Source organism: Phaethon aethereus (assembly GCF_964289735.1).
Source record: "Phaethon aethereus genome assembly, chromosome: 15".
NCBI lineage: Eukaryota > Metazoa > Chordata > Aves > Phaethontiformes > Phaethontidae > Phaethon > Phaethon aethereus.
The window spans coordinates 11,720,238-11,864,416 of NC_138591.1; the positions used below are offsets into that span (position 1 = coordinate 11,720,238).

General features: G+C 37.1%; 1 protein-coding gene across 1 annotated transcript; it reads left to right on the plus strand.

The window, feature by feature from the left end:
• Positions 1-21,354: 21,354 nt before the first annotated feature.
• On the plus strand, positions 21,355-78,389 carry MRTFB (myocardin related transcription factor B; the record flags this gene model as incomplete). Its single annotated transcript, XM_082006963.1, has 15 exons — positions 21,355-21,508; positions 50,775-50,840; positions 53,169-53,224; positions 53,779-53,854; positions 54,921-55,082; positions 55,651-55,835; positions 62,563-62,703; positions 64,197-64,444; positions 66,022-66,175; positions 68,324-69,349; positions 70,725-70,880; positions 73,814-73,972; positions 74,280-74,417; positions 75,842-75,902; positions 77,851-78,389. The coding sequence occupies 15 exons, from the start codon at positions 21,355-21,357 to the stop codon at positions 78,387-78,389; spliced, it is 3,321 nt and encodes a 1,106-aa protein (XP_081863089.1).
• Between the last annotated feature and the right edge of the window lie 65,790 nt (positions 78,390-144,179).

The following is a 144,179-nucleotide window of genomic DNA, read 5'->3' on the forward strand; positions in this document are numbered from 1 at the left end:
ATTCTTGCCAGAGGTAACTGGAAAGACTAATAATAAGTATGTTAGAATTTGAGTAGTAACATGAAAGGTGCTTAAAAATGAGCTTAAAGTGCGTTGAAGTTCGTTTACTCTAAGGATTTTTAACCTAATAAGATACTTTAACATCACAAAACTGCAAGAACTGAGAAAGAGCAACTTGTATTCTTAAGGTTTTAATTTCTTAGGTGGAATAGAATATGTAACTTTTAAAATAAAGAATCCTTGTGACATTTTTGTGATTTTTGGTTTTCCTATCTTTACTTTCCAATTGACCAGAAATGCGCTGAAACAGACATTATAGAAGGAGACTAGAGATACAAGGTAAGTTCTGTACCTTAAAACAATTAAAACTTTTGAAATACATTTTTTATAAAGCTGCTATTTTTTAGGGAGCAGAGTGTCACTTTAAATCGTGCTGATTTTATAATCGTGTTCAAATGGAAGGTTTTCCAAGAGTGATGTTCTCATCCAAAGAGGAATTTGGGGTTATGTAGTACCTGTGTTACATAAGCTAAGAGCAAGTTACCGTGATGTTTTTGCTTTGCCATTTGATACGAGTGGTTTTTAATCACCTCTTAGAATTTTGACTTAAATATTCTTATGTTGATTAAATAATATTTTCTCTTTTTTAAAGGACTGTTATGCTTGCAAGCTTCACAGATTATGTCAGACTTTTTCTAAATGTTAAGTTTTGAATATTGGTAGGTAAGACTTTGGCCTGTATAGCATTTTATTTATTTTTAACAATTACTCTGCAGTGACTCAGGCTAGTAGCAGCATAGCACCAGAGACTTTAACAGCACAGCTAAAGTACCACCAGACCCAATACGTTTTGATTAAATAAATCCAGTTATAGATGAGAGAGGAAACTTCAATCAAGAATGTTTAATGGCTGCTGATGGAATTCCGTTTCAATAGGTATTAGGAAGGGACTCAAGCAGTTTAGTAAAAAAAAAGCTTAAATGATGTCAACTGAAACGTTCTCAGTTACGGAACTGTGTGCCTCTGATATTCAGCTGGTATCAAAATGGTGAAAATTCTGATCCTGCCCCCTCCCTCCCCATCTTTTGTATGGGAAAAAGGGCTTTGTTGGGTGGGTGAGAGAGGTTGTCTTATTTTCAGAATAAACAAGACAGATCATCAAGCTGAAAGCCTCCTTGATAATTTCTACTGAGGCCCCACTAAGATGAAACAGAGCATTGGCTCCACCTCTGCAGAAAAAGCCAGAAACTGCACACAGCTTTTGTGGCTAAGAACTGCTCTAGAGGATGGAAGAACTGCAAGATGTACAAAACCTCCTGGATACATAACACCTGCTGTTTGTATCTGGAGCACTGATGTATTCCAACAAACCCCAGCACTCTAGTGTTAGGCAAAAAATTAGCAACTGGAAACACTTAAAGATAGGGGAGCTTCCTTTAACCTGAAGGTAAGGTGTGTTTTAGGGTTGCATTGAGGCAGCATGAAGAAGAGCAGGTTTGATTAGACTTGGCAAACCAGTTCACTTCAGGTCCTGGTTTAGTAAATCCACAACCTTTGCTTCTTACTGTGAATATATCTGCTACTTTTTTTAGCAGCATGACTAAAAAAAGAGATCAACAACTGAAATTAAGCCTATTTGCGCTTGACAACCATGAATGTTTCATGTTTGCTTCTTTAAAGGAAATTATTCTGTGCTGCATTGAGCACAGTGAACTATTTTTCCTGGCGTTGTTTCTTAAGCATTTTTATCACCTGAAGTTCAAGAGACTGAATTGCATAATGTTAATTATGGAACAAAACTTTTTCAAACTTCTGTTCTGTGGTGAAGATTGACAGCTGCTATAAAAATATTCTTTGGTGCTGTTGAGGCTCTGTCGAAGCCACAGCCACAAAAATCTTCCATATCCTGGAACTCCAAAGCAAATGCGCATTACAGAATTTATTAAAGTGTTCAGATTACTGTTATTAAATCCAGATGTTAATATAACAGTGTTGCACTTGTGCAATAAACTGAATCTCTGTGATCGTTGACTCAGTAGACGGTGTTTTAAGATTTCACATCTGGGTACTTGGCTAAAGCCATTAATTAAATGTTTGAAAACTGGCTTAAACCTGGGCATGATGCCAAAAGCAACAAAGTGAGAGAGAAGTCAGTTAAGCTCATTTTTGATCTTCACATCAACTAGTGAAACCCAAATGAACACTAAAAAGAAAGACAAAAAGATGAAACCCACTGGTTTTCTACTTCTCAAACTGAATTTATGAGGTAGTTAGCCCTAATTTATGTCCCTGTAAAGGATGGGCAATTGTATTTTTATTTCCATGTTTTGTTTCTAATGTCAGAAGTCTGCTGTAACGCTAGGGAACAGTTGCTGAAAACTTGATTAAAAATTCTAGAGACATTAAAATTAGTTTGCCAGTCATTCTTTTTTATAAATGTAAAAGAGGTAGCTCATAAAAATTCATCAGAGAAACTTGTTAAAATAGAGTTCAAGCTGTTCGTGTATACCAGTAAAGTTCAGTTAATACTCGTAAATGGTTCTTATATCTCATGAAGTGGTAAGTTTCTCAGTATTTCCTATTAAAAAAAATGAGACATAGAATTCCAGCTACTGACATTCTGTCTAATTGCATTGCTGGCACAATCCTTAATTTTGTTCCCCTTTTTTTAAAAATTAAAATGTATTGTTTGGTGAAGTTGTAGTCCAGCAAAGCTTTAAGCATGTGTTTATGAGACTAAATGGGTTGCACGAAGTTCAACATATGTTTAAAGCTTTTCAGGATTTAGAATCACATGTTAGTAAAGCTGTAGGAAAGTAATAGTTTTGACTTAACATAAGCAAAGAAATCTGTGTACAGATGTCATTGTGACGGATGTATTCCTTCGTGCACCACAGTGTTATAGATGCAATTTTATGTATAGGTAATCTCTTTGACATTGATAGGTTTTCAGTGTAAATTGTGAACTATGGTCTTAGTAAGTGTTTATACTTAAATGTTACCTAAGAAAACATGTAACGTCACTGTTAATCTCATGTGTTTTAAAACGCTGCATAAGTTGTATGGGTTATCAGTAGTTTTGTATGTTGTGAATTATCAATATTTTTGTATTTTGTGAATTAGCCGTCTTTCTCCGCATGTTTCATTCTTGTATGTAAGTGGCTTTAGAAGTGTGAAAGCGGAGGAGTGTGTTTGTGCTTTTATAATCTTTCTTTGGTGGTAATGAGGCAGACGAGGGCCTTGGAATGTGTGCATTTTGAAAATGGAGCTTGCTGAATATGCTGAGATTACTATACAGAAATTAATGGGATCTTTATGTTCATTATGCTTGGTTTGAATTGTACCATTTGTGTATTATTTCAGGAGTTTTTTGAATGGACTAATAAATGTCTCTTAACTGTTTTGGAGAGCTTGGTTTTTTCATTACGGTATCATGTTATTTTTTAGGATTTTCTCTTTAAAAATTATAATCTTAAAAATATCTTTAAAAATATAATTTAAAAAAAGTCCTTCCATAGAAAATACAACTTAAGACAGATAACCAAAAGAAATGCCTTAATGTCTTGCTAATTATTTTCAATATGTAAGTTGTACTCTCTGTACAGCTATACTCTTTATCAATATACTTAGTATATTTATAAGGTTTTTATTAAAGACTTGTAAACTGTGTGAATTAGTAAATAATTTAAAAAAATCTTTTTGAATCGGCTTGACACCATGTAGTAGTGATGTGCTAGATTTTCTGTTAATTCAAATCAATAAACCAATTTTTTTGGATGGCAGTATGCTTGTTCCTCTATGTTCCTCTCATAGTTATACTTGTGCTTGCTTCACATCCAACAGAAGGAAATAAATACATGTAGGCTCCTAGTAAGAAAATTCTGAAAATAGATGAATTCAGACTCTCATTTAGTATCACTGTGCAGCAGCATTTGCTATGAAGTTGAATGCAAAACTGGCAGTGAAGCTGTGTGTTTGCACGTCAGTTCTCATTTTTAAGTTTTTCACTATTATAAAGTGGTGTTTTTTAGTAAAGTTGCAGAATGTAATGCTAGCACTCCACAGGAGCAGATGAACTCGTACGAATTAATGTATTTTTGCAAGCCTTGAACTTTTTTCAGGTAAGAAATCCAAAACTTAAATACAATTTGCAAGTAGTGAAAGTGCTCATAATCCTTGCTATCACTGAATACTGAAGAATTGCTCCAAAAGCAAAGTTGATCAGTTAACAGGTCCTTTGTTTAGGACTTACTGTTATTTCTTTAAAAAAATTCCAATGCTTCTGTAGTTTGGCTTATATAGTTTAGGTAAATATTGAGAATAATCACAACATCATCACAGAATTGTGTATGACCTTACAGGAATGATTGAAAACCTCACCATTTTCTAGTTAATGTATGAAACGCTGTAATTTCATTTGGAGTTTCTGTACAGCAGAAGGATTTTAATGTCCGGTTTATGAAGGTAGTGCTCACTGTGTTTCTACTAAATACTTCATTCAAGAGAAGTTACTACTTTATTATACAGTCTTCATTATTTCTGAATTTGTTTGGGTTATTTACAGTAATGCTTCTTTACAGTAATGTCAAATAATACAGCAGCACTCAAATACTTCCACTTAGTGTAAGATAAAGGGGCTTACTGAGCAAATGCTATCAGTTTCTGCGAAATGTAAGCCGTCTTTGTGGTTATAGGAGTTACAAGTCTTCCAATGTGAATCAAGCTTTATATAAGTCACTCTACATCTGTAGACAGTTTCAACCAACTTTCTTTGCTTCTATGAATAACATAGTGTAATTGGCGATTTCTTCTGGAATCGGATCAGCACGGTGAGGCGAACGGTTCTGGCTGTGGTAGATCCAAGTTGAGTGGTTAATGACTCCCTCCTTCCTCTGCCAGATGTTCCACCCTTCCTCTGTTCTGCCAGCTTAATCATTTGACTGCTCTTTTACCAGGTCCTGTAAAATATGCCTGATTTTAAAAAATCGTCACGCAGAACTGGGAAAACAGAAAGGTAGAATCTCTGGGGAGGGGTGAAAAGCAGACGGTAACAACCTACTTCAGCCAATAGTTCATCTTTCTCTGCCCTGAGAAGGTTCTGAGCAGGAGCAAAGGTGGGCAATACAGAGACAAACTAGAAATCTGAAATGGCGGATGGATAAATCACTAGAAGGTACTTTCCTTTTCTGCAGACTAAACCAGATTGATAAATGACAGGAGGCTCTTGAACATAGGCACAGTTCTAAATCTAGTGTTTCTCAAATACTTGGGGCAGTAAAGGGGCCAGAAGGTAGTCCAAAAGAGGGAACTCGGTAGCATCTCTTCGATCTGTCTGTGGGTTCTTGGCATCTGTAGGTAGGTTTTTGAACGCTAGGCCTAAGCCAAGCGTTATGCTGGCTGGCGGAGGAACATGGTCAAGAGAAGAAAAGATATATTAAGGATGGGTGGTATACAGAGCATTTTTGATGGGTAAAGTGGAAGCTGAATGAGAAGTGATTTAGTGATACATGGAGGATAGGAAAAAAGTACAGAATTCGGGAAGAGGACTTGAGAAAGAAGGCAGGTACTGAAGTGATCTGGGGAAGAAATGAACTATGATCTGATGCCAGAAAAGAAATAATGAAAATAAGTCAAGAGAAAAAGAGAAACCTGGGCTATAGTAATTATAATAATATTTCATGAATATCTTGTTTTCATTGGGTTATCAGTGGTTTTCCGACAGGGTTTCTAATAAAACTTTGTAGTATATTGTTTTGCAAAAATATTTTTAATGCTGCTCAAAAGACTGTATCTTTGAGGAAAGAGTGGAATTATGTAGATTTTTTCATCCTTTTTTACTGATTTTATTAATGATTAACTACATTTGTAGTGTTAGTGTGTTAGTAAATGGATCTAACCAAGTGTTTTGAGACATACGTACCCTAATAAATTACATTTGGTGACTGTTAAATGATGGAAGTGTCTTGCATATCAGAAGCGGTCCTAAAGCAAATATATTTTCTCTTATGCTGCTGATGACCAAAAATGTCTAGTATACAAATAAATTTAAAATTGTTATGTAGGAGAGCCATTATGGCTTGAAGTATTTTTAGGCTTGTGAGTTTGTAAATTGACTGTTACTCTAGTTTTGATGTGTTCATGAAAAGAAATGTTCAGTAAGAGCTTTTTCATTAGTATTATGCAGAAAGATATTAGGAGTATACATTAAAAAAATATTTCAGCCTGTGTTTTCAGAATTTTTTTTGGCTTACTGAAGCTCATGAAGTTTACTCCCTATTTGAAGTACATTTTCAGCTGAGGGGAGAGAACTATTCAGCCACTTAAGTTACTGAAACGTGATTAAGATGATACACATTGTCTTTCGGTGAAGCCTCTCATTCCAGCCCTACCAGAGATTTTTGCCTGCTCAGGTTTGTTCTCCTAAACCATTGCAGTTCAAGTTAGCAAAGGTAACTTTGTTCAAACTCGTTAAGCTGATTGAGCTCGCTGTGGATAAGGAGCACCCATGCCAACAGCTGACCTAGCAGTGTGGACAGGATCATCATAACCACAAATGGGGTGGTGAAAAATCTGCCAGACTGGTAATTTTGTCAGGCAGCAGAGTTGCAAGTGGACTCGGTGGTTCTAACAGAAATGCCCTGTATTTAGTCACTATGCCATTGGACCTAATTAGTCAATAACTACTTTAATTTTTGTAAACGTTTGAAGTAGTCTAGTGGTGGCAGGTGTTGGATGTGAAGTTAAGGAATAACCTTTGGTAAGAGCTGTTTAAGTTTTGTAATAATAAGGCAGTGTTGCACGGGAGCTTTCTGTATCAGTAGAGCAGACTTCAGTGATGGTGTCTCTTCCTTTTTAGTTCAGAAATATCCTGTTTTTTAAACTGGGGGCGGGAGGCGGAGGCACAGACAGTCTGGTTTTTTTACACTTGTCATATCAGCGTTAAATTGATTCTTTGTTTTAATTACTTGCATTGTAAATTTCTAAATGTTGCTTTCCTTAAAGATGATCTGTGAAAATAATTAGTCTTAACTTTGAAAATAATTAGTCTTAACTGCGTGAAGGAAATAATTTGTTTTCTCATTTTTACGTCTACATGTGTGAAATGTACATCTTTGACTACAAGAGGCCTTTTTTTCCCCTTACGTTTATTAACTTTCTGTTGAGTGGTTCCTGAGATTTTAAGTCTTTCTGAAGGCCGTTATGTTTCTTGATCAGCTTACTCTTGGTTACTGCCATTTCTGCATAAAAAAAGGACTTTTTTCTCTCCTTTATGATTGAGGGATGTGAGAATGATGATTGTTTTCTAAGGGGAAGGTTTAATGGCTTTTTTTAAATTTCAAGTTGTATTAAGAGAAAATCCCAAGAAATACAGAATTTAGATGTGTTACAGCTGTTCAGTGTAGCAGTTTGTGCAGAAATGTACTGTAAACAATTTTATGGTTACCATCGATCTTATTTATTTGTTTTTAAACAAGCAGCTTTGTAGGGAATGAAATACTGGAACACACAATAGTTTAACAGATAAGACTTCTTTGAAAGTGGCCTTAGGCAACATAAACTCTCCTGACCCAGAGTTTCTGCCCTATTAGTCTTCAGTTAATTTCAGTATGGAAAATGGAATTCAAGTTCATTTTAGCTTTGGAGATCGTGAGAAATTCGTTCTTAAAGCTCTGAGGGCATGGACTGTGGATTATAGCATTAAACTGTTTAGAACATTAGAGTTTCCAGGCACCATACTAATACCATACTTTTTTTGATTATTTTAGAATACGGGTGTTGATCTGGGGATTAAGCTTGATTACTTATAATCTTGGTTCTGTATTTATAAAGAAAGAGTAAGTGATATTCCTTCCTGTGGTCTTATCCTGTTCACAAAGAGTATTATTCACATGTTAGAAGAAATATTCTTGATTTGAGAAGTAAAAGTTTGGCTTTTGTTTACTAAAGAGTGTTATTTTGTCTTTAACAAATTTAGTTATTTTTCTGTTCAAGTTATAATACTATGTTTGTGATATTTCTTCATGCTTAATTTCCATTGTTTAGGAAGCTGGCAGTTGTGATTTTGTGGTTTGTTTTTTTTCCCACCTGCAAGTCTTAAATGCTTGGAATTTAGCATTCTTTTAGTATGCATCTTTATTGAATCTATAAAAAAACACCCCACTTTAATTGTTGGAAAGATACTGCAAGGTGTAAATCTGTTACAACTGATACAATTGCATTCACGTTCTGATCTTTTGTCACTGTTGTATAAAACATTAGGTCACTTCATATGATGTGGGATGTGAGCAGCTGAGCAGTGAGTGGTTCACTGTTACCAAATGTAATGTGACACTTTATTCGGTTGTCATCCAGGTAAGGTGTAAGAACTTTTCTTTAGCCCTGCTATATCATTAGGTGTAACTCGGAGAAAGTGTCAGTTGAAGACTGAGGAGGGAAGAGGTTGTTCTCCTGAAGCCATGAATCTAAATGATAGCTGGTATACAAGTGACAGAACAACTGTGCTCTTCCCTTTTGAGTGCTTTTTAAAGTTTTGTAATAGAAAGTAATACTTTTAAGCCAAGCAGATAAACATATTTGTCCAGTTCCAGTAGCAGCTTTGGCTATAAGAAATGAGAAGTATACTGCCCTCACTCTAACAAATACAGTGGAGAATAATTTACGTATATTGAGTAGAAGTGTTGGCAATAGCATGAAGTGGTATTATGGGACTGCCGAAATTTTGTGTTGCTGCCTCTGTTTAGTTGAGAAAGATGAGCATTCATACCCACACGGCATGCATGTGACGAACACATGTACATAATGTATTTAGCTAACTGTGAGTTAACTTTGGGAGCATTAGGAGAGCCTTCAAAATCTTATGGTTGTAGGTCACCCAGTGGTTTTGTCTAAGCAGGACAGCAGAACTACAAAAAAAATAATCTTAAAACTTCCATCACCTTCTTTAGTTAGCCCTTAATTATACTTTTGTTGCTATTCAAAATGTGTCGCATCATCCAATATAAATTGATTCGTTGAAAAGGAGAGACGGTCCCATGAACTTGTAAATCAGACATATTAGTTGTTTGGTACAAGGCCTCTGTTGACTTCCTAGTTAAAGGAAATGGAATAGAGGCGAAGATTAAATGCTTCTAATACCTTGCAAAGTAAAAGCAGTCATTTGGGACAGTAAAATACATATCATAATGCTCTGCCATGCTTTTTACAGGGTGGCTATGTGATCATAAATAAGAAAAGAAGAGAAAAGAGAATAATTTAGATGAACTCTAAGCACTTAGCGTAAATAAAATAAAGAACATTTGGTAAATAGCTGCTGCTTAAGATGTACAGAAAGTTGATTTCTGTCGTCGTTTATTTAAACATTAATCTGTCACCTAAGTTTTTCGTTTGTCCATTAGTGGGTTAAATTTTACAAGTTTTAGTTTCAGAAGTTAAGAGCAACAAGTTGACCGGTTTCCATGGGAGCTAATTCAAGTTATTGTTTGCATCTAAAAGTAGCTGTGTTCATACTAGTCAATATGCAGCAAAAGGGTTGTGAAAGAGGTTTTTCTAAGTTGTCGTAAGGTTACGAGTAGGGACTACTTAGACTGAGTATCATCTGCATGTGTGCACTGAGTTGCAGTTCCAATATAATATCCAATATAATAATTTTGATGTTTGCAAGATCCCCTAAATTGGAGTTGCTAGTGGTCCCCAATTATGCTATGTTATTTTGAATTAACGTCTAATTAGTATTTAGTTTACTGCTGAATGTGAATAATAAGGTAAATTCTGTCCTACAGAAGTTTATGGTGTTTTTTTAAGAGGTTAAATATCAGTCTTTGGTAAGCAAATATTATAATAATAAAATTTTGCTAATCTCAGTAAGAGTGTATAGAAACAAAAAGAAGAAAAGTGTATCTTTTTCGAGAAATTTCATTTTGTAGAAATGGTTGTGTAATGTTCAGTCCTGCTTATGAAGGAAGGTAGAAAGTAGCATGTTCAACGGGAAACAGTCCTGCAGTTCCTTCCTCTGACTTGAATCCTAACGCTTTCCTTGCTTTGTTCAATTCAGGGGCTTGGTTTACAGGCACTAAAATAAACAGAACAGCACCTGCAGCTTAGTCATAAATGGGAACATCTTGAAGTAGCTAAGCAAACAAATGAAATCATGGAGTAATTTAACCTTTTCTGAAATGTTTTAGATGCTCTACCAACATTCATTTTTAAAATAGATCCGCATTTTGGCTATCAAAGGACTCTGAACACATAAAGGAGTTGTTAAAGGTTATCATCCAATTTATTGATAAAAGTTACTAATTGATTATTTTCTGAATTGTTAGAACATCTCTTGTAAAAAGCTCTGTATATTTTATCTTTTTTTTTACGAATGCCCACTTCTAGGACATGACACTGTTTAGCCATTGTGTGATGTGTTCATATAAATATTTGACCTTTACTCCAGACTTGAGCTATCAAGCACTTTTATAATACCAAAATGAACATTTGTGGTTTGATTTTTTTTTAATTAATATGTTTTCAACTTCAATTACATAAATAGATTCTGCTGGCTACACTGTTTATGTTTGCTGGCCACAGAAGACCATGGAGCACATGTTATCATACTAATTCCTTCCACAAAGTTCTGTCATAGACCAGGAGAATTGAACTTGCTTTTTGGCAGGTAAATCTGAGTTGATCTGGCAATTATTTGAACACTAGTAAGTGCTTCATATTAAAACTGATATTAAGAGCTTGAATTTTTAAAATGGGAATTCAAATAAATTGCTTCTGAAATGATATGTCACTTAAGTTTTATTGGAAAAAAGATCTAATTTAAATGTGTAGAGTTCTGCAAGGATAAGAAACTAGAAGCATCATTTGTTTGCACACCAATAACACACATGGTTTCTTTGTTTTGTTGTTGTTTCTTTGTCGTGCTAAATTTAGGTATTATAAAACTTACCTTGTGTTGTATTCTAAGCTAAGTCTAAATTTATTCGCTGCCAGTGTTAATACAGGTATTTTAAATTGTAGTAGATTATTAAGCAAATGTAAAATATTGACAATCAACATTATCACAGACTGAAAATTAGGAATGCCATGTTTAGATTTTTCTGAGCATTTGCAAACAACATGTTTCCACGCACAGCATGTGCATGTGTGTAACATCTGAACAATATTACTTCATGTTTTACCTTTCTAGTTTAAAGTATTTTTATGAAGCTGTTTATTTCTATGGAACTGGTGAGGCTATGTGCTGTAACAGCTTTGTGTTTATTTAATCAAGTTAACCCAGCTGAATGACTTAGCGTTGCCTCAATATGAGCATTGTTGACTTAGAATATCTACAAAAAAGATGAGATTAAATCAAATTATGTCTGCTCATAAGGTGATTAAAAGTGAAAAAAATCATTGAAGACTGTACCTGGAAGTCCTTCACTTACGACAATTTGTAGGACAGTGTTTACCTATTATACTGTCAAGTATTGTTGCCATAATTCTTGTTGCTACCGAGTGCTCAGGTGGCAGCTGTTAGGAAGGATGGACTTACTAGTTTTAGATGAAATAACATATGTTCTTACTGTGACTCAGAGTTTTCAACATGAGTTAAGTCTTTATGAACTTTCTGCTGCAAACAGTACTGTACTGTAAGTTAAGCATAATGTAGCTTCTACTTATAAAGCGTTGCGTCAGTAGGAGGTATATTAAAAGATGTTCTGGGTTACCCAGAAGAATTAATAGATGCTAGCTTCCATGCTTGGTTTTAAATAGCTTGCACAGCTACCTAGGTGACCGCATCTCTCACATGATAATACCAATGAAGTTCATACTCTTCTTTAAAGGAGGTTGTTGACTGTGTGTTGTCTTTAAGAGGCAGCTAATCCTAGACTCTACTTTTGGTCCATCAGACTGTTTATTTATTGCTTTTTGTGCATGCCTCAAAGTTCTTTTCATAACTGCTTCTTAAAGCAAGATGGTAGATTTGAAAAGTTTTATCTAATCAGTAAACAATTGAAATGTTACTTCTATCTGAAGGGATTGGTTTTCAATAGTGACTTCAATATTACGCATATTGAACCTTGGCTTGCTATACTTAAAATATTTGTGAGAAGTTTAGCATCTTGGATAAATGTTGTTATTAATTACGGTTTTAAAGCCCATGAAGTGTGAACACAGAAGATAATTGTAATAGATCTACTCAAAACATTTTTATGAGACCTTGAAGTATTTGAACATTAAGCTTCACAACATTCCTATAAGTTGTATACTTTCCACTGCGGGGTTATGTGAAGCCTAGAAGATTTTTACCAAATGGTATTTGAGTAGGTTAGTTTTGAGAAGGCACTAACATGAAAAAAGTAAATCATCTGTATGGCCCTACACAGCAACAAGGTAAGCTTTAGATTCCCCACGCTGTAAGGGAGCTGGGGGAGGCTGCCTTTGTTCGTCACAGACCCACGCTCTCTGCCCGATAGAGAATTTGCACGTAGCAGGCCCCATCTCCCATTACGAATGCGGTGCCTTTTTTTTTTGCCTGGAGATGGGACCGGAAGGAATGTATCATCTAGTATTCTGTTGACTCATCCCCTGCCTCTGTCCAGATGCAAGTATTTTTCTATACTTCACATAGTTTATGGTGTGCATTTGCTAGTGTAAGCTTATTTCTTTCCAGACTTCAATCAGTCCAAAGACTTAAGGTTTAAAGATTCCGTTCTAAGAATGAATGAAGAGAATCTCAGTGTAGCATTGTCACTGAAATATGCAAAAATGTTAAATGAGTTTTTGGAGGTCTTCTAGTATCTGCTCAGTGGTATTACTTTAGCTAGAGTAGACAGTTACCAAAATTTAATCTCAATAATTTATTAAATAAAAGAGGAAATTTATCTGAAATATTTATCAGTCCAGTCTTGACTCCATGCTCCTTTAAGAAGGATGTCGTTCCAATTACTGGTATGGTGAGAAGCATGACAGGACCTCAGTTCTGCCATATACTTCTGCACACTGTTTTTTAAAGAAATTAATGGTAACAGAGTTTCTGATACTGCATAATCCAAGATGATTACTCATAGTTAGTCAGCCGTTGATATTTCTCATCTTTTTCTGCATTTGTCTAATTACCTGTGTAAAAATAGCTGTATGATTTAAGTCCTTGTTGCTGTGTATTTTACCACAAAATTTATCCTCATTAATTAATATAGCGACACTGTATTTTAACTGTAGGATTGCAATTTCTCTTTCAATGTAATAATTAAATGTCAGTTTTAATTGCAAAGTTCATATACTGTATACAAAATACTTCTAATTAGAGAGGTCGTATGAGAAACTAACTGCAGAATTTGAAAGCAACACCAAATTTTTAGCAGTGTTGACACTGCTTCTCTTTGGGAAAAGGAACAGCATCATACAGTGTGAAGTGGAATACTAAAATGGTTGAATATTTTCAGGACTTTTTTTCATTAAAAGTGTCTTTAGGTCTTTTAATCTTCTGTGAAATACATAAAATGAGGGTCCTAAATCTCAACAGAATGAGCATTGTTCTTGCAACAGAGGCAAACTTAGTTTGAGACGTTTTTGCCAATCAATGAGATTAGGAATGTCAACAATGAATTAGATTAACATTTTCAGTTAACTTACTGATGATCTGGTTGATTATTAATAGCAAGTACTTTCCATGTCTATGTTCATTTTGCACTCAGTCACATACTCATCTTTCCAGGTTCTAAACGCTATTTCAGGAAGTGGATTTGAAAGCTTTTGAGAAAACAAAACACGAAAAAAACAACCAAACAAAAAAACCCTTTTCTGTAACAGTTTGTTGTTAAAATTGCAGTGCTAAATGCAAACGGTTGTTTTTTACATCTTTACTATTTTAAAAACACCAAGATATAAGACTTCTAAAAGACATGTTAGTGTTTCAGAGGAATAGCTTTAAGTGGCTTTTAGATACTTTGCAAGTATTTCCAAAGCTTTTTTTAATTGTTGTTGTTTATCTTTCAATTTTGTAAATATAAGTAGTCTTTAGAGTTTGTGGAAAAATTTTGTATGGACATGCAGAAAAAGGTATTCAGAACAATTATAAAGGGACGTCCAGTAGCCTTTCATGTAGGAATTTAATAAGATCTCAGATATATAATAGGATGCAAGCACAGCTGAAATTAAATTGTGCATATATGATATGTGCTGGCGTCTGCCAAGTAGATCACACTGCATTTTAGAGGTCACAGAGAAACCATTATATACTAGACTGAGGAGCATTGCTGTCTTTGTAGCAGACACCTAGATTTGCTATTGCTCCAGGAACTGACTGGAGATGGATTTCCTGCAGCCAATGCTACGATTTGTTTCTTAATTTTCTTTTTACCCCTTGCTGATAGGCAGCATGCCAAGAGGAGTCATCCTTTAAAAACATTGCATCTTTTCCTCTCTTTGGAGCGGGTATTTCATCCCCAGTTCTTGTCTCTGGGAAATGACTCTCTTAGCTTACAGTTAGCCTATTGTTCCATGAGCTAAATGTCCCTGTGGATTTTGAAAGTTTACATCCAAGTCCTAGTTGTTGGAAGAAGGAGGTACTGAGCATTTTTCCTGTGGAAAAAAGGAGGTATTGAGCATTTCAAGGGTCTGACCACCGGGACTCGGCTAATTTGAAGATTAGAAAGGAAGTTTGCTGTAGGCCCATCTATGCACTTGATAGGGCCAGCTGCATTCTGAAAGCACAATTCTTGCCCTTTTATGAGATGGAAAGGAATTGCCAAGTTAGTCTCATGTTGTGACTTAGCACATTATCTCAGATACAAATCATTAATGCTCACTGTTCAAGTTGAAGTAATATTTGAAACCCTAACGGTCCCCTAAGTGCTTATTACCACTCTAGTGTTAGAGATCATCATCCCCACTGTACAGATTTCCAAGGCTTTCTAGGCATTGACAAAAAGATCCAAGAGCTTAATGCAAATGACCTTCATTGGCAACTGTTAAGAAGACCTGCTGGATGTGGTGCTTAAGCTTTTTAAGTGTCTTTTTTAAGTGTTTCCTGACACATTGAAGAAAGAAAAAACCAAAACCCCCAACATTTGCAATTCTAGTATTCTTCCCACTAAAGATTCTGGTGTGTTACAAACTGCTAGCTATATCATTGGAAATTTTACTGAGTTTTATAAATGGAGAAAATTAAACCTAGGTGATTTGACTGCTGATGTTCACACCACGATTCTGTAATAAATCCTGTACTGGAGCCTGGTATTGCTAATATCTAATCCGTATTAATGATTTGATACTGCACTGTGTATAGTGACCTAAGTTCTTCCCAGGTGTAAATGAGTGAGCAATGTTAAGGTCGGCCATTTGACTTGGCCAGAGTTTGACTGCACTGTGATTCTTGAACTGTTTTTTTCAGCAGATTTTGAAAATAAAACCTGATTTACTGTCTGTCATCCAGATTTTACAGTTTGTACCATGTAAAATACCAGTTCTAGTGTCTCAAGTAGCAGGGAAGTATGTATTTTCCCCCCCTCTAAGATTTTTCTAAGGAAATACACTTTCTCTTTTGAAGATAAAATGTATAAAAATAAAAGAAGCGTTTGTCTTCAGCAGTTCAGAAAGATAGCAACCACCTACAATCTGTGAGAACACTTACATAAGGCTCATACACTGTACAGGAGTTCTCCTTTGCCAGTCCTGGAGCACTGATTCTATCTGGTTGTCAGATAAATATGAACCAAAGCCTTGCTTGCAGTGCTGCTGCATATTCTATTTTGATAATCTACTCTGAAAATTGAGTAGGAAAATAATTTTGTTCTAGTTTTCACTTTATTACTCTTAAACGTTTTGCTGAAATCTGTGTAAAAAAAACTAAGACAAAACCAGGCAAACAAAAAACAAACCTGAAATCCTTTGGGACTGTTGGAAGGGTGGAGTAGTTTTATTTTCGTTGCTACAAATAAGATAGTACTACACTTTCCACACTCTAGAAGTAGAAATGGTTTTTGTACCAAGTAGAGTGATGGTTCATACAACTTAATGAACCTTTAGATGTCTTAGGAAAGGACTGGAAATCCCTGAAGCAACAACTGTTTTCTGTCAGATTGGCATTGTATAAAATGGTGCTTTCTTGGATTATGCAGAGTAGAATACTGAGACTTTAATATTACAGATATATTTTTTTAAATTTTATTTTTCTGTACATGTTTTTACTGTTGAGTTTATGTTTATTAATACACTTTTGTGTATAGGTCCCCTTAAAGTCAGGGGTTACATAGACAATGGTAAATGCAGATGGCAAATATGAAATAATTTTTCAAAATTGAGGAGGCTTCAAATAAATGAGAAAGGGGAGGGAAATGTGTTATTTTTAATATAAAATATAATAGTATCATGGTACATTAAATTCTAAATCAGAGAAGTTTCTCATTTTTGCACATGATGACTGGATACAGCATTTATTGTACAGGGTTTGATTTTAATCAAGGTGAACTAATGTTTTCTCCTACTGTTTTTTGTGTTTGAACTGCTGATGTCCAAACAATCAGTTATATTGGAAATGTCATAATGAAATACAACTTTTGAAAACTGAAGATAGATGAAAGGAGGTGTTCTGCATATTGTAAGTCTAATTTCACGTGAAATAAATGCTGCTGGTTGTAACCTCCAGCTGATGATAAAGCAATTGTATGCATCTTGGCTAGCGGTTAAAATGAGCATGTTAAAAAACAGTAGTGGTTTATTGTCTTATATATACAACAGTAAAATGGTGTTGTTTATATAGAGGTTTGGTTTTTTTCTTCTTCTTGTCTGTTTCTCATTTTTTGTTTGGAAAGGTATTTATCAAAATGATTTTTATCTAAGTTTCAGAATTACTTTTTCTATCAATAAAGAAAAACTTATGCCTAAGACAAACTAGTAATTTTATAGATGCTAAGTTTAGATGTTCTTTCTAAAAAGCTGAACAGCTGAATTCTCCTTTGGAGTCTAATGGAACAAGAGAGAAGAATCAAATTAATTGTTTATATTTTATTACTGCAATTCTTCAATTTGTTATCTTTATAGTATTGTTTCGATGTTTTGGTCATTGATTCAGTATGGAGCTGTCACTGATCATAGTGTATCTGAGCCAGAATGTGATGATGCAGCTCATAGATTCTGCCCACCACCCCTCCCCGCCCCCGCAAAAAAAAAAAAAAAAAAAAAAAATCCCGTATAAATGTTGGGTGGACATGTATGTTTTCTTTTCTGGGGAAGGTCAAGAGAATTCATTGTTCTAAGCTCAAAATATTTCCGTAATCTGATATGGTAGCAGTTCATCGGTAAAAATGAAAAGAAATTAGAGCAAAATGTGATTTGAGATATGACCGAGGAATTTGAGGAATTTAGACTTTCTGGGAATTCTAGAATGTCTTTCGTTCAAAGATGATGTAGCAACATAGCAACAGGGTTGTTCTAGTGCTAAAGAATCATTTGGGAAAATAATTTTTAACAGCCTAGAGGTAAAGGGGCTTGCAGCACCCTTGCAGCAAAAAAAGATAGAGAGGGCCTTCTGCATGTGACAGTGTGTAGTGACTCACCCTGCTCTGTCAGTCCGTATAGGCAACTGCGTGAGGAAACAAAAAAGGCATCAGCTGTGGTATTTCAATGTGCATGCTGCAACCTGTTTTGGTTTTGCTTCCTAGAGGCTTGTTCCGGTGAAATTCTGTAATGGTAAAGGATGGTGAACTGATAAATAGTGGATGTTTAGACTTGCTGCAAATCTTTTTTATGAACAACTTTATTTTTAGTGGTTAAAATTGTTTTTCCAAAAAGATTTAAGACAAGGAATTGGCAGTACCTGAGACTTTGCTGTGAATTGGAAACTTTCAAATTAAGGTTAGAGTTCTGCATTGGAGAACCTTGGTTTTAGACATTTCCTAATAACCAAGTTTGCGTACGGTATGAAACCGTAGTAAAAACTGGGATCTGAGAGACACAATCACCAGTATCGTCTGTGTTAGAGCAAAACGGCAAGAGGCAACAGTCACAGATTGCAGTAGAAGACATTCTGTTTGAAGCGGGGCGAGGCGTTCACAATGAGGTTACCCGGAGGTGGTGGAATCGCCAGCCTTGGAGACTTTCAGAACCTGACAAGACAAATTCCTGAGCAGCTGTTAGCCCTACTCGGGATTGGGGGATGGATTAGATGACCTCCAGAAGGCCGCTTCTAACCTGGTTTAGTTAGGTTCAAACCACGATTAAGCACACTTGCTGTGAGAAGTCAACTTGTTTTGAGATGCACTGCAATGCCGCCATCAATATCATTTAATATGTTGCATATAATTCTTGCGTGCCTTGTTCTTAGTTAAATCTGGACAATAAAACACATTTATATACATTCCTGAAATGAAAATTAAGACATGGACATGTAACTAATTTAGCAGAATGTTGTAGAAGTTAAACTGCTTTAAATTACAGCAAGATATTTGTTATCTGTCATGGGGACAAGGGTTAGTCAAAGCCAACATGCAGCGTAATAGATGTTAAACGTTTAGTACAAGAAGGTGCTTCAGTTATTTTCATATGGATTTAATAGCATGAATACAGCTAATGTGGTTTAATCTATTTGAAAAACTACGCTAAGGCATAACTCATAGCTCATAAATTGTGGATAAAATGCTGTGAATATGAGCAGATAAGGAGCTAAATTTTCACTTAAATTCTGGTCTGAAGAGACTTGCTTGGTTAATAATGTACTTAATTTGTATGGGTGAGTGGGAGTTTGAGGAGAGTGTAATGTCAGGAAATCGAATGAGAGCTGGGTAAATTATGCTTCTAAAAGCCAAGAACAAAGAAGAAAAATCTTGCATAACAGTAAGCTAATGTGTCTTCATTTAATGTGAAAGCACCAATTGGTAACTATGGAAAATAATGAAAAATATGCACTTAACCATAGTAATTGTTCTACTGAGGTATATATCAAGCAGTACTTGCTTATATTTCTTATTTTTAAATTGGCACTTTCAGCAACGTGATTCACAGAATCACTAAGGTTGGAAAGGACTTCAAAGATCATCAAGTCCAACCATTAATCCAGCGCCACCGTGTCCCCTAAACCATGTCCTGAAGCGCCACATCCACACAGTTTTTGAACACTTCCAGTGATGGCGACTCCACCACCTCCCTGGGCAGCCTGTTCCAATGCCTGACCACCCTCTCGGTGAAGAAATTTTTCCTAATATCCAATCTAAACCTCTCCTGGCGCAACTTGAGGCCATTTCCTCTTGTCCTATTGCTAGTTACTTGGGAGAAGAGACCAACACCCTCGTCGCCACAACCCCCTTTCAGGTAGCTGTAGAGAGCGATAAGGTCTCCTCTCAGCCTCCTCTTCCCCAGACTAAACAACCCCAGTTCCCTCAGCTGCTCCTCATAAGACTTGTGCTCCAGACCCCTCACCAGCTTTGTTGCCCTTCTTTGGACACGCTCCAGCACCTCAACATCCTTCTTGTAGTGAGGAGCCCAAAAGTGAACACAGGATTTGAGGTGTGGCCTCCCCAGTGCCGAGTACAGGGGCACAATCACTTCCCTACTCCTGCTGGCCACACTATTCCTGATACAGGCCAGGATGCTGTTGGCCTTCTTGGCCACCTGGGCACACTGCCGGCTCATGTTCAGCCGTCTGTCAACCAGCACCCCCAGTCCCTTTCCGCCGGGCTGCTCTCCAGCAACTCCTCCCCAAGCCTGTAGCGTTGCATGGGGTTGTTGTGGCCGAAGTGCAGGACCCTGCACTTGGCCTTATTAAACCTCATACAGTTGGCCTCTGCCCATCGATCCAGCGTGTCCAGATCCCTCTGCAGAGCCCTCCTACCCTCCAGCAGATCAACACTCCCACCCAACTTGGTGTCATCTGCAAACTTACTGAGGGAGCACTTGATCCCCTCATCCAGATCATCAGTAAAGATACTGAACAAGACCGGCCCCAGAACCGAGCCCTGGGGAACACCGCTTGTGACTGGCCACCAGCCGGATTTAACGCTGTTCACCACAACTCTCTGGGCTCGGCCATCCAGCCAGTTCCTCACCCAGCGAAGAGTAAATCTGTCTAAGCCACGAGCCGCCAGTTTCTCCAGGAGAATGCTGTGGGAGATGCTGTCAAAGGCTTTACTAAAGTCCAGGTAGACAATGTCCACTGCCTTTCCCTTATCCACTAGGCGGGTCACCTGGTCATAGAAGGAAATCAGGTTGGTCATTACCCCTTTTTGTAGTGTAGGCCATTCTTTGGGGGTCATGATAATTTTTTGTCATCTTGATGTTTTTTTAAATGTCAAGTAACATTTGAAATATTTTGGGTATGGTCATTGAAACACATGTTGCATTTTAATAACCTTTAAATACGCACCCCAATGCATGCAGTATTTCTGTTCAGCATACCTGAAGTTTGAAATTTAAGGTTGAGTATGGGCAGCACTAGTGTTTCTTAAGAAAAATAACTAAAAATAAACAATTTAATAATAAGGCATTTCTTTGGTTTTATGGATCTTCCTGAATTGTTAATATTTCATATTGTTTGAGTTTCCAAGAATCCAGGCATGGACTTCACTGAAGTCCATATTGATTTATTGAAATTGTAGTGACTTGACGGAGTTCTGTTAGCTATAAAAAGCCTGTGCCAGTAATTCATACTTCTGTCTCTCCTCACTGTAGATTAAGGACCACATTAATGATAAAAACGAAAGAAATAGTAAATTGGGACTTTTATTCCACTTGGTATCTTACAATAAGGAGCTAGTATACAATAAAATTAATTTGAAAAAAATCATGGCAAAAGGCCTTCCTTGCTGGAGAGATTAAAGATTAACTAGTTCTAATACAGTTCTTTGTTGGTATGAAGTCCTGTATTAATACCAAAATTGATTTTTAATCCAAAGGAAGGTTGTGCAGTGCTACAAAATGTTAAAAGCCATTTGTATGTTAACATGTAATTCAGCATTCTCTAATATAAGCTACTGGAAAAAAAGAATGTTTTGCTGATAAACAGGAGGTGTCACTTGCTGGAAGGTAGGACACAGGAGCTTCCGGACATCCATATTGAGAGTTAACACGCTAATTTTTCTGTCAAAGTGAGCAGAGAAACTGTCCTGCTTCTCGGAACCAAATGACTGTTAAATTCCTTGTAAATACATTGCTTAACTATATTTTTGCAAACCTGTAATATTTGTGGAAAATTAGTAGCTAATGTATATGTAATTTTAAAGTTGAACTTTGTGTGCAAAGGAACTGACCACAACCAAAAATGGAACAAAAAAAGTAATGCATCTGTGAATTTTTTTTTTTTTTGTCCCCTTTATTAGTTTTATCAACTATAGGGTGATAAAGAGACTGCTTGCGCTCCCCATCTCCAGACAGTTTAACACCATGGATCACCTGGGGACAGCGGACGCTGAGGACGACTCCGGATCGGTAACACGGCTTGCTCCTAGTCCTCATAGCGAAGCAGTTGCGCACGAGTTTAAGGAACTCTCGTTGCAGCCCAGTCAGTACTTGCCTCCTCTCAATGAACGGAAGAATGGTGAGTGCAAAAGCGACTGGTCTTTCCTCTGCGTTGCTTTAATGTTTTCTGTGGGAATAATGATGTTTGTTTGCTTTCTTCGAACAACATTAGCTGATTCTCTTCACTTGCTCTTCCCAAACCATGTTATGTGAAGTGCTGCAGTGTTTGTCACAAAAGCTGTCCTGAGCAGCTTCACCTGTCATGGCAGCTTCTAAGTCTGCCTTGACAACCCCAACTGGAATACTTTCTTGAGGCACATAGAATGGAGTTGTTTCTATTTTTTAATAGTTTTAAAACCACAGGTAGTGTATAATAGAAGTATTAATTAAATATTTTTCAGAGTTGGGATAATTATCAAGAACAGGTTTTATTTCTGCAAGATAATACAGAATTGAAATTCCACATTGTATCCCAGAAAGTTTTTAATTCACCACATAGTTTAAGCTTGAACAATGAAAGAAAAATAAGATTTACATTTTAGGAATCTTTCCAGTATCTTTCCTCATTGTTGGCATGGCAACTTAGGAAAAAAGCGTTTCCACTGTTACAGTAAGCATCAGGAAGAATTAGGTCTGAATCCGAATGTAGGCTCATTTTTATTGGGGAAAAGGCAGGAACCTTTGGGGTTTTTGTGTGTATGGTATTGGTTTGTTTTCTCACACTAATATCTTCTAATAATGAAGATTTGTTTTCCAGTATTTGTAGTAAATAGTGGGAACACTGAAAGTATATAAATTAAATATTTGGGTTTTGAAGCTTTTTTTAAAATCAGTTTAGCTACTAATTCAGTTGTAATAGTGTAAGCATTACTAAATAAGAAGAAAACTATCTGAATATCCCAGCTTTAAAGCAGAAAAAATGGGGATATATATTACTAGGCTGTATGTATAATCAAATACCTGGGGACAGGTCCAAGTCGTGCTATTCTCTGTTTCAGAAAGACATGGAATGTTGTTTATAACGAAGATGCTTCTGCTTATGCAATGAGGGACTAAGTCTATGGTGATTTGTGTACATACCCTCGGTACTATATAGCACTCCGAGAAAGAAAAACGTAATAAAGGGAAAATGCGGTAGGAGAGAGACTTAGGCTTAGCTTATATAAATGTAGAATGACAACAACTTTGAATACTTGAGCTTGTCTTTTACAACTGCTTCCTTATTTTTTTCCATGTATGAAAATCCTGAAATACAGAATACTATGTTAACTGCTATAGTATGTTCAAAGTATTATGAACTAAGGGACCTGCAGCTAATTTATTAATGTTTTGGCTCTACATCCTTAAGAATTAATTTCTGTAAGGAAAAAAAACGTTGTAACTTGAGAGACGTTAGTTTTTGTTGGCTACTATTTGATGTTGATAATAGGTTTGTCTATACCAGAAGCTTGTTTTAAGGTAGTAAAAGATGTAGTGGGGTTTTTTTTTTTTGCATCCTGTGTGTAATTATACCTCTGGAAAATTTGTTTGTTTGGGTTTTTTTAATTGCCTGTGAAACCGAAATGGATGACATGGGTATCTTTGAGTTTAAATAAGTAAAACTTTTCATTCCTGAAGGCTACTACCACAAGAATGCACTAAATGAAACGGGAAAAATCCCTTGCAAGATGGCAAGCTTGTACATTTCTCGTTTGACAAACCTTGCTAAGACTGTGTTAAGTACATATTTATCCCCTTCCCTTAATTTTATTGTTTTGTTATCTTCCTGCTTTTACTAATAAAGATAAATTGTCAAACAAGCAGTAAAATGAGGTATGCAGCTTCAGGTGCTAAACTTACTCATGTTTGCTCTTTAGTCTTTCATTTTTAGTTCTTCTGTATTGGACAGTTGGTTCTTTTCTTAGGCATTCTTCCTGTAACTTGAAAGTATTTTTGTGCTTTCATGAATTAGTGAAATAATTTATAGGTAGGTTTTGTTTTGTCTTAATATATAATCTGCTGCTTGTTTATTTTCCAAACAAAAGGCAGCCGTAAGAGATTTTAACGCTTAAGGGCTCTGGCTTGTTGAAATAACAGAGGCAATTTTCATAAATAAAGTGTGGGGGGGAAGTGAATAGTTTGAGAAGCTGCCTCTCACTCCTCTGTGCCAGCTGATTTAAGAATTACTGCCCTGTTACTCTTCATTATTTCTCATAATTCCTCTTATGATTTAGGATACTTTTGAGCATTTGTCCATAGTAAGTATGAGGCCTCCCACAAAGATTTTAATGTTGTCTTTGAGGAAGAGATTGTATGAAGTTCACATAATGGGCCATGGCCTCACTTCATCTGTGTCTTCTGTGACAAGACGAAGTCATCTGTCTGGGCTTGGCCAAAAGATTAGGCATTGTTTTCAAGGCCATTGTTAGCACAATCCTACTGCTTTTGAAAAAGAAAAGGGACAATAATCTGCAAGGCAGATTGAGAAATTGTATAATGGGAGGATTTTTTTGAGGAACAGTCTGATAGACACGCTAAAGAAATGTTTGATGGACACTGGTGCCATTTCCTATCCTTTTCGGCTTTATAGATCTTTCTAATGTTGTTTAAGCATCCTGCCACTGAGAGAGGACATTCCTAAATTAAATTAAGAGGAGCCTCCTAGTTCTTTTCCTGTTCTTTATGCAAAAAATCTGACAATATCTGACTTTATACTGGCTGGCTGCTTTTAATCCTGGAAGAAATGGATGTGTTTATTCAAATTGCTTTCTTAAAACAAGAAAAAAAAGTTTTGGGTACTGTCATACTCTAGAGCACCCAAACCACTGGTAATCCATAATTTCAACTTTAGTAATTTCAGTTAAGTTAATTTTTTTTTTGTAGAAAAGATTAAAGTTAGGATAAAATTTGTAAAATTAAAATTTGAACTTGATGGATTCATATTAAAAGTAGCTTTAATACTTAGTCTTTGTTTTTATTTTTTACCAAACCTGATTGATTTCCTGATTTCTTCAGGAGTATTTTAACGTGTCAGTATTTTTTAAGGTCTGTAAGCATAAGAGATTTTAGTACATGGAAATTCAATGGCACTTAATACACAAAAATCTGAGAAGTTTAAGGTTTTTTTGCTGAGTATTTATATGCAGGAAGCATATTTTTATGCAGTAAGCATTATGCTTACTGTGAGCTTTGGTAGTGATCCTTTAAACCTTTTGTTTACTTGAATGAGTCTTTTGGCAGTAGTCCAATAGAAGGCTGAATTATTCTAGTACTGTTCTGCATGGCGTTGTTAAGCTGGCTGCACAAGTTTAGTACAGAAACTGCGTTTCCAGCTTTTCCAATGACACTTGAAGTGTGGGAGGTTTATGCTGTGGTTTGGTTTTGTTACATGGAGGAAACAGAAGCATACAATGAAATTACTCATGCATGCCTGGTGAGCCAGCGGTCATTTGAGATGTTACTACTTAGTCCATTTTTTATGTTTTCCTCCTCTTCCCCTGCCCAGTCTGCCCCCAGAGATCACAGTCATACAGCAACACTAGCATAAGAGTTCAGGTGAGCATAGCTCAGCATTTTTTGGTGCAAAATCTCATGCAAAATCTCCAAAACATTGGAACTGTTTTCCCTTGAGTTGACAAAGGAATGGTTATACGCTGTGCCAACTCTGTTGAAGAGGCTGTAACTTAGAGTAGAGGATCAATAACAAACAGTTGGAGGGCAATAGCATCTTCAGCTTTAGGTTGTCTCCACTGTATTTGCTTTCTTAGTGAAACTGCTGTGTCCTTAGGAAGGACAGTGGTTGAGGGAGGAGAAAAGTGACATAGATGAGGCTCTTAAGGAGCAGGAGGGAGAAGATTGATGACTAGGTGGTGTTTAGTTGGACTGCAGTGGAGGAAGAATGACAGAGTAGCAGGCAGCATGGCACAGCTGAAGTACTAGTCAGACCAATATGCTACCCACGCACTGTACCACAGTTTCACAAGCTTCTGTCTGAGAGCCAGGAGGTGGCAAGGGAGAGAAGGATAGGCTGTCTGTTGCTGACAGCAGGAGGGTGGATGGGAATGATGCTGCTTGCAGCCTTCCAACCTGCTGTCTTGGAGCCAAAGGGTGGGTAGGGATTGCACATGCAGATACCATCAAAAAAACACAGCACTGCATGAGCAAAACTTTTTGCATGCTGCATTAGTACTTTCCCAGAACTGGTGAGCATGACACTTTGGTTGGTAGAGGTAGGTGTGAAGGTCTGGGAGTCATGAGCTATGCAATCATAGTTGTTTCAAGGTACCTGTAAAATGAAGAGGTCCTAGCATCTATGTTTTATAGCAATCTCTCTTGGCTTTGCAGTGGCTTCTTTGACTATGCCACTGTGCCAGAATGACCTCGTGACATTGGCTACTAGTTTCTGAAAAAGAGAGACATGCAAGTTACTCTTCTGCAGTCATCATCCACAGATGGGATCCTGGTTATATTCTTATAAAATGGGTAGAGAATTGGTCGGCTCCTGCATGGGCCATTGACCTTTAGCACTCTGTAGGCCTGCTTCAGCTCTCTGTCTTGGCTATAAATCATTTGAGATTATGAGTGTGCCCATTCTCTATCCTCTGCATCGTGTGGAGAAACAGTTTTGTTCCAGCTGACGGAAGCTAACATGTGTCTGCTTCTCTAATCTCAGAAGCAGAGTAGACACGGGATTGTATTCTGGTTCTGCTTGCGGTTGTACGTCTTGTACTGGAGGAGACTAGAAAAGGTTGTGATGTGCCTACTGTGACTGTCTGCTAGATCTCGCTCTTTGAGAGACCTAGCAGCTAGTAGTCTACCGCAGAATTGAGCTAATTGAGAAAAGAGCCAGGAGCCTTGGATGTCTTGTGGATGTCTTGTCAGGAAAGAAGCCTTGGGACAGTGAATATCTTAAAGTAAAAGGAAGACTGCTAAATCTCTATTAGAAGAAATTACCCCAAAGGAGTGAGTGCCTGTGGCTGCGTAAGAACGACGACATTCAGGAGCCAGGCACTGCAGGTGAGATGATAATGACGGCTTCCTATGGGGCCACTAGAGCTTCTGGGGAACTGTAGCGAATTGAGGTGAAGATGCAACACCTCCCCCCATCAACCAAAACAAAAAAACCCACAAACTCAAAAAAACAAACCAAAATGAAAACAAATACTCCAAATGGTGTATATTGAGTCCTCCTAAGGGACCAATCGAGCCAGCTGGGAGACAGACAGTTCTCAAAATAACTGAATGAAATCTACATTACATTTAACCTAATGATATTACTTAAATAAATTTGATGAACCAAGGCAATTTTTCTGGCATCTAAAAGAGTCGTGGTTATATTAGCTTGCCTGTTATCTCTTATCTTCCACTCCCTCATTATGTAGCGCTGGTAACATGCATTCTTGGCATAGCTTTATGGCTTCTGAACAAATTCTTAATCCCCTGAGCAGTTAATAGATTTGAAGCTACAAATTTGATACTAGGGTATCAGGTGAAATTTGGGACATTCTCCTTATATCTGTGTACAACAGGGGTTTTTTTCCATTCTTGAGATCTGTGATTAGGCATGTTTTTTCCTGTCCTAATGGTATATAGGTAAGTTACTGTGCTTAGAAGTTATTTTCTTGAGAGAGCTGGGAGAGATAAAGGGGGGAAAAGATGGCTAGTGGGAATACTAGAGAACAATAAATGGAAAACTTATTTCTGATTAAAGTAATAGATTGGCACAGAAAATAATTGGAAATGTCAACTTAAATTCAGCGGTTTCATAATCACTAAGCTGAAAGCAATAAGAACTGGAAAACAGCATACCGATATTCTGATTAACAACACCACCCCCACAACAACAACAAAACCAACCAACCAAAAAACCTCAAACCCCCCCAAACCCCCAAATTAAGTATCTTCTAAAAGACCTATCTAGATATAGATGAAGTATACATTTTATGTAAGTTTACAATAGAAGTGTGTGTGTATATAGTACAGGGTATATATAATGTGTGTTGGGTGAAGAATGGTTGCCCAGAGAGGTTGTGGAATCTCCATCCATGGAGATACTAAAAATCTGACTGGGCAAGGTCCTGGGCAGCCTCTTCCAGCTGACCCTGCTTGAGCAGGGGGTTGGGCTTAGGTGATCTCAAGAGGTTGCTTCCAACCTCAGCGATTCTGTGATTTGTCTTTTCTTCAAGATTTTAATAGTCCATGGAACATCCAGTGCAAATATTCTACTAACTAATCCTTTGTAAGAATACACAGCATATTTTAACTAATATATATTTGTCTCTGTGTTTGGGTTTTTTTGGGGGGTGCTGTGGTTTCTTTGGGAGTTTGTTTTGTTTGGTTTTGTTTATTTTAACAAACAGTGTCAGTAGAAAAAAACAAATGTCTTTTAATGTGTGGATTCTTTCAGTCTCCCTGTAAATATTTGAATGTTGTCTTATCTGTTACGAGGTGAGAGAGCAAACTGAGTAGGTATTGATTTCCCAGTAAGTCTGTCTTTGTCATTGGTACTGCCAGTTCCCACAATCCTAGCATTCCCAGGGCATCAGTCAGTGTCTACAAGGAACAATTTTCAAATATTAAAGCATGTGAAAAGACATACAAGCCAAAACTCAGAGCTCTCTAGGGACTGTGACCTCTTAAATGGAATATATTCTGACATTTTCACAGGCTACATGAAAGAATTCCAGCAGGGTCATTCCATTTGGTAAACTTCTAAACAAACATCCTGTCATTTTAGTTTGATTTATAGATTTTTTTTAATTTTTTTTTTTTTTAATTATCTGCTTATTGTGAAGAGATTAACATGGGAGACATGACCTGTGACTGACTCAATTTAAGGCATCTGGTATATATGAAAAGATCCTGTTAGAGGGCTTGGCATTTGAGTCATTACAGGAGATATGGAAAGTATGTTTTCCTTTAAAGAGATCTCTTGATCAAACTGTCTTATTCTGACTTCTTTTTCCTGAAATTCCTTGTAGATAACTAAATGCATAGCTAGTAAAGAATGTTAATTTTGAGTTCCACTGTATAACTGTTTTAAATTGTTAGAACTAAATCCTAGCTGCATATGTTATCGTTGCAGAGTTAGCTTGTGATACAGCCACTAGCAGAAGGTAATGTAGTGCATACAGAACTGGTAAGTGATGTGCAGTACTTACTGTATGAGCCTTTTGCAAATCATGGTGGATGACCAAATATTGTCCTTTTAAAAACTGTATTTTAATATATAGGTATATATGCACTTAAACATATATATATAAAAAATATATTTTTAGGTATATTATCTAGACACTTTAAAATATTTATTTATTTAGATGTCTATGTGGGCAAGGCTGAATGGTAGGGAATTTTCATTTCAACAGTGAACACCGCCAACGTATGTCCTCCCTTAAAAGGAATTTGTGCAGGTTTTAGTGGGAGAAGTAGAACATGCAGACTTATAAATTTGGTATGACTGTAAGTGGGATTTTTCTGGGAAGAGTAACTGAGGTAGATAGTGACCATAATTTGGATTGTTTGGATCTTTGTTACCAGAATGGTGAAGAATATAGGCAGAAGTCTCCAGTCCTTCTGAGGTAATTCCTTAGTCACAGCACAGTACACATTCCTATTAAAAAAATTACTCAAATTTTTCATTTGACTTCTTGCAAAAACAAATAGAAATATATACTTGATGCTTTACTAGCAAAAGACTATGAAGATGAGAGACTTGAATGTTTTGGGGGTTGTATATTTATCTTAAATACAAGCCTAAGACTGTCTGTACGAGATTTACTGCTGAGTTGTTTGACAAATGTCTTAAGTGTTCAAAGCAAAGAACTTACGTACTGGTACAGAAAAAAAGTGGGGTTTTAATAAAATAAGAAGGCAGAATAGAAATCTATTGTAAATGGCAATTGGGGGGAACAAACAAAAAAACCCATATCAAAAACCCCTAAGTTAACAGTTTGAGGTAACATTCTTACTGTTTAAAGAAGTAATAGCATAAATTATAACAGGGATTATTTAAATGAATGGTATAGTTTGTGTAGTCAGAGCACTATTTTCCTATGTGAAGGCATTATTACACAGTGTAGAATAACTGGATTATCCTATCACAACAATAAAGAACCAAGAAATTCATTAATGTGTGCGTAAAGCCAAGATAAAATAAATGTTTGAGTAATTAAGCTTTTTTCCTGCACTGCAAAATCCTGTGGTAGTGAAATAGATTAAATACCTAAGGCTGTTCTAATTTTTTTTCCCCCTACAATTTAAATTCATCTGTAGGGTTTTTTTAATGGGACTGCAAAGGAATGAGCTCCATACGATATGAAGAGTTGGAATGTACTGTTAAAGCAACTGTTGCTTAGTTACTTCATGTTTAATGAGGTTGTGAAGTTGCTCGCAGTTAGTGATCTCACTCACCAGATCACTGATGCTTAAAAAGATAACGGGTCTATTCTGAGAGGCAGACAAGCAGGCACTGTGGAGGGTACAATGTTGCTGCATTGTTTCCTCCTGCGCGTTGTGATTTTGGCGAATATCTGTTAGGCACTTCCCGTTCTTAAATAACGCTTTTTCTGTACGCTGAAGGTTGGCAGAACACTTGAAAGTCTGCATTGCAGGAGGATGGAAAGAAAAAACATCGATTACCTTAGAGTAAAAGCAAACAAATTTTTATGAAAATCTTGTGCAATACACTGCTGTTAAATGAGATATTACTGGATTTTGGTTTATGGAACTGACAAGGCTGTTTCGTTCTCAAGCCTTTTTTTCTTCATTTCACCCACCTGTATACAGTATATACAACTTAAATTGAAATTGAAATTGAAATGAGAAGTACTTCTACCCTCTGAAGATCATGTGAATTCCAACGGAGGTAATTTTTATTGAAACAAAAAGCTTGTTGTGTATCTTTTACTCCAACTTCTGGTTTTGATACACTGATGCTGTTTGTAACTGGGTAACCTGTGATTGATAGATACAACATGCAGCGCTTAAGATTTTCTTTTAGCTGCAAGAGATACTTCTGTTTTGTTTGATAGAAACTACTGTTTCAGCCACAGTTTTGTTTCTAGCTCATTAGAGGAGGTGTCTGTGTGATCCTCAGTGTCATTTAGCTATTTGTACTGTGAAAAATAGCTCTTTGGAGACAGGTACATGTTCATATCAGAGAGGTTATACATATATATATATTCCATGTTTACTTTGGAAATGAGGTGAGTCCAGAGGAGGGCCATGAAGATGATCAGAGGGATGGAGCACCTCTCCTCTGAAGACAGGCTGAGATAGCTGGGGTTGTTCAGCCTGGAGAAGAGAAGGCTCCAGGGAGACCTTGTTGCAGCCTGCCAGTACTTAAAGGGGCTTATAAGGAAGACGGGGACAGACTTTTTAGCGGGGCCTGTAGCAATAGGACGAGGGGTAACGGTTTTAAACTAAAAGAGGGCAGATTTAGACTAGGTACAAGGAGGAAATTTTTCACAGTGAGGGTGGTGAAACCCTGGCCCAGGTTGCCCAGAGAGGTGGTAGATGGCCCATCCCTGGAAACATTCCAGGTCAGGTTGGACGGGGCTCTGAGCGACCTGATTGAGTTGAAGATGTCCCTGCTCACTGCAGGGGGGTTGGACTAGATGAGCTTTAAGGTCCTTTCCAACCCAAACCATTCTGTGATTCTCTTTCCTTTATTACAAAGCCTTGTGTATTTAAGTACACAGTCAGCAGCAGAAAGACGAGATGAACACTTAGCAATTTGGAAAAGTTTTTTGGCTTGTTTTTGAAGAATACCATCAATTTCAAATGACAATCCAAATTCCAGCTGCCTTTTAGAAACTGAACACAAAAACATTTCAAACTGAGTGGAGTTGAAAGACCACAAGTTTTTTTGTGTATATTTTACATTTCATGGGTTGTGTTCTATTTATTGTACAACTGCAAAAATAAAGAAAAGGCTTTAAAGAGCAAAGAACAAAAAAGTTGCTATAGTTTCACTAATACTTACTCTAACGGATTTTTTGTTACAGGACAAAATGGGTAATTTGAATGGGAAAGTGTAAAGTTCCCACCACTGAAGTCTTTCACCAGTTCTTTTAAGATAAATGTGGAAATCACATCCTTTAAAACCAACAATTAAAGTAACTGCTATACAAAGCAGTTTTTATATGTCAAAGCAATGACCTTCAAGACAGATACTATGCAAACATAGGAAGTATGTTTAAAGTATCAACATGGTGTTGGTGGCTGATGACAGGGCTTCTGCTGTTTTGCAAGTGCTTAAAAAATTTCTATCAGATTTGAAAGTGCATGAGTAAATCTGAGAAGTAGGTACGGTGCTTTAGCAGTTAAAGGTAAGAACACATGTGAACTGTCCTAGGAGAGTTACAAATTTATTTTATTTAGCAGGGAAAAGGCAGTCCATAAACGGCAGGTGGATGGGCTCTCTGGGGATCACGAGGAGGCACTTTGCCTTGTTTCACATGGGACCTGCTTGTGACTGGAAGACTGATGAGTCTTCTCATAACTAACTGAGATTGTTAGTTAGCAGATGAATTTAGTACTTGAATGTGCTAACCAGCTAACGGTGTTTCTGTTCCTTCTAATACGGTTCTTAGGAATGTGAGAAAGTTGCTTATAAAACCATGGTGCGCTTTTCCCATGTTACAGTGCTGCAGCTACAGCTAATGAGCCGGCAGTTGTGAGATGCCCCCGGGTGCCTGTGAAACTGTCTCAGAATTTTAGACTTTTCTAATAGACATGTTGAGACATGGTGGTTATTTCTTCTTTGAAGCCTTACGACTAAAAATAGTAGAACTATATTGTTGATTGCTCACGTAACTGGTATGTCTGAATTATTAGTTGAACTTGCAGTAATGTATATTCAAGGATGCTGGGAAAACAAGATGTTGTTGGAATAAGAGGTTTTTGTATGATGTGGGGGATAAATACCACTCCGTGCAGGGATTTAAGAGAAACTGTTCCCTGGGCAGAATGTCCAGGCATTCTCAAGATTCACAGTATAACTGAATCTGAACAAAAACTATTTTCTTCTTCCAAGGTATCTTTTCTTCCTCTTCAGTTGTTATCTCTGCCCCCTGCCCCAGCTATTCGATATCGTATAGCATTTATTGGCAGCTACAGCATTTGGTTACATGGAAAACACGCACCGTCATGTTGACCATTCATCTCTCCTAGTCTGCACAAGAATTTAATCATTCTTCTTTTCCATAAATTCTGTGATTCCTGCTTTTCTTCGTAAGTTGTTTGCGAATTACTGTGGAGATTTTGACCCAACTTCCTAACGGTGTTTTAAAATATTGATCTGTATGTTAGCTTGTATTGAACTGGGAGATGAATTTGAAGCAAAATATTAGTCTTAACTTCAAGTGGCTGAAGCATAAGCATATTCTTTTCTGTAAATTCTGCCATGGAGTGGGTACCCTTGGAAAAGGGGGAGGAGTGGCTAGTAGGAACTCCGCGCTACTAAAGCTCATCTTTATAAACAGGTGAGAAACACTCCTGAAGACTTGGAACTGCTGTTACCCAGCTGCTGTTACTGTGATCTGGCATTCACTTGAGCACTGGACACTCTTAATTTATACAAAGCACTATAAACAGATAGGAATGGATAGAACTACCTTCAGAACTATGACATTTTAAGGAAAATATATTACTCCTTAGGTTCTTTAAATACAGACTTCCTTATTAGTATGTTGATTTTTTTAAATTTCAAAATACTCTGTTCTCTGAATCATTTTGAAATTGCTTCAGACCAAAGTACCGATTTCTCAGAAAATGTGTGAAGTGCACTGTACCCTTCTCACAAAACAACTTCTGCTGTTACATATCGTTATACTGTTAGAATATAATTAATCCATCCAAACTGTGAACTTCTCTGTTGTAAAAGAAAAATGTAGATATATAATCTGGTATATCCATAACTGTCTAAGATTCTATTTATTGACTGTGTCAGATTTTCATATAGGTTTCTTAACTGGTATATGTTTGTATTCTGTTTGTCTGGATTTCCCCCCCCCCCCCGAATGTGTGGAGTTTCTCAACAGTAAATTTGTTTCTTATGCATAGTTCTTATGCAACACTGACATAGTAAGTGTTCCAGCTGCAGGCAGCGAGGAAGTTAATTTGATTTATGAAGGAGTCCTTCCACAGCAGTATTTTTTTTCTTGTCTTCAGTAAAAATTACTGCAAAAGCAGATGTATTGGAATAGTCTATAATTTGTATTTAAGCAAAATTTAATTTAAGCTGATTATTTTTATACAAATGATGGGCAAACAAGAAAGCTTTAGGTTGGGAGAGCTGCCGCAAATCATTTATGCTGCAAGAGTTTTTCTTTTGCCTGTATTTTCAGCTCCTTAGATGTCAGGAAGTTGATAATGGCCTCTTAAACTCACGTCTGCTTCCAGTCTGCAGTTCCGAGTAGATCTAGGCCTGCCTTCTCCCAGCAGTAGGGAGATGGGGAGAGGCTTTTGATTCCAGCTGGCTGTGTCGGGCATCCCCACGCCCGCAGTACCAGTTGCTTGCCCCGGGAGTGTTCTGTTAAGGTGAAGAGTCGGTGTTGAATGATTGGCTTGTAGAAACACCCGAAGAGGCAAGATTTTTTTTTTCCTAGTTTCCACCTTTACAGTTGTGCCTCAAGTGTTTGCTATTGCATACCTTTTCAAGTCTGCTGCCATAACAGTGAAACAATTTTTCGGAATGGAGATGGCCTTTATAATTTCAGGTTGAAGGATTTGAAATATGAAGTGTGGAAAATATGTATAATGATAGCATTTTCAGGCCAAAGGGAAGGCAAAATGCACCTGCTAGAGTCACTTGTTGATGTGTAGTGACTACTTAAGATTATGTATAGTTTATCCGTAAGTACATGAAATGCAAACTAGTCTGCTGTTCCCTCATGGCCAATGCCCGCTAATTAGAGGGGATCCCTTTTCCCAAAATCTTCCAGGCTGACACTGAAGTTGATGACTCATGTACAATAAATGGGATATGCTGGAGAGAATGGCAGATCAGAAGCTGTGGGAGGAAATACTCCGAAAACTGCTGGGAATAATGAGCTGTGTAACTGTAATGCAAAAAGGAAAATAAGAAAATACTTGGGTTTTAGACACATACAACAGGGAGCAGAATCCCTCTTATACTGCAAGGAAAGACATGGAAGTAATCAACTGGTTTTCCCACTTACCTCTGCTAGATCAATGTCTCTGAAACAAGATCTGGGGCTGGGAGGGAAGGTTCCTCAGCATAACTTTTTTCAAATGCCAATGTGCAGCTTTGTTTACTGGTGAAAATTAATGAGTAATGAATGTGCCAATCAGGCAAAGATAAAGTATTTCTGCTGCCTGCAGCAGTGTTCTGCATAGTGGGGGAAGGGAGGACGCAGAAAAAGGGAGAGAGTCCTCAGCAGTAGTTTGTCTTGGGTATCAGCGAATGCTGCTCCTTCAGCAACTGCGGGATTTATTTTTAACTGCTTGACTCACTCCTTGTCAGATGATTGACCATCAAGCTGCATACTGAAACACGAATGTGCAGAGGAAGCAAGCGTAACGAAAGGAAAAGGGGGAGTGGTTGTCTAGGAAAAGAGGTGGGATTTGGGAGTTCTGCTTCACATGCTCTGTGCCTGCAGTCCGAGTGAGTTACAGGCTGCAAAGCGGACTGAGCGTACTGCAGGTCAGCCTAGAAAGTGAAGGATGATGGCTGCTTTCTGCTGCACAAAGGCGAAATTGCTCATTTATTAGGAGAAAGGACCTGGAAGCAGTTTTGGGGACAGCAGCGTACTGCTTGGTGACAAATTACTGGTTTTTTTCCTATGCTGGATGTAGCCATTCTAAAGGATTCTCATCATGATCGATAGCTCCAAGAAGCAGCAACAGGGCTTTTCCGAGATTTTACCTGCAGGGGATGTTAAGCCACTGAAGGAGAAGGAATGCCTTGAGGCGAACAGCCAGAAAAGTCTCAAGGAAGGTCAGTCACTTGCTGGTTGGGGGACGGAAAATGCAGAAATACTGGGCTGATTCAGTTCACCAGCATTTCTGGTGTAATGCTGTATGTCAGGAAGAATTTTTGTACATTAAATCAGGTATTGTTTTCCCTCTAAAAAAAATTTCTCAAAGCTAAATTCAGAATTTACCTGAGACTATTAAAATAACAGTGATAATAGCTTGGTAGAAATTGTAGTATGAAGAAGAACAAGTAAGTAGTCTTTTCAGAGTTGCATTTAGCGCTGAATTCATTAAGTACTCTGAAATTGTCCTGTAAATATTGCACAAAATACTTCAAAATGTTACCATCGCAATAAATATAATGAAATAAATGTCACTAGATATGACACTATTAAAAATAAAACCTGACTTCATTTTCAACAGCGCTTTTCTCAGCTGTCTTTCTCTAGAATTCCCTTCTCCTCTCATACTTTAAATGAGATTTGACTCTGCTTTCCAGATGTATGCTTTTCAAATTACATTGTTTCCTTAAATGATTGTTTTTAGGCTGTGTATTAAATTGATATAATGCACAAGCATTAGTTTGTAAAATAGCAATAGTCTGAGGATATTTGGAACGTTATTTAAAGATGACAAATGGTACTATACCAGATTCATTTAAAGTAGAATTTGTTAGGCTGTGGCAGTAATACTGCTGAGACATGGAAGTTGTCTTACTCCTTCCAGCTGGGGGTATTCTTCTAGCTGGCCTGTGTTACGGAGCAGAAGGAAGAGACCTCTTAAGGTCAGCTGCCAGCCCGGCACATCGCAGTTTGGTAACTGCTGTATGTTAATGTCCCAGGCTCTTTGCCATTCACGACCCAAACTCCCAACTTCTTAATCAGAAACAAACTGTATTTGTAGGAGACAAAATTCCTTCTTTCCTCTTACAGCACTCTGCCTTGGCTTTTACTCCAGATACCTCTGGATTGTCTGGTGATTCAGAGATTCTTCCTCCTTGGTGTTGTGGCAAAACTGCCCTTTTTCCCCCTTCTACATGAGGTCATGCCTTTCTCAGAATTTAAATGCTGGCTTTGTTTTGGGGTTTTGTTTGGTTTTAAGTTTGGATGTTAATACTGTTTAATATTAAAAAGTAGCAAAAAGATAGCCCATATTCATTATCAAATTCCATAACTGACAGTTTATTCTAAAAAATCCTTTACTTAGCTCGAAGTTAGGTCTAGGGAAAACACATACATTTTTATATAACATACTGATATCAAAGGTTTCTTATTGATGGGAAGGATAGATAATAAGTTGAGTGTTGATGCTTGTGGCTGTGGCTGAGAGCATAACAGTTCTGCTTCCTTTACAGCTGGGAAGTACTGATTGAAAGACAGTGATTGAAGAGAAAGGGCCAACAGTGGCTTCTTTTTCATGGTGTTTGCCTTGCAACTCCAAACAGGCCCAGTTAAACCTGCTGCTGCTACCTCTGAAGCTCTGTGGGGCAACAGGAACAATGAAAGAAGGCGAGGAAGTTGAGAGGGGCAGAGGAGTAAGCATACTGTTGTGGGAAATACCGTAGGGGAAAAAAAACCCTAACTAATCTAAGCTACCAAGAAATAGAGGGGAGAAAGATGTGAAAAACCAGCATGGTGGATAGCGTAGGTGGGCTAACAAGTAACCACGGTAATCGTTATCTTCAGTCGTCTTTGAGTATGTCAGTTATGTAGAAAGTGGATGAAAGAATGTACATTAAAATAATAATGGTTTGTCAGAGAGTAGCAAAAACCCTGCAATTATGGGACACTCCTCCAGTCTAAATTCATGAATATTTTTTACTTTAAATTATTCGGTGCATAAAAGAAGTTATAATTGTTTTCCAGAATCACTGTCTTTGCTTCCTTTTCTCTGTTGTAGTGCATAGTCTCCATTTTCACTTTTCCCCAGTGAATATTGTTACCACTTTATCTCCTCTAAGTTTGGCAGCCTAATAATTAAAATAATGAACCTCTTTTTGAGAGTATGAATGACTACAGGATCTGCTTTTCCAGACTTTCCTCTTACTGAAGCTTAGAAAGAACAAGCATTTTCTTTCTTGTAGTATGTAGAATGAATTATTGAAAAGATTGCAAATCTGCTTGATTTGCATCTGGAGAGCCTAAAACAGAGCTTCACCTTTTCAGTTTATAATGTTACAAAATACGTAGTTCAGGTAGTAAGTAGATTTGTAAAAATTCAGTTGCAGTTGTTAATTTCATCCTATTTAAATAGCACTGTAAATAACATTAAAACACTTCTTATTTTACAGAACACTATATTCTAAATGAGCCTGTGGCAGTCTGTCTCTCTTTTTTCCCCTCCCACCCCCCTTTCTTTTTCCTTTAATTCAAACGATGATGTGACTGGTTTTGCCACCTGAATCTTCAGCCCTTTTTTTAGGACATGAAGATACTTATGAATACTATGTGTGAATGGTTAAAACTTGCAAAAATTAATAACGTAATTCTGTTGTCAAACCCAAATGAAGTATGTAGAGATCAAGTAATTCCGAATGTGCTACAGCCGTTGCTTCATAATTTATTTTGCACGGGATTGATACATCTAAAAATCCTGAGATAGGACAGTGTGCTTATTTCAGCAATGAGTACCTTATGAGAATTGTTAGGTGCAGTTCTTTTTTTACTTAGTATTTCTTTATAAGAAAGGAGAGTTTTGATGGAAACACAAATCCCAACACTGTCTCCAGCAAATTAATATTAAGGGCATTGGAAGGGTAGCTTACAAAGATGAATTTTTTTTATTTGCTTAGGCTAATGAATACTCTTAGAAGATATACATTATAGCATCCTATAGCACAGGACAAAATCCTCTTAATTATGCTACTTTCTTGTAAACAACTCATAGGTTATTGTTACATATTGTCTGTTCTGTGAAAATGGTTCTTAATTTTTTCTATCAAAATTACCTTTTTTATGAGCAAGGAACAAAAATACTTTTTGGCTATGAGGCTAACCATACAGTGCTAACTAAACAGCTTTTTCAGAAATTCCTGTAGCATTGATTTCTAATGTCAAGTAAGTGGCGAAAATATTTAGAAAATTCAAGTGAAAAGACTTAAATGAGATCAGGACATCACTGTGCATACAGAATTAAGAAATAATTAGTATCATCAACAATGCCTACAGTAGAAATTAGGAGTATATTTAGGCTGCAGATTAAAAGGTTTCTAACAGAGGAGAGAAGGGAATTTAGGAATTTTGCCTTGCACCCTAAATTGTTTTAAGCAAATCAGTATGGTGCTATCTCGGGTGTGATTTAAAAGGAGACTGGATCCCAGGTTTTTTGCACCATATTTTTATGTAGTAATCTGAGCTTCAAAGTTACCAGTTGCCTGCAGGTTACTGTAAGGAAAAAAAAACCAAACAACTAACCAGGAAGGAAATTTTCTTTCCACCTTGAAACAGAATTTCTTTCCTGGATTTGTATTGCTTTTTAATTTTACTGTTCTGTGAGGAACTGGACACTGGCAAGTGTTAGAAACCGGATACAGGGTGGAATAAGTGAAGCACAGGGATTTCTCAGGTGCTTGCTGGAAATGTCTTCGTGCTGTCTGGTTAATAGATTACCAGATTTAGTCAGGAAGAATTTCTTCCCTTCCCTTGCAATCAAATCAATATTGCATGAGAATTGTTTATTTAACAGATTTCCTGCTGGCATGTTGAGTATTAGTGATACTCTTGACATCTACTGCTCTGCTGCGATGGCATGTTAGACTAGACTTAGATTCTACTGTTGGTTTGCTGGGTTTGGTTTTTTTGGTTGGTTTTTTTTTTTTTTTAAGCTTGGAAGTTTTCTTATATGGTGTTTGGAGGTGTTTCTAAGACCCCTTATCAGTAGAAGTCTATCAGGTGTGTTTATTGAGACAAAGATAATGAGAAAAAAAATACTAGGGTAAAAAAGTATTATACCTGTCACCTTAGTTAATAAAGGAAGCACTATAAATTCAGTGTACTGATCCTGTGAGGCTGTGTTAAAATTCTTATATATATACCATAAACAGTGTCTTTAATGACAGTGGGATAATTGTATGTCTTGCAAGTAAATCAGCACTTATTCCACAAAATTTTTGTCTTCGGTGTAGCACATAAATATATGGTAATCTCATTATAATAAACATGCTTAAATACTTCGATAAACCAAGACCACAATGTATTGATTTGCTTTTGTACGTAATCTTTATACAATTGGAGGATACAGTGGCTAACCGAAAGTTCTAAGGAAACTTGCTACGGCAACTACAAGATTTCTTAAAGGTTTTATAAAAGGTTAGGATTGAGAGTGCTGCTGCCAAAAGTAGGTGTAGTCTCTTCCAGCCCTACCCTGCTTACTGCCAGCCTCTTTCCTGTGTTGGCAATAGTAATTATGCAACCCTTAAGTGAGCGGGTATTACTGAAGACTACTTCAATAGTGTTCCTTTTCAGCCAGATCAGAGCACTGACCTGACAGGCTGCATCTTTGCCAGTGCTGATGCAACAGAAGCAGCTGGGGTTGGAGCGGGGAAGAAACTATTGTCTTTTCATCAGTAATCCTGTCTTAGAGCCACACCGAAACCACTGTTTTGTTGCTGTGCTGGAAGTTTTTTCTTTCCTTTCACAAAGCATCCAACAAACCATGTATGTACCTCAGCCTTTTTATTACAAAGTCCTCCTTAATGCAGCAACTTTGCTGTCACTGTAAGCAACCTGACTCATCCACTAAGCAAACATCTGCAGAAGTCTGATGTTGTTGTCCACATAGGGCCACTGCTTACATCCCAGTTTGCAACTGGGCATCTTAGCGTAAATCCACCTTCCTCAGTGTTTTGAGTTAATGTGTAATCTCACGAGTTGGAGGATCTGCTTGGGTATGCATTTTGTTTGCTGGCTCTACTGTGCCTAGGAAAAGCATGGAAAATGGAGGTAGTACCTTCTCAGAGGGCTTGGCTGGAAATCATCTGTCATCATTCGATGTAATATGCTCCAAATTATCACAAAGCAAGTCTGTAGTAGATGTAGAATTTAAACCCAAGTTTCATGAGTCTGTTGACAGAACGCTTCTTGGCTGATAGTAGTATTTGAGGAAATGCAAATTATTTTTTAAAAAAATCAGAAGACTGTACTGAGCAGAGGAATACTTGCAGATTTAGAAATTATAAGTATTGTTAATATACTTGATACGCAATTTTACGGAATACTTGAAATGTAAGCTTTAGTTTATTCAGACTTTCCACCCAAGATGGTAGTGATTTTTCTAATTTTAAAGATTTAAACAGGATTGTGAAAAGTATAGATTTTTCTTCTTACATATACATGTGTATGTATATATTCATCCCAGCAGACGTTCTGGTAATTTGTTTGGAGGCTCGTGTATGTTCTGGCTTGTTTCTAAGCAACATGTTCCATAGCAATAGGATACAATACAGATTGTCCTATATCCTAGTCATTTAAACTTCTCAGCTGATGATATTGTTATGCATTATATCTTTGGTATAAATGTTAAGTTTATATTCAGCTATCTTTCCCATCTAGCTTCTCATTTTCTACTTTCAGTATGATGATGTTCCTCCTGGAAACAGTTATGTGTACATTATTACTGGCTTACAGACAAAAGCTTTAAATCACAGTGTTATAATTTAAAAGATTTGGAGGTCCTGCACGGTTTCCCTCAAGAATTCTGAAGAGATTATCTGAAGTGGCCCTCAGTAGTCTCCACTCACATGCTTTACATTTACCCAGAACATTTCTAAGCTGAAATGAAAGTATGACTGAATAATTGCGTAAAATGAGTATGCATCAGAGGCTGTTTCATTTTTGTTAATTATTTTGGATGTAGTCTTAGCAGAAGAATCACATCTACAATAATGGAAAAAAAATATTAAAAGTATATAAAAAAGTAAGGGATTATTTTATAAAAACAATTAAAAATAAGTAAAATATTTTCTTTTTTTAAATGATACCCTGGCATATGTGAAAGTTTTGAAGGCTGAACCCCATATAATATATTCACTCACATTTAGACGATGTCTGATTTCTTTAATGATGAATATTTTTGTTTCAAAATAGAGAGTATTTAACATACAGTATCACCATCTTCAGGCTGAAGGGAAATGAGTACCACAATTCTTTAAATGCATTTTATCTTTAAAATGCTGTACAACTTATTTAGAATCACTTCCAACAAATTACAGATAGCTAAATATTTTCATGTTTTCCATCTCCTCCTTTCCTTCTTTGACATGCCATACAAATGAAAAGAACGCTACATTACCAAATTTCTGACTTTGGACACAAGTGGAATGAGTAATGCCAGGTGCAAACCAGCTACCGTATTCTATAACCTTCCTGAAAAGTGTACCTTCCTGTTGGGGTTTAACCCCTGCCCGCAACTAAGCCCCACACTCGCTCACTCCCCCCATTGCAACAGGGGAGAGAATTGGAAGGGTAAAAGTGAGAAGACTCATAGGTTGAGATACAGACAGTTTAACAGGGAAGGCAAAAGCCGCACACACAAGCAAAGCAAAACAAGGGATTCATTCACCAGTCCCCATCAGCAGGGAGGTGTTCAGCCATCTCCAGGACGGCAGGGCTGCATCACACGTAACAGTTACTCAAGAAGACAAAGGCCATAACTCTGAATGTCCCCCGCGTCGTTCTTCCCCCAGGTTTATGTGCTGAGGACGACACCATATGGTCTGGAGTATCCCCCAGGTCAGTTGGGGTCAGCTGTCCCAGCTGTGTCCTCTTCCAGCTGCTTGTGCACCCCAGCCTCCTCGCGGGTGGGGTGAGGGGTGGAAAAGGCCTTGACCCTGTGTAAGCACTGCTCAGCAGGAATTAAAACGTCCCTCTGTTATCAACACTGTTTCCAGCACAAATCCAAAACAGCCTCGTACTAGCTGCTATGAAGAAAATTAACTCTACCCCGCCAAAACCAGCACACCTGCATATCACCTGCTCTTTCTTTTACTTACTATACAAAATATTCAGTTTATTAAATGTTTAGTTTTGTTCGCAGAACAAATATTAGTTGAAAAGATTAACTGGTTTTGTGTCAATAAAGCATTTAATGAATTACAGATAGAGTCCAACACCCCATATAGAGTTAAGGGAGAAACAGTCACAGCTCAGGAGAAAGCAAAACATCTGTCTCTGGAAAATTAACTTAGTGTAAATTATGCTGTTTAGAAAATGCCATATAAACTTTTAAGTCCAAGCAGATGGAGTTTGGGAGTGCAAGGGTAACAGCTGAAAGAGGCACTGAGTGAAGTACTTGGTACTCAATTTCTGCAATTCTGTAACTGCTGCCCTGTGCTGTGACGTTGGTCCAGAATTCTAATACAAAGCTGATGCTTAGATCGCTTGTATAGTCCACCCACCGTCTGATAAAATACTCTCTTCTACATTACTACCACCCTGGTGTTCATATACTTGTATTAATGTTACAGTTCTGATGCCAAATAACTAGTTATAAATTACTTAAGATCAAGGATACAATAGAATAGTTCATCTCCTGCAGCGGTGCTTGGTTCATTGCAAGTGGAACGGCTGCTGTTAACATCTATTGCTCGGTCTCAACCTCAACATGTTAGAGACCTTGGCTGCATAAAAGCTGTTTTAAGCTGGCAGAAAGAAGTGGAGGCTTTCTGTGTAACAGCTTTTAATTTAAAGGAAAGGGACCTGTTTCCAGCACTGTCTGTTTCCATGGCAGCCAGCCTAGCAGCCTGCGCTGGAGTTTCTACTGCTCTTGGAAATTTCCAGGGGAGTATGCAGGAATGTTGGACATTATATTTTCCCATTTTTACTTGCCGTTTTAAGGGCTTACATAGCTAATATCCACTGGATTTTAACTTTGGAAGAAATAATGAGATGATTACATACAGAACATAAAAAATCTTTATGCATTATTTTTCTTCTTGCTGTCATTTGAAAGAATTGTATGCTGTCTAATGAACCCCTTTGCCATGGTTTAGTGTCTGTTTCATCTGTGTAATTGTTAAATGCCAACAACATTTGCTGTTTCAGAGTACCGTCTACAAAAAGACTAAATTTAAATGTGATTTTAAGTTAATAGGACAAGTAATTAACTGTTAGATGTGGAATTATTAGTGCTGGAACCGTGCACAGTATGAGTTCTGGGTTTTTTTCCAGACAAGAAGCAGTGATGAAGGCTTGTCAGTCAGTGTAGATAGCATTGTTCCTGCAGGACATCTGTCTATTTTTGGCCTCTTTACATTCCAGTGCTTGTGATTATATAGTACTACTTTGAAACTTCTTTTCCATAGGATACAAATTACAGATTTGTAACAGAAATCACTTGCTTGACTTTGATAATAGCTGTTTGTTCTAAGTGATGTAATAGTGCACTTTATTTTCACTTATTCTACCATTCACACCAAGTAAGACCTGACTGAACTGCTCTACATTTCTTACCTTTCAAAGGGTCTTATGCAGAATGTGGTGTGTACTTGCTTAAGTGCCTGTTTGTGCCAGCTTTCTTGCATTCAAACCAGCATAGCGCTTCAGCAAGCTATTGAGAATTTCCTTGTTTCGGTTATTCTTAATCTTTATGCCCCTTTAGGGCATAGTGTATGTGAATCTGAACAGTACTTACTGTTTGAAAACAGAGGCCATTAACTTTATAAAATTTACTGCTATATGGAAATACATTTCTAAATAATAAAGGGCATTGGTTAACAGAGAACCTCTCCTTTTTGTACCATCATCTCCAATCCCTTGCCTATAGCAGGGTTGATTCCCTGGTATGCTAACACTGGAAGAAACTTTTAAGAGTGGGAGCACCAGCCTCTGGCACTCAGTTTTTCATATGGTGGAAAATACATACCTCCAGTGAAGTCAGAAGACTTCTACTGACTTTATGAGAGTCAGATAACCAGGTGTTCTTACTGTGAGGAGGGAATTACGCTTTTTGGTTTTGTCAGTAAATACTAAATAAGCTACCTAAGATTTAATAATCATTTTTTTGACTGAAGAAAACACAAGGAAATTTTGGAATCTTTTTGCTTGGTGTTACAGTGTTAATCTTAAAATCATACACTGACTTGAAAATAAGAATACATTCCCTTCCGCCTCAGTCAGAACAGGAGTTTGACTGACCTCTGTGCATGGCTTTTATTCAGAAGCAGTTCAAAGACGATTTCTTAGAGTTGCAGTGGTGTGAAGGAGGATTCCTGCCAGATAATGTGAAGTGCAAAATATTTGTGCCATCTTTTAGCACTAGATTTGCTCAGCGGTGTTAACATAGTCCTCCTTTTGCACATAATTTGCTTTAAGTAAGAGGAACAGTAGTGCTGACATTGATAGTGTAGTGACATACCTAAATCTTTGTCAATTCTGGGCCTTTATTTTGGAGATAATCTTTTATGATTTTAGATGTTATGCAGGTAACTGCCTGATTTTAAAGTGTAAAACTGAGAAGTAAACTGTCAGGCAACAAGCTGAATGCATTTACCCAGATAAGAACAATCTGTTAAACACCATGTTTGAGTAAGTACCACCCCATGGCGAACTTCGTCTTGGTACCTCATGTCTTTTGAATTCTCCCTTCCCCAGATTCCACACTGGTTTGTCTGTAAATGTTTCTTTCTAATAAAGAAAAAAAAAAAACCCAACCCAAAACACTAGAACAAATGCTACAGTATAACAACTTCGGCTAATGCCTCAATGGTTTTTAGATTTTTTTTGAAGCTCTGTCCTCCTATGTCATCCATACTTATTAGATTTACCACTTTGTGTGTTACTGCCTGTTCTAGAAATCTCTTGCTATATGGATTTCTATATATATGATAAGCAAAGTCTGTATTAGATTTAATTACATTAGGTTTAAACCAACCTGCATTCTACTCTCTATAGAGCTTCTCACTGAAATAAATGAGGAATTCTTTGCCAAAAGTGCAAAGCTGTGCTCCATTCACACATCGTTCATTCTTGTCTTTAAAGATAATTTCATCACATTGTCCTTACTGAAAACTTGTGATTTAGTTTCCATGGCTCCCATCTTCCCTATCTTTCTGGCTGTTCTTTGAGCTGCTTTTTGTGGGTCCCCGTTACCTTTTGAGCTTTTCAAACCTCATTCCTATTCCCTTCTCTTATACCCACTTCAGGTTCACCTCCAGCATAAAGACATACGTCTGTAATTTGTTTCTGCTCAGCTGTAGGGCTCAGTCCATCTAACAACAATCACAATATAAAGGTCATTACCGACTGTAGTATGACTACTGCAGTATGTAGTCTGCTCTGACACGCAGACCTGTAAGCCAGATATCCTCTTTGACTAGGTAGCTATGCAGCTCATGTACGGGTGTTATCATTTCTTCCTTAGAAACATCTCTGCTTTTTACTTTTTGTTGCTGTGGGGGCTAAAAGTATTTTAAGTCCTTATGTCTTTTACTGAGATAGAAATACTAGCTTTTTCCTGATTTGTTTGCTTTGGAAAAGCAATAGTCTTTTTCAGCTTTTCAACTTTTTAATCAGTTTTTTTATTTCCAATTACTTTCTTTTCTTTAATAATGCATTCAGCTGCTTAATATTTACCGGGGCGGGGAGGGGGGCAGGGAGTCAGAACCCAAATGTTTTTTTAACCTTCTTAATTTTGGAGTTGTTTGCAAAAGCAAACATCTGGTTTTCATCCAGCTTTGTCTCTGTTTAACCTCCTTGCACTGGTCAAGTCAAAATCTTCAATGATTATCTTCTTATATCATCTTTCTAACTATAAGTCATCTCTTCTTTAGTATTCCCCCTCCAGTGCTTCCCTATCCGTTATGCTACACACTGTCCTTTCTTTGCTAAGTCATATATAAGTTCCTGATATTTATTTAATAAGTTAATAACTGCATGTTCTATATCTTCTATATCTCATTTTTTCCAGTCCTCAAACAGTTTTTACAACTTGTCCAGATACACATGGGACAACTTCAAAAGCATCCATTATTTGCTTTGTGATGCCCAGTGTGGGTTAACAGATGATGGGCAGGCAAGCAGTGTTATGAGAGACAATAACTATTTGTTATATGTATCTATTTGATAAAAAATGCTAAAGCTTCACACCTGAGCAGATATGGTTTATGTGCAGGTACAGTCTTACTGCTCTTCTCATCCTTGTGCCCACTGCGTATTCTCTTGTAAGACTATATACATTGCTTAGGATGTGGGTCAGTTTTTACTCTTTCTGCAAAGCTTAAGCCAAATACCTGATTATAATTGAAGCCACAAATCATAGATATAATACATTCATAAATGACATAGCAGGGCTTCCCATCATCTACACGTAGAATTAATGTTCATTAAAGAATTAGCTGAAACCAGTTGGAAAATGAGAGAGAAGCTACCTACATTCTTACCACTATTTTTTGATGAATAGTTTTATTTTAGTCCCCCTCCCCCATTTCCAGGGCAAATACCACCTATCATGGCCATGGCCAAGCAGCATTAATTTTTAGGAACTGACAGAAATCGCATCAGACACAAACGTTAGTAACATGTCCACTGGTGTATGTTTTTACAGTGTTGATGCTTCCATGGTTGTAGGGCTGTGTGCGAGTGTGATGTCAGAGGCAGACACAGCCCCTCCCCATTTCTCACACACACCGCACTGGGTAGTACACACAGGCAGCTGCAGGAACTGCATCACACTCAGCAAGACAGTACCAGTGTGCTCACAGTGTTCACAGTGTCTTCCTCTTTGGACACACACATGGTACGTTCCTGCCGCTTCCATATTACTAGTGCTGTTGAAAGAGGGTTCAAAACAGGACCTTGACACAGAAACTTTGGTACACTGTTTTCTGAGGTTTTTTTGGTTGTGGGGTGGTTTGTTTGTTCCTTTCCAAGAGAAGTTTCAGCAGCTGAATGTACCTCAGGCAGACTCTTTTTAAACCATACTTTAGGGCAGTACGTATTAGAAGTGTTGGAGTAATTATTTAGCTCACTTGTATTGGCAAAGTGCGGCGTGAGGCCTTTCTGATTTTTTCCTCCCACAAACTTGCCAATGAAAAATTAAAATGTGATAATTGCTAGATGCTGAACTGGTAGGATGCGTTTGATCCTTTTCATATGAAAGATGAAAAGCTTTGGTCTGAGAGTCATGTCAGTATCTGGATCTAGGAAAGCCAGCTCTCTAATTAATAAATAATAAATTTCTGATAAAACTGCCCCTTTGTATGTAATTTTAACAGTTAAAATAATTTCTTAAAAAAACAGCAACAAGCTATTTTTTCCTGCACAAAGACTTTGCACATCACATTTGAGATTGCAGCGATACCAGTTCAGAATTTTAAATGAGTGATGTCTGATAAGATGAAGAACAATTATCTGTTGGCTGTAGTAGGTTTCACAGAGTAGATGGTCTATGCACTTCCTACAAAATAATTTTCCAATTTAGCCAGCTGTCCAAATTGGTGAACTAGTGAGGGCTTTCAAATTGTTGTTATCAACTCTGCAAAGCAGTGTGAACGTTCTATAGCGTGAAGGTCGATTTGAAAGCTGTTTAACTTTCCCACTTTGGTTTACTAATATTTGAAAGCACCATATTAGCAATGCTTAGATAGCCATAGCTGAACCAGCTACAACTACAAAATGGGTTTTATGATAAAGCTCAGTAAAAGAAGAGTCTGAGTGAAAAGCATATTAGAAATCAGAACTAACGTACTACAAATGCCTTTTTTTCGTAATAGATGACTTGCCTATCATATGTTGGTAGATGACTCACATCAGTGATAATATGCCTGCACCTGTTGTAATATTATCAGCATTTGCTTGTTGATCCACTGCATTGCAGGTGATGGAATTGAAAAACATGCTAATTCTGATTTACTTACTGTGTCTGATGACATTTATCAGCTCTACCTGGGACATAACTGATGTCAAAGTAGGTAGTTTTTTCTTGAAGACCTTGAGCCTGAAATAGAGAGGCATATGTTTGAAACTGACTTGTAACTAGGTAAAAGGTTTGGTAGATACATTTGTACTGTGTTTAGTGTTCCAAGAAAGCCAAATTTAAGTCTGGTGTAAAGTTGGACCAAATACAGCTGTATAGCATGGATGAGATTCCTGCCCAGAGCAGGACATGCTTTTCAACCTTTTCCACAGCTTCCTAGTTGTGTAAAAGGAAGCATAGTTTGAGGGAAGAACAGAACAAAATCAAGTTTTAGTCTACTCAAGACCAAAGATACTGCATCTGAAATATGGTAGTCTTGCCATGCTGTTTATAAATTGTCTTTCACATCATTTGGATGGGTAAAACTTATTTAAGATTTTTAAAGGGATTGCCCGTTCAATTTTAAGACTAACTCTGAGCTTTCTTGATTTTACAGCTGTAAGAATCCAAAACAAGAACATATTTTTGCTTTCCTGTAAACACCACTCCAGTTAATGAATTTCTCAGTGCTTTATGCTAGTGCAGTAGGAAATTCTTAGAAGTAGCCCCAGGGATAGAAGCTTAACATCGTAACATCATGTTGTATGCTTAAAATGCATTTCCATTGAAATGTGCATTTCTTGAAGTTTTCTGTAGGAGTGGGCTAAGTCCTGATCCAGTATGTTATTTTTCTTAATTCACACTTACTTGTATAAAGCTGGTGGATTTTTGAAGTCAGATGTACAGTTGCATAAATGTGTGTTTGCACACGTTTGTCTGCATTTTTGGGGGCAGATTAGACCAATGGGACTTAGAAACCCACGCTTTCTGCAGAAAGATTTGAACTTTCTCTTCCTGTGCTGTGAACTTACTGGGAGTAGCTATCTATGCTGCCAAACCCAACCTAGGAAGTGCAGCTGAAAGGAGAGTGGTAACAGCACCATCCGAGTTGGTTCAAGACTTCAGGCAACACAAGTTTGTATCTACTAGCAGGAGATATCACAAGAACAGGTCATGGCTTACCTGGAGCCACATGAAATTAAGCAAGATCAAAATACATCATTCAAACTATTATAAAATAATTCTTCAGTTAACTTTTTACAGTCATTTAATATTACTTGAAGAATACAATTCATTACTTAAAGCAGGTACTTCAGAGTTTCCAGAGAAACTCAATACACTTTGAATGACTTTCCATCAATTTGCATTTTACTGTTGTTACTTTTGCATTCTCACATCTCTGTCCTTTGTAATTCTTGTGTAACAATATTATAAACTCTGAACAGAACTGCCGTGCCACAGCCCTGATATGTTTGTATTTAAATTCTCAATGTTTGTGTGACACAAGAAAATAAATGTCCTTGTTTTCAGGACTTGCTATTCCCGGTCTTGGTGCTTTAGCCAGAGGAGTATCCTTCCTGTATTGTAGAACAGGAAATAAGCTGGTTCCTTTTAAATTCTGAAAACAATTAACTTTGTCCTTAGCCTAATTTTTTAGAAATTACATTCATTTTGATATTCTGGACAATGCATTAGTTTGTTTTGCTTACTTGTGAAATACAGTGGGGACAGTGTGTCAGAATCATACATCCGTCAAGGCAGAATTTAAGAATGTAAATATTACGTCCTTAATGTATTTTTTTTCCTTGGCCAAGCATTTTGACCATCTCTTGTTCAAAAGTTGTAATTTCACATTAGGGTAATGGCTGTATGTGACTAAGAAATAATGAAGCACTATGATAAATTGGTACAGAAACAAGGGGATGGGAACAATAGAAGAAACAAACAACTACTTTTTCCTTTTTTTTTTTTTTCTGGGAACAGACACAAAAAAAAGCCCTAATCTTTGAAAGTACGAGGCCTTTACGTCTATGCCCTCCTCCAGGTTTTGTGCAGTTCCCGGTATAGTATTTAATGTGTGTTACGTTGGTTATTCCTAGAGTAACAATAAGATGAGAACTTTTGTACATTTTGTTAAATGTAATGAAACATAAGGTTACCTCTGAAAGTGTAAACGCGTTTTCCAAATTTGACAGTGCTAGATTTATGTGATCCTTGCAATAATTATGATAACACATATCTCAACCACGAAAGCAGTATTTTATCAGCTATATAATCATTATGTGTTGGAGTTTCTGGTACAAACTCTTTATACCTACGTTTTCTTGAATCTATTATCTAAGAGTAGTGTTACTCGGGGAAAAAGAAGTCCTAGATTTAGATGTACACTTAATACCTCTTATGAGGCCTAGCTGATAGGAAAAGCAGATGTATATATGAGATACAGTCCCTTTATCAGATGTGACCAAAAAGCAGCAAATTCCAATATAATTGGGGATTGGAAGCAGTCACTCCAAACTGTGATAACAGCACTTGATCCTTAACAATAGGTGTCTTAGAAGTTACTGCCTGGACTGAATATACAGAGAAAAAAATACTTCTAAAGCTGAAATACGGGGTATCTTTGCAATTTTTTTTTTTTGTGCTTTCAGAGGGATAGTATGCTTACATATGAATGAATGATTGTTTTCTCTTGTCAGTACTTCAGCTGAGGTTACAACAAAGACGGACACGAGAACAGCTGGTGGACCAGGGCATCATGCCACGTAAGACTTCCATTATTTCTATTAATTTGCGTTCCTATACTGTATTAATGCTGAACTGAATATATAAAATAAAGAAGATAAAACAATTTAAAATAACTTTATCATTTGAAAAGACTGTGGGATCCTTTTGCTAATCTAAATGAGCATGAAGTAAGTTCACCATGCTTACCTAATGTTTCAGTTAAAACAGCCATTGTGATGAAAATGCCAGGATTTGCAGACATAGTCCGATTCTCCTTGTATTTTCTCTCTTTAAATTATGGCTAATCTTACTGAAATAAATTTAATTATATAAATGAGTGGACATCAGTCTGTAAAGCATAGCATGGCAAGGGTTGCGATGACATGAGGCTGGACATTGTACACTGGATTATATGACCTAATGTGGAAACTTCTATGCCTAGGCCTTTCTTCCTGAGTATGAATACATTTCCAAGAATATGGGAAGAGGCTTTGAGTTGGGGGGGGTGTGTTTATTTGTTTGGGTTTTGTTTGTTTGTTTGTTTAGAAAATTGTTTTGGTTTTAGAACATTTTTTCCAGTTGCCAGAAGTTCCTGATCAACTTGTCGCATCTGGCAAACTGTCCAAATTGGTGTAAGAGTTTCATATTCTCTTCCAAAATAAAGATTATATAGTGGTAAAAATTCAATGAATGCCTTTAGATGCTTCAGAAGAGTTAAGATGCTGCTGATCACCTTAGTGTGAAGTGTCTCACTAAGGCAGCAACATCACCGAGTTCATAAATACAGCTGGAGATGTATTAAGGATTTCAGGATTCTGTAATGCTAAGCTTCTGACTCTTTGGCCTGGCTACCTGCCATCCTTGACAGCTACGCAAGAAGTTATAATTTTTATCTTTAACTCTTGTTCTACCACTGGAATTTAACTGCAGATCATACTGCTTTGACAAGCAAATAATGTTCATAAATTTGGATATTTGTTACATTTGTATGTCTCAACTCACAGCACCTGTATTTTGAGAGTAGTAATTGGCATGCTTTATGTAATTGCACTTTATTACCCGAGTCCATATTCTCCTTTATGGGTTTCAGTCTGTTAGAGGTGATGGTTGTTTCAGCAGCAGCATTTATGATACCTGAAATCAATTTAGGAATCACAAGAGGGTCCCTCTGAATTCGGGTATTTGGTGGCCTAGAATTCAACTGTTGTTAACTCTTTCCTTAGAGATGTTTTGGTGTTCCTCCACTTGGGGTCCCAGAGACTATGCTAATTGTTTAGTATAACATCTTCTGACTTCTTTTGGAGATCAGCCTGGCCTCAGAAGGAGGAGTGCACAGAAAACATCCGAGAATCCCTAAGTGGACAGTGTTGGATGAGACTGGGCTCAAGATAATGAGTCCAAGTTGTCAAAAGATTGAACTGTGAAAAGTGATTTTTCTTAAACAAATAAAATCCCCAGCCATTAAAAACATATCAAAATTACGTCAAGTTACTACAAATAGCCCAGCGTGCACTGGTGAATTCTAGCTTGAAAGCACAGTATCTTCAAGCTAATCTCTTTTTGAAGGTTTCTGACTATGCAGCAGACTTCAGATTGCTTTGCTAAAGCATCTGCAACTTCCCAGGTCTGTAGTGTTGATTATCTTCAGGAACGGAATTATCTGTTTCTTTTTGAGTGAAACCTGGAAAAAACCTGCTGAACTGTCAAAAAGTATTAAAGATTTTCTTTTGCAGTATCTGATCTCTGCCAAAAGTGTGGCAAATAAGATGGATCATGTCTGCTGCCATTTTACTTCCTTTCAACAATCCAGTTGAGATGAAGCACTCTACAATTCACATTATTTCTAGCTGAAATATTTTTTACACTTTTTTTACTCTTTTTACTCTTTTTGGCTATTTAGCAGCTAGCCATCATTCTGTTTTCTAATCTGAACATTTGGGGCTTCTACAATTTTTTTTTTTTTTTTTTTTTGTAGCACAAATAGTTCTGAAGTGATGGTCCAGTTCTCTCTAGTAACAGCAAGTATGAGGTATAGACAGTAAATACAGTGGAATAAATGAAACAGTATTTTGGCATTCTGAACGTTACCTCATAAAATTTCTACTGTGGAACAGTTTTGGTAAATAGACCCTGGCGTACATAGTGACAAAGTTAACTATTACGTGGTAATATCTGTTAAAATCAAATATTCCAAGTATTCTGTATAGAAGCGTTCGTCATCTCTGTTAAATACACGTGAATGTAGCTAGCATGAGTCAAATGTTAGCCTGGTCAGATGCAAACAAACACCCATACAAACTTACTGATTAAGATATTTCTTTTGGAAATCACTTCCTGTCAATTTAACTCTTACTGTCCTTTCACAGCTTTGAAAAGTCCAGCTGCATTCCATGAGCAGATAAAGAGCCTGGAGCGAGCCAGGGTAAACCACTTTCTGTAAACTTGTTATTAACATCTGGAAATGGATAGTTGGTTGTATGTGATGCTAAATTCTTCGAAAAAATTATTACCATTACAGTAATAAGATGTGCTTTTATCTTGAAAGAATCCATTAAAATAAAATATTGGTGTCAAATCTGAGAGGAACTTTCTTAATCCTTCGCAGGGCAAGGTGCGGGGGGGAGGATAAACTTACGGACATAATGCGATACATAGCTACCTCCAGCTAAGGACAGGATACTTGTGCAGTATTTCTGGAGCAACTCCATACCATTGTGATTTTGTGTGGTGGTATGGGATCAAATCCAGAAACGTTCCCAACTTGTTTGGCGAAGACAGAAATTCATTAGCACTGCTTAACTGACTGAAAAACAGAACAAAACAAACCCAACCCCTTTACTGCCCATGTCCTAACAGCGATGTCCACCTATCTAAAGGCAGCTGCAAATATTCATTGATTGGACATCAGTGATTTATCAAACTACTTTGATTCTTCTACTCAAGGGTAGTTAATGCTCTTTTCTCATTCCTTCAAAGACTGAGAATTTTTTGAAGCACAAGATTCGCAGCAGGCCGGACCGCTCTGAGCTGGTCAGAATGCACATCCTCGAAGGTATGTACCCAGCTGTACTTTTTGAGCCACTATTAGAAGGACCTTCTGTTACACACTCAGTTTTCTAACTGAATTAGGCTTTGATACGAGTTATTTCTGAAGGTTCATATGCTCTATTTCTCTACTTCTACAGTGTCTGCTGTAATCTGTATTCTAAATCTGTATAGTAATAGGTATGGCAGTGAAAGTATTCTCAACTCTGTATTTGCAATTGCATATTGCTTTTGTTCTACAATGGTAATTATATCATGGTGTATGTACACATAGTGTATACATTGCTTCAGTTTCTACTCACACCCTAAAACAACCCGACAGCCTTGTGCTTATCCCTGCCCCTCAAGTCTTTAATAAACTTGACTTTACCCTGCCTTGTTAACAATACCTGTTGCTCAGGTCATTTGAAACAACAGTCTTTTTATGAAAGGGGCTCTCTTACTGTGTTTCACCATAATGTTACCAAATACAGAAACTACCAAATGACCATAATCCAAGTCAATTTAATAGCCATTAGTTTTCAAAACATGCATTTGTATACTAAACCTAGAGAGGAGTCTCCATATTGATAGAACACATCCATATTGGCAGACTATCTCCATATTTTTATTGAAATACAATTTTGAAGACTCATATTTTTTGTGCTAGAAGCTAGTTTTAAAGGTAAACTTTTTAAGATGTTTGTCAAGAGAGAATCCAAAAATCAATGGATTAATTAAACCTTTACCATAGCTCACACCAGTAAACCATTACAGCAGCAAATGCTGTCTTCAGATTATAATTAGCGTTTCTTATTTTATATTCCCTGCCTTATTGTTGGACATTATACAAATGTTTACCAAAAGTATTACTGCTGTTAAGAAAAAGGTTATATTTACAGAAAAACATGATCATGGGGATGAACAACATCTACTCATATAATCTTATTTTTGCTTATTAATTTGAGAATTTTCAGAATAATATTTGCCTGCTTTTGATAAAAGTGGAATGGTTATTGCAAAGACAAGTCAATGTTGTCATGAAATTGAAGAAAAGATGGAAGAGAATATTTAAATTAATATATCTTTTTTAGAGACCTTTGCAGAACCTTCACTACAAGCCACTCAGATGAAACTGAAGAGAGCTCGGCTGGCAGATGATCTGAATGAGAAAATTGCTCAGAGGCCTGGCCCAATGGAACTGGTAGAAAAAAATATTCTTCCTGTAGACTCCAGCGTTAAAGAAGCTATTATAGGCAAGTAGAAGTCCCACAGCCTCTCTCTGTTATCTATATGGCATTGTGGAAAACAGTAATTGAACTCTTTAGGGTAAAGTTCACTAGAAGAAAACATACTCCAAGTTTATTCCAAGTCTTAAACTCCGTCATCATTTAATTAAAGTTATCTTATTTTTATTCTAAACTGTTAGAATTGTGTAGTTGGGAGTATAATACTGTCTTTGAATAATAAAAATCGAATAATAATTGAATAATAAATGAATAATAAAAAGTTACTACAAAATAATCAAACATGACCATTACTTAGTCTGTCATAGGTGTCTGTGTGCACTCCACGTGTTGAATATACCTTTTAATCTCTTACTAAAACAGTTTCTGCTATGCACTTAGTTTTATCAATTCCTTGAGTATGATTTAATATGGCTGTCATTATATTAAAAACACAATAAATAGTTATGTACTAATGCCTAGACAGTATTGAAAACTGATCATTTTCCAGCAATTAGCTAATCCTGACAACAACGTCTAAATTTTATTTATGTAACTTAAAAGAATTGTTTTGCTTGTTTCTTTGTAAACATTCTAGCAGTTGGACAAGAGAATTATCCTCAAGCTTTGGATGATTATTCATTTGATGAAGACAGCAGTGATGCTTTATCACCAGATCAGCCAGCCAGCCAAGAATCCCAGGGTTCAGCAGCTTCCCCTGGTGAGCCAAAAACAAGTGACTCACCATCACCAGTAACACCAAATGCTACTACGTCTACACAGGTACAGTTTTTAAATGTTGAAACAAAATCTTCACAGTATGTTTTCTGGTCTGGCACGATAGAAATGGGGCATAGTTTCACATGGACTTAATACATGTACTGTTGAAAAGGAGTCTCTGGGACTCCATTTGCTGTTCGGGAGTGTATAGACTAGCACCCTGGCTTAGCTGTTGGCAATGATGAAATTCCCATCAACTGTAGTAAAGCCATAAATTCACTGAAATTCATTATGGGCTGTAGAAGATCTACAGCTTTCCCAGAAGTCGCTTAAAAGGTCATATTCATGGTTTACTCCAGCTGTTATTGATTACTTAATGTCTGTCTGCATTCTGGGCAAGGTCTTGAACTCGTTAAGAATTAAACTTAGCTGAAACAACAACAGTTGACGTCAGTTCCATTATCTCCAGAAAAGTCCATAAAAAATAAGGTTTCCCACATAATTTAAATTTTCTCTCCTATAGTTTTAAAATACTGCCTAAGGAACTTACTATTTAAGAAATGAAAATAACTTTTATGTTGATTTTTCTATGAGGTTTTTAGTATTTTCTTGAATTACTTGAAAAGAAAGTAACCAAGTTTGCCATGGCAGATAAAATGTCATCTTTACAGTAGAGCATTTAAATGCATGAGGATTTAAAAAACAGTTGATTTGAATGAAAACACTTGACTGTTCTCACAAGAATTGCAAAAATTAGTTTTGAAAGAGAACTCTTCTTACAACAATTTAATTTAGTGATTTGAAATGGACAGTAACATTGCTTACCCTATCTTTAAACACATTATAAAAGTGCTGATGTAATTTGCCAAAACAGTAATGAAACAAACATCATGTACTACAAACGAATTTCTTTTGTCTTCTATTAGCTACTGGAAACACAGGGTTATATGCATAATCATACAGTTATCTGGATGCTTTCTAGAATATCTTGTGCAGCACTTGCTTCACGGGTCTTTATCTTCACCTTTGAGTTAATCAGTAAGTTTATTCATTAATGAGATATATGTATTTATTTAAAGGTTACTATGTTTAGCTTAAATAGATTAAGTTTATGTTTTCTGTCATACATCAGCTAGTTATTTTAAATTCTCTAACTTAAGCCCAGTTAAAAGGAGAAGGCTTTGCTTTTAAGCAGATTTCTGCAACTTTAATGGAACTTTTTCTCTGGATAGAGAGAGACCCAAATTAAGGCTGCAGTGGAGGGAAAGGCAAGCAAAGTCATCACATGTTGTCTGATGGCAACTAGCTTGAACGGTCAGCAAACTCCAGACTAGCCAAATTTAACAGTACTCATCTCCACTCATTAACAGCTTGTTCATTTGAGACTGACAGAGCTACTTAAATGGCAGATTGTGCTTATATTCTGATTTATACTTGCCTAAAGGATCCATTAGTTTGTGTTTATGTGTTGAAATGGAGAGTAACAAAAATTTTGCCTTGTATCAATGCTGAATTAATTGTTGAATCAAATTTATGTATGTCTGCTGAGCAATCATGTATGCTAGAAAAAAGTCCTTGATCGTGAACTAGTTTCTCCCAGTAAGCCCATTTTCCTGTTGTACATAAATGAAGGCAGCTATATTATCACAGAAAAATAATTTGTTTCCGATGGATGCATTTTACCATACTATGCACGTTTACACTTCAACAAATTATTTAATCAAAAGACGTGGGTTTTCATCACAGTATTTTTTTTATATATATGTGTATGTGTGTGTATATATATATGCTGTGACTTAAAAATGTCATGCACTCAGCTTTGTGCACTTGGTATCAATATACCACGCGTGTATAAGCAAACACAGAAATTTTGGTAATGTTGTCATTTTTGTTTAATTAGCTGAAATGTTTTGTATTAATTTGAGCAGTATTCCTTAAGCAGGAAGTGTGAATTTGATGGAAATTTGAAAGCTTTAGGACTTTAACTTGTTTCATTTCTTGCAAGTCTCTACCTGGTAAAAAAAGAGTTGTTCTAGCCTGTATAACACAAATATTAAAATACTTTATTTTGAAAGAATTTAAGACTGTATCAAAATTTGACCAATATGTGAATGGTACTACTATAAATGTGTAGTATTCTTCAGGTTAATGTTGATAACTGTAATCTATAATGGATTTTTTTCAGGAGAAATTCCTTCAATCACTTTCTCTACTACACAAAGGAGAAAAAGATGCATAACTTTGCAGTTCAAATTATTTTCGTGCTTGTCTTTGTATTAAGCATTCTTTTGGAAAATGCATTTATTTATACATTTAAACTCCCAGGGGATTCATAGCAAAGCCAGGGCTCTACATAGGGAACTGTGCTGCAATTTATAAATTAAGACACAAGCAAAAGAAGACAGAACTGAATACTGAGTTCTTACTGTATAAAGTAATGTAAAGTTAAACAGTTACATATGAGATAAATATTGTTTGTGCTCCAAAGATGTTATTCTCTTAATGACCATGGGTACTTGACAACTGAGTAGTTCAGGACCTGGAATTACTCTCCTTGGTTTTCTTATTGCTATAGTAGATAGAAGAAGTATTGCAAAGTTCATATTCAAAAACAATGCTGGACACAAAGTATGACACATCTGTTTCATTGTTCTCTTAACATACGGATTATGATGTGAATTGGGTTTCATGTTGAGAGAATGTAATTTGTGTTGAATAAATTCAAAACAAACCACATGAAATTAGATTCCTAAGTAAAGAGTTAGGTTCCTAATGGAGACTTAAATAAAAATACTCAAAGCAATACATTCCAAAAGCTTTTCAAGTAGGAAGTATAAGATAGATATGTGATTGCAGCAACAAAATAACAGAGCACTTGAACTTGGTTGAAAAAGCACTTCAGATAGAACTTCAATCCTTTGCTTATGGATTTCATAACATATTACAGCTGCTTATGTGCACAGATCTAAAATGCAAAGCTGCTCTTCTACAGGATACAACAGATGCTTACCTTGTTGTTCCTTTTGAAATAAAGAGTAACAGCACAGCATGCGTCTACAGGAGATGTGTCTGGGAAATTGCTTTTAATTCTTCTAATTTCATCTGACAAATTTTGTATTTTATTACAACATAAAATACAAAGCATGTTTTGAAAACAGCAGAGTGCAGCCAGAGTTCTTTTCAAGGCTTCCTCCTCCACACATTTCCAGGCCTCAGAGCACATAACATAACTTTGAGAACCTTCAGCTCGCATTGACTGATGACCTAAAACTTGCTTTAACCTGAGGTACTTGCATCTGGTAAGGATTAAGGGATTTTAACCACACCACTCAAAACAAATCGTGGTGTTCACAATTCTGAAGACATGAAACAGTTATCTTCAAAACAGTTGGAAGCATTTTGCTTGATGAGATAGAATATAATGACTATTTTCTTAATATATTCACTGTAGCTTGTTGACCTACTAGATGCTTGTTTGCAGTTAGAAGAAAACGTCCAGAAATCATATTATCTGTAACTGGAAATAGAAGATCTGTTCAAAGAAAATAATTTTTACATTACTTCATGAAGTAATCAAGAATTTGAGACCTGTTAATTTAGTTTTTTGAATTTAATAATTTATCAAGTCAGTGATAAGCATGGTTCATTGCCTCATCTGACAATTGCAGCTAAAATTTGGAAGTCTGTAAAAAGCTTTGTATTTCATGTAGCCATTAATCCTTTGTAGTTTAGGGTAACAATTAATATAAGGAAAAAGTAATTTACTCTATGGCAAGAGGCGTGGCATACCAAATCTTGCAATTTAGCGAAGCGGTACCAGGAGTTTTCCTCTGGATGGCTGTGCTACAGAAGGATCAAACCCACCACACAGTTTAGGTTATGGCAAGCTAGCTATAGCCTGTTGGCAGCTGACAGCTGGAGATGCAGAAAAATGTATAAAAGAAATGCAGAGATGGGGGGGAAAACTATTATAATTTAATTGTAAGCAAAAGTCAGAGAGCTTAGTGCATGCAGACTGGCAGCTTGATAATTGAATTGCCATCCGAGAAATACAAAAGAACTAGGACATAAAGTTGCAAAATGTGTGCCAAGTGTTTTTAGCAAACTGATTTAAGGTCCTTTGTGGTACAATCTCATGGAAGAATAGTAAAGCACAGGAAGCAATGAATTGGGGAGAAGTACGGTCTGACTTAATTAGAATGCAGTGTTTTAGAATGTATTCTGAAGAAAAACAGTGCCTACTAGTAGGAATAGAAGGGAAATGGATGGGCTTTTATAAAATATTGTACTAGGTGATCTAATCGCTTTCTTAAACAATGGAAATGCAACTGATCTCATCTGTCTGGATTTAATACTGTATGATACTAAACACTGGCAAAACTGGAGAAGATGGAGATTAGCAGAGAAGACAGAAAGAGGGAAATATTGGGTTGAAAGGAAGTCGGTAATGGTGCTCTGTAGGAGTTGATCTGGGGACATTCTGGTTTCATGTTGCCATTAACACAGGTCACAACAAAAGCTGGAAGGCATAGTCAGCGCAGAGTTGGATTGTTACTATGCACAAAGGACTGGCTGATTTGGCTTTTAGGAGAGAAATGCAATTCCAACAGAATGGAATAGTTCTTAAAAAGAAAAATACACAACACCTCTCTGTCCCATGAAAAAGAAATGTGGAAACCTGGGGACTCTGACTCAAGAGAAAACTGAGGAGAAGACAGTTGGGCTGCAGTGGTCAGCAGTGAAGTGATGTGAGCTACTGTGTACTTCCTCTGTAAAACTGCAAGTATGTCAGAAAAGATGATTCTGGTCAAAGTGTTAATGCCACTGTAGCGATCCAGTGAGACCCCATATGGAATATCCTATATATTTTACAGTTACTTAAATCCAGGAAAGACTAATGAAACCTCTAATACAAGGATGATCAGAGAATGAAAAATCTTTTATGAGAAAAGAATAAAAACTCATTTGTGTAGCTAGAAAAACAAGGGCTGAGATCTGTTTATGTACAGAGTATATCCCATCAGAGGGTTATTCAATCCAGAAGGAATTAGGTTTTAAATCAGAAGACAATTTCAGAAGAGAAGAAAATTGGTATGACAAAGTTAAGCTCAGTGAAGTTTGGATATTATGTAAGAAAACTTCTGGGAATTTTTTGGGAGGCATAGTGGTGCCAGGAAAAGAGTAAGAATAAAAAAGTCCTAAGCCTATATGGAATTTAGTAAGTTTGTAGAAGAAATTACACACATGATGTTTGTAACAGCAAGGGAACAAACTCAGTGAAGTTCAAGCTACTGGATTGTACTTACACAGTAGTATCATTGGGCTGGTGGTCAAATACGGAAGAAGTGCACCTCCTGGCAGAGTCAGAGGTGTGGTTGCCATGAAAATACTCTAGGAAGCAATCTCTTCAAAATACATCTGCTCTGCTAGTGTGTGATCATTGTGAGATGACAAGTTCGTTTTCCTGTGTTGATGTTTGACCTGCATGAAAGAGAGGCTTTTCTGACAGCACTAGTTTGGGTGGTAAGATTGTCCTTGTGTACACAAGGTTCTGACTTCACAGACAGAAAACAGCGAAGGCCGCAATTCTATAGTAATAAAGCAGTGTTTTCTGTAACTTCAGGAGGCTGCTTCAGTATGTATGTAGTGTGTCTAGGGTCAAATTTTAATGTTACTTCAAGGAGAGTAACAACAAATGGTGGTACCTCTGCTAACAGTTGCTAACCATTCATTCTTCCTTTAATTATTTTTAACCCTTATCTCTCCTTTTCTTTATAATTAGTACAATTGTTTGAACTATTTTTCTGTACTTGGTTGCATATAAAAGTATAGAAATTAGTTATAGTCTTAAAATCTGTAATTCTTTGGTTCTAGAAGTCTTCGTATTTGAAACTTGTTAATTTGAAACTTGTTAATGCTTATTTGACGTAACCTTTTCCTGTAATTCTGACCAACTACCTTGAAGAGAAGATTTCTCTTTTTTGTTATCCTTATGTCAGGAGCAAAAGTACTTTCACAGCTGTCAATTCTAGAAGAATTTTGCAATTATAAAGTTAAGAACTGGCATCAATTAGTTAATCTGATTCTCGGCTACCAACCAGAGACAAATACATGTTAGGAGCAGTTTAAGTAAAATGTGCCTGACTTGAATGGGTGAGGCTACTTCTGAAGGTTCTTCCAGCTCTTTTTTTATGATTTTGTAAGAAAGACAGAAAGAAAATGTTTTCATCAAATTTCTTCATTTGTTTTCATATATGTTAAAAGGAGAAAAGAATTCTGCAAATTAAAACAACAGTGTAAAGGTTATGAAAAAGACCTTCATTGAGGGCTTTTTTTGTACATTGTTATAAATTCTTTCTGGTTATCATTTTTTTTACCTGCAGAAAAAACAACAACAATAATAAAGAAAAATGTTAATGTTGGAAAAATATTTAATATGATGTACTACAGAAATTGGTACTAAAATCAATTACTGTTTTGCTTTGGTGAAACAAGAAGTAAATCTTGTATTAATAAAAACAACTTTTTGGATACATTTACACACAGTAGTTACAATGCAAAATAGGAAGTCAAGGTAAGAACCCAGTTTATTGTATTTGAAGTGTGCCAAAATGTGCCTTTATAGAACACTTGTAGACATGCACACAATGTTTTCACCATTACTCCTAAAATTATTTTGTGAATTTGACATGATAGTAAATTGTCTTAATCTTTTCACGTTTTTTTCAATTATTCAGACTGTGGATGTTTTTAATGTTTCTCTTTTTCCTTATATTTTTTTTAATACTAGTATCCACCTTTAACCTCTCCAGTTCCTGAATTTCTCAAAACTCCATCTACAATTGAACAGCACGTTACACGTTCTACTGCTACAACCACCCTGACCACAAATACTGTATCTGCAGCAAAGCCTGGGCCAACGTTAGTAAAGGTAGGTATCTGTAATAATGCCATCTGAGGACTGTGTTTTCATCTATGTCCTTTTCCAATGCTATGCTTAATGAAAAAATACGAGTAATGTTATAGCTCCTACAACTAACAACAACTTTTATTAGTGTTCAGGAGAACATACTGGGTTGTTGACTGAAAGCTTTTGCATGCCAAGATCAACCATTAACACTTTTAGGGACTGGCTCATTATTTCAAGAGGTCCTTACGGTACAGTTGACAAATGTTTTCAAGCAGAATTAGGCATTGCATTGCTAGGGAAGGTTTTCAGAAATAAGGGCAGTAGATTTTTGCAGTATTAAGTTTCTGCTTCCTATTGGTGAAATTAATCTTTTCTAATCTAGTTTTGTAAGCAGGGTCATTTAATTGGAACAGAGGCAGCCGCATTCATAGTCTTATAGCCAAACTGGTGAACAGCATTGATCCTTTTCCGCAGCTATTTTCTTAGTTCATGTATTGTATAAGCAGAACACACTGTGTGAGAGAAGTTACTGTATCATTGTATTTGAATATCGGAAGAACATACTCAGTTCTTTTTTCTGCACTGACCTAGCAAGCAGCATGGAAAACTTTTTCAACTACAATCAGAGAGGGGGTTGTGTTAGAAGATGTCTATAATATTTAATTTCAGCAACTTTGTCCAAAGGTCTTCAGCTGTGTAATGATTATATGTATGTAGACTTCTGTCTAACTACATGAAATTAATTCTTGGTTAAGTTTACAAGGATGACCTCTAACTAGGGTCATCCCTAGTTAGATTCTAGTATAAATTTGGCTATATCCAGTGAAATCACTGGACTTGTACCAGCTTACTTAATGCTGGACCTTAATGACCAATTCAGATATCCCTCAAAACAGGCTATCTGTATAATAAATGTGCACATTTATGGATCAACTTTGATACTTTCTGTATGACTAGGTAACTGCCTTCAACTTTTTACTCAAAGTAATTTCAAAGAGCTTGTAAAAGAAGAGAGTTTTACCACATGTGCAGGTATTGCTAATAAGGATACTGCTGAAAGTTTCGTAATAGTGATTCTGTAATTTATAGAACTGTCTGTCCATGCTTTTAATGTGGACCTGTAAGTACTTCTGACCTGCAAGTGTTTACAGGTGGAGTTTAAGATACTAGCTTTTTCTTGTACGAAGTGCTAAGTGGCTTTGAACTTACCTGTTTAAGAAGAATGCCTCTTTGCAATGACAGGTCGTGACTAGCAGAATCCCTTATCTTCATTTGTGCCATCTCTTAAACATTCACAAACTGTGATTTGATGACCCCTTCTAGTGCACATTATAAGCCAGCCAAGTACGTTAACTTTTCAAGGATGGTAAGTGATCCTTTTGGGCAGGTTTGCAGGGATAGTTGTAATCAGCAACTCTTTGCAGTAAATGTGCTCCTTGTGCTTTTAGCTTGCATAACTGCTTGTAAATGAGCTGTCTGTTACAGTTGTTTCAACCTCTTCCAACCATAAACAGCAAAGCCACCCAAAGAACCCAAATGATAAGCACCGGAGCAAGAAATGTAAAGAACCTAAGCCAAGGGTGAAAAAATTGAAGTATCATCAATATATTCCACCTGATCAGAAAGGTGAGAAAAATGAGCCACAGATGGACTCCAACTATGCTCGTCTGCTACAACAGCAGCAACTGTTTTTGCAGCTGCAGATCCTGAGCCAACAGCAGCAACACTACAACTACCAGACAATTCTACCTGCACCGCTGAAGTATGTGAAGCATTGTTTGTGTCCTTTAAAGAAAAGATATATACATTAGTTAACAGATTTTAGTGCTTTAGAAGTAAACATGTTTTGCAAGCGTTAGAGAGACAGGTGGAACCCAAAAAAACTTAAAACAGCAACGTGCATCACTGTGGGTATTATCTGCCTTATTTAACAAGGTGATGAGGTGGTTCTCTTGTTAAAACACTTATGAAGTCTGGTTAGCCTTTAAATGGTCCTAGTTATTTTTGCGTGCCATGGAAACAGAACCTCCTACCTGTCAGATGCATTTTTTCCAACCAGATGCGTATTTGAAACTCAAAAGCATTTACACAAAAGCAAGAAAGTTTTGGCACCATTTTCACTCAAATATGACATAGGCAAGCAGAGCAGAAGAGAAGCTCACAGACAATGGCTTTTACAAAGACACATACTCTTGTTGTGTTTTTATTGTCTTTTTATATCAGTTTCACAGACCACATTCTTGCAGTTTACAAATAAGAAGAAAGAGTAATTTCAAATTAAATAAAATTTGTGTATTGTTTATAGCTTAATCTCTAGTGCTTATGAGTTCCTCATCAGTGTTGAACTTTAGCACTTTTAACAGTGAGAAGTATATTTTCTGATTTATAGGTAGAAGCAGTCAGAAAAATAAATCTTTAAAGAATTGCCAGCACGCTACAGCAGAATGAGAATTTGAGTATCTGCAGAGTTTCATTCTCTTTTCCTAGAAGTGTTTATAGTGTAACATGCCACAGTCACATAACTCTAAATTCAAATTACTTTCAACTGTTTTGTTTTGTTTTTTTTTAATGAGTTTTCACTGAGTTATTTTTCCTCAGCAAGGGAGGCTAGAAAAGTTAGATACCATCTGTGGTTATATTTGTAATTACCATGTATCCTAACATTTGGACTAGAGATGTTTCTGCCTGCTTACCCACGCTTCTTATGTTCCATTTACTGACATTTCAGAAACATTTCTTCATAAATCACTTGAATGAAATAAAAGAGCTGACTTATGGTACCTAGTGTAAATGATGGCATTTTAAAATTTTTTACTATTATTTAGAGACCCTTGTATGAGATTCTTCTTATGAGTGCAGCTGATAAAAATTGCATCACCTTCAGAGTAAACCGCCTTCACCTTGGTCCTTCATTACATGAACGTTGGATGTGTATGTAGGGTTGATACATAGAGTTCAATATTGGGGTTTTTTTTTAATTTATGTCAAACAAAAAAGTAACTAGTTGCCCTAGCTGATTATTAATTTGTATAAACTGATTCTGCAGTCCATAGTATCCTTCAGGGATACCATGACAATAATAAAAACTATGAAGCGTAAGTTAGTACACTTAACTGAGGAGAAAATAAAGTATCAACATACTACTCTCTTATGTTTCCTTCTCTGTGCTATTATACTAAAAATATTTAGTAGTAATGTCTTACGTTAAATATGTATTTGTAAAAAAAAAATTTGTTCATTAACTTGATAGACATTAGATTCAGAATCACAGCTTCTTGATTGAAAACACAATATATTTAGCATTGACATTATTGTCCCCCTTTTTCTTATCACTTGAAGGCCACTGAGTGACAAACAGACTAACAACGGGAATACGCCACTGAATACTTTGAACAGCAGTGCACCAACATCAGCCTCCAGCTCACCGAGACAGAATAATAATATTCCTAGCCGAAAACCAGGACCTCTACCTTCAAGCTTGGATGACTTGAAGGTAAAAAGAGGGATTTGTCCATTCCTGTGCATCACTACAGGTCACAACTTGCAAACTGTTACTGTCAAGAATAAGCCCTGATACTATTTACCAGTGGAAACTGTACTTTTCTCTTAACTGTTAAGAATAAGATTGTCGGAGTTTTCATACACAACTCTTCTGGACTTAAATTTTTTTTTTTACTTAGCCTCCTCACATTCGTATGTTCTAGAAATGGCACTTCTAAAAGAATTCGAAGAGGAAGAAGGATTTCAAAGAGAGTGTATATGTGCATAATTTGATACACTGGGTAAATTATAAAGTGGTGCACTTCATGTGAAGTTTTAGCCCAGGCAGGTTTAAACACTGGGCAGTAAGTTCCTCATGACAATTTTAGTATTTAAGCAGTATAAATTAAAAGATGCCCTAAAAATAACATACTCGGAGAGGTCAGTGCTATAATGCCAACACAGACATAACACTAGTAAAACAGAGTAGAACTTCCTACCAGAATTCAATACATCATGTGAAAGTGAACACTAAATTTCATAAAAGCTTCTTGAAGTTATAAATAACTGTGTAAACTCTGTTTAAACTGTTATATGAAGGTGTTGCATAGGTTTTTCTTCCTTCAGAAATACATTCATGGGAATTAATTCCTGCTAAGGACCTAATGAAAATTAATCTGAAGAAGCTTGTGGGGGTTTAGGTTCAGATATTTTCAACAGCAACTACACGAATGTGCCAAACCTGAGTGGAAGAGCAGGGACACCCAGTGGGCAGTTTCATTCCTCTCTTCCTTTACCCCAAGCTGTTGGGTTTCTGAGGGATGGGAGTGAGTACTTTTTTTAGACTTGAAGGGATAAAAAAAGCGGTTTCAGAAGATCAGATTCTCAAGACAGTAATGTATTTTTGTCAGTAAAAGCCAATCTTTTAATATGAAATAAGTCTATAAAATGTAATTCAAACAACAGTGTTTAAAATATGCTTTTCAAACTATAAGTTGTTAACTGCTAACTTTTAAAGATATTTAAGTTAATAGCTAAATTTGTGCTTTGCAGTGCTTAAAGCTGTTCACTTACCCGTTTCTGCATAATTCGTTGGTATTCCTGCTAATGTGGCAACAGTAACATAAGCCTTGTAACTTGCAGATCTGCTGGTGGTGGTTTTAACACTGAATCATCTGAATCAGTTCTGATGAAGAATTCAGAAAGGCATTGTTGAAAAACAGAAAAACTGGAATGCAAGTGTAGAGGATACCAGACTGGGGGAAACAGCTGATAAACATAAAATTGCTGTGGTTCTTAGAAGTGTTATGCAAATGGGTTGCTGTGACTTTTCATCATTTCCAAATCATGAAGACCTATAATTTAAAATTCTAGACTGGCAAAGTACTGAAATATTACTGAGGTCACTACTTTTTATTATTTTAGAGGTGGTTGTAACATACATAGAGCCTAAACATTCTGCAGTTAGATGTATACCGTAAACAGAAGCCATTCATTGTGACTGTTCTTTTAAATTGTTATTTTGAAGCACAGAATTGAGTTACACTCAACGCATTTGCATTTCACTGTCTGTAAGTTTAATGGAAAATTGAGAACATTTTTCCAGCAGAAATCAGATCAACTTTGACTGCTTATACTTTTTATGTTTGTAAAAGAAACCATAGCTGTAACCGTTTAGTTGCTAGAGAGCGCTTCTTGTGTTTGATGGGTTTATTGAATCGTCCAACTGACCTGATAAAATTTCTCAGAAATAGATCTGTCTTGATGGTGTAACAAAGGGGTTCAGCATGCTAGCGTTCATTTTATCTGCACTGCGACCATCGTTGACAGGTTTGCTTCAGAAGTTTTTAGCCCAGAATTGGAGCTGTATGTTCATTTTCCCATTTTAAGTATTTATGAAAAATCAGCATAACTTTGCTACTATTCATTGCACAACAACTGAACACTACTAAGGTTTTGGCCACTTACTTAAACAGTGAAAGTAAGTAGCAGGTGATGGAAATCTGCTCATGGATCATGCACACTGTCAGAACGCAGAGGTGTAATAACTAGCAAATATGCTGAAAAATACATATTTTTTTACTAAGATGTAATAAGGTAGAAAGTATATAAATAAGTTCTAATTTTTTTTTTTAAATGATCATGCTTTATTTTATTTCAGGTAGCGGAGCTTAAAATGGAGTTGAAATTGAGGGGATTACCAGTGTCTGGAACAAAAACAGATCTTATTGAGCGTCTGAAACCCTATCAAGATCTTAATAACAATGGGGTTGTTACTAGTAGCTCTGTTACAGTAACCACTTCTACTGGGGCCACAGGTAACACTGGGGAAGTGACTGTGGCATTTCCTGTTGCAACACTAAATAAACCAGTGGCTAATACGATACCCAGCTTTCCTTCAGAAAACACATCTACTGGACCTGGCTGCAAAGTAGTAAATAGCGAAAATATTAGCTCTCCTTTGCCTATATCTCCCTCTCCTTCAGAACAATCTAGTCTAAGCACAGATGATACTAGTATGGCAGATACTTTCACAGAAATGATGACCATGATGTCACCATCCCAGTTCTTAAGTACTTCACCACTAAAAGCAAATACAAGTGATGATAATCAGAGTCGCAGTAGTGGAAGCATCTCAACCATGGAGTTTGACGTAGCAGAAAAGGACCGCAAGCTTCAAGAAAAAGAAAAGCAGATTGAAGAGCTCAAAAGGAAACTGGAACAAGAGCAAAAACTTGTGGAAGTACTGAAAATGCAACTTGAGGTTGAAAAACGGGGACAACAGCACCAGTCTCAGAGTTCTGTTAACTCAGCTGCTTTGGAACAGAAGCAATGCAGTGCTGCTGTCAAAGATGAAAATGCTCTTACTGACTGCTCTAGTACAAGTCAGTCTGTACCTGTAGCTAGTCATTCTTTAGGACAATCAGTATATACTAGTGGCCAGAATCCCATTGCCAAAAAGGCGGTTGTTATCAAGCAGGAGATACCTGTGGCCAAAGCTGAACCTCAGAATGCCATTTCTCAATTTTATGTTAGTCCACAGAAGCAGCCGCAAACTGCAGTTGTTGCCCAACCTCAAGCTTTATTAACTACCCAAGGAACTGCACAGCTCCTCCTTCCGTTATCTATCCAGGGACCGAATTCTACCACTGCAGTGCAGCTACCAGTCGGAAATATAAAGTTGCAGGTAAGAGTGTTTTTATTTTTCATCATGTAAACTGCATGGCACTATTTACATAATTTAGTATAAATAAGTAAATGCGCTGCTTGTAAGATTAACTTAAAAATCAGGCTTAGCCTGTTTCTGCTTTAGGGAAAAGAGTAGAAAAACTTGAGAGCAATCTCCCTTATAATTTCTAGTACTTGCTTTCTTTGCAACTTTTGTTCCCAGATACTCTTCCCTGAAAAGTAATTGTCTTACCAAGTCCTGCCTCCATGTGCAGCTGGTTTTGATTTCTATCAGCATATACCACCATTTTGTTAACTCTAAATTGTAATCGAGCTACAAATCCAGTCCTCTGTTTTAAGGTGTACCTGTTTGCAAAACATTTGTTTGAACTTTCTTGTGTGGTGATGACTCATTATATTTAAAAACGTGAATGCTAGGTTGTAGAACTCCAGTGGAGTTATAAAAAGAAACCATGGCTACACAAATACTATTTCTAGGCTGATTATAGGTAATATCACAGTGAATAAATAGAGCATAAACCAAGATGGGTTATAAATGAAAAGGTATAAGAGTAATCTGACCAACCTGAAACAGTTTAACCTGTTGGTCTAAGGTAGAAATAAGCATATACTTCTCAGTGGCATTACTGGGCCATAGCTAGATGAAATCCTCTGCCACCCACACGGTAATTGTGCCAGCAAAGTATTCCTTCAGCTCCAGCGTGTACTTGGCTGTTGTGGGCCTAGGCTAGCATATGTGCCATCACATTTAGAATACTTACGAGGGCTGTAAAATTCTGATGGGGATGGGCCCCACAGCCTGCAGTGCAAGAGCTGTTCCTGGTAGCTACACACCCAGACAGATCTTTGTCTAAACTGTTCTAAAATCTTGCTAGAATTGTGTAACAACCTTAAGCAGCTTGTTCTGGTATTTCACTTCACTGATACTGCAGAAAGTAACTACCAGCTAAAATTGTCTTTCCTGAGGTTAGACATGCTTCTTGCCTTTTAGTGACCATGTTTTTAATGGTCTTCTAAAAAACAACCTTTTTCTTGCATCATCAGTTTTGTCTTTCTGGTTACTTAAACACAGTTCTTATAGTCCCTTTTTACTGGTTATGCTCTATCTCTTATTATTTTCATTGCTCTCCTCTGGACCCTCTCCAGTTTGTCTTTATCTTTCTTAAACTCCATTGGCAAAATAAACACCACCTTTTATCTGGGAACTCACCAGTACCAAACAAAGTAAAAATTTAGTCTCCTATACACAGTTCATGCTTATCCTTCCCAGAATACATGCTATTGCTATTCTGCATAATCTATGCAGTAGATTTTTACCTGATGTCATTCACTGTGAGATATAAGTAATGCAAATATTTTATCTCGTCCTTTAGGCTCAATCACAAGCTGGAATACAGAACCCATCACAAATACCTGCTCCTATTTCTTCTTCTGGCCTGGTCCAGACAGCACCTCAGATGCACACTCCACAATCAAAACAAAATACCATCATGCAGCATGCACTTGGTCAGACCCAACAAATCAGAAAGGTTTGTGGATAGCATTAAGATAAATAGTTGTGTAACCTAATTCTAGGCAGTGCTTTTAGAATCTTTTATGTGTCATCTGCATCATATATAAATGATCAAGTCACCCAACATCTCTGTACCATGTTCTTCTGTGTGATACAATGGGCTTGTAACTCATTCTCTTTCCAAAATTTTAGTCTGTGCAGAACTTTATTTCCAGTTGGAAATAAACACATAAGGCTAAAGCCTTTTTATCTTAATGGTACTCTTATGGCACCACTCTTACTACTTTCTTCCTCATGCTTGGCACAAGCATGGAATACCAGGTATTCCAGTCAGTTTCTCTTATTTGCCATGGGCTCAAAGTGGAAGAGTCTTGTAGGCAGTTCTTAAGAGAAAGCTTTTGCCTATGGCTTCTGAGATTTATTATTTTATAGGAGTTCCTTTTAGTTTTCCAACTTTCCTTGTTGATTTCATCCTTACTTGCGGAGAAAGGTATGGACTCAGATACTGAGGATGGCAACTCCAGTGACTCAAACTGTATCTACGATATACCTCTTGCTGAGGAATGCTGGGAATGATTGAGAGAGAGATCCTTCTCTTCCTCTCTACCCAAAACACTCCGGTCTGAAATTTCCCATTCCAAAACAGATGTTCTTCTGCAGTGGATGCCCAGCTGTGAGTACCAATCCAGGCATGTTCACATGGTAACTGATATCAACCCATCAGCACCAGTCATCACAGAATAAAAGGCTTTCTCCTCCTTTGAGCCTCTCTATATAAGGCTGACCTCTATTATTAGGAACTGAGAGATGGGTTTGCACCTTTATTGCTTCCTTATCAGTGCTATGGACTCCAAGACTATCACTTAGGAGAACAAGGTTTTTCAGCCTGCCCCAAGGGAAGGATAATTCAGAAACAACTGGAATTTCAAGATGAGGAGGATAATTGTTATGGTATGTTATGTACCTGTTACAAAATATCTCAGCCTTCAATGTTTATATTTCGGTTTACAAAAGTGCATCATAAAACCCAGGTTGTGATGTGATTTGGTGCTTCTACCTGCGCCATGTTCTCTAATCGGCTTCTGCTAAGGCTCTTGTTCCAGATAAGAATTTATTTTACAAGATGTATGATTAAGCCCGGCCATTCTCTAGTCAGCTGGCTAATACAGGAACACAACTAAATGAGCATCATTGCTCTTCAGACTGCTTGTTCAATCTGTTTAGTTTCGTGGACATTAAGGTTATCCTACAGCAGTCAAAACTGACATGTATCCAAAATGCAGATTTCATCTAGCTCTCTGGGATTTGGTATGGGGCTAATTTTAGCTTGTTAATTCGACAGATCCCATATAGAAATTTTCCAGTCATCCTGAGGCATGTACTTGTTCCAGAGACTAGCAGTTTGCCTCCTTTGCTGTCTAGAAGTTCCTTGAAAGGACTGCAGGAGATAACCAAGAATTGTACCCTCTGGTCTTTTCCCCCTATTCAGATCAGTTGTCATGGAGACCACATATTTCCCAGCAGCCTTTAGTCTGCATCTGGCTATCCTGGAGCTGAACAGCCTGCCTATCCTAGCTGTTTTCTCACACATCTACTGCCATCTTTTACATAGGAAACCAGGCAGCGTAATTGCACTGATTTTTACATCAGAATGTAAAATACTGATGTGATACAACAGATCAGGACAGTCTTCATGCATTCAGCATTAGATCCACCTGTCTGCTGTTTGCGTTTCATGAGGCTTGGATATTTCAGCAGGCAGACTGAGCTAATGAACTGTGAGTAATGCTACTTACTAATTTCACAGTTTTTAATGAAGTTGGTCTTCCTAGTAGTGATCACCTCCATGAATAGTTGTTTTCCAGAACCGATTTCCCTTGGATCCATCTAGACTCTCTCGGGTAGCTCAGATTTGTATGCAAGCCAGCTGATTATTGCCTTTATTTTCCCCTACACACTTGAGGTGTCTCTCCACATGCTGGCTACCACATGGCCTTTGTTCTTCAATTCATTCAGTGATAAGGAGACGTCTCCACAGCCATTCACCTCAGTGGTAGACAGCTGGAAAGTACAACAGTTTTCACAGATGACCCCGGTGGCTAACAAAAACTGTATTAAACTCTGTCAAAGCAGACTTAATTTGGTATTCAGACTGTATTCCACAAAGCTTATCTGAGCTTTGTCTCCATCCCCGATCTAAGATCCGTCACACCTTTGTCATAAAAGTATCTGGGAGTGTTACTGAATTTAAAAGAACAGTCTTACCTACTTACACATTCATAGCTCCTCTTCCTGTCCCTTTAACTTAAAAATATGAGAAGTAGTGTACTGCTTGGAATAATTTGCAATGAGTATATGGATTATTAGTTGAAGACATAAAAAATGTATATACCAGTAACCAAATTTACAGTTGACACCCAAGTTCATCAGTTGTATCTTTTGCCTCTCCCTCACTACTCATATAGATATTTGTAGTTAAAAGAAATTAGAATCATATGGCACAAACCAAACCATTCTGTCTTAAAACCGGCAGCACACGACAAGTGTGGATACATATGCTAGTTTGTATCAGAACAGAAATAAGTTCATTTTATTAACTGTCCATGCATACTGCATTTAACTGTTTCATACTCTTCAGAATGTATTTCAGAAAAATTGTATTACACTTTCCTCATGCTTCCTGGAAAATTGCAGGAAAATATTTTTAGTTATCAGTGATGAATGAAAGCATGTTACAGCACAAAGTTTCTTTCAAAGAGTAATTGTTCTAGATTTACAAATTATTCCACTGAAGGGAAAAATCAGTACAAAAACATTCCCTTAATAGGGAATTTAAGCAAGCAAGTATTTTAAAAAAAAAGTCTTAAACTTTATTAATGTAATTTACCCAATGTTATTAATTTAAAAAAAAACAACACAACCTAAGACTGATATATTAATCCTTTACAGGTTTTTCCACCTACTACATCAAATACAGTATTCTCCTATCAGACTGCACCAGTTACAACACCTTCACAATCTTTTATTAATAAAACATCAAACTCTAACATTCACACTGGTGGTAATCAGGTTCCCTCTGTGCAGAATGGACCTGCTACTCCTAATAAGGTAAGGTTAGCCCAACAATGTTCCATAAAGTTCAGTTTTATGTTATTACTCTTAAATAACATACGACTATATACATACTGCATTTCAGTCAGGAAGAAGAATGTTTTGTAGATTTTAATAATGCATATACATATGTATGTGTAGGGAAGAGAGAAAGAAACTATTATTTCATCCCTCTGATTACCTATGCTATTGTTATTTGTGTAGATGTAGATTGGTACAACAAAACAGGATCATCTGCAGAACTTGATACATCTTGAATTCACTGTAACATACCATTCAGTCATTATTTTGTTATTTCATGCAGCCTGGCTCTCCATCTCAAGCCCAGACTTACATTGTTCAACAATCCCTCTTCAACAACACAGTATCCAAGACAAAAGATCCTCCTCGTTATGAAGAGGCCATAAAACAGACCCGCAATATCCAAACATCACACCGTGAGGTAGTTATTTTCTCCTGTTTAGTCTATTAAAAATATTTTTGTTTCCTTTAGAATTACGAAAGCCATTGCTTATTTTAGTTTTTCGTTTGGTGTCAAGATTTTCTAACATACTCTGTTTAACTACAGGACTCCTGTTTCACAATTCTTTTTATTAAAGCAACCGACATGCAAATAAGTCTTACAGTATCCAGCTGGTGATATATATAATTGGGATAATGCTGGTATTGCTACTTAACAATAACTAGCTTTCAACTGTCTTGTTTCAAGGATGTATGACACCCAAACTTCAGACTTAAAGAAAATATATTCATATTTTCCGAAGTGAGTAAACTTGAGAAGAACACGTATGAGTTCACTTAGACAAACATATATACATGAGCATAGGTGCTTGCTTGAAAAGAGTCTATATTTAGTAAGCTTGATGAATAATCCTAGAGTGCTTTGTCAGTTTACCATGATACCCTCATGCTGGAGGAAAATTGCAAAGAAAACTAGTGAGCATCCCTGACCTCATGCATTTCAGAGCTATCCCAAAAGATAAAACCTTGTAGCAACTTAGCATTGGTTGCCAGTTTTGTGGTGGCAGACACTTGGGCAAAAGCATGGGTATCTAATGCCATTTCCTATGTTTTTGGCATGTGTGAGACATCCTCACAGTGAAGGCACACAGGTCTTCTCACATGACTATGACTACCAGTTAGTGGGGTGCCTCCCCACTGGCCTCTTTTCAGGAGCTAGATCTCCTGATGACAAATTACATCCCCTCTCCAGAGTATAGCCAATGTTTTAAAACACTTGTTTTAGTTTTGAGATCATCATAAAAGTCTCCACTTTTTGTACACCATTTTTGAAAGAATGGGTTTGTGGGGGTTTTGTTACCATTTGCTTAAGGTTCAGATATTCAGGAGACAGCTGTTTGAAACAAGTTCATGAAAGCTTTCCCCGCCCCCCTTAAAAAAAAAAGAAAAGAACACGAATCTACAAATGGGAAAAACACAACAACATACCTAACAAAATGCATCTTACATGATGGCTGTTTGTGGGATATCTCTGAGAGAAAGCACTGCAGGGTACACCCCCCAAAGCCCTGCAGTTATTCCACATACTTACCCTGGTACAAAACAGGTAGTAATTCTCCTTCTTATCCCTAGTTTTCTACATCTCTCTTCTAGGTTGCCTTCATGAAATCTTTGTCTTGCTTTTCAGATTTTTTTTTTCCATATTCCTTTGTACTGAAACTGACCACAGGGATTACAAGTGTCTCTCCAACCTATTTCTCTGTTTTCTAGATTGACAGTTTCATACGAAGAATTTTAGTCTTGATCATAGGTTAGTACTTAGGTACTATTGAGATAAGGTAGGATCAATCAGCCTAGGAAAAAATACTACATGAAAAAGAATAACCCTTTTCTCATGCACTACAGCTTTCCAGTGCGCATAGTCAGCAGATGGATGATCTTTTTGATATTCTCATCAAGAGCGGAGGTAAGCTAATTGACATATGTGTGATGTAGAGATTCAAAACCTGATAATAAAAACTCAGTGCTATAATTAAAGGAAAGAATTTGTCCAGGGAGAGGAGGTAGAAGCTATCCAGCATGGATGAAACTAGTATTTCTTTAATAGATAATTATTGCAAACTTTCAGAAAACATTTACCAAAACACATATAGTCAACCTGCTGTGGAACTTCTCGACCTGTAAATTAGCCCAGGCAGACCTTTGCAATAATCCACACAGCATTCAAATGATTAAAGTAACTCCTTAGGTTAGCACAGATGTACTTTATCAACACTGGAAAAGTTGAGCAAGTTCATATAATGTATATTGAAATTATACAAAAAATAGAATCAGCCAAGAGTCAAAGCATGTTGCCACTAAACTTTCATGAAATTATAACCATGTATTAACAACTCTAATCATCAAAGATACATTACTGGAAAAAGTATGTGTGGGCTACATAGAGACATTAATGAATAACAGCTTTCTATGGCAGTTAAAATAAGGGAGCTATCAGAAAGGAACTGAAGTAACTAGAGTAATACAGAAAGTAGCTTTGCAGTAAAAGGAGGCGGCTTTCACACATAATTAGGCTTTGTAGACTAAGAAGCCATTACAATACTGGGAAATGTTCTGGTGCCAACCAATTCAATTAACTTAATGTTTTGTATTACTGTCACATAAGGATCTTGACAGCAGTGAATGACAGGACAGAAGGGACTGATTGTAGGCTATTAGAAGATTTTAACCATATTCTAAACATCAAAGTATTTTCTGTTTTTTGAAGCAAATTGCAAAGTCAGCTGAAGAAAATGGAGTACACAGTGACAGGCTGAGATAAGTGACCTGTGCAGTGAATGACTAAATTAAAAAATGCTTTCAGTGCTTTTATTAAAATATTGCATGGGTAGTTCAAAGAAGTTCTACCTCTGGAACAGAGGATGAAGGAAACATTGGTATACTTAAATATTTGCTTTGAGTGTTACGTTACTAAACCTACTTGATCTTAAAGGTAACAACGGCTCCATATTCATGAAGTTGCCATAAGAAAGCAAACGTTTCCTGATCATCTTCATGAAAAACTAAGTAAAGCATGCAGGGCTCTTGCACTTATGTAAGCGAGTGCTACACTGAAAAATGTTTAGTTTATTAACGTACTTCAAGGGAGTGAGAGGGTCTGTTTAGTAATGCTTTGCTTTTATTAAGCAATCATTTTAAGAGATGCTCTTACAGATTTTAAGGATGTAGTTTTTGCTTGGAAAACTGGTGCAAAATACATTGTCAGGTATATTTTCCTGGCAGAAACATCACCTGTGCTAGAGGATTTATTTGCATATTCTAGTCTGTCTAATCTTATTTTTGGACTCCATTCCATATAAGAATTAATCGGAACTTAGTTTTCTTTATTTCCTTTTATTGTTACTGCCGCTACCTTACATGGAATTTCTTGACAGAAGAGTAGTTTTAGATTCTAGAGTCAGGAATAAATCCTAATCACATTAATTATCTCTTAGACTTTAACTTATAAAGGTGGACAGAGTACTAAACAGGGATGGAACTGAAAATTCTCTAAATGAGGAAATGCGTTGGTTCCAAAATTATTCTAGTTAGGCAGAAGAACTATAAGCGTGAAGGAGGAAAAGCTAACATCTAGGAAATTGTTCTTTTTTAAACAATATAAATATTCTAATTGGCTGAAGAAATACTGAAAGCAGAACTCTGGAACTTGTTTTAAAATACTTGCTGTTCATAGAGTACCTGACATAGTCTGATGTAGGTAGTGCTTGTGTTATCAGAACAGCAAAATGACTCTTACTCTGTTGAGTTCACTGTGGATGCAACCCAAAGTGGGCAAAAATGGGGTGGAAGTTGTAAGCCCGAGGATATATGTCACTATCTTTTCTGGATTCAGTAGTAGGGTTTTTTTATTACAGAGATTTCCCTTCCAATAAAGGAGGAACCATCTCCCATTTCTAAAATGAGACCAGTAACAGCCAACATCACTACAATGCCAGTGAATACAGTGATATCCCGCCCACCACCACAAATCCAAATGGCCCCTCCTCCTGTGTCCTTAGAACCAACCACCAGCTTGTCGATAAGTTTGGAAAACCAGCTTGAAGCCCTCTTGGATGGAACTTTACCATCAGGTAATGAAATTCCTCAACTGACAAGCAGTAATGAGGACAGAGAGTCCTTCTCTTTAATTGAAGACCTCCAGAATGATCTTCTTAATCACTCCAGCATTTTAGATCACTCTCATTCACCCATGGAAACATCTGACCCACAGTTTACCACTAATAATTCTTGTCTGTCTCTTGACCTTCCCGATACAAATTTGGACAATATGGAATGGCTAGACATTACGATGCCCAGCTCCTCATCTGGACTCACTCCTCTCAGTTCTACCACCCCCAGCGTGTTTTCCACTGACTTTCTGGATCCACAAGATCTACAGCTGCACTGGGATTAAGCTACAGCCAATGAGAACAGGACCTGCAAGTCTCTTTACAGCAGAGGTCCATTATTATACCATTCTGATTGCAGTTAAGATAAATTAAGACAGTAATGTTTGGAAGAACAAATGCTTGAAGCTAATTCCTTATTGATTTTCAAGTTTACAACAGTGAATTACTTTATGCTCCTATCAGTAATGCAGATCAGGGCCCTCTGAAAGCTGTATTTCACAAGAAAGGATGATTGTACTTACTGATTAAAAGTACCCCAAGGTAAATGCATCACAAATATTTAAGAAAGCAATTATATCTCTGACTTTGTAATGCTTAAATGAGCAACACAACATGGCTAAACTTCGAGAAGAAAAAGTGAAATTTCAACTGTCTGTATTGACACAATGAGCAAATGTTTGGGGGAGGGTGAGGTATCACTGCACTTCATTGTTCCTGTGGATAGCCTGAGCCAAGTTCAACATGAATTGTGAGGGCAAAGGCAAGTAGAAGCACTGGCTGGTTCAGTGAAAATTCATATCTCTAGTCTCTTAATTTGTTCAAGTTGGTTTTTATATTTTGGTTTTGTGGTTTTTAAAACTCTTCCCCCATTCTTTAATCATGAGGGAAGAATTTAACTGCATCCAAAGGGATATTAAGTGTAACTGCAAGAAATCCACTGTAGCTATGCCAGGTAATATTGAGAACACTGAATTTTCTATAGCAATGCTCTGGATTTAATAGCTAGGTTTTAATGTGTATATCAGACAGTTATTTGTATAATCCTTTAACTTTGTATACCTTATTTTTGTGAACAGAGGGGAACAGTGGTCTTCAAACAAAACATTACTATAATGGAAACAATAATACCCTAATTTACTTTGTGTTTGAGGATATTTGTTAGATCATTGAAGCCAGTATCTCAGCTTATTAGAACAATTTGAGGAAGCAGAAAAGTTTAATTAGTGCTGTTGTGTACTCTGATCCTGCAAGCATCTATGCAAGAATAGTCCAAATGCCCTCAATAAAAGATGTTTGTAGGATCAGACCGAGTTGCAGGGAACAGTACTGACAGGACAACCACCATTTCTTAATGGATACTTTATCAAACAGCTTTGTCTACCACTACATAACATCAGGGAAGCTAAACAGAGAAGCTGCTCACTGAGAATCCTAACTAGCAGTATCAGGATACACTGTTTTGTGATAAGAAGGCATATTTCATACCTGAAGCAGATAATAGCAAAAATTAAGCTCTTACCTCACAGCACAGCACATGAAAATATTATTTTTTTAAAGCCCTTAGTTGCTTTTTCAGGGTCCATTATGAAAGCAGGTGGAAGAACAAACAAAAAAAATGCAAATAGAAGTAAAATACTTTTAAATTCTATGGTTTTCTCTCAGGTAATAGCTGTTAAATGTTGCCACAGATGACACAGACTGATAATCAAACATAAAATTGGAATTATTTCTTATTAGGGAATTCTTAAATTAAGATAAAAGGAAACAGTCCCCTATTTCCTGATCAATGGAAACATGATATGTTTTCTAGTCTAAAAACTGATCTTATTGCAGAATTCCTTTCTTTACCACCAACCTTCAAAAATAAAGGTTTGTAGGAACTACTGAAAAAATGCCCTGAAGCTTTTGCTTTCTTCTTAGCATAATGATAATTTATCAGCGAGTATCAAGAAATAATGAAAACAGAAAGTAGCTGTTAACTATTTAGCAACCTGTTATTATGTTAATAACCATATTAAAAAAAACCCAGAAAAACACAACACAATCATGTTAACATAAAAAAATACTTTTGTCAGAAAATGTTGTGCAATTAACTGCAAATTTATGTCTCCAGATATACAATGCAGTCTGCTTTACTAACATTACAGAATTCCATTGTCTTCAGATAAAATAGTGGATTATATAATTGATTCAGTGTTTAAACTGGCATCATATCAGTTACCAGCACTTTAAATCATTACATATCGTCAATAGTTTTACAGGCCAGGATTTACTTCAGTCTGAAACTAAGTACAGAAAAACAATCTATGGAGATTTTCACAACAGAAAGTGAAGTTGAAAGACGTATTTCCTTATTCCTGCTTGCTGTGCCTACAATACTTGAGTACAATATTACATGTGGACTGTCTGCCTTAAATTTTGACGGTATAGGACTCTTTTTCCATTCCTTTTCATCATACTATCTTAGGAGCTAATACTCTGAGATACTAAGTGCCCTCAGCTGTTACGAGAATAAGAATTAAGGACTCTTGGTCTGATAGGAACAACTTTGAATGAAATTTAAGTGTTCTGCAGTACTGTCAATTTATTATGTGTGATACACCAGACAGCATACCACATATGTGTGGTTAGAGTTACCCCTTTTTGACCCTGCCTTCTAAATAAGAGGCAAGTAAATTAATTTTTAGAGGACAAATTAACCTAGAGCAACTGTACTGTTGTTTTTGATGTGCATGTAAATAGAGCTTAAAACTGGCAAAGACATTTTGCTACAAAACTTATCCTTATTGGCAATGTAGAATGTTAACTAATCCATAGGAATCTATGTGCAGAAATAAACCCAAACGTGTTGTTATCAGTACAGTATAGCTTTCTACTCTAAAAGTCTATTTGCAAAAAAAAAATAATATAATATTATTTAAAAAATTAAGGGATCATTTTAGTTCTTGAAATACAAATATTCTAGTGTAGGGAATGTGTGATTACTTTTTTGTACATTTCAGAATTGTGTATTAAACCTTATATATAATGGTTTGCTTTAGACTTTGTTCTGAAATGTGATATATTTGCCATAGTTATATATGCCTGTTATGGCAGAAATAGGTTTTGCTTAGACTTTTGTGCGTGCATGTTTTACATGACAATTTTTGTAGCGCAAATACAGTACATTTTAGAAGTTTAATCATGACTGTGCAGTTTGACTGTACAGAACTGAATACTTCTCATTAAGAGAACAGTTGCAAAGGAATGCACTGGCACTAAATTTGCCATTTAATGGCTGCAGTATACTAACAGAACACATCCTATCAAATGTGTTGTTAGTAGATCCTTCAGAGTAATTAAGAATACCATTTTATCAGCATGAAAATCAAAAGTTGATGTTTACACTTCTAGACGTGCAGAGAGCTCAGATGTATGTTTTACCAGGCTAATGGTGAAATCACGAGGAGTCACATCCTGCGTTTAATACAGAAATGGTATTTCTTATGCACTTTTAGTGCCATTCAACATTAGTTAAGGCAAGTAAGTTTACAGGCAAAATTTTGTTTAACATTAGAAAGAGTTTAAAAGTCATTGTTGTAAATTTAGCTGTTCTCTCTGAGAATAAAATGGATTTATGGCAGTTGTTCTCTACAGAAATTTAGAGTCTAATCCAGCAATGTGGGCTTGTGAATCAGACCTTTAAAAAGCTGAGGCCACAGCTTTTAGAAAGAATCACTACTTAATACTGAAATTTCTTTCCAAAGTATTTCTAAATTCACCAAGAGGAGTTATGTTCAAGGAAGCAGGTGATCAAAATAGAAGTTTCAATATCAAACTTATGTTATGTAATCTCAAACGCTCAGATGCCTGAAAAATGTACGCACCATAATTAGAAATCAAGCACAAGCTGCTGAACTGTTTTCAAGGCAGAGAAGATGCAATCACAGAATACATTTAACTGGAAGGGCATTATGTAATCAAAACACAGTAAAGCTCACCGATGTGAACAACTATTATTTGGATGGCACCTTCAGTGCATTGTAAAATTAAAGCAAATTCTGTTAAAACTGGAAAAAAAATTCTTCCACTTATCTCTGGTAAATGTTCTGTTGAACCTCTTTTTATTGTGGTCTATTAAATCGCCTTTTGACAACCTCTAGACCATACTACAGATGGTTTTTTTTATGTGAGATATGTGGAATGGAGTTGCATGTAGTATATATATGGCCAATAAAGAGCATCCATTAAAACCTAATCTCAAATGTTTCTTTTATACCAGTTTGCTAGGAATAAATAAAAAGTGCAAAAAAGAGACACCTACATCATTCTGTAGTGTCCAATACTGACTATAAAGACTTTTTAACTTAAAAAGTGCATAAATGTAGAAATCTAGCCAAAAAAGCCATTCTAGCTACGAGAGCAAATTCTCAATAAAAAGCAGGGAATGGTTAATAACTATATAATCACACTATTTTTATAAAAAATACAGCTCAGATATTCAAAAGACAGCCTAAAATAAATTATAATAATATAAAAATTTAAATAGGAACCAAAGCATTGCCATTTATATTGCCAAAGGAGGCACTTTGTATTTTGAAGCATAGGAAATTAAATCCCCCAAAGTATTATCCATACTTTTTTAAAAATTCAGGATGTAGATATTTTCAAAGCTGTTTTTGATGTTTAACAGTACAGACTTGGTTTTGTTGTTTGAGAAATTTGTATTAAGTAATAGCACAGGCTTTTTTCCAGATAGGATTTTTCTTCACAGTACTGCTTGCAGTAGAAATAATGCTAACCCTAGTAGGTGTTTCTCTTCTTATTTTCATAGTCATAATTATGTCTTAGCATCTCATTTTGTGAAAAGAAGACGACAGACACCTGTCTCTAGGGCCATCTTCATTTAAGCACTACTTTACTAAATGCAAATTATGGCAATCAGGGCGTCAGTTTATGTATTGCCTTTCTATAAGAAACCATGATGCCTTTGTATTTGCTGTTTGCACCCCTAAAATCAATTCCATATGTTTGAATGCCATATGTTTTGCACATTGTACTGTATATATGTAATGCATACTGTATTTTTATATGTGTACTACATTTATCAAATATTTTGTACATAGTGGCAATATTGTAGCTACTGAGGAAATGTTTGATATTTCAGCATTTTTGCTAAGTGTCTCAAATAAAAGCGGAAAACTGTGTTCATTTGTCCATGCTTACTACTTAAAATTAAAAATACCATTAATAATAATGAAGAAAAATTCTGACCATTAAAAGTTACAGAAACATTTGGCCTATGTTCTAAGTACCTTTTTCACAAAAAGGAATAAGAATGAAATCTACACTTAGACAAACTCCAAAAGAATGATGATTTGTCTTCAAAATCAGAGACAAAATCTGTATGAATAGAGATTTCCTGAACTCACGAAGTTTAGGTTTGGGGACTTTTTTTTTTAAGCAATACTATTATATTCCTTTCTTTTTTATTCAAAAAAAGGTAGGGTGACTTTCGATGTACTTCAAATGAAGAGGCTTCATGAAAATTATTTTAATCAATGACCTTTTTTACATAGCTCATAAGCCATACAGTCCTTATTTTGTAATTTGTCACTGTATTTTCATGATGCGTGGCTGCTGGGGGTCACCCCCCCACACCTCATGTACTAACTAGTTCACTGAAAAAAAAAAATCACTGTTTCTTTGGCTCAGCCCAATCTTAAAAACCTAAGCTTCCAAAAATACCTATCCTGCCATAATACTTTTTAGAAGGAATGAACAGTTTGGAAGGGAATGCTTTTCTGAGGCTACCCAGAGAATAGCCACGCGTTAGCTGCACAAACCTAAGCAGCTCTGACTGTGTATTAACAACCACAGAGACATATTAAGTAACTTTGGGCATTCCCCGTTCATTTTTACAAGAGCAAAACATCTTATTTAAAAAGTCTCCTAGAGTCTAGCACAGAAGAGCACTTAAAGTTACATAATGCATGCATTGACCATGTACGACTGCACAGGAGTACTAGAGAGATCACTGAACAGGCACTAGTAGTTTAAACCCATCCCCATCAAAAAGAAAAATTGATCAAAACTCGAGATGCTGTGGTAAGACTTGGGAAAATATAGTATGATTCTATTATGTATCTTTGTCAATCACAGACAGTCAAGTCTCTAGCAAAATTCTGTAAGGATAATCTCTTGGATTGGTCCACACCGTTTGCCGGTGGAGAGGGAAACAAACTGCAACACTGAAGACACGTATGAAACCAACCGCAAGGGAGATAGGGAGCTCCAACACTGTTCTGGTTCTTGGTGCCAGGGTGAAAAAGGAAGAAGGAAAAACCTAGAGTTTCATCCTCACTCCAAGTAAGATTTTTTCAGGGAGGGAAGATGGGAAACTCAAAATACAGAATAAATGAGACATTACAGAGAGGTGCATGTCCCTGTTGTGAACCTCAAGCAAATCACTGCCCTGGAGCAGACTGGTGGAATGGTTCCACCGAGCTGCTCAGATAGGCTGCATGGATGTGTGTCTTAGAAAGCTGTGCCTCTTCGATCAAGCAGGATTCTGAGTATTCCCCAGATAGTTTAACCTCATTTGTGAGTCAAATGCAACATTTTGTTCACTTATGCAAATGAACCTTTAAGGCCTCTCAGAGTGAAGTCAAAAACTATTAAAATACCATTGCAGATAACCAGGTGTATTTTGCCTTGCAATACAAACTTCTGCTCCTAATTCAGTTACATTGTCACAGATACAGAAATAATCCCCAAGTAAGTTTATATGGGCATTCTTATCAGCTACAAAATACTGCAGTTCTTTTTTATACTTTACTTTACAATACTAGTCTTGAATTTAACAATAAAGGAAATAGCATTTGTATCACTTTTTTCTGAATAGGAGCTACCTGTATTTCTCTAACAATAAAAAAGAATTTGTAAAAAACCCAAGTACGTACAAAGAATAAGGCTATTCTATGAGAAATTGAGGGATATTTCCCAACTATACTAAGACAAATAAAGGATTAGAAAATTATTTCTGATGAGACAAGATTGCGCTCACTTTCATCCATGATTTTCCTGAATTTTGCCAAGGTTTTCAAGATATGCTGGGTTGTGGGATTTCATATTCTGCTCAGCTTGTGTTCTAGAACACCTCTATGCATTTCTCCAGGAGAATGAGCTGTTCAATACGCACAAGCTTCCTTTCATGATGAAGCTGCTTCATTTAAATATTTACTATTATACTTCCTCTTGTGGAGGCAGTCCTCATACCAGATCACCCACCTTTTCCTTATTACAGTTCTATGTTCTATGCTAATGACATCAGAACTCGCCCAAATACTTCAAAAACCCATAAAGTAGTAAGTAGTACCCATAAAACCAAACAAATTAAAACTTACTAATATGCCCTGTAAATTTCATAAAATACCTTCTCTTTATAATTCTGTAACCATTCTAAAAGTCTGTAGGCTATATATTGCACAAACTTACCTTCAGATAGCACACAGCAAACACAAAAGTTGCAAAACAAGTGCAGCACTTTTTGACTATGCATTTGTACATTACAGAATTTCTAGTTAGAATATACGAGAGATAAAGCACGTGTTTTGGTGCCAACTGGCAATCTGGGATTTTGATTGCTTTACAAAGAGCAAGAAATATAAACACATAACCCTCCCTCCCAGCCTGTGCTCATATTAGTATTATGATGTAAACACCAAGACAAGAAGGATGATGAAGCTTGAGATTATGCTGAATGAACTTCTTCCACAACCTAAACCCTTGTTTTCAATAAAACCTGAATATATTCAACCATGTTCTACAAATAGCCACCATCACATTTGTCTTGACTCTGTACTATATTGAACGCTGTATACTCCTGCCTATTAGCTTGTTGTGTATTACACAAATGTTGCTAAAGAGTGACATACTACTTAGAATATTTATACTGTCTCAAGTCAGAGATGTTTCTTTGATAGCAAAGAAGTCAACAGACATTTCCCCACACCCCATACTATATCCTATACCCCACTGAGACCTTCCTAAAAGAGAATCAAAGTAACAGAGTAGAGGAGCATCTGAGACACAACAGCTAGGGTTTTGTTTTTTTTTTTCCTTTAAGTGTTTACCCATAAAATTATAGAGTGACTCTAAGAAGTATTGCCCTTCACATAAAAAATTACCTGCAGACGAGTCTCCAGTCTTCTCTGCAGAACAAGGACTGCAGGGCCACTCTACCATAAAGCTGCATCATTCTCGAATCCCTCCGAGACAACAGCTGTTGATTAAAAGTTAAAATAGTGAACAGAAACATTCCTTCATAAAACTAGGACAAGTTTACGCTTCAGTAATTGATAACTGAGGAGCATCCCAGCTACCCCATAGAAAGTCTTTACAAATTCAGTTATACAAATTCTGCATAAATATGACTGTTCCCCTGCATCTCCTGAGAAGAGTTAAGGAGATTTGTAGAAAAGCCTAGTTTTGTGCATTAAAACAGACATCAAAACTAACACCTTCATCTCACAAGAGTGAGGCTTAGGGAGGGAAGATAAAAACCTGGTGATCATTTTCTCCTTCCAACAAAATTTCTGACATTACCTTTTCAGCATTGGAGTCTTCTAAAGACCTTTCTTTAAGAAATTCATGTTGTGTTTTAGAAAAGATATTGTCAGAAGAGAACGCTGTGTATGAAGGATTCAGCATGAAGAATAAGGGCCCTCACACAGAGCTCGATCAAGGATAATAACCAGCATAAAAGACACTTTCGAACAAAAGTATCCAGACGTCAAAAGCAACCACAGGCTGGCTGCTTCTTCCTTAAAAAGAAACACATTTTAAAATAAAATTCATGTTTTGTTACAAAAACTATTGTTTTTATAAATCAGCTCACTACTAAACAGCACTTTGTTTTGATAGCATTGAGGAAGTCAGGCTCAGAGAACAGGCAACTTTTTTAAACTAAATCAAGTATTTCCTCTTAATCTACTCAGAAGATCTCTATGATTTCAAATTGAACTTTCAATCTCCCCATACAGTTAAGGGTGAACTTTAGCATTAGAAGTTGCTTTACCATTAAATACCATTTCTGCCACCAACCAAATACATTTATTAAAAATGTACTGTATTTGAAGAGCTACAACTCATATGAATCCCATATATGACTCAAATAGACCTCTCTGCTTCCTTCAGTCACAAAATTACTTCCCAGCTCACAAAGATACAAAAACACGAATAAAACAAACACAGACATGAGCTGCACCGGAACTCTGATGACAAGTTGCAACTGGCAAGTATGGCACATAAAAGAGCATAATTTGTAATAAGCTGGTAGGCCAGAAACAGAAGGACATCAGTCGAACATGATTTATTAATATCTAACTCCTTCCTGCTGCCAGCTTGAGTACTCTTGAATACTAAGTACTTGAGTACTGCTTGAATACTAAGAGTAACTCTTCTTCAGCCAGCTAAGATAACTGGCCCTCTGAGGTCACTCCTTACCATAAAAGTTACAGGTGTGACAGCTGAGTGAGGCAATTTCCACTCCTACACACCACCACACTTCTGAAGTGCTGCAGTGATCACAATGATCAACACAGAAGCAGGATGCAACAGTACTCTTCTGGCTTCCCAGCCGTCCATAGTCCAGATGAGGGCATGTCCTTTGAAGCCAGAGATGAACAAGACCAGCAGATAAACTCCAGCAAATGTTCGGGTTGGCCAGGCCATCAGTTATGCCCATAAGGAGTGGAAAAACGAATCACCTTTGGGATAGCTATCTCAGGGTAGTAGTGAACACACTTAACATAGACTATCCAGAAAAGTAATTTAAATTATACACTTCTCACGGGACGTGAAGGTAATTCACATTGCTCTGTTTGCTGAAACATAGGCACACATAGAATTACCAAAGAGAAGCTGACAAAAGGCAACTTTTAAAGAACTTAAATTGGTTCATACAGTCAAGCCATTAGGCATGGGTTTTCCTGATGATGATCTGAAGAACATCTCAAAAGGATACAGATGCATTAATCTTTTAACACACCTGCACTACAGCACCACCACTGTTAAACACACCTACATTACAGCACCACCAGCTTAGTAATCCTGACCTCAACCTTTACAATGGTACCTCTGTTAACATGTGTACAGGTTTCTTCCACAAAAACAAAAAAACCAACCCCCCAAAAAACCTGATGATAGCTGGGATCAGTATCCCCCACAGGCCAGTAGACAAAATTCCTTCCATCCCAGAAGATGGAATGTAACTTGGGTGTCCAGCAAAAGTTTCATAGGGAATTTAAAGGGATCACCACAATGAATAGCAAATGCAAATTTCAGGTCACACTTTTAAACATCTAGGATACCAGATCTAGAAAAACATGTATTTTGGTATCTCTTCTGCATTTCACAACATTAAGTTTTTATAGGGAACGAGTACCAGGCACTTACTGAGTTTAATTTAATAGTTACCATTTACTTAGGCCCATGTTTTGCATTTCTGCCTCTTGTCTCGGAGGAGGACAGTTTTACTTACGCTTCCCGCCCCCCGCCCAAGCTGTTCTTTCTGGTCGGAGGAAGACTACATTGCTGCCAAGACACTTCCTGACGTGAATGTGAGAGTGCCATCTTTTGGTAAAGAAACACCCCGCTGCAGCACAGACGCCTGCCCCAGCCAGCTGCACGAGCAAACCACACCCCGCCCCGGGGAACACCTCTCTGCCGCTGCGGAGCGGCGCGGCGCGGCCCGGCCCAGCCGCCCTCAGAGGCGGGAGCGCCCGGGGCCCCGACGCCTCGCCGGGGCCGAGGCGGGACGCCTCCACAAGCGGACGGGGCGCCTGCACAGGCGGACGGGGCGCCTCCTCGCCGCTCCCACGGCGGGAAAGAGAAGGATTTCCGCGGCCCCCTCCCACGAATGCCGCCGCCTCGCTAGCGGACACCTACCGACGGGAGCCCACTGCCGCTCCCTCCGCGCCCGAGGGAGGAGCGCCCGCGCGCACCCCGCCCTGCCGCACGCGCCCCGCCCTGCCGCACGCGCCCGCCAGGTGTTGGCGCAGGCGCACGCGGCGGGGGCGCGGGCGCGGCGGAGGCGGCCGCCTGCTGCTGGCGCGCGGCTGGCGAGGGCGGCCGGCGGCGCCGCCGCCGCCGCCGCGCGGGAGTGGCGCCAGCGATAGAAGGGCGTCGGGAGGGCCCCTTAACGCAGGCGCGGTGGCCAAGTGGTAAGGCGTCGGTCTCGTAAACCGAAGATCACGGGTTCGAACCCCGTCCGTGCCTTGGCGCGGCTGCGCCGGCGGGAACTCCCCCCATAGCTTTTTAGGGGAAGGCGGCGGGAGCCCGGCGGTCGGAGCGGGGAGAAGCCGATCGCCGGACAGCGAGGCTGGCGGCGGTCGCTGTGGGGGGCGAAATGGCCTGGTGCCCCCGCGCGGCTCCGGGCCCAAGAGAGCACCCACCGCGGGCGGGCGACAGGTCGAACACGCGAAGGGCGCCGCTCCCCTGCCCCGCGGCCGGAGCCACGCGGGCTGCCGCAGGCCCTGCTCCCGCTGCGGTTCGCGCCAGTCAAGCCCGCGCTCCTCTACCTGCCGCCCCGCTGCCAAAGCCTCTCTCTCCGCATTTGCAACAGCAGACACATTTTTTCTTCAGACCATCTTCCTTGGGGCCTAATCCAAGAGCTGAAGAAGCAAAAGTAGAAGATAGTTTCGAACGCACAAGGAAAAGATGCGCACCGAAGCCCAGCGGGAGCCATGTCACCGGCACTTCCTACACAGCGGCCTCGAAGCAGCTGCTGGCACCCGCCATGACATGGGCTCGTTCCTGGGAGGAACAAGTGGAGCCTCTGCAAACTCCTGTTTGAAGAGATGTTCTCCACAGGCTGCAGCTACCAAGATCATCCTCTAATTGCTGGTTCTTTTCATTCCACCCCCTGTAACTCATTTAATTTTTTTTTAATTCAGTTCTGTCTTATGGTTAGTAAAAGATGAGGTTTCTTCAGCTGCATCACTAACCACGTAGAAGGGTTATTTGCAGTCTGGTTGGCGTTCACTTCACATGTGGTGGTTTTTTAAAACAGAAAAACTCCCGGTCCCATTGAAAACGGGTAAGGAAAGGTCGGGCTGGTTACGCTGACAGGAGGTGTGCGACACGCACCCGCCGGCAGGCACAAGCGCGCACTGGGTACCTCAGACACAGCTGGTCCAGCAGCAGCACGAGCAGCCGGCACGTCCAACTCGGGGACGCGGACGGGACCAGCCACCAAACCAGCACACACAGTTAAGGGCTGACAGCGCTTAAAACCATCCCAACGATGCAGATGATAACAGCACTGCAAATGGAAGGAAATCTTCGTTGATGCTTGCTTACCATTTGAAGTTTCACTGACCTTTGATTAGGCCACACAGTCAGTTCTGTTTCTTCCTGACAAGTCTTCCTCTTGTATTCTGCACTGCTGTTGTCTAGAATCAAAACTGTGGATTGTATGAACAACAATAACTGTCATTAGCTATTTACACTAGATTTTGTAAAATCTTTTAAAATAAAACACACACATTCTGTTGGTAGGTCAAAATCATCACTCAAGTTGTATTTTGATTTAAAAAAGGGCTGTAACCATTTCTTCTACATGAGGCTTTTTTCTTTTGCACAGATTTAGTGTTATGAAGATTACCTGACTGTATTAATGAAATGTAATTAGAATTTATATTTTTGCGCTCAATATTCACAAGTCTCCAGAACTGCTCCGTAGCAAATTTGGCATAACTTTGATGAAGTATCAGCAGAGAAGAAATCACAGTGCATACCTTCCAGCTCGTTTTTGAACTTGAAATTTCTAGTATGAAATCTGTGACAACCCTGCCCAATCTCCCTAGAGAGAAGAAAAATGTAAATTATTGATTTTGAGCAGTGACAGTTTCAGCACTAAGCACATGCAAAACTACAACCCAAAACGTTCTAAATTAGTTTCTGTTTTCTTAGATATTTTTACTCACGGATATGAAGGACAGTGAGGAACAGCCGTGTCCCTGAAGTTGCTTTCATAAGAGGGTTTTCAAAACCAAACATAAAAATCAAACTCAAGGACAAAACACGTATCTGATAAATGCTGCTTCCTGTTACTACCACCTCAGGGATAAACCTGGAGAGGAGCCACCCTGCCTGTCATGAGTAATGCTTTCATAAATTCTTGCTTGTTTTCTAGAAATATGTTTGTAAGACTGAGCCAGGTATGCACGAGAGCTATGGCTGTGTCTCACCCACATAACAGCCGTTTGAGGACGGTGAGTCTGTGTTACGTGACATACAGAGAAATTAGATAATACAGAGCCTGTTTTTCCACAGTCTGCAGACAGAACTTACATTTTGCTAGGTAACGTTGCTGTATTATTAGCATGATAGTAATTTTGCTAAATAACAAGCTATTTACTTGAAATTAATTTTGTAATTAGAAAACTATCTATGAAATCACAGCAAAAGAGAAGCTAGTGCAGACCAGAAACGGGTAACTCCAGTAGCAGTTATGATGTAGAAATAATTAACATACCACACAGGTTTACTGCCGTGACATAGATTCATTTACATCATGTCAAGCTATTTTGAAAGTGTTACTATATTTGCCTTCAGCTTTCTTCTTTCTAGACAACACAATCCCCAAATTTTAAAATCTCTCCTTTTAGGTCAGGTTTTCTACACCTCTAGTCAGACCTCTAATCACATCCTTGCTGCAATCCCCCAGATCCTCTCCAGTTGCTACATGCTATTCTCGCAGTGAGGACCCGAAGTGGGGCCACTACTGCTGCTTACCAACACTGAGCGGAGCAGAGCGTTTCTACACATCATGACACCATAAGCAGTAAAGTGGGAATCTGCATTACACGTACCCAGCAAAGCCTGAGCTATGAGCTACCATAGCTGCAGTGCTGCGAGAAGCTGCGTAGCTGCCATCGCATCACACGACAGGGGTTATTACACGTCAGCACGAACTAGCCGAACTGGCACGCATGGCCCTGTCCCCAGACCGGACCTTGTGACGTGAAATTTAAGCTAGAAACTTCCTCTCTCACCCACGTGCTTGGCAGCGCTGCAGCCCCGCTGCAACCCGGCCCCATCGGGGCCAGCCCTGGAGCGGGAGGGAGGCTGCGGCTCCCTGCGTCACGCAGCACGCCGGGCACAGCCGGGCGGGCAGCCCACAGCATGTGCTTCAAACAGCAGCCCGAGTCCGATGGGGCTGGACCCCGGGGCAGAATCTGTAGTATGGAATCATGTGAAATGAGTCCTCTCCTTAATCCAGCTTCTCATACCCATCATTGCATCATTTTTTAGAAACTGTTTAGAAATCCCTCACACTGTGCCGTCTTACTGGTGAAAGCGGGAAGGTGTAGCAAATTCAAGTTCGTTTCATCATTTTTGTCATTTTAACAGAGCCTCTTCCTGCCTTTTTGAGTTAATTGAATTTTACATGTGACAACCAGTATGACCAACAGAGGACAGCACATCCATTTCTTTTAATGATCAAAAGATCCTGAACTTGAAGCTGCCATTCACTTTTTCACTCAGGAAATGAGAGTGACAGGCAGAGTAGAGCAGTGTGCCATAAATAAGCCAGCCAGCTTAAAAAGGTCTTTGTGCAATTAACTAGAGCTGTTTTGAATTCCAAGAGATTACTTAAAATAAATCTACTTCTAACCAGGCATTATTGCTAACGCAACACCGTGGGTGCACCTCTGAAAGCTGGCTCTGTGTTTTGAAGCGATTGTTTATTGAACACTGCGATAACAGTTAAAAACATACTTAGGAGTCAAAGCACACTGAGGCTTCTCAGGTGAACTGCTAATTCCCCTTCAAAACTGCAGACAGACAAGGTGCCTGTAACTAAGTTTTGATTAAATGTGAGTGTTTCTAAAACACTAAAGTAAAGCCGGACTCCAGTGTTTTTATTGCATTTGACTTGGGGGCAGAAAAGACGCTGCAAGTCATAATGAAATTCGAAGAGCAAACACAAGGATTGCATGTGGTTGAGGGGAATTTCATTACGGAAATTCAATTAACCTGCAAGAGTTGCACACATTGAAATCTAGTATCTTTCCCCAAAAGCTGGCTATTGTGGTTTTTGTAGCAACCTTTGCTATTCCTGGATAAATAATGCTTTATTACAAATGCGTTGACATCTTTATACAAGTAATAGCATCTAATAACGCCTTCATCTGTTACTGCTTTGCAGACGTTCATTTCTGCTTCCCATGAAATGTATCAAACAGTGTTTTTTTTTTTAAAGATGCGACTAAAGAAGGATTGGGTGTTAGACACAAGCACAAAGCAAATATACAGATTGAGGAGACGCATGAGGAATAATAGTGGCTCGTGACAGTGTGCGGGTCTGCTGCAAGTCCCGATTTACATCTGTCAGTCAGGGCCTGATCCTGTGAATTGCTGAACAGATTTAACAGCCTAAGATACCATTAAGTCAATGGGGACTGACAGTGCTCAGCAGTTCTCAGTGTTGGGGGCCTTAAATAAAAGCCAACCTACAAATTCCTGTTCATGCGAGCAACGATATTGCACGCATCTACAGCAATAACATGAATTATTCATGTCAGTGTAGCGTGAAAGATCAACCCACAATGCCTGTTTAAAATAACACACGAACATTAATTAGTGTTCCTGCGATACATGGGAGGGTTATCATTTGGCTCATTTTTCACTCATATGTGTATTCCTTTAATTTGCTGTGTGCATAGGTCTGATATGAGGACATGGGGAAAAGTAAATACAGGAGATAGACATCTATAAACATTAGTAGAAAATGAGGAACGGGGGTTACTTATTAGCTTTCTTCCCATATGAAACTCCTAGATCACATCGGAGAAATGTGAGTTAAGTGTTTTACCATTCTTCTTTTTTTAACCATTATCTGATCAGAGAAACATGAAAAGCACTTTATTGCTCACTTGATTTTTTTTTTTTCCTGTGCTAGGAGCCCTCTGCAGGAAGTGAAGCTGAATTTCACAAATCTTCCCTTTCTGACGTCTCCCGAATTTCTAGGAATGCCCCTTCCCTGTTACTATATTTGGAGGTAGTTTCTAGGAAAAAAAAATAATTTTCGGACGGTCTGGGACTCACCACACCTACTCTCGGAGGAGTCGGAGCCCCGGGACTCCTGGCACGGCCCCCGCGGAGTTGAGGAGCTCACGGCTCGGGCTCAGCAACTCCCGGCGCAGACTGCACGGCTTTGTGGCACTGCCGGAGGAATGAGCATGGAGAGGGAGCGGGAAGGAGAGAGGTGTCTTTGTGGCAACAACGAGTGAATCTTCCCTAGTTATTTCCTGGTGGCTGCTCTTTTTTTAACCCTGCACTTTTCCCCCCCGCCCCCTTTTTTAAAGGAAGAGGATCCTAAGAAAAAAAAAAAACCACAAAAACCTTCTGGATTTTTTCCCCCCCCTCCTCCTCTTCCCCCTCTCCCCCTCCCCTTGATGTGGCCTCTTGTTTAGCTTGTGGCGTGACCGTGATGAAGAAATGTTTCTGGGCGCCTGGCAGGGTGATCTTTTTATGTAATGAGTCAGGATTTTGCCAACGGAAGGAGCCGGCTGGGAGCGAGGCCGAAGGGCTGCCTCCTCGCGCACGGGAACCTGCCAGGCGAGCGGCGCCCTCGCCTCGGGAGCCCCGCTCGCCTCGGGCGTTTCTCCGGTCACGGCTCGCGGGGGCTGCGCCGGGGGGACTGGCAAGTGGTAAGTTGCGCTCTCCTTCCGCGCCCCCCCGCCATCGCGCTGCCCGCCCGCGGGGAGAAGCATGGCCCCGCGCACGTCCCCGCTGCCTCCCCGCCCCCGAGGCCCGCAGGTGGGGCCGCCGCCCCGCGCCCCGCTCCACCGGCGCGGGCGGCCGGGGCCGCGCCCTGCCGCGGGGACGGGGCGGCTCCGCGCCCCTCCGCGCCCGGCGGGCACCTGGGCGGGCGCCGACCGAGGCGAGGCGCTCCGCCGCGCGCCGCCGGTAGGGCGGGGGGCGCGGGGGCGGCCGGGGCGCGGGGCCGCGCATCCCCGGCCGCCTCGCGGCGCGGCGGCACGTGCCGGCGGCCCGCGCCCACCTGCCGCAGGCCGCGGAGGGGGCGCCTGCCTGCGGGCGGGGAGGCCGGGGCCCGCCCGGCTCCGCCGCCCTGCGGGGAAGGGGCGGCTCTGCCGCCGCGCCCGGCAGCCCCGGGAGCCACAGGTGCTCGCTGCGCCGGGCGGGTGTCCCGGCGCCCGAGCGCGGCTCCGGGGGTCACCGCGAACAGCGCGCCGGGGGCTGGCGGGCGGCAGCAGCTGATGAGCTCGCGCGAAATAGCAGTAAGAAAAACCCTCCAAATCATCGCACGCGTAAACACGTCAGTTAATTCCTCTTTCTACAGGCCACACATTTTGTTTTAACGTTTCTGCTTAGCCAGAATTCCCACCAACTTCCCTGCATTTTTCTTTCGAGATGTGTTTGCCGGTTATGCAGCGGTTCAGCTAGGACCGCATGCTTTGGCTCTCTGTTTTGGTTGTCAAAAGCAGAATAAGCGCAGTAGTGGCTTTTCAAGCACAGCAGTTAGTTTGCTTTAAAGTAACTGACAGTATCTCCCTGCTTCAGTCATCCAAGTGTAAACTATAATGCTTTTAAACTTGGATTTTATTTAGAAGTTCTGCTGGAATTATAAACTGAAGATTTAGCAAATATGTTCCTTTTGTCTGCAGACCTCTACTTTTCCCCACATCTGTGAAGGAAGGTCCTAAGAAACACAATGCTGAGGGTAGTAAGACTTAGACACACAGCTGCATACTTAAAGATTCGTGGAAAGACCTAACTGTTTAAAGTAAAGCGAAAATATTTTCTAGTGTGTTGTACAAAATAACAATTTCAGAAAAATGACAGACATTTCTCAATAACGTGTCAACTTTAGTTTGCAATATAGTGGAACAGATAAGCAAGCAAGTTGTTACGCGCTTTGAGACGAAACCTTAACAGATATTTTGAGTGCTGGGTCCAATAAATAACACTTATTCTGGGGGAGTTCCGTGTCATTTTATAGGCACTTAGAGAAGGTGATGCTTACCTACTTAATAAATAAATCGTAACGTGACTAAAAACAAATAGTATCTGTTGGCAATTCCTGGTGTCCAGAAAGTGAAGGAGTGTGTATTGTGACTTGGCTATAACATTCTCTTTTGCTAGTCTGAAAATTACCCACTTTATAAGCAATGATTCTCTCAGTTGATTTGGCATATCTTACAAAGATACTTGACTTACAAATTGAATCTCGGAAGGTTGTGGTTCCAGAGTCGGGGTTTTGGGGGCGAGATGAGCTTATGTTTTATCCAACTGGCCCACAAAGTCCCGCTTTTGGTGGTCACTTTGTTCTGCAAAAGAAACCAGTACATTATTATCTTACAGTGGACTTTAAACTTAGTAGTAAACTACTGTTGCACTTAGTAAAAGGCTACTATACACTTCAATTAAATAATAATATTCTAACTTTAACATTGTCTTCAGCAATAAAAAGTGGATAGAAAATACTATCGTTCTGAAAGTTAAACATAAAAAAAAAAAGTTTTCTAACTGTTGGTGGTGTTTTTGTCTTAAAAAGCCAGTGAAAGCCAAAGAAAAAGTTATGTTTCAAAGAGCGGTCATTCAATATATGTGAATTGGGAGAAAAGGAAGTAAGTCCCTAGGAAAGAGAGGCAGCTTAAACCTTGAAAACATCATATAAACACCAGTAACATTTGTATTGTCAATCCCCTGCTTGGTTTTTTTGCTCATGAAGTGTTCAGTTTTCCTGTACCTCTTCAACTAGCTGGTTTTTTACATGTGTCTGTTTATGTGTCTACATGTGTACACCCTGTATCTACAAATCAATTTAAAGATTACTAATTTTTGTACTGATAATAGTTGTAGAATATATTTTTATGAGTAAGGCACTGAGAACCTGAGCTTGATAAAGCTGCTTAAGTTCATTTTACTAGTTATATTTTGGCATCAATATCCTAAAGAGTCTAAGCATAATTTTTACTTTAAAATTATGTAGTTATAACTTTCCTCATGGGATTCTAGTAAGTGTTGAAAATTTGTTAGTAGATAAACTGAAATTTCTTGTGGTTCTGGATATACTGTACATAGATTTAAGACCGAATGAAGCACATTACACTCACACAATGTAGCTTCTACAGTGGCTCATGTATGCAGCATACGCACACAAATTACATACAGGAGCATCCTCTCAGTTGGTGTAAATGCGTCTGTCATAGTTTTGACATTTAATGCCAGCTAATCACCTGCTTAAGTTACACATAAACATCTAGACCTTCACATTGTGGTCACATTATCATTGCAGTCAGATTAATTTTAAGTGCTGACTTACTCAGACTGAATCAATTCGAGTATTTCAAAAAGGCCTGGAAGTTCGGCTGAAGTTGCACAGGGATACACTGTTGAAACAAAGTTGTTGGTATGTGATATATCACATGACTATATGCAGGCTCTGTATATTCATGCAAATGGGTATCATGCTGAATTATCAAGATTTTTCTGTGGAATTCTGGTATTTTACATTTTATAGCAATATAATCGCTACACATGTGAAGTAGGACATATCCAAACCTCAGTGCAACAACTTCCTCACTGGTTTAGGACTGAAATATGATGTGGGAAGAGCTTAGGTCAGAACTGTGCTGTTAATATGCCTTTTAGCTACTATTTTGCATGAAATAATGTTGTTCAAAAGCAGAATTTATGAGAAGGTTACATTTTCACAAACCAATTAAGCTAGAAATTTAACGGTAGAATTTTTTTCTTTTTGAATTATAGTACTTAGTTTGTGAATACATTCTAGGTCTGTCCAATATTACAAATTGTCAGATTAGGATTGGTTTCACTCCTGTGGTCTCTTCACTAGTATTCTGAAATCATAAGAGCAGAGATCACAAAGTGGATCAATGTGAGGATCTTGCTTTAAGGGAAAAGAGAAACTAACTCAGATATCCAAATAGCAGCAAAGATCAACTCTGCTCTGCTGAAATAGAGCAGTTGCTTCTCACCAACTATTACTTTAAAGATCTTAAATTAAAACACGTAATTTTGTGTAGCTACTTTCAGTAAGATATGCTTTATGTAGTAGACTTTATTAACCAGCTATTTTTAGGGTGGTTTTTTTCCCAAATAGGGTCTATTTGATTCTCTATTGAACATACATAAAATTCACATCCATTCTTTCTACTGCCAATAACCTAGATATGGAATTAATAAACTATTTAAATGATTAATGAGCTGTGTTAAAGAACACAGTTATACTTCTGTCGGCCTTCCTCATACAAAATTGTTGTTCACATTTTTTCCCATTAGTAAGCTTACAGAAAGAGCTCCTGTTTGTCTGTAGTGTGCAGTAAAACAGACAATTTTCTACTACTATGGATATCATGTGTATATATTAAACTTTAAATGCATGTTTGTTTCATATGTGTTACCCAAATTAGTGATGATTAGACAAAACAGTGATAGATTCCTTAAACATCTGTTATAAAAATTTGATCTCTTTCCCTCACACTGGTTTTCCCACAAGGTTTGCGTGCAGCATAGGGTGGTGGCCTCAGAGCTGAGACTCCTGAAGTGCATTGCATGTCCAGAGCATTAATAATTAAATAACCTGGGATCAGTCTGTCTTGCTATTTGAAATGGAAAAATAAATTTACAGAAGATAAAAAGTGGATGGTATGTTTGTAATCAAAACTAATTTTCCCTGAGATCAAAACTGTCATGCATTATTGAAAAAATAATATTTAGAAAGAGCAGCTCCAATTTTATCGCATTTATAATTTATAAAATTGTTTCTATTTAAAATAAATTTAAAACTACATTTTTAGAGTGACCTTTCTGCATTTTTAAGCAAACCTTTAAAAAACCAGCTTACAAACACTGAATCAGCAGAGGATTATCAAATGGCCTAATCTGTTTACTTTTGAAATTTTATTGAAAGCAGTGAAAAGATCAGGATCTCCACCAGAATCCAGTGGCATGGTTTGGGGCTTGGTCTGTGGCCTGCATTTTCTGAAAGCAGGGCCTCAACCTTTGACATCTCCTGACCTCGTATGTTGCAACAGAAAAGTTTTGTGACTCCCCTCTGATCAAGCCATAGAAGAAAAGAGAGGGAGGTAGTGACCCCGAGTTTGGAAACTCATGACCTGGAACAACTAAAAATTTTGCTTTAGTAAAGGCTACAAGATCAGTTGTGCCTCCCTGTGAAGCTATCCAGAGATTTTCCAGGGCAAGAACACATCCAAGGTACGATTTTTAAATTGTGTCTTGTTCTTCGCTCTCTGTTAATATTACACAACAGCACTGCTTGCCTGTGTAAAACCTGGACCTCATGCTACAAAGAAAACCTATGCAAACATACACCAGTATGTTCAGAACATATCTTTCAAAAGTATTACTCAAAAAATCCTTTTTTATTTGCCCTAAAAATCATGTTTAGGAGGTTATGAATGAAAAAAATTTGCAAGTTTTTTTGATGGCTTTAAAATATATGGGGAAAAACATTGCCGTCACCTGGAAGCTGCACCGGTAGTGGAAGAAGTGGTAGAAGAGTGGTTCTATTACACGAAATGCCAAATCCACTCCAGACCATGCAGCTTGAGACTATGAAGCTTCTGGAGAAATTAATGAATTTAAGGCATCATTTGCCTTGTTCGCAGTGCACATCAGTTAATAATTAGGCGAATCTCTTGTTGCAATGTCATATGCTTTTCTCAGTCAATGCAAATATGTAGGGAATTTGGTAAAGGTGCAAGCATGGAAAAAAGAAACACAGTATCAGCTTTTTTTGCCTGTAGTCAAAATACCCAAGTAATTTCTGTTTACGAGGTTGTAAATGTTGCGAGGGCAATGTTTAAGTACCTGAGGTGTGAAGGGACACGCATTATTCAGCTTGTGGATTTTTTTCAGGACATTTCTACAACATGTACAGAACAAATAAAGATAATAGGAATAGAAATAAAAACACATTTATTACTGAGGCAACTTGCTTTGGGAGCTAGCCAAATATGACTGTGTGTTCGCAGTTGGTTTCAGAAGGTTACCACCGATTTCTGACTCTCTTTCTGGCTCTTCAATTATCAAGATTTTATTTTTCACATTGGAATCATAATTCTCTACAGGCAGGCTCCAGATCTTTCAAATATATCTTTCTCTTTTCCTGTTTGAAGCATACCTGCTCCTATCTAAGCTCAAAAGAATTTTTAAAAAGGATGCATCAGTCCTATCTGATTTCCTAATATACTGAATGCTTATGTCATTGATACACATTAATAATCATTTAAACAAAACTATTTTGATCTTATCAGTTAATATGCTGTAATATTTTAATTTAGCTGTTAATGGGGGAGGCTACAACTCACCAGTGTAATGTAATATTGATGCATTTTTGCTATTTTAAGTATCTCAGCTTCAGTGAGACAGTCCAAACCCGCTCACTGGAATCATGCCCTTTCTGTATGAACTGATATAAAATAGTAGCTAGACACCGTTTCTTTTAAGTAATAGCTTTTGTTTTGTAGGTCGGGATAAGAATTAAAACAAAACAAAAGAGACAAAAATGTGTTCTGTCATCTACAACAAGGCATGTATAAATGGTCTTAGGAAAGGGTGAGAAAAATCATTTCAGGGTGTTTCAGGATTGGCCCACAAGGGCCAGTAAAAAACCTGAATGCAGTAATTTTACTGAAGAGTTATATATTGCTATTGTTAAACATGTCTGTTAAAGTCAGCATAACGTAGATTTTTGCTGCTGCTGCTCTTTGTATACAAGCTCTCTTTTGTAATAAAAGGCCTATGTCAAATCACACAAACTGCACACACCTCTGTCAGTAGGTGCCTGGATGCTGGTGTAAGTCAGCGATATTTCCACTGAAATCACTGGACCAAAAAAATATAAGTGAGATCACAGTAAAATTTATGGAAACTGAGGAAAGAACTGGGTTCATTTTTTATATTATAACATGAAGAAACAAAGAGCAAATGTATTACACAGGAAACCATATTAAATAATATGAGGAACCGATAATTGCTTTTTTCAACAGTGTTATATTTTATATGTTGTACTATGAGAGTCCATTGACGAATATGCCTGTTACGTGCTATTTAGCATGGATTATTTTAAGAGAGTCACTTTTCATTAGGCATGTCAATTGAACAGGCATAACTAGAAGTTCAGATGTGCTACCTGTTTTACTAAGGAGATTTGTAAATATAGAGTATTCAGTCTTTGCTAAATTGGGATTCCTCTTTGCAGTTTTACTCTGAGTGGTCTTTCTGTATGTATGGAAGACTGCCCACATGGTTGGTTGGAAAATATTTGGAAATTCTTTAATTTTAAAGATGCTACATGGTTTTATTATGTATCATTTTCTTCAATAAACTAACGTTTGCACTCTCACTGAAGTAAATACTTAAAAATGAGAGATGCAGGTCAACCGTTATTGATGATTATTCCATTTTATTTTTAGCTTTTTGGTAGCTGAAAGAACAAAAATTGTCCTGGATTGTCTGTGCTTTACACATAATGTTTTTAGCTTCCCGATACTAATAGTATTTCTGAGATAGCCGCCTCAGAATTCACTTTGGTGAATGGACAGAACCATTTTATACATCCAAAGTAAACAAGTTAGAAGCTATTTGAAAAACTGCAATTTTCCTACGCAGTGGACTAACACAAAATTATGAAATCCTGACATATTGTTGGAAAATTGTTCTAACTTAAAAAATTTTTCTTTATAGTTTCATTCTTGATGATCCACAGCATTCACCACTTCCTGCATGGCTCTTTACCGCAGGGAAAATGAGGGACTTTTGGGGGCAGATGTGTTTCCATTACACTATCATAATGCCCCTAAAAATCCTTATTGCTCTTGCAGTATTCTTCTGTGTTGCTGGGCCTGTTGTGAACTACTTGAAGACCTAGCTTATAAGTACAGCTTTTCTCTAAAAAACACTTTAAAAAAAACCCACAGAGTTTTGTTGTGTTTATCTTACATTATTTTTAGTTGTGTTTACTGTTGCTTAAAATATAAATGGCAAGATATGCAACCACCTGTTGGTAAACAAATGTCGTAAGTCATAAATCCAAGGGACATGCCAATAACTGCATGGTATTATGAAGAGAAACATATTTTGGCTTAAACATATGATCTTCACTCTTTTGGTATGATTAACTTGTTTTTAACATAAGAATTTAGTGTGTGTGTCTCTGAAAACATGACACAGATTTTGCAAGCTAATTTGAATGAGGTCTAAGCAGACCTCACTTAGGATATTAACTGCTTTGAAGAGCATACAACAGGACATTTATCAAGTTAATAGATCTGCCCAGTACATTTATTTAAAGTAAATGCACAAAAATATTCAAATCCAATTTTCACGCAGTCCCAAAATAAAATTGCAATTAAACCTAGAAAAGACATCGTGGGTTCTCAGCTATTCTATGCTTATTCAACTTGAAGGGCCTTTGTGTGGGCATACCTCTTGCTGGAGCTTTTGAGGAAGGAGGGATGGTGTAGTCCACTGGGAACGCAGTCGTGCTGAATGGCTCCTCTTTCTGCCCCTCCGGGAGAGTGTGAGAGATCTCCAGGACTGGGGTGCCCACACTTAGTCTCTCAAGCACAGGGTGGCAGGTTCCCCTGAAGTCTGCAGATTTCCACAGTTCTTGAAGGAAAAGGCAGAACATATAAATGTAAACGTGGTTTGTTTTTGTCTGGGTATTGCAGCACAATATATCATCAGTTTGACATGTGCAGTACTAGCAACATTTATTTCAGTAGCTGTGTGTAGGACAGTACTACAACTGTTTGTGTTAAATGTACTTTTGACTTCACTGACTAGCTTAAAAGAAATAATAGATGTATGGCATCACATTGTCCTTCTGACAGTGTCTAATATCTTTAAATAGCCTTCAAAATATTTGGTGACATAGGAAAGAAACTAGCTGGGTAGATTCTCCCCCAGCCCCTTTTATATTGAAGTTTAATCCCCAAGGAAATGCTCCTCTCCATTCTGCTAAAGGAGTGTTCCTCATTTTTCAGGCAGGAAAATCTTACAGGTTAAGACATGTCCTACAGGTCACAAAGCAAGCTTGTTGTTATGACTGGAAACCAGAATTTTTGATGCCCAGATAAATACCACAATAACAAGAAAATTACTTTCTAGAAGGACAGAATGAGCTGTGTTGCACAATATTATATTCACAGGTCAAAACATGCTGGCATATGCATTTCAACATGCAAAAGCATTTCAAATGTATGTATAGACAGAAAGCAGTGGAAAAACTATTATTTATATAATATTATTATATTAATTCTAAATTTTCATATCAATACTTCAGTGTTTTTATTTGGACTGCTGATTGCAAGGTGATTCCTAGCACCTTCTGACATAAATTACAGGTGTTGTAACACACACTGGATTGAGGCTTATGCAGCCTTTAAAATTATAAAAGTTACAAAGTATTAGATTAATTGAATTATGAATGTTATTAGTAAAGTTTTTTGCCATCTGTGTGCATGTTTAGCAAAGTTTTTCACTTCCAAGTAACACTTCTGGCTAAAGACTCTGCATCTAATTGAAAATGTTTTAAAAAAAACCCCGAAGTGTGAGACTGCACATATTCTATGGAGTTCTGTAATATTAAGGACCAGTGAAGGGAGTCCTCCCAGAGCTATAGACTGTATCACCTTTATATAGAAGACACTGCTAATATGAACAGACTGGAATTTTAATTACTTTTAAAAAGTCTTTTGGGGGCTATGCTAATCACAATACTATGTAAAGAATACCGTGATAGATTTGAGCATTAAAACTGATCTGATTTTGTATTTGTCTTATGTTACAATCTTATCTTACATGTAATCTTTCAAGGATATCAGAATTATTTTTTTTCCTAATGTAAGCAATCTTTCATAAAATTTCTTGCACTTATAACTTGTAGATCTCAACCGTTGATTCTTACATACATACCTACGTATATACATACAGGCTGTAGCAAAAGTCAAATTCCCTCTGAACACGTGCTCTGTAAAGATGTAAAAATATATTTATCATATGATGCTGCTATCAAGAAAAATATTTGCTTAGACTTAACAATCCTGAGCTTAAATTCAAGGAAGGGAATACAAATCAGTAACACTATATTCCAGTCCCTTTTATATCTAATAGGAATCATCTGACATACAACTGTAATTTTTTACACATTTTTATCACTGAAGAATAAGCATTAGAAAATGAGACGCAAGCACAGAGTTTGAGATGTGTACTTAAATCTTTGAATTCAAATACTTGCTTCAGATTGTTTATTTGAGGGATTTAAATTATTTTGGTTTGGAATACTATGTCACAAAAACCTCTGGTTCCGATACAGCCCCAGAGGAAGGACTGCAAAACTCATCTGTAAACTGTCCACTGAAGCTAACAGCACTTTGTCTGTGTATAGGCTATAAATAGGTTTCAATATTAAATATTTTGTAAAAGATAATTTTGCTGTTTGGTTGGTTTTTAAATATGACCAAAACAAAGATTTCTATTAGCCTCTTCTTAGGGATTTTTATTTCTTTTAATTATATGACCAAGAGTCATTAACATGAACCAACAAATTCATGGTGGTGTTCTAAAAGTTAGAACAGTAGCAACTGGGTAATATTTTTCAAATAAAATTTCCACAGTGGAAAAGATATTAAATGTTTGTTACGTGCCAAGAAATGAGTAATACGAGAATACTTTCATTCTTTTACCAAACGGAGGAGCATTAACAGCATTTTAGTTTTTTATTATGTATAAAGTTTTTGTGATTACCAACAGTCTCATAAAAGATAAACAAGAGCTAGCAGAAAAGGCATACAGCTATTAAATAGGCTGAATAAGATAAACCAATCTCATTTTTGTATTGAATAAGCCCATTATTATCTCAAGTTCTGAACATTACCTCAACTGTATGTACACTGACTATTTAAAATGTTATTCAGAATACAGAACTGGCTCATCCGTTTCAATAATATTTATTCATTTACTATGTTATTTGACTTCTGATACGTTACATCCAGTTTCTTACCGAATTAAGGTAGTACCAGTTCTGCTTCAGTCAGTACCGAGGGGACACCAGTGCAGCTCCCTGTACCATTCCCTGCGGTGACTGCATAAGTAACAGGATCGGAGGGCGAGTGCAGGAAGCAGCGCTGTACCTGTGCCACAGCGATGCTGTTCAGAAAAGCTCAGGTAAGCTACCTGGTTTCGCACGGTGTTAGAGGAAGATGTGTGCAAGGGAAGAGCTATAGCAAACAGAGTAGCAAGTCAACTGCAAGAGATAAATCACCACTCAGACGCTGTAAGTCAGTCTATAGAACAAAGACCTAACCAGTTTTCTGAACAGGGGACCACAGTGTGGCCAGAAGTAAGGGTAAAGGAAGCAGACCAGTATTTGTGATGAGCCTGCAATGCATCTTTTCTTTAAAAAAGATGTTAGTTATGGGAGCAGAAATGCGTACAAAAATAAACTCCATTAATAAAGAGTCACTACCACATTTCTCAATTCTACTACACTGTTTCAGACTTTCTTAATTTGTTGCCATTAATGGCTGATTAAATATGTGTAAGTGGTTTTGTCTTAATTTTCCTTAAATTTTATATATGTAAAAAAATTTTTATTCCCACATTTAAACCACCAGTGCCAGGATTCTGACTGAAGTGGATCTTTATGGCTGTATTATAAACAAGTGCAAATATAACTTATGAAGTACAGCGCTGACATAATCTTAATTATAGCTGGAAGAAGATTTGCCAGTGTGTATACAGTGTAGAAATACAAGGAATCATTGTAAGTTAATAAAGATCATTAAAAGAAATCACACATTTCATCATTATGCTTTCATCAAGATAACATGACCTATTTTACACTTAAACAAATAAAGTAGATGCTGAAATATGTGGATGTGATTAACTTATCCAGTAGTTAGACTTGAAAGGTGATATTACCCAATAAATAATCTACTGAGCGACTTAAATCCTTAATCAAAATGATTTTTTGTTGACTTCTGGGGTGGTGTTTTCTTTTTTTAAGGAAAAGCCACTTAAGATTTTTCTTTACCTTTCCAATGACAAATTATATTTTGTGTATTCCTTTAAGAGAAATCTACAGCCTTGCTATGACTGCTGTCTGAGGCTTTTGGAGATCTCAATGGTGAGAACAGCATAAATACCTAACTAAATTGCAGCAGGTTAATTTTGTATCAGAGGAAGCACTAAGATATTCATATGTAAAGCCAGGGAATCTGTGCTAGTCATTTTTGGAGTTCTGAACTAATCCATAACAAAATTATCCCATGACTGGAGTTGACAGTAGAGAGAACTGTCTCCAGAAGATCTTCAGATTGCAGTTTGACTCAAATATGGTATAATCTGGACTCATGCTCAAATAGTCTAGATTCAGTATCTTGGTAATTCATATAAAGTAAGATTATCTTACAAACTTATTCTAGTTCATGCCAGGATTTCACAATAATATTCTGGGTATATCTTAAAACCAAAAATGAAATAAAAACCCTTCTTAGAAGGGGTTTATTCAATCCGAATTGAAAAATTGTGGAGTTTTGGTTCCAGTTTGAGCATCAGGCGCTGAATGTTGCAAATTCAAGAGGTTCCGGAGTCAGGGTCTGGGCCCCCATTTATCCTCTAGCCAGGCACAGGAAGGTGCAAAACGCCTTCATTAGAACCCAAGCAAGGTAAGGTACTGCATGCACTTCACCTGTCAGAGGCAGCGGTACCGCTACCAGCTAATTTCAGAATGTATTTTAATCTGGAGTCGTAGGCCAGGGCAAGTCACCTCTGGCCTTAAACATAGTATCTTTCCGTACCAGCTCTATTAGTACCTGCTCCTTTGCAGATTATCCGCTTAATAAACAGAAAGTTCCAAGAACTCCACAGCCCCCAGCCCCCCGCCCCGAGACCAGAAGTAACTCCTTCTCAAGAGTCCTGCCGGAAAGTGAAGACTGACACACAGCTGCAATTTCCTGATAACACACCTCTTGCCAACATCGCAGGATGGCGTGCGTGCATGGAAAAGTTATACCAGTTAGTTAATTGAAGTCTCTTCATTGCCTCCTAAAGCAGGACACGCCATGCATCCCGTTCTGCAGCAGAGACCTGCACCTAGTCTGGCAGGTCGTACAATAAAAGCACGCCTGCGCCGCGGGTCGTACAACACCTTGCTGCACGTGAGACACGGAGCTCCGGTGCAAAGCCGGAGCTGGGGGAACGTGCCTTCTGGCGGGAGGCTGCGGGCAGGGTGGGGGGCTGAAGGACCGGGCCCCTGCCCGCCGGGGCTCCGTCCTTTGTGCTGCACGCACGGGCTGGGGCTGGTCTGCCGGCGGATCGCGCTTGACCTTTATTATTGCTATTTTGTGTGTTTGTGGTATGTTGACTTTTTCTCGGACATCATCTGCGAGATAGCGAGAAATGGTGAACGGCTGCATGATGAGTTTCGTCTCGCCTAACTCCCTCGGAAAATTTCCTTTATCGTTGCTAATAACGGGATTCACAAACGGCCTGATCCTGCGTAACAGACAAACTCTTTAGCTACGCAGCTTTAACCGATTTCACCCGGAATTAATACGAGCAGAGCAGTGTACTTGAACACCAAATTCTGCGGAGTATATGACAATACCTGTAATACCAAGCTTATCTTATTGCACAAAAAAAAAAGTTAACATTTCTAATGAAGCATAATATTGGATGGTATTAACATTGTATATGTTATATATTCCAAGGACATATTCTCACTTTCTATTTATACCACAGAGAACATAAAAATGTGTTTTCCCGTTTTACCTACGGAACACTTAAAAATACTTTAGTATTTTATGCTAATGCACCAAAATATGGCAGTGTTACAGCAGTAACACATGGAGTTTTAAACATATTTGGGAGATAGGGACTTTGTTTCTGCTCTGTGATCCTACATCTCCCAGTTCCCAAGCTATGTGTTTAATGCTCGGGCGTTGAAAGATCGGAAAGAAAAACAATACTCTGAAGGTGCTGTACCATATTTTGGAACATGTTTTGTACTTCAGGCTGTAGACAATTATTACCTATTTTAACATTAGGAATATAGAAAATGCTGTGCTGAGAAAAGGCATAGGAATGAAAAATAAAACAGGGCAAACCAAAGTCTCTTTAGACCGCAGGCCACTTGCCAGCTGCTTCTTACAGGAACTTTCAGTTCTGCTGCTTGCTTTGAGTGTAGCAAAAAGATAAAGATTTTCTTGTTGCAAGTCAACAAACACTGCTATGTGTGACAAGTTGATAAGCAGTATCAAAAGTTGTATCAGGAGTTTATTAGTTCATTTGAACAAGATAGAAGTGTGCTGGCAAGTTTTGCTGTGCAGCTGAAAAATGAAAAATAATTAGTCGATGCCCAAACTGTTCCGCTGAAAAATGGTTTTCTTAGTGACTGGAGCTTTCACTGCTATAGACAGCTTTTCTTTCTGTTTGTGGTAAATTCCTCAAGGTATCTGCCTCCTTTGTACACCTCACATCACTGTGTTGTGGTACTGTATTTTCAGGTGGTACAAATATAGGAGTCTAAATTCTACACTGATAAACTTAAGCGACTATGCTAAAGCCATGGCACAATAGGCAGAATTTGGCTTAGTGACTTTGTTAGATTAAAAATAAGAATTTTCCGCTCCATATCTTTTCACATTAACTGTGGATATTGAGATCTCGTTTCCATGTTTTTGCCTTTTGTAATTATTGAAGATTAAATACTGTGTATTTAGGTATGGTACAAAATAGGTGCTATGATGAGTTCTGCTGTACACCTCTATTTAACAGTCTTTAAATTCTTGACAGATTATTTTTGTGATGTAGGCCTTAGAACAAATTGATAGTGTTTGACTCTTGATATTGTCACCAAATCTGTACTTGAACTAAGATCTGCCAAAGTATATATTAATAATCCTGCTGTATATATCCCAAATGTCACTTTTAGTTACCTTTTTGTAATGGTGTGCAGCATAATATAAACAAGGAGAAGCAAAGAGATAAAGCAGAGTGATGTACTACCAGGGTTTACAGGCAAAAATTGGAGGTGGGTATATTAATCACAGATGATAAAAACATAAGGAAGAAGGGCTTCTTCCCAGGTTGCAGGAAGACACTTTTATCCTACGCTCTAATGACTTTTTGTATCATTTATTTTATTGAATAACTTTTTTAGAAAAGTTTTATTTTTTTTCTTACAAAAGTATCCATACTATTTTTATAGTTATTTCCCCACTAAAAGACAGGCTTTTAAGCACCATTGACATTTGTGGTATGCCAATTTTTGTGACTCCAGAGAAATAACAATAATACGCTGTGGAGAAAACTGTGACACATTTTGCCTGGAAAATGTTGTTACACTCTGTCAAAGAAATATGAAGAACTTACTTTAATATCCTGTCTCACAATATGGGGTAAAAGGGACAAGAAAATTAGGATGGGTAGATTAAATGTATACTTTAGCAAGATGTGATCAGTAACCAGAGGGCTAATATTTTCAGTTATTTGCAAGACTCCAATGATTCCCAGATGCCTGAAGTAGGGCAAGGATGAGGACTAGGAATTTCTCTTGGATTTGATGGTTGCTTGGCACTGTGGAATGTAGATACCTTTGCCCATTTGTATGAGAATTGTGTCCTTTGCCTTGGTTTCCCACTGGGACCTCACAACTGAATACATAGACAGTCTTTCAGGACTTCCTTCCTCCTTTATTTAGTGCGCACACACAGGAGATGCATGTGCAGGATGTTTGTTGAAAGGAAGAAAAAAGTTTTACATTTCCAGAAACTGAATGCTCATGAGAGAGAGTGTCACATGTATATTGGTGAATGTAAACATGCTCCTGTCTGCCTTGAAGGAGAGAGAGCAAAGGCTTTTTTCCCCTCTGTATTCTCAGACACTCAATAACATTCTGCTGCAAGACAGAAACTGTTTGTGTGCAGATGCTTGGCTTCCTTGAAAACATAAACAGTTTTCCTCGTAGCATATTAATTCACCGTATTAATATTAGTCAACTAGGGTTTACTGTTTTTTAAATTGAACTACTCCCAGGCTAATAGCACAGAAGTATTGCTATTGGCAGGCTAGATATTTTCAATTAATTAAGTTAATAAGTTCAATAATTTAATAAATTAATACTTTTAAATTAAGTTCATTTATTTAATTGCTTATCCTCATTTCTTCTGGTTCTCAAAGACAGAATATTAAAAATTAAGCAACAGACCAGACACTGACATGTACATGTAAATTCAGGTACCGGATATGGCCTTCATAGAACAGCACACTGAAACGAGGTGTCTCGATACAGGACATCGTTCCACTCTTAAGCAACTGGGCTAAGAGTAGCTGTAAAATATTCAGAGTGCGAGCAATCTAGTAAGACGGCCTATAAGGTGTACATTTTGATTTAAGTCTTCTGTGAGGTGAATAGCTTCTGGCAGTGCAATGAGATTCCTCCAAGGTGTCTAATATTTCATGGCAGCAGACCTCTATATTTGATAATCAGCAGATAATCTGTTTTGTGATAATTTGTATTGTGATAATCAGCAGATAACCCATTTTATGAAACTACTGTACCTTGACTGTGGCATGAAGAAAGCAGGATGCTAATGGATCGTTATTCTGCAGGGTTTTTAGCTCTGGAGTCACCAGGATCAAAGGAACTCACGTAGGCCTGTAACATAAATAATAACTTGTGAGAATGCAGAAGCAAAGAAGAAATGTGCCAGTTTAGCTGACTGGCTGCCTACAGAGGCAACACACTGCTTAAAAGATTAAATTGTCTTTCAACATAGCACCAACAACTTTGCTGCAGGTATTTCCTAAAATAAATCAATCCCATATGGCAAGCACAGACACACCAGACACAGATAGCATTTCTCTTCTGAGATCTAAGAATATTTTTCCTTAGTTTGTGCAAAAACCCAAATAGCCATAAGGAGCTAATAAATCTAAGTTAAAATGGAAGAGAATATTCTTTGATAACATTTATCTTATATTGGGTCTGACGGATGTAATGTTTAGGGTAGAATAAAGTTAATAGATCATAAAAGGCCACTGATACAGCATTTTAGACTCATTATCCTGCCTAGAGGAGATTTCAATTTTATTTTTTGTCATCAGGTTATATTAGGGCAGGTTAGGTCTCTCAAAACAAGTGTCATCTTTCAAGAAGGAAGACTGATTTAGACACAAAATTTGACCTGAATGATCTTAATGTCTTGTTCAATTTTAGAGCTGTGAAATGAGACCTTAATGGGGAACTTGTTACTTGTTCTGTTACCCTGATTTATTAAGTCTAGAGAAAAACAAGACTCACATGGTAGCTGGTATATATCAGCACTGGGTCAAGTAGTAGTATGCCAGTTCATAACAACTGAAGTTTTGGCTCAGGTTGTCTTGGACCCTAAAAAACACCTTAGCACAATTTAAAGGCAGATCCCTCTTCCAAAGAAATGTATCAAAAAGCAAATTCTAGAGTATCTGATATACATAAATCTAAATCTGTTAGGACCTTTTCCAGAAATAAAGGGAATGGACACAGAGAATTATAGCTGCACATTAGCTTTACATTGAAACATAAGGCAGTGGGAATGTAGAGGCCAGCAGTATTTCTCTGGGAGGACCCATCTTGGGAACATTCTCTGATTCTGAAATTTCTAATTTGAGAATGTTTTGTAGGGAATTCTGTTTATTTGGATTTCTGTTGCCAAGTGCTAGAGGTGAAGAAACTGTTCTGAAGCAATGGCTTAGAGGTCGTGCACCAGGAGTACTGCACCAGGAATTCATCTTAATGAACTCTAGTGTTTATCTCTGCTTAAATAGATAATGCATCTACTTTGCTCTTTATATAATGTATTCCAGTACTGATAGTAACTACATGGAGTTCCTTTCTGAATTTAAAAGAAAAAAAAAAGTAGCGGGAATTCAGAATCCTCCCAAATTTTCATGAAATTGAAAGACATAAATCTTGCAAGGCAATAAACCTTTGTTGGAAAGGTGCTATTTAGTTGTGCTTATAGCCTTACTCACTTTTTACAAACCCTAATACAATTTCATCCTCTAGACTTAACACTGAACTTTTCCATATTGGGATTGTTTTAATAATAAGACAGATCTGTGTTAGTTAGTCAGGCATTGATAGCTACACATTATATGCTGGAAGTAGAATTCAATATTTATTACTGTAGTAATAAAGGTCCAAGACACAAAAATGTGCTAGCAGAGAAAGGGATCTTCCCAAATCAGTGCAACAAAAGTACTGTGAGAATCATTCTCTAAGTATGTGCTGCCTCAGTATGCATTTTTTAATCATTAAAAAGTGCAGTCTTTTGTAACTTGAAGATAAAAACTTTAATGAGAATTTTTGTGAATGTATTACTTTCCTGTTAAAATATTTGGAATGCTTTGTTAATCCTAGTAAAGCAGCAAATGGAATGTAAAGATGAATGGAATTGAAATAATATGGCCCTCCTCTATGGAAAAAAAGTACTATAGAGTGAATGGTAAGTTCTCTACAGAAAAGTATAAACTAAGTAGAACATTAGAAAATTCCTATAGAGCATGACTAAATCCACTTGAAGTAACACATTTTTTACAAATTTAACAAATCCTTCTTAAACAATTTTTGATAAGATGGGAAGTAACTTTATCTGTATTCCTACAGCTGAAATATCCATTTCTACTTGACTTTCAGATTTACAGCCATATTGGTTGTTCTTAGCCAAGGTCTAAATGAGAAAATGATTAAAATAATGAAAAAACATTTCAGAATACAGGTAACGTATTGTGGCTGGTTCTGCCTCACTGCAATAAATGATCATTTAAGGAGCAAGACATAACCACTATCTATGTACATGTATATATATATTTAAGTATACACACACACACACATGGTTTGCTTTAGTAGTTGCAAGGGAAATATTCCTTTCTATAAAATCCACCTTTTCATGGCTGTAGCGTGACTTAACAGCATAATCTCCCTAAAGATGGCAGTCTGGTTTTGTAGAATAAATCCAGATTCAGGGTCAAGTCTTTCAAAATTCAGCAAATTTCTGAGTCCTGCCTATCTTAGACGCTTATCGTATGAGAGAATGAATAACTCTTTGGCAGTAGCCATTTCTCTTCCCTGATAACAGGCTATTCCTCAGTGATCTTATTCATCATGGTGCTTAAGTTTTAGACACCCAAAGTAAGGAGAGAGTAATTCTCCTTAAAGTCGCTATGTTCCTTAGAGGATTAAGAAATTAAAAGCCAGCACATTATTTTTCATACTTAGAACGTCAGAAGAAATACTTTACAAACTTCCCAAATCTATTTATGCAACCTACAGATATAGGTTATATGCATTTATAAACAAAATTGTTTCAGCCTACGAACACACTCTTAAATTATACTAGACAAGTCTAATAAAACATAAAAAATAAAGCAACTAGACATTTGACTCACAAAGAACTAACATGATCAAAAATAAATCTAAATGACAAACCACAGTTTTACTTAGTAATTTTCTACTTAAAGAAAATTACTGGCAATAATATTTTTATATCATTATAGTCATATTGATAAAATTTTCTGGAGTAAGAAAGTGTTGTAAAAACCCTTATAGTATAAGGTTATAATGAACTATTGAATTTCCTTATTTAGAGAAGCCCTACTGAAAATCAAAGAATGCAGAAATAGGTATCTGTATCACCTGACATCTCTACGAGGCATAGATCCATTTTGAAATCTGAAAATTATCTGCACAACCATAAGTTTCACATATCTTCAAACAACTACATCTGCAACAGACCATTTTGTTTATAATGGAACACAGCAAAATGTTCTTTTGACAGAACATTTTGTTCTGAGTCCCTATTTCTGTATTTTACCCTAAAAATCACTTATGTAAATTATGAGCATCACATAGACTGGTGTGAAATACTTAAAAAGAAATCTCAATCTACGGAAGAGAGTCTTGATTTCAACAGGTTTTGCTTTTAAATCAACTGGAAATCCAGACCAACTTCCCTTTAACACATTTAGTATGCTTGAGCTGATTTATGGTTTCATTTCAGCATAGCAAAAAGTTGGTACTAATGACAGGAAATAATGTAAAACTCGAGAGATTTTGGCCAACATTCACGTGGAATCCGGAGTATCAGTAACTCTAAAGTGTGAGCAAGAAGTACAGAAATTAAGGAACTATCCATGCTAACCTTTTCATGCCAAATTATTTACCAAAACTAAAAGTTTTTGCTATATTCACAAAACAAAAATCCCAACTGTGCTGAACAAGCAAGGTTCCCTCCCTTATTAAATTCACAGTGATTAAGCACTGGAGACTGTAAACGCTGTTTGATAAAAACGGCTGGTGTCTGTCCCAGAGGAGGTTCTCCCTGGAACATGGTTAAACGCTGATAGCTGGATTAACACATTGAATAAATGAGGATGATGACCTTCTAGATATTACTACTGGCAATTTCTTTGTACTCGTTCTTCTGGAATACTCCTGCAGGTTAGGAGAGGGTACAACAAAGTAACCATAAGCCATATGTTTAATTCACCATCTTAAATAGGTTCCTTTGCTGCATCAGGTGTTGCCACTCTAATCAGAATGTATTTTGCATAAGGGCAAAGTGTAGTATAGCTATATATCCCTTACTGATATATTCATACTGATCATTGTCTGGGGTGGGGGCTGGAACATTATGCAAAAATTAGACTGTTAATGCACTATTAGGAACTTTCTTCGTTATAAAATAGCACACTGCCAGATAACTAGAGAATTATTTTTACATTATCCCAGTAGCTGCACCGAATAAAGAGATACTGTGACATGTTATCCCAGACACACACTTCGGGTTCTTGCTTTGAGCTGCAGCACGTTATGGAATGGCTAGCCTAGTCCAGAAGTTATCCAGAACAACTGTACTTTCTCTTAAAACTCACATTCAGGAGTATTATTTGTAGGCGTTATTTCACACTGTGCACAACAAATACTAAATTCCATGTTTTAATTATACAAAAACATATTTTCACTGAATATTTACAGCCTTCATACATGGCCATTACTCTTACTCCCAACCCAGGCATGGATTTTTCTCTGTAGCATAAGGTTTATCCTTAAGTAACTGCTTGGCTATAGTGAATCATGTAAAAAGCACATTTTCAGTCAAGACACCTTAAACAATGACCTAAATGAATCACTAACGGCTAGTGACAGAAAACTACCCGCTTACAGCTTACTACTGTTTGCCATTAAAAAGGTCTGTTAATACTTGAAGTTATCTGGAAAACCTTCACTGGCTTGATTAAATTCTGATTGATAACCAAAATTCACCAAAACACTTACACATACACAATTCTACCAGAATTTCTTAACTCTTTTCCAGCATGGACAAATTACAATATGAAATGTTTGAAGGATTTACTGGAGAAGTCTGTCTGTCTTGTGCCGGAGGTCTATGTGGAATATAGCATGCTTAGTGCTGGAGCAGGGTCTTTTCTATCCCCACCATCATCAACAACAGACAAAATATGGTCAGGTAGCTACAGTTACAGAGGCTTTTGCCTGAAGAAAGTGCAGATGAATGCCAAATGAGATTTTTTACTCCGTTTCGCATTAGACTTTAACCTGCTTAGCCACTTTGTATATGTTAATGTGAGCAAACTCACTCAAATTAGACTAAGAATCTGTCCTAAAAGGCAATGCTCCAGTTAAAGTACATAGGAGAAGCCTGCATAGTGCCTTTCTATACTACCTTTGACTGCAGTCAGTACTATTAATCCTCTAATGTAATAAATACCATAGGAAAGAGATGCCAATACAAAAGACAGCCCTGACACCATTCATCATGTATAGGAGTACGTAAATACCGCAGAAATCTCTCTGACTTTTTAAAGAAAATCAGCATTATAATAATTTCCTGGAGAGACTTTACATTTATTTCACCACAAAAAATATTTATACACTGAAGATAATAGTTTTTTAAATAACTACATGTTTTTAACTATTATTGTTATATCTATGTCAGCCTTTATTGAAATAGTTATGGATGTGTTATTAGTGTTTCTGCTATCTGTTCTGTTTGTGGGAAGGTTTCATTTAATTAGCAATGAGGTTTGCTCCAAGCTGAAAAATTCATTTCAGCCTTATGTCAGAGTTACGTAAACCTGGATTAGATCAATATCTAAAAAAATTACTTACGGTTGGGGGGAAAAAAAAAAAGGTATCTCCTAATTAAGACACATTACACTGAGATTTTTCAAATAAACTGCTTCTATGCTGACAGAAATGCCCAAGTTACTTGCATTTAGGGATTTAACAAATTGTTATTCTCTGCTACAAGCTAGCTGCTAGCTATCTGCAGAGCACTCTGGAACCTCACTCTGTTTGTGGAATTTAAGAGCACTGGTGGAATTTACAGAGTCCATACACCACATTCCTAAAATGTTGATAAAGACTGAGTTTCAGCTATTTACATGAAATTTTTAAAGATCATCAAATAAAGACTCTAAGTTAAAAACTCAGCAAAATGCAGCATTGTTTTTAAAATAACCTCTATATTCCAGGTATTTATAGAACTGAGTTGTTCAGCCCATTTCCTATTATGACAATCTCTTTTACAATTTTGGGTTACGGATAGTGGTGTTACTTACAAAAAGGGGCAGGGAATAAAGTCACTTAAGATACTATTTCAATATATAACTTTTAGGGTTTTATACCAATGGATTTCATATTCTACTTGCAAACTATTTTGAAAAATTTTGGAGTATTGAACCTGAATGCTAAAAAAATAAATGCGAGGTATTACATTTATGTATTTGTGGGTACATAAATATTCCTAAATGTTATATTATGCCTTCGCTTTACTTTCTTTGTGGAAAGAAAACCAATTTTCCTTGCTTGAGGAACTTCATCATTGATAAACTTAATTTCTCTTTGAAGCTATATAAAAAAATTATAAACTTGGCTTTTATTGCGTTTTTATAGAGCTCGCTCTTGTCAATCTTCCAGAGTTTGTCTTTCAGTCAGTCTTTTACTGTAAGAAATTTTGCATATAGATAATCCATGTCACAGCAAATATTTAAATTATATTTACTTTAAATAAAGCCAAGTAAACTGTTCTTCTGTTTCAGGAGATAGACTTTTGTGAATAATTTTATAACTCTGATCTTTACATCTAATATTTAAAATAGTTTAATCTTATCTGGCATTATTGCTAACTTGTAAGCCTATGTTCATTGATTTCCATATCCACGGGTGATATTCACTACACAGAGTCAAAATCTTGCCGTAAGTATAAAGGTGGCTTTGGCTTGCTCTCCAAAATCTAAACCCTAAATTTGTATAACATTGTGGAAGTAGGGTTTTTTTATGGTATATAAATGTATTATTTTTCCCTGTGCAAACTGTGCTTCTGCAAGTACATCTGTAATCAGCAGTGAACATAACTGAATTGATGGGACTCCATAAAGGAATTGGACTGCCTGGATACAATGCTGTGAGAACTAAGGATTTTTTTATTCTTTTTACTCAGCAGAAAATAAATATATATTTTGCTAGTGTTTTACATAATATGGGAATTAAAAGATCTAAGTTGTATCATAATCCTTGTTTTGCTTATTGCTTTTCTTATGGGTAAAATATTCTAGTCTGTTATTCAAAGCTATGTTGAAAACTGAGATAATTTATGTCCATACACGTCAGGATTATGTATATGAGTTTTAGATATTCACACTGGGTATAACCTGGATACAAGATTAAAACGTGTATCAAATATTTTTCCAGTACAAGCTGTATAGATTTTTGAAAGACTATTTAATCTTCACAAATGTTATAGGGCCCACTCTTCTCTAGGGCAGATGTCCTCTCTTACTTATATTGATTACAGGAATAAATACTAATAAATGAGGCATTGTTAGCTAATAATAGCAATGGTATAAAGTATTAAGAAAATTGCATTTTTCCTAAAAGAAGCCTCTACTTTGTTCACATTTAGTGCAATGGCATTATTTCTAGCATGAAGACATCAGAGATGGACCAAAATATAAATACAGGTTACAAATACAAGAATATTTGCATCAATTACACATTTGAAACAAAAAATGCTTTTTGTTGTCTTACAACTGTCACTTTGAAATACATTACATTTATACATTCTTCCTGTTCGCCAAGTGAAATTTCCTTGCTGTTTCTTCCTTCAACAGATACTTCTGATTGCTAGCTAAAATGCTCGTTTCCTCCAGAAAACAGTAAGAGAGGGTCAGGGGTTGGCAGAAATGCATTTTCTTTATTTTTTCCTCACTACAATTTAACTGTGCTAGCACATCATAGGCTTTTCAAAAAATAATACAAGAAATAGACTTGAGGGATGGGTGACTGGAGAGGTGCTGGGTATGGTGTCGAAACTTCTACCATATATGGCATAAAGAAAAAAAAAAGGTTACTAATTGTGACACAGTGGTCCCCACTTGCCGCCACTGCATGGTTCGTACCGCTTCAGCAGTCCTTATCTTCCCTACTTAAAACGACTCCAATGACTGGTTCTGCGAGTCAGAACCAACAAACCCTGGTAGCGAAAGGAAATTACCCAGGGCCTGCCCGCATTTAGTTAAGCTCTTCATATTCTCAGACACGTTTGAATGTCAGCTCTCAATTTCAGTACGTGAGAAAACATCTATGCCACACTCAACAGCAAGTTATATGCAAGAACAAAGTAAAAGTAATTAGAAGTGAAATTTCAAATAAGGGAACCTATTTAGTATAACACTTTAAATGTATTTTCCTATATAATATCACAATAGCAATTAATAAAATACGGACTGAAAGCTAACAACTTAGGCACAATTACAGGTTGGAGGCTGTAAATGTTAAATGTTAATTCAGAATGAGAATCATGGAAGGCAGAATTACCAGTTCAGCTGGAGAATATTTTTAAAACATGTACATTAACAAGATCTAAAGACCTACCAAGTTTCAATTTATACATGAGGTAATTACTGCATTGAAAGAGGACAAGTTTAAGAACAGGAACTATCACTTTAAATGTATCATTTAAATTGTCGATAGTTTTCTATTAGCATTTACCTAAAAATATGTTACGACTTTGGGTCCTCATTTTTACAACAATAGAAGGTTGCCTTGTCCTGGCACTTGAAAAAGGTTGCAGAATAATAGGTCTTTCATACGTATAATATCTCTTTCTTTTTTTTTTCATTTGCAAAATGTAGTAAATAACATTTAGCAAACCTATTAACAAACTTTGGTTATGTCCCAGATACAAATGGGGCTAGGCAGGTTACTCATCATGATTTCCATGTAGTTTGGGATCTAATTGTCCTTTTTGCGTTGAAAAGTCTTCCCTATGAAAATACAATAAAAATGTGGTATATAGAGCGGTGTACATTATAAACATAAAAGACAAAAAAATCCGTTGCTATCCTAAATCTCCCTTTTCAGTTTTTGTGATTATAATGAGAACAAATTAAAATTCCTGACTGTTAATAAAGGTGGCAATATTTGTAAAAACCAGAACGGCATTGCTGGACAAGGGCTGCTAGGCAGTGTTTCCATATGCAATAGCAATCCTGTAATTTCGGCTTTTTATTACAGAGAACTACTGCTCTCCTGATAGAGCATTTTTCCACCCTTTTTTCACTAAAAGGAAGTGTCCAGGATGTCTCTAAAAGTCTACTTCTACTTCTTGCCAAGGGCTGGTGCACTACTAAAATCCTAAAAAATTTAGACTGCAATTTCTGAAACGAAGGTATTATTATATAGAAATTGTATTGTCTAAAGTATTATTATATAGACATTGACTTCCTTAATGCAATTTGTCTACTACTTCTCCAAACAGCACAAAAGCAATTCAAAATTTAAATGCACCAAAATATTTTAAAGATTTTTAAACTACTCTGTTATTTGAGCAAAGATTCTAGCAGCACTGATGGAATCTGCTTTATGTACTGCTATGATTTATACATTTTTATTACATAATTTGTCTTATTTCAACTGCAACTCAACAGGATCACAAAGGAAGGGATGAATAAACACAAATTCGAGATGTTGCAACTGAGCGCAGGAGTGTAATGACGGTTAATTTTCCCCTACAAATCAGCTCCTCGCAAGAAGGTTTAAATGTATGATTTCCTCCACAGAACTCAGACCAAACCACTGATAGCATGTTATTAAAATGATTAACATGCCTGCTTATGTCCCTTACAGCATCATCCCCTTATAATTGATTTGTACAATACAAAAGACAGTACAGAAGATTGCACAGAAAGGAGCTTGCTGTTACCCTAACCTATGCAGTTCCCACAACAGCTGCCACTGAAACTTCTCTCAATGCATACCAGAGATTTCTACATTGTAAATGCTAAGGAATTTGACTGCATGGTTTTTAAAGAAACCAACAGGATCATCAGTTTTATTACGATTACATTTTTGTCTGCTGATATTCATCCATTCTTCTAAGGAAACGAAAGCAATATAAGATGACTGGAGTTGCACCAAACCATTGTTTTATTTTTCCCATGCTTGTGAATGCAGATTCCAATAAAAAGCGACGATGGTTACAGCTTTTGCATCCTATTTTAATTTTCCCTTCCAAATTGTGAAACATAATAAGATAGAGCACTAAAATCAGGATGGAGAGAGAAGGATAAAGGTGGCAAGACATCTAAATGCATATCTAAATATAACCAAGATTGCTTATGTCGATGAGGTCTGCAAAAGGATAAGCATGTGTTTATGTGACTTTTTCAGTCAGAGAGTTGGTTCGCAATGCTCTCTTACGCATTGTATCCTTTATTGTTCGTATTTCAAAGGCTTGATTCTAAACCAATAATTCAAAAGTTAAATTATTGTCCCAGTTGTAGGAATGGAGAAATTGAAGTATTGAAGCTGACTGACCCTGTCAAGTCAATGTTTACTATTAGAAATAGGATTAGGTTTCATGTCATCACTCCAAATCTTGCATCTCCAGTCTTCCAGCATTGACTACCTACTGTAATGTGACACATGTTCATGTGTTTGGTTTTAAGTGATTAATAGCCAGGGAAGAGCCATTTCCTGAATATCAGGCAAATGACTAAAAATTTCTTAAGGATAACTCAGACACTGAATATAAAAGACCTAACACTTCATAGTGCAATTCTCATCTTTACTATTTCTCAGGCGTGCTCTGATTCATCTCTGTGGAATACTTCGTATACTGTAGTGTTTAACTTTATACTTCTATCATGACACAAACAATTTGCCAAAACAGCGATTTCCCTACACACTGAGTATTGCTAGCTCTTAAATCAAATGTATACTGTCTGTTTCCATCCCTGCTTTCTGTCTCAATTTTTATTTTTCTGAAGATAAGAAAATCCCATTTTTACCACTGGAGAGCCAGGCTGCTTAGGTCACAAGATTCTCTTGGCTTAATCCTTCAGTATGAATCATGAACTTTCCCTAATAAGTACTGGCATTCTTCAGATGATCAAGCTAGCTTACTAAGGCTTCCAAAGCTTTCCACATTAATTATCACCATGTTTAAAGTATCAAAAGCAGTAGCTGATTAAGAATTATTAAGACTATAAGTTGTTTATTCTTACTTTTCTTTTCTGGCCTCTATTTCTCACTCCTAGGTGGGTTGATATTGTAAATGGCAATAATATACCTCAGGTAAAAGAAAACAAAATATGAAAATGATGATGAAAAAGATAAATCAGACTGAAAAATATCTATGTGAAAAATTGGAAACAAATTCAGTTGCTTTCTATATTACATGGCTCAAAAGTAAGCTATAAATGCCCACGACTCCAGTTACAGAAAAAGATTTTTCTCACATTTAATATCAGAAAATTGTGAGATAACCAGACTAACAGTAAGCCTCTACTCTGCAAATGACTTATAACCCCTGCAAAAGAATCATATACTCTATTGAGAAGCCGTAACAAATGCCATGTGATTAAATAAGTGTTAAGAAATAAATAAAATGAAGACCCTAAAAAAAGAAAGTATTTCTTAACACTTGAAAGTGGAAACAGAATATTCAAGTATAGATTCAGAGTACAGAAAATTGCTGAGGTAAGACTGGACTCTATTAAGTACTTTAAATCTGGAAACATGAAGATCATAGGCACTTCAGGAAAGATTTTATATTCATGCAACAGATTTAGATATTAAATCCAGAACAAATACAAACCTATTCAGTTTAGCTACCAACAATATTTTTGTATCTTTTGCCAGGATTAGCACATCTAAATAAAGATCGAGTAAATTCCTCAGTGTTTTAAGTGTGGCACAGTATGAGAGGATAAAAGTATATTTAATACTTGGAAAAAATAAGGAGGTTTGTAATTAACTGGCAGTTAGTACATTAAAAACATATATGTATGGGTCTATTATATATATGAATAATGGGACACACCCAAGTCATATTCAAAAATCACTTTGGAACTTTTATGAAGACAACAAATATTTTTACAATAGCAGCCATTAAGCCTGAAAATAAAAGCAGAAAGCCCTGAAAGGAAATCAGAAGTGAGTCAAAATCACTAGTGGTTACTCCCATATTTATCATCAGAAGTGAGTCAAAATCACCAGGCATTACTCTCATACTTACCATTATATAAACTGTAGTATAAGAATGCAGTAATGAGGAAAAGAAGAAACAAGATGAGAAGAGCAAACCCAAGAAACATCTTTAATATTATTTACAAAGCTGACAAATTCAAGAATGCTAGTACTAAAAGTAGTTTTAAATAGAAAATGCTTCTTTAGGCGGTCAAAAGAATGAGTTCGCAAAAAAGAACTAAAGCCAGGGAAGTAACATTCCAGTTTATGTTTCTCAGAAATATAAAAATCCTTTGAAATCAAATTTAGATACTGTATTTAGATATTTACAAACTTTAAAAAAGACACAAAAATATCTTAAAGGTTCAGTACAGCCCTTCTTTGAGGCATGATTTGGTGACATACTTGAGCAAGTGAACAGCTGAACCTGATTGTTGCTTCCAAGGACTTGCATAATTTAGCACCCAAGTTCAGGAAATGACTTTAAGTAACACCAACCTGATTTAGTAAACTATTTGAAGACACAGGGTACTGAGCATTGAATTTAATAATAGCTATGTACTTTATCAGATAAACTGAATCTTTCTCCAGAATAAAGGTGTCTGCAGAAAGAGTAAAACATTCTCTAGTTCTATTAACTGTTTTTCTAACTGAGTACAAAATACAAAAGTTGTGCAGAAGATCTGGCATGGATGGGTAGAGATCTGTGTAATCCCTGTCTGCAAAAAAAAGGTTTCATACAGGAGTAGGCTTACTCAAACTTTATTAGAGATAAGCTCAAGCCACTTAAGTGAGAGCTCGACATACATAAACAACACTTTTGGAAAAAAACTTCAATGTATTATTTCCAGACTTGGTGAAGAACACTGCAAAGTCTTATAAACACTTCATAACATGACGAAAAATTTAAAGTAAAATTTTAGGCTACTGCTGTGATGATTATTTAAAGGAGAAGTTTAAATTAGTTTTCCAGAAGCTGTACCATTTGATTTAACTCTTTTGTCCTGTTCCTCATTGCCTCTGAAAATATTTTGATTTGTTTTGTTTTTATGGAAGCATACAGATGTGCAGAAAGCTTGTTTAACAATTCATATTACCCCCCCCAAAATCTAAAGCTTTGCATTTACAAAACACAGCATAACATCTTAACCTAATAAAGTCTTGCCCTACTTTCTGTTTTGCAGACCTCAAAATAGGAATTTAAGTATTTTACTTCAGTACTGGGGCAAAATTACATCCTAAGACAAAAACCTTTGAAAAAGTTATCTTATCTGGGTGCTCCTTGCAATCCTACACTAGAAACTTGCAGAATGAGAAACTGTTACCAGATGTGATAATGTACGTGATGTGAATTAGTAATGGGAGCCATATTCAATTACTGTTGTATAATGGCATAAGTAAGTGGAAAAGACAGAAAAGAAACTATTTCCAATGTTTTTTTTCTTTTGGATGAAATGAGCTTGCATAGAACACAGACTTACAAAAATGAACTAAAACTATAAGGCCAGAGTGCTGGCATGGCATGCTGTTAAGAAGAATCTGTCTGTTTATGGCTTCCATATGCTGTACAAACATAAAAACAACAACCTATCAGAGCAAAAAATACAACTTTTTATTTATGAAAAGCACATTATTGATAAAACTGTTTTCAGATAGCATTAAAAGCAAAGATAATAAAAATAAAGGTAAGAATATAGCGAGTGAGACAATTTTGAATGATAGACAGGTATACAAATTATTTCCTAAAAGTTCTATCAGTTAGTATTAAGCACTTCATTCTTTGTGACTCATCTTTGCTCAGATAGTTCCATCGTGAATCCAAGGCAGATTGTCAATTAATTCTTCATATTCCCTATGTATGACTAAAAGTACAGAAAACTAGCAATCTGAAGTGTAAAATTTGGCAAATTATCTCTTCTGTCAAGTGTAGATATATATGCAGGGCTTACAAGATCTTTCTCTTCAGTCAGCAGTTACTTCTGTTGTTTTTTTTGTTTAGTCTCTCAAACGCACAAGGGAAAGAGAACAATGTATTTTCTCTGAAAAATACTGCTCTTAATGAATTTAATACTTGGAAGCAGATACAGAAATGAACCTTATGGGGCAGGCAGTAAGTCAGTGAGGCAACAGCAATTAAACAGTAACATAGGTCACAAGCACTGTTGGTGGGTGTTCTCTTGTCTTTCTACCCTAAGGGTTTTCCCTTACCTGATGTACTAGTAGTTTTACATTGTACACCCAGCTGATTTTTTTTCTTAAGTTTGTAATACGTTTTAATATATAAGTTCAGCAATGGCAATTACATAAGTTTAACATTCAACTTTTATCCCTTTAAACTGTTTCCTCTCTAAGCTGTTGATGGTCTTCATTTATCTACTTTATTTATTATCAGATAATGTATATATGTATATGCAGAATTCTTACCACATCCCATCACTGGGTGCAAATTCAAAAAGCAACTGCACTAATGCTTTCTTCATAACGAAGAATGCAGCACATTATTTTTATGTACCACTAGGAAAAAAATCTGATAAAAAGGAAATGAAGCAGGGGAACAGAAAAACAAACGAAGAAATAAAATCCAAGTTTCTAATACAGCGATGAAATGCCAAGAAACTGCTCCAGAGAAACTGATTAACTGCCAGCTTTTCTACCTGTTGCCAAGAAAACATTGCTGTGTTCACTGATCCTGTAATTAAACTGAGTATGTTCTGAAACAACTTCTGAATTGTGCCATCTTCTGTAAAGGGGGAGGGAGCTTCACTCCTATAATACACCAATAGAAAGATGGTTCCTCTCACAAAAGTATGTAGAAGGGCAACCTTCGTTTAATCATGTACACACATTCTTTAAAGGAAAAAATTAACATTTGGAAAGAGAAATCTTCTTGCCTACAGACCTTTGGTGGGAAGCACAGAACTATCATTTGCATCGTTCAAAATACTAATGTGCAGGGCAAGAAGTCTTAATTGCTCTTCTTCAATGCCCTGTAATACCAGTCTTGCCGACTCCTGTTGTCATCTTTATCAAAATTTCAAAATGAGTTTTTAATTCTAGTGTTTTGTAGTATTTTCTTGCTAGAACTTTTAATATTTAACTTATTACAATTACCCATGCTAGTCAAGAAATTTGTATACAAGTACGTCAATAACATCAGATCACACCAGTATACTCCCACATTTTATCTTCTTCAACCCAATCTTGTTTAATTGAGATTTCATAAAGGCTAGCTATATTCTCTTCACCTCCACTATAGTTCCCTGGTATCTTCCTGGAAAGGTTTATTTTACTTAGAACTTCTTTTCTCCATTCCTCATGCTTTTACATTTGATGGGTTAATGAAATGTGCTTAGTTGAATCATTCTTTGCTACGTGGCCACTGGCCTGGCCTAGATAGGCCCTCTCAGACGTTAGTCCTTACAGTCCTTATTGTATCGAGAAAGGTCTGGCTCACCTAATAAAAGTGTGAGAAAGCCCTTGCTGCCCAGATACTTCCCCATTTTCAGCAGAGGAAATTTGGAATCCCAGTGGAGGACACCTAAGTTTCCCCTTACCTCAGTAGATCCATTACTCTTTCTGTATGCATCCTAAATACATTCCTACCAAACCATTCAAAGTAAAAACATCACCTTAGTCTTACTACTTCCATGAACTCCATTTAGCTCATCCTTAGATTCACAGCTCACCAAATCAATGCAGAGCAACTTCCTTTAAAAGCTCATTCACAGCACCCGACATTTTGCCATGCTTCACTTGAGCTATGCAGTTTAAAACATCTTGTCATAGACTTTAAGCCACTTTAGTGAACTTTCTTTTTAAAGATACAGTATTTATGCAACTAAGAGCTACTGTAAGTAACAGCAGTTTTAGTGCAATTTTTGTAGTATGAGGAAGAATTAAATGTTTCTGTATCTTAATGATAAAATATGAAACATTTGTTTAGTCATTACCTTCTTCTATCTTTATCTTATTACCTATAATTAAGAAGCCAAACATTTTATTTTATATGCAGCAGTCCAGAAAATAGCAGTAAAAATGCCTGTTTGCAAACTAAACCAATTCTCTAATTGTTTTGCTGTAATTTAGTAAAATTATCTCTGGTATGCCACCACTTAGACTATTTCTACAGAGAAGCCAGGAAAAAAGATAAAACAGATCCAAAGTATAACATTAATGACTATCAAGCTCCACTATTTCCAGTTTTACTTCTCAGGAAAATGGAAATTATTTAACTATTAAAAAAACCCAAAAGTAATATTGCTCAAAGTGCAATACAAAATTAATTTTAAGACAGGGATACACAATGGAAGAAAGAGAATTCTAGAAAATAAACATAGCTTCACAGACAAGGATAATATTTATTGTTGTTGATTATCTCAATAGTGACTGAAGACTGACCATGAGCAAGGAAGTCCTGAGAAAATTGGCTGAGTAAGCCTGACGGCCAAACAGGAAAAAAAAAAAGGAAAAAGTTACAGATAGTCCCCAAAGATGTCAAGTCAGCATCGCTCAGATGTGCTAGCTGTATAAATTTTGAGCAAGTCTATTTGTTGCTTATGAATAATCCTCTTTTGCTGATGAAACAAAACATACTCTGTTAAGCACCATGCTTCCAATCATACCCAAAACTGATCTTATGGACTAAGGATGGACTATGGACTTATGGACTCTCTGCTGGAGATCTAACCAAACACAGTTTTTCATTCTGGTGCTGGCCAGAAGCTTATCTGATAGCTCAGAATAGCCAGAGCTGAGAATATTCAGCTCGTAATGTATTTTAGTTATGCTCACTTCACTCCCCTTCATTGCTATACCTCTGGGACAGAGAGGGACTTGAGGGGAAACAGAGCTGTTGCATTTGTTTGGAGCTAAGTTGAGAAAACCCTTTGTGCCAGAGACAGTCTGTAACTGTCAACAGCATCTATAACTGAGATAGCATCAGCTCCAGCCACCGAGTGACGCTAAGCCAGAAAGACAGTTACTTCCAGAGACACCTCAGACTTTAGGAAGGCCGAACCCTGAAAAGTCACTTGCTCTGAAAGTAACTTTCTGATGATGATACAACACCTTAAAATGACTACACTCAAAATTTACACACCAGTACCTAAAGTTATGTGGGACAAGATATGGTCTGTGAACTACTGAATGAAGCTGTGTTAGCCGAGGAATGCTTCCTCATTAGTGTTATGGAAGTATTTTTCAACTTCTCATGAACATTTTTTTTGTTCTTCTCACATAAAAGAAGTGTTTGGAGTTGAGGACTCCAGAAGACTTTATCTGTGGTGTTCTCAATATCTTTTTCTTTGATCCTCTTCCCCATGTATAGCAGTAGCAGCTGTCAGAACGTGCAGGTTTAGGGCTGACAGATTCACTCCAGAGTGAATAGCCGAGAATACCTGACACCCACACTCCACTTCATTGGGAGGTGGTGAGTGGCTTTGATTTTCTTCTGTTTTGGCTTGTTTAGTTGATGAGTAACAAATCAGAGCCATTCACCAGAGAGAGAACTCTCTACTAATCTACCTGCAAAACAAATTTAGAAGCTGAGCCAGGCCATTCTTACTTTCCTGGCCTGGATATGTCCTGCTCTCTATTGCTGACAATATCAGCAACATTTGTTGATACCAGTGGACATGAATATGCCCAGGTGGCACATTAACAATCATTGCTTCTATTCCTGACACCAACTGATTAATTCTTGTACTTCTAAGTCAAGCTTTGCTATTTCGACAGTTTGTTTAGCAGAGAATGAACAGTTATCTGTTGGTGCTGATTCATTCTTCATCACCTGTTATTTCTCAAGCTGTCAGCAGTGACTCCAAATGCAACTCTTCAGATTTTCACTGCTGAGCTGTTCCACTTGCTATGGACCAAGTAGCAAAAATTATCCACAGTGTTATGTCTTATTACCTAATCAACCACTTCTCTGTAGCGTATTCTGACCTTTGTTAGTACAAAATATTAGTGGGACAACTTCCAGGATGAATGCCCTAATAAGTTAATGTTGTGAAGTCACCCTTCGTGGACATCCCTGAGATTATGATTCTATAAATCTCTTTGGAGATCGTGTGCCTTAGGTGTTCCCCAAGATCTCCACAGAGTCTTTCCTGCCTTCTGTTTATGGGCTTTATCTTTTGTTTGGCTGGGGGGTTTTACCACGTTATTTTTCAGGTAGGTAAGTTCCCCGATTCAGCCCACATATAATTATACCAGCAAAAGGGGTAGCATGAGAATCTTGATGAACAGCAGGAGTGGAAAACACGGACTCTCTAAGCTTGATTGACCAGCACAGTTGCTGTGTGTGTCATTGTTACCTGAATTCAGTAGAGCACTCAAATACTCCATAGTAAGAGATGGAAACCACATTCTGTAAAATCATGTAAGTTTTAAAAAATGTGCTTCACAGGAAACTTGATTTGCAGGTATAAAGAAACCAAGCCACATAATTTTTAAAAAGATGACTGGTGTGAAGGTACCTAATTCAAAAGATACTAGCAGTTCTAAAAGGCTAACAGGAATGGGCAAACAAACAGTAGTAAAGCCGCTTAAAAGGCAATGGCAAAACTGCCACTTTTCCTTTTTCATAACAGCATGATATAGTCTATTTCCAGTGTCTTAGAACATTCAGATCATTTTCTGTATAACCCTTGTGGTTGAATTGTTTATATTTAAACATTTAAGTTTGTGTCTTTCCTTACCAAGTTGTAGCATATTTTTCAGATTATTTATTGAATTTGTAAAGACTGTTCTAATTTCTAATCCTGCCTTTCAACATACTGGTAGCTCCTCTCAGTCTTGTGAAACTTTAATAATTATACTGTAACATCCAATTCTAGCACCCAAGACACCAAATAAAACCCCAAACCCGAAAATAAACCAACACGATTTCAGACACCTCTTTAAAGCTCCACCAAGTTGATGATAATATTTGAGTACTTTTCAACCATGACTAAATCTAGCAAGAGTAACATAAAAATCTATGTGAAAATTTTGAGTTGCTGCAAGAAAAGCCAGAAGATAGGCACAGAGTTATAAGGAGACTTCTCCTTATACTTCAAAGGAGACTATATTCTGAAAATACTGGTTTTTGTAGACCTTGCAGTTGTCATCAGGAGAGCTAATAAAACTGGCTAGCAGGCAGAGCTCAGCCTCTTCGAGCTACTGCTTGTTACAGTCTTCTCACCCCATACGTCTGTCACTTCTTGCGCCTGCTCTAACAACAGGAATCACAGCACATTGGTAGGGATATATAAAAGAGGCCAATATTTTTCATAAAGGTGACACGCTGCCAGTAAGAAGCATCTTGTCTGAGATGTAACATCTCCCAATTTGCACCAGGCTCTTAATCACATAATTTGGAGGGGGAAATCCAATCTGTCATACAGCACTTAACGTTGCTAGTGTACAACCTAGATTGTATTTCCCTAGACAGTTTCTGAGAATGCCATTTGAGACAGTTTCAAAAGCCTTATTAAAATTAAAATATACAAGTCCTACTGCCTCTCCCTCATTCACAAGAGCTGCTACCCTATTGTAGAGGGAAATCAGACTTAGCACGGTTTGTTGTTCACAAATCCATCCTGTTACTCACCTCCTACTTATCTTCTGGATGACTGCACGTTATTTTTATTAGTTTATTCTGCAATTTATTTTTAAACTTATACTTAGTGAAAAAGAAGTGAGTTGGATTCCTAAATAAAAGAAATATTTGCAGTTAAGTTACAGGAAAATTATCCTGTTCTTTGTGGTTTGCAATGGCAAAAGACATCTAATTTCATGAAGTGCTTTTAAAATGGATTTGTCTTTTCATTTTTCTTCTTGATCTTATATTGTCTTTAACATGCATGAGTACCCTCTACAGCTCCACCAGATTAATTTCTGTAGCAACTTTGTGTTCCATTGTCTCTTTCCTTTTTGACCATCACCCACAAAATTCAATTTCTTACTATTCTATTACTAACCATTTTTAAATCTTCCATTTTATTACAAAGTATGTTATTAATGACATTATTACTACAAATTTGCTGTTCATATTGCTAATCACCAAAATAGTTAAGAAAAAAAGAATACATAATCAGTGGATGTCTAAAATCCATTGCAATAATACTGTCACATGGTTTAAACTGTTTCTATTCCAATGCACAGAAGCAAAACCTTTACAGCTACACATGGATTAAAAAAAAAAGTAAAACCTTGAGCTTTTGATTCTAATGCATGTTTTGATAACTCAAAAATATCTGGACTTCAGACAAGCTTTGCATCAGGTGAAATTGTTTTTGAGACTGAAGGTAACACCAAACTTTTTCAGAGTGCTAGAGACTTGAATCATCTTTCTGTGAGCAGGCTGCATACTGGCCATTGTTTTATTAGTCTTACAGGTTAAAATTCATTGCTTGTTGCAGAGATTTTTGGGTTTCTTTTTAACATCAATCCACAAGTTACTAAGATTTAAAGTAGTTTTTCTCTATGGGTTTTTATTTTATGTATTACCACATATGCTGTTTGGAATATAACAGTAAGAAGTGCTTTTTATATATTCAACTCAAAAGCATTAGTTTATAAGAAAAGATTTGACATGTAGTGTATAGGTTAGTTCAACTGCTTACTTAACTACAATGATTGTGAAATGCTGAGCTCAAACGAGCTCACACAAGATTTGTTTTAATTTATCTCTGTTGGAAGAAATAAAACATACAATTTAAGCCAAATTCCAGTGCTTTGCTCTGAATTGTACTAGTGCATGCCATCTAAAATGTAGTAATAATGCCAAAAAGTAAAATACTGAATGTTTCTCTATTTATCCTCCATGTATCATTTTCTTGTTTTGGTAGTCAGGCTCTAAAGTGATGGTAATTGAAATAATCCAAAACATAAGTTTTTGAAAGCTATCCCTTAGTACAGACCTTGACTACCTTTGTAGTGGAGGGTTTCTTTGTATCTACATGAAAAAAAGTCATGACTTTTTTTAATGCCCCACCTACACCTCCCTTATTCTTACTGAAGATTCAGATAGACAACTGTGTTCTTCTCCCCAGATGTCCTCTTAAATATGACAAATATATTTAATCTGTTTAGAAAGATGAATATGCTTCAATTATGAGAAAGTAATAAATTAGCACCATTTTTTTAACCTTAATTATAAGGGATTAACTATTACATTTATAAAGATTTCTGGACCATTACAGTAAACGCTTCTTTGCTCAATGGATTTAGATGACAATTTACTAACTAAATCCACAGGCTCATTCAATCACATTTTTAGAGTGAATTACAGAAAAAGTATGAGGAATTCTTTCTGGACAGTGCAAAAGAAAAGGTCTTTCTTTTTTTAGTTGCTACCACGTATGCAGATTTCACATCAGCTTTCTGAGGTGGACTCTGCCTTCATAAAACATTAAATGGAAGATTTTTGTCAATGCTTTCTATTAGTGTATGAAAACAAGGCAAAAGAAGCAGGAGCAATCTATCATGATTCAAGTGGGATTAATTTTCTGTAGCTATGCAAAAAAAGTCATTCATCTAAATCTACACTCTGCAGCCTGGGGAAAGAGACAGAAGGCAGAAAAATTGTCTTCTGGAAGTGCCTGCTTCTTGAGGGGGGAAAAAAAGTGCCTGTTTCCTGGGGACTGGCTCTTGAGGGACTCTAACTGAGACTAAACAGCCAACTTTTCAAAAGCTGCAGTGAGAACATTGTCACAGAAGAGATTAAAACTTTATCTGAGTTGAGCAAGTATCAGAAGAACAGGCTTTGGTCACAGAAATTACCAAGGAACTGGTCCATCAGGGATGGATGTTTGAATACACATAGTTCATAGCTCCAAAATTAATGTGTTTTTTTTTTAATTGGCAATTCACTAAAACCAGTCCTGCAGAACTACAGACAGCTGCATACCAAATGTAAGCCTACAGACGGTAGGCCAATTTGTATTATGTAGCATATCATGCAGCATTGAAGACTATCATGACAACAACATTGCTCCTACAGAAATTTTTTGTAAGCATAAGGGTAGCAAAAAAATTATTTTAAACTAACACTTACTCTTCAAGTTTGCAGCTTAATGTAGCTTTCACCTGAATGTGCGTGGGGTAATCTCACTTCACCTCTCCCCAACAATCACATGAAGGATGCATCTTGTCTTACCAAAAAATTGCGGAAAGGGTTAGACTCGCAGTCTTCACAAGAAAAGTTCCTTAACTTTAACATTACAACTTTTTCATTAGGAGTATATGTATGAAGTAACACCTATGATATATACATACCACAGTACAATTCTGATTTTAAATGCACACATGCATATAAATAAATGGAACAAAATTATTTGCAACAGTAATACCATGTTTCCACAGTATTATGCTTGTGCACAGAAGTGATGTGAGATTTCTAGTTAGTACTGTAAAATATTCAAACTACACTGCTCATCACTAAAGCTACATTATTAGTCTGGTTTGGTCTGCTGCCTTAAAACGCTGCATGGTCCCAAAAAGCAATTTTCATAGCCTAAGGAAGCTTCTTTAAGAATGACACTTCCTTTCTAGTATTTTAGAACATTAGGACTACTCTTGTTTGTTTTTAAATCACAAAGCTAGAAGTGTCTCAAATACCCTATGTCATTATTTTATCAATAAAACTGATTAAAATCAATATGTCATGAAACCAGCAAATCTGCTTTGAAGCACAAATACACCTCTGAAGCCTTAGGTGTCATTCCTGGGAATGACATTCATGTGTGATAATAATGTTATTTTAAGATGCACCACCTTCTGAAGGTAGCCCCAGACTGATTCAAGACAATAATTGTGATTATTCACAATATGTGCACTAAAAGGTACCCAACTATCCTAATCTCATCCAACTGTACCCATTTCACAGAATCACAGAATCACTAGGTTGGAAAGGACCTTCAAGATCATCAAGTCCAACCGTTAATCCAGCGCCACCGTGTCCCCTAAACCATGTCCTGAAGCACCACATCCACACGTTTTTGAACATTGCCAGAGATGGTGACTCCACCACCTCCCTGAGCAGCCTGTTCTAATGCTTGACCACCCTCTTGGTTCCAATCTAAACCTCCCCTGGCACAACTTGAGGCTATTTCCTCTCGTCCTATCACTAGTTACTTGGGAGAAGAGACCAACACCCACATTGCCACAACCCCCTTTCAGGTAGTTGTAGAGAGCGATAAGGTCTCCCCTCAGCCTCCTCTTCTCCAGGCTAAACAACCCCAGTTCCCTCAGCCGCTCCTCATAAGACTTGTGCTCCAGACCCCTCACCAGCTTTGTTGCCCTTCTCTGGACACGCTCCAGCACCTCAACATCCTTCTTATAGTGAGGGGCCCAAAACTGAACACAGTATTCAAGCTGCGGCCTCCCCAGTGCCGAGTACAGGGGCACAATCACTTCCCTACTCCTGCTGGCCACACTATTCCTGATACAGGCCAGGACGCTGTTGGCCTTCTTGGCCACCTGGGCACACTGCCGGCTCATGTTCAGCCGTCTGTCAACCAGCACCCCCAGGTCCCTTTCCGCCGGGCAGCTCTCCAGCCACTCCTCCCCAATGAAAAGTTCCTTTTCGTCTTTCACATAAGACAGTTAGTTCCTGATTGATATTATCTTGCTGCTTTTGTAAACTTATGACACTTTTTTTTCCCTGTTCTATTTTCTCCTCAACAAGAGTAGTTCCTTTATTATGTTTGATAAAAGCAGAATGCTATGACTAACATACTGCATGAGTTCAACCATGTTCCCAGAAATATCAATTTCAAGGACTTTTATATGTTAATTTGCTAATATACTCATTTCTATGAATATTGCATATGTTCAAGGACAAAAAATATTTCTAAGAAAGAAAGTGGATTAAACTACATGATGTGAAAATTGCTAATAGCTGGAGGGAAGGTGCAGTAGTGGCAACTGGCCATCATGAGACAACATGGAAACAATGAAGAGGTGGGTAGCAGGTATCTGTCTAGAGACAGATGCCCCTGAAGTACAGAAAAGCACAAAATAATAATAGGACAGGTAAAGAAACATAAATGGATTTTTAAAACAAAATTCCAAGCACTATTTTTACAGGATAAGCACAAGGTGGAAAACTGTCAATAAATCTTGTAGACAAAACAAAGTAACTGGAAAAATATTAATAAAAATATGTATATTGCATTATGACATCAATCTATTGTAGTAGCATTTCATAAAAAGGGAAAATGTGTCCAAAAAAAAAAATCAACCAAAAATATAATCATATTGGTGTTAATATGAAGTAGGGTTTTTTTCAGTATAGTCAAATTTAAGGGTGCTGATTCTGGTTCATGGAGCAATCAAGGTGTGGTAGCTGTTGCAGATTATAATTTCCCTACCAAAGCCAGCAGAATAGGAAACATGCCTATAGCTCAGCAGATCCAGGTGTGATAAAATAAATGAAGGTTACTCAAAGGTAACCAGAATTCTTTTAGGAATACCATCCATCTCTATATTCCGCAAGAATACTTCATCCTGTACAGGAGCACTGCATTCTCTTTTTACAGACACAGTAAGAGACAACAGATGCAATTGTGAAGAATGTGCTTCTTAAAGTAGTCAGAGCTCCTGGTATCAGGCTCTGCACACAGACTGTGACTGTCCCAGAGAACTTAGTCCTTCCTAAGACTGAAGCTGAGAAGTGATCTTTGAAGAGTCTATACAACCAACATTTTAGGTATTATGCAGCAAGCTTATAATGCAGATTCTGATGGCTGAGAAGAAAATACACAGATAGAACTTGAACACTGAAAACTTTTCCTACCAGACAACATGAAGAGTAACAGAGATGGGGAACAGCCATGCTGAATGTTAATTGCCTATATGTTTAACATAAGAAAGGGCAGGAGATGAGTATGCATACTATAGATGCTGCAATGATAAATAGTCTTCAGCCTGTGCAAGACAGCACATGTACCCGTTACCAAACTTTGAAGATGGAAGCCCATTTTATTGATTTGTGCTACCATATCATACAAACTGAAACAGCTGAGGCAGGTGCTTGTTCTGTTTTGCTACGTGGTAACAGTCAAGGGCAGATAAATAGGCCTGGTCAGAAAAGTAGGGATGTTAATCTCAAACCACCATAGCAAGATTTGCCCATTGTGTTTAGCATAGCATTTATTTCAAAGTAGCCTGAGTATGTCAAGGGACATAAAAACTGAGATTATGTAGTACGTTAGTTTGGAAGTCTTCTAAGCCCAAATGCTTCATTTACCTCGTAAACTATGTGGGTTAGTTTAGACAACACATTATCTGCCTAAGAACAGGATAAGCTACAGGGCACAGATCAGCTTGTGTAGCAGCTCATGTTTCTGAAGAAAAAAAAAAAAAGGAATGCCTCGGAATCACCTTGATGAATTCATAAAGGTGTAAAACACTTCCTCTGCTCCGAGACACCAAGATAGAAAAAAGTGTCCAAAATCATGCTTCTATATGCAAACACTAGTTTGCTGAAAACGTAAGATAACAAGAGCAGACAGTGATTCACAATGGCTCCAGGACTTCTTTGGACTACTGGGAGTAACATTCAAGCTCTGCTTTTTTGAGCAGCAAGTCAGTATTTCTCAGTAAGCATTCCTGATTAGAGTCATGTTTTTATTTTATTTTTTTACTTTTTTGACCTTTTCTATCTGGGACAACATATTTGTGTTTTGTGAGCTTCCAAGGACGAAGGTTTTATTTCTTTCTCTCTCACAATTCTTGTGCGAGTAGGACAAATTCTTTGGGAATGAAGAGAAGCTATTTGGCCTATAAAACTTGCCCTTTTTTGGTTCTATCTTTCTCACATGATGTCATGCAGTTATTTTTCTGAATGACTTCAATGTGTTTGCCTCAACAAGTCTGCTATTTTTTTAGTATTATTATTATTATACTTTCAATCTTTTTAAAAGGAAAGTTCCACCCTTTCATTTAAAAAAAAAAATTCCACATTTTTCCTTCCTCTTTTTCTCTTTTGTTTTTTTTTTTTATAATATCTGGGAGATGCATTATAACAAATATATAACGTGATAAGCACTACATGTGTTCTGTAAAAATCCACTCTGTGTCTCCTGCTACAATTTTTATTAAGAATCTCTGGTAATATCAAGCTGACTGTAAATAATTAGCAGGTATCTTACACAGTTTTAGTCTTACAGTTTTTCAATCTGTTATTGTCACTATCTCTGTACTCCATTATACTATTTAATTGTTATTATGAAAGTATGACTATATTTGATAGAATTATATTAGTAGGAATTAAAGAAAGATTCCCTAAAAAAACCCCAAAATTCCTAAAAGAAAGGATTCAAAAGAAAGGGAGTTCTAAAGGAATTCTAAAGATTTCCCTAAAACGGAGATTTCTGTGGTAACTGGAAATATACAAACAGAACAGACAATTCCCTCTCATCTGGCTTCACAAGTGAAAGGGACAAATTCCAGATTGCTAAAATGGAATTTTGGATTGCTAAAAAGGAGTTTAGCAATCTGGAGTTTGGAACAGCAACATGGGATAGCAAACCTGAATCTGATAAGGAGATAATTCATGACATTGACCTCTCCTGCTTAGTTTCTTGGTAAAACAAATTTGTATAATGATTGCTGGCTTCTCAGTGCTCAAATAACTGCAAAGTATTTCCTGAGAAGCTTGAGGAAAAGCACTGTGCTCCATCATAGCACTTTTTCCTCTACTAGTGAGAATTTATAATAGTAATTTGTCCTCCAAGAATATGTTGAATTCAAATGGCTATTGTGTACAAATTCCGCTACCATATAGTGGATCCAGTCAGAAAAATAAAACAGTAAGGTGTCACAGAACCTATGTTAGTAACAGTTCTGAGCTACTGAAGAGATGTGTCCTTTCCAAAGCAAGCATTCCATTTATATGTGATGGCTATTTTTCAAGAGGAAATGACATAGATGTAGGTGACTTAGGACAACTCCCATGGCTAAAGACTACAATACTGTGGAAAAGAACTTGACTGGAAAGAATATCCAAGATGACCCTACAAATCTGTCCCTAAAATCTCTGATGAACTTTGTAACATCGCTTTAGAGATGGCATATGTTATTCAAACAGTACTTAAATCCTTACAAATATTCAGTTGCTGTTGGCTTATTTTTCCTTTCACTGCTCAAGCCCTTGATATACAACAGCTGTTCAAAGGTTCATTTTTAATCTTCAAATTATTTTCATATTTTAAAAATAAATTTAACACCACACATTCACCCAACTTTTTGATATTTCTCATTTTCTGAAAACCCTATGCAACTAAAATACATCCAGTATGAATTTTAATCCATTTTGACATCAAAGATATATTCTTCTGCACATTTGTTTGCTGATGAAATTATATACTTTTGCAAGGACTCTTAAATTATTAAAATTTAATAGCTAGTTAAAATATTAACATCTGAATTAAACAAAGTAAACACTACGCAAAATCCTGACCAACATCAGACTTAATTCTTGTTCCATATTCTGTAATCACATGGACAAAACAATGCCCCTCTGTTGGGACCTCTGCTTTCTGAAACGCTCTGTTTACCTCTGTTATTTGCTGTTGCTTTATTTCTATTATCTAATAGTGTGTGCATTTATAATACAGCAGGTAAAGACAATGACGAGCACTGGTAATTAAACATGAGCAACAAAATCTTTGCGCTTCTTTCATGTTCTTCAATAACCATCTAGGAAAAGCCCAGAAGAAAACCACACTAGAAAGGCATAGAGGAAAGCTGTTAAATATTCTGACTAGGTGAAGAAAGGACCCAGAAAACGTAGTTGCACAAATATTTGCACTATGGGAATGTGGTAAGTGATTCAATCTCTCTGGTTATCAAGATAAAATATGTTGTAACTGCCATTTCTCTCATTCTCTAAGTTCTCAATGAAATTCAGCCATCTGGTTAAAATCTAACCTTTTCCATCACAGCTTCTCAGACTGTGGTCTGCTAGAATCAGAAGATGGCCTAGGAAATAACTGCAAATTTTGCGCTTTTTTTGTGGTGGGGTTTTTTTGTGGTTTTTGCTTGTTTGTTTGTTTTTTGGGTTTTTTTTTAATTCATGCACTTTCATTCCCACTCATGCAATAAAAGGAAACACCCCATTCTGCAAGGGAAAATGTAAGTAATGGAATTCAGCATTTACACTGTTTTTACTCATTTATAAATCAATGCTCTATGGCACAAATACATGAGGTTTTGTATTCCTTTTTCCACTAAATGGAGAAATTCTGCTTTGTATTTTCTGCATATTTAAAATACAGCTCTCTTCCCCACTAGCATAAGCTACCATTAACAAACAAAAATTTGCTTTGCTACTTATTGGAATATATATGAAGATGTTTGAATATTTATGCTGTGGAGTAGGGGGCCCATGGAATAATTACTCACTAAATGTAATGTTAAAAAAACCAAAACAAAACAAAAGCACAGAAACCCCTACACCCTTTCATTTCCTTATCTTTAGTTATATTTTTCTCATATATTGACCATACAAATCAACGGATATGTGACAAACTGTAAATTTTTTTTAAAGTAACATGTTATGTATTAGTAATTTCTTATTTTTAACTTATAAATCATCTTGTTATTTTCAGGAAATGTCTTGTTACTCAAGAGATGTTTTAACCAAAAGATTTATGCAAGACAATTAAAAAGAAAAGTGACAAGTTGGAGCTGATACCTTTCCTTAGTCTTCTATAATTTCCAGAATTATTGACTCTGATGATTATCCATCTTTCCTAAGTCTAAATCATTCAAAAAGTTGAGCATTCTCAATCACAATCTTTCATGGGAATTAAAAATTTCTTTACATACCTCAAGGGAACAGTAGCCATTTTGCAGAATCTCACTTTTATATGCATGCTAAAACGGAAAAAGTGTGAAACAATAATGAGAATCCTATCCCACTTAACTAAAACTCTTGAAATTTTATAGCAGAGAAGAAAGCGAGAGGTTGCTATTTTTACTATACTTCATGGTAGTGGTGGGCATCAAGAGAATTTGAAGCATGAAAGCCTGTAATAATTTCTGTGGTTTTGAAGAGTACTATGAGGATTATAAAATATAAGACCTATTGATTTAATAGATTTCAAACACAGACAACAAATACAAACAAGACAATCAATACTTTCAAAGATAAATGTAGTGAAATACAGCGATTTGAGAATCACAGGGTGCAGCAGGACAACAAACAGACCAGTTCAACAACGCCCCTAGAAGGGCCTCCAGAAGAGCAGGATCTAAGATCCTAAGGTAATCAGTAGCTCTGTAACGTTTTAACCTTTGCCTCATCTACAAGGAAAAAGGGAAGATAGTGTTTCTAATGCTGCCATGTTGCAGTGAATTAATCTCTGTACCACAGCTTCCACCTGCCTCTTTCTGGGGTTAATGTTCCTTCTGAGTCCTATTTCTGCGAATTAAAGAGGGTGTGCCAGCCCTCTTTGGTATAGCATGTTAACTATAACGGGTTTTATTTGCTGCATATGAACATGATTCAGTGATTGAATCCATATTCCTTGGAGAATTCACAAGTAAATACTTCAAATATGTGTTACAAATCAGTTCACAGATGTTCTCTTTGCTGTACAGATATCATCTTCTCTCAAGATGTTAGCTTCTGATTGCAATACCACTGCCACAAAACTCAGATGGTTAACAGTAATGTTTGTCCCAAATTATTTCATATTGTCACTCATATTAAATAACAGACTCGTGGAGAAAATAAAGAAGAGGGTGGACATGCCCAGCAGCCTGAAGTGAGATGCAAGGCAACAGGAAATAGAGAAGGAAAGAAAAAGCAAAGGAAGACTGAATATTTCATAAATCTCAAAAATTGGGGGAGAGGGGAGGGGTGCTGATCAGTAAGTCCAAAACAAAGTAAATTAAAAATTAATTCAAAAAGAATAGTATACAAAAGATGACCTTCACAATCCAAACTGCAAGACAACCCATTGTCAACAGGTAAATACTACTACTATAATCCCAAAAGTGCAAAGATCTTCGAAAATCAAAGGTATCATCCTGCAGATCGTGGATGAAACTGTTAAACATGAAACTACAAGTCAGATTATGCACCTGTAAAATGAACGTTCGGGTTATTCCACATCTTATGTGTAAGAACAACCTTAAAAATTAATGCTGACATTTTAAGACATATATTGGAAATTGAAAACAAATGCAGCAAGACCTCCACAATTTAATGTTTAAAATGAAAAGTGTAATGAAATTTGTTTCCATTCCTGTTGACAGAGATGACTAATCTCCACGGTTCTGGACCATGTGGATTTTATATCAAATGACAAACTGGATTCAAGTTAAATCCAAGAAAAGCTAAGTAGGCTTCTTTTCAAATAATATATTGTAGGAGGAATGTGAAACAGTTGATCTCGTTCAGGTAAAAACACAGAAAGTCAGACAGTAATTAGTGCATGGCAAGAAACAAATACAAAGCAGCTAACTTTGGACAAGCATAATCAACTTGCTGCTTTCCAGAAGAGCCAGCCTGGAATCTAATTCACTGAAATCAACAGCAAAGTTGTACTAACTTTGGTTAGAGCAGAATATCAAAGCCAGAAATGTACCAATACAGAGTTATATTTTTATTGAGGTAAACAGAACATAACAGAAAAAGGTTGTATTTAGATCCAGGCTTAAGGCAAGGAGAAACTTCAGACAAAGGTTTGGCTACAGCTACTATGAGAACTGGAAAGAAGTAAACTCACAGAACTCTCCCAAGATAGAAAGAAGATAGAAGAAACAAACAAAAGTGTAATCAAGCACTTCACACACATTAATTTTCGATTATGTAGAAATTCAATTAAATTTTTGCAAAAAACTCATGACATCACCCATGACATCCTGGATGATGCTAAATATACAAGTTTTTTAAGTAGTAAAGTCAGTAAATGTACTTGTATTCTTTTCTCTAGAGCTATATTTCTACAAGAAAATTAATTACTTCAGTAAGTTCAGTGGCTGCTGCTGTTGCTGGCTGTTGTGTCCATACCAGTTCCGTAAGATACCTGCTGCGGTGACGGGTGGTGAAGTAATGCTTTTGCTTTCAAGTATTTCCACTATCACCTCTAAATGTTATATCTCTTATGTGCTGGAATCCAGGGCTCTTTCAAAGACCTGATGGGAGAAAATTAAGTAAAGCAACATACATATTTGAACTGCGCACAAATGTATGCAAGTATTATATATCCAACATGTTTAAAATGCATGGCAGTAATATTTGAAGAGAAAGGAAATCCTGAGCAGAATTTAAACCCATACTCTGATCCACAATCCCATAACTAACAATGCTTCTATTGGGTTCTAAAAAAAAAAATTGATCCAATAGGCATTGGAAGCTGCAAGATGCAAAGGATGCAGCAAACTCACTGAAGCTTAATTATGGCACTGGAGTAACTTAATCAGAAAGTCAGCTAACCAAAACATTTTGAGTTACTAGAAAAATTTTATTTTCCAGAGACTGATGGGAACTGAAAAACTTTTCAGTACAACTGCAGAGAGTTTTTAGCAGAGAAGCAAAATATTAAGGAGCATGCTAGAATCCCAGAGGTATTTCTGCCAGTTGTCATACTCATTATAAATCAACAGTAAGAAAAATGATAGTTGAATTACAGATATTTTTCTATGGCATAAGCTTTGCAAAGATTCAATTGTTCACGATATAAATATAATCAATATAAAATAATTGTTTAAGTGTAGATTATTTAACTCTAAGTATTATGTTCATGTCAATAAAAATTAAAGCATAAAAGAAACAAGTATCTGGAGTTAAAAGGTAGCGATTTTTGGGGGGTTTATTCTCTCCTTTATGGCATTTCATATATGTATTCATTTCTGTGCAAACCATTAAGTAACACTAAGATTGTCTACTCGGTGTATCTGACAGTCCTTCACACTGATTTTATCTGTTACCTAACAGACACTGGAGATACCACAAGGTGAGGGGTGACTCTTACTTGTTGATTCCCCTTTGCAAGTTACACATGTAACTTTCTATGTGCACTGATGTGTGCTTGTGAGATGACTGGAATTTTGCTGCTCGACATTTAATCCACTGCATAGTCATTTGTCTGAGTGATGAACTCTTTCTGCTCTCAGTCTAAGATCTAAGCACCCAGACTGCTTAGTCATAGTGCAGTGAGGGACCCATTATTTAGACAGAGTAATCATAAATAATTAGTCACCAAAAATGTTAATTATTGAAGATGATTAAGGCCTGAGGAAGGTCAACATTAAACTGATGTTTCCACTGAATTACTTTAAAAAAATTTCTTTTTCAAATATCTGGATTCTTACAAAAATCCTAAATTACAAAAATCATTACACTTATTACTTCTTTAATAATATACTACTACAAGGAGTGACAGGAATTACAGTGAGCAGAATTAACGCTAAAGCTTTGAAAATAATTCATTTATACAGCTACCTTATTGTAACTCATGTAAGGTGCATGTAAAGTTGATACTGTAAAGAAAAATCTCTAACTTTCTTTGTAAGTTCAGAACTTTTGCAAGTCAGTGGTTTTGCAGAATCCCTCAGACAGATTATGTTCTTAAACCATCATAATCAGATATAACTGTCATGTCTCATAACTCTTAATAGCTGGTGAACAGGCTGAGTAATTGCAAATGTTTTATAACCATTAACTGTTGGTAACATCAAATAAGGCCAACCTTTTGCAGACTACTTTTTTCATGCTAGACACATCTACAGCTTAGGTCTGTAACTTTTTATACTAATTCCTCAGAACAAAAACTGGGGGGAAAACTGCTAGAGTTCACTGCTGAGCATGTGAAATTAAGCTGCTATTTGTTAAATTTTAACATACAGATCTGTGAACTGCAATGACCACAAAGCCAACATTCCTCTGGTTCTGCAGCCCTGTTATGGGACAGGCACTGCCAGATGAGTTGCAGAGCAGACACATAGATGCAGTAAACTCTTTAATCAGCTTGCCAAGAAATTTATCTACTGGGGCTCTCCAGCTATGGTCAAACACTTCAGAAACAACTGTGATAGTTTTAAGGTGTTATTTCTTTTACTAATTTTTTTACCACCCTCAAGTCCCAGTAAGTGAAATGGACTTCCTGAGCCAGTTAGGTTCAGCTGAATCACCTTCAACAGCAGTTAAAGATGACTGAATTCGTTATGCCACTAAGAGTACATTGAAAGGTACCTGCAGTCGAGTCACACTAAGCCCTCTAAAGGGACAGAGTGTACCCAACAGCTCTGTGGAGCTGGTATGCATATACTCCATTTGGAGAGAGGTTATGGGAATAATTAGGGAAGAGAATTGTCAAAGACTTTGCTGTTCAAATCTAGCAAGCAGAGATCATACTAGGAGTTATGCCCAAAAGGGTTAAAACTTGTTTAAATATGTCGATTTTTTACAGAAATAACAAAAAGCACATGCTCAACAGGCAGGCCACTTTCCTGCCAACATCAAATCTCA